The sequence below is a fragment of the Tachyglossus aculeatus genome, chromosome 23, assembly GCF_015852505.1.
Source record: "Tachyglossus aculeatus isolate mTacAcu1 chromosome 23, mTacAcu1.pri, whole genome shotgun sequence".
Taxonomy (NCBI): Eukaryota; Metazoa; Chordata; class Mammalia; order Monotremata; family Tachyglossidae; genus Tachyglossus; species Tachyglossus aculeatus.
This window is the reverse complement of record NC_052088.1, coordinates 39,966,651-40,109,850: the sequence shown is the minus strand read 5'-3', so window position 1 is coordinate 40,109,850 and position 143,200 is coordinate 39,966,651. Positions and strand designations below refer to the sequence as shown.

The following is a 143,200-nucleotide window of genomic DNA, read 5'->3' as shown; positions in this document are numbered from 1 at the left end:
TTGGGCGCCTATTGAATCAATCAATCAATCAATCGTATTGAGCGCTTACTGTGTGCAGAGCACTGTACTAAGCACTTGGGAAGTACAAGTTGGCAACATATAGAGACAGTCCCCACCCAACAGTGGGCTCACAGTCTAAAAGGATGATAATGCCACGAGTTGGTGGAGAGCTTTTATTTTTCTGTAGCACTTTTCTATTAGCTGCCTCACTTTTCGTCCTCACAAAATCCCCGAGGTAGAGAAAGGAGGCATTACTAGTCTCATGACTGTTTAACAGAGACAGAAACTGAGGCTGAGAGGCGAAGGAAACTCCCCCTCTAGACTGTAAGCTCGTTGCGGGCAGGGAATGTGTCTGTTGATTGTTACAGTGCACTCTCCCAAGAGCTTAGTACAGTGCTCTGCACACAGTAAGCGCTCAATAAATACGATTGAATGAATGAATGCCGTGCACACAGGAAGCCCTCAGTAAATACAATTGACTGACGGACTGAGTGAGGTAGCTCAGCAGGCCAGAGGCAGACTCGGGACTAGAACATGGGTCTCCTAACTCTGAGCCCAGGGCTCTTCCCAGTAGACTCCCAGATTCCCAGTGCAAGCAAGGCATTCCCGTCACCCGCCACAGACCCCCGGCCGCCAGTTACCCACTCCTGTCCTGTTGATTTCTCTTGGATCATTTAAGGGTCCAAAGGGCAGGGATGTTGGGAGGCCTCAGGGTCCAGGCTGTGGTACGGTTCTCTTTGAGGGGGGTCCCTCTTGGAGGGCTGATGCCCTTAGAGCAGCCCACCTTCTCTGGAGAGAAGCTGGGAGGCTTGCTGCCTCTCCACATCCCCCCCCCAATCAATCAATCAATCAATCGTATTTATTGAGTGCTTACTGTGTGCAGAGCACTGTACTAAGCACTTGGGAAGTCTGCTTCAGACATAAGTAGATCCTGAGGGAGGGAAAAGCTCTCTGCCACTCTTCCTGCCACATGACATCACTGCACCACACCAAAGGCACTAATAATAATAATAATAATAATAATGGCATTTATTAAGCGCTTACTATGTACAAAGCACTGTTCTAAGCACTGGAGAGGTTACAAGGTGATCAGGTTGTCCCACGGGGGGCCTCGCAATCTTCACCCCCATTTTACAGATGAGGTAACTGAGGCCCAGAGAAGTGACTTGCCCAAAGCCACACAGCTGACAATTGGCGGAGCCGGGGTTTGAACCCATGACCTCTGACTCCAAAGCCCGGGCTTTTTTCCACTGAGCCACGCTGCTTCTCATAGCCGGGTTCCATAGGATGCCATTATGTCTCTCGGCAGCCCATTGAAACCCCCCAAGCTAGGGTGTTTCTCTGGGGGCTCCTGACCACCCCCACGCTTCAGAGAAGCTACAACCCTTCCTTGATCCCCGTGATTCTGACTCGCTTTCAAATTTTTGGTGTGCTGCAACCCCCTGCGGTATGTCCTGAGGCAATTGCCTCCCGTAAGGTCACTGGAAGGACCAGACCATATTAGTTTCCTCACACAACCTCCCTGGAGGACTGGGGCAGGGAGAATTGCCTCACATAACCGTTGCTGAAGAGTTCTGACAGGAAGTTAGACCTGGAGGGCCAAAACAAAAGAGTTTTCACCCAAAACCTCACTGGGGAGCCCAGACAGGAAACTATCTCACAAAACCCTTGCTGGAGGGTTCAGATGGGAAATTACCTCACAAAACCCTACTGGAAGTTCAGACAGGAGGTTACCTCACTGGAGGGTCCTGACCAAAACAGTTTTCTCACAAAACGTCTTCGGAGGTCTCAGACAGAAGGTTTCCTCAGGATGACACTCCCGAACCTTCCAAGAGGGATTCTGAGGTTGGAAGAGATACTTTGTCGGCATAGCCAGCCACTGACGGAGCAGGCCGGCATGGCCTACCATTCAGTGGGCATTTGCTGGGCCTTCCCCTTCCAAACAGGAATGCTCCGAGCGTCTCCTTGCCAGCATTTTTCTCTAAGAGATGATGCAATGGAATCTCTGGAAAGGAAGTTTGGCCGAGCACAGACACAGTCTGGATATAATGATCACAGCAGCCACATTGCTGTGGAGCAACGGGCCGGCAGAATGCTTGTTTCATGATGACACCTGACCGAAAAAGGGCCTCCAAACTGCCAAGACAGTGAAGCGTTAGGCCCCTGGAGAACCAAGACATCAGCAAGGGGCTCTGCGGCGCCAGCACAACAGCCCTATGGGAACGGGAAATTCCACCCACATTCACCAATATAAACCGCAAATGGGCATTTCTCCATGCTGCTGTCTAACGGGCAGCCATCAAGACACTGGACCCGGCCAAGCAGAGTCACTGAGCTCGGTCCGACGTGGAAATTAAAATGCCTACGTGAAGCCAAACTTCTACTGCAGCAACAGCACCTCGCTATCCCCCTAGGACTCGGGAGGCTTGCAGAAACCCACACTGTGACATTCAATTGTATTGATCGAGAGCTCACTGGGTGCAGAGCACTGTACTAAGCAGTTGGGAGGGTACAACAGTAAACAGACACTCTGCCTGACCACAACGAGCTTAGAGGGAGAGATATGCAAACTGACTTAAGATGTATATGCGATGGGGTGGGATGTCAGAGCGGGTAACATAACGATGGCATTTATTAAGCGCTTATTATGTGCAAAGCACTGTTCTAAGCACTGGGGAGGTTACAAGGTGATCAGGTTGTCCCAAGGGGGGGGCTCACAGTCTTAATCCCCATTTTACAGATGAGGGAACTGAGGCCCAGAGAAGTTAAGTGATTTTCCCAAAGTCACACAGCTGACAAGTGGCGGAGCTGGGATTTGAACCCATGACCGCTGACTCCAAAGCCCGGGCTCTTTCCACTGAGCCACGCTGCTTCTCAGTGGATGAGATCTGGGGCTGGGTAGGTGGCGAGGGGCATTGTTATGGTACCCCTGGAGAGCAAAAATAGCTTTAGCTCCCCACACACCAGTTCTTATTTATATAAATAAATCATATTTATTGAGTGCTTACTGTGTGCAAAGCACCGTACTAACTGCTTGGAAGGGTATGATAAAAACATAAACAGACGTATTCCCTGCGCACAACAATCTTACAGTCTAGAGACGAGCTTAGGAGACGACATTCAAGTTTCAATGTTCTCCTCCCCAGTACCTCTACTGATGAAGACAAGAAGAGGTACTTGATGCCCCGGAGTGGCTGTCCAGGAATTTCAGAGGCAATGGAGCGGCAGGGAAGGCCAAAGGGCAGAAGGACCAGTCAGGACCCCATTAACTCTCCAGGACCCCATTAATTCTCTATCAAGTAGAGAAGCAGCGTGGCTCAGTGGAAAGAGCCCGGGCTTTGGAGTCAGAGGCCATGGGTTTGAATCCCGGCTCCACCACAAGTCTGCTGTGTGACCTTGAGCAAGTCACTTAGCTTCTCTGAGCCTCAGTTACCTCATCTGTAAAAATGGGGATTAAGACTGTGAGCCCCACATGGGACAACTTGATCACATTATATCCCCCCCAGCGCTTAGAACAGTGCTTTGCACATAATAAGTGCTTAACAAATGTCATTATTAAGACAAGACCCTGCAAAGCACAGAACGCCTTTCACCAGGTGAGGATGGGGCCATTGTCCCAGTAGTGAGGAAGTCCAGGCGGATGGTAGCGGGCACGGCCGAGGGGGGCCACCAGCTGTGTGCCCGGTCCAGGCAGGATCGTGGAGCTCTTCAGCCCCTCCGCTCAAAGAGGGGACCAGCCCTGTGGGTGCCACCCTGTTTGAATCGAGGCGCATCAGTCCAAGGTCATCCAAACAGTAAGGCAACATGGTCGACGGCAACCACAAATGGAAGAATGCCTCCAAACTGGCCTGTTGGATGGATCGCTTTTCCGGGAGCTGGGTGAAGGTCGGGGTGCGTCCCTCCTGGGGTTGCCCACCGTTGGGTCAGCTCCCCACTGGGTGATCTGGAGCCCCGGGCCCGGCCTGGAGGTTTATCCTTGTTGGGGGGAGACCGTTAATGGGGTCGTGACTGGTCCTTCTGCCCTTTGGCCTTCCCTTTTGCTCCATTGCCTCTGAAATTCCTGGACGGCCGCTCCGGGGCATCAGCCTGGAATGGGCCCCAAGAGGAGAAAGAGGTGGGGAATGGGCACATTGGCTCAGTGGAAAGAGCCCGGGCTTGGGAGTCAGAGGTCATGGGTTCTAACCCCGGCTCCGCCACTTGTCAGCTGTGTGAGTTTGGGCAAGTCACTGAACTTCTCTGTGCCTCAGTTACCTCCTCTGTAAAATGGGGACTGTGAGCCCCACGTGGGACAACCTGATTACCGGGCTCTGGAGTCAGAGGTCATGGGTTCAAATCCCCACTCCGCCAAATTGTCAGCTGTGTGACTTTGGGCAAGTCACTTCACTTCTCTGGGCCTCAGTGACCGCATCTGGAAAATGGGGGTGAAGACTTTGAGCCCCCCGTGGGACAACCTGGTCGCCTTGTAACCTCCCCAGCGCTTAGAACAGTGCTTTGCACATAGTAAGCGCTTAATAAATGCCATTACCATTACCATTATATCCCCCGAGCGCTCAGAGCAGTGCTTGGCCCATAGTAAGCGCTTAACAAATGCCATCATTATCATTATTATCTGTTATCTTCGTGTCCCCACTCCCCACCTCTGGAGCCCCCACGGGTTCCCTCTGTTCCTGGGGGGCAGCCACCCGCCTGGGCCCGCTGCCCACCGTCCGGAGCCGCCGCTGAGTGGAGATGCCCCTTTTAGACTGTGAGCCCACTGTTGGGTAGGGACTGTCTCTATATGTTGCCAACTTGTAGTTCTCAAGCGCTTAGTAAAGTGCTCTGCACACAGTAAGCGCTCAATAAATACGATTGATTGATTGATTGATTGATTGAGATGCGGTGCCTGGTGCCCACTGCATGGAGCCGCAGTGCCCCCTGGCGGCCGCCAGCCCCGCCCCGAGCTTGCCCCCTTTCCACTGCCAGCCTTCCCACTTAGGCCCATAATAATAATAATAATAATAATGTTGGTATGTGTTAAGCTCTTACTATCAATCAATCAATCGTATTTCTTGAGCGCTTACTGTGTGCAGAGCACTGGACTAAGCGCTTGGGAAACACGAGTCGGCAACGCTGTTGGCTACCCAACAGTGGGCTCACAGTCTAGAAGGGGGAGACAGAGAACAAAACAAAACATATTAACAAAATAAAAGAAATAGAATAGATATGTACAAGTAAAATAGAGTAATAAATATGTACAAACATATATACGGGTGCTGTGGAGAAGGGAAGGAGGTAAGGCAGGGGGGATGGAGAGGGGGAGGAGGGGGAGAGGAAGGAGGGGGCTCAGTGTAGGAAGGCCTCCTGGAGGAGGTGAGCGCGCAGTAGGGCCTTGAAGGGAGGAAGAGAGCTAGCTTGGCGGATGTGGGGAGGGAGGGCATTCCAGGCCAGGAGGATGACGTGGGCAAAGCACTGTTCTAAGAGCTGGGGTAGATACAAGGTAATCAGGTTGTCCCACGAGGGGCTCACAGTCTTCATCCCCATTTTACAGATGAGGGAACTGAGGCCTAGAGAAGTGACTTGCCCACAATCACACAGCTGACAAGTGGCGGAGCTGGGATTTGAACCCACGGCCTCTGACTCCAAAGCCCGGGCTCTTTCCACTGAGGCACGCTGCTTCCCCATATCCACCAGGACTAGTCTCCCCCTCCCTCGGTAAACCAGGCGTGCCTAAGGGCCTCCCCTAACTGATCTTCAGCAGTTGGGGGCAGGTACTGGCCTTTTTACTGCTTCTTCTCTCCCTCAAACATCCACTGCAACGTGGAGTAATAATAACAACGATAATGGCATTTATTAAGCGCTTACTATGTGCAAAGCACTGTTCTAAGTGCTTGGGAGGTTACAAGGTGATCAGGTTGTCATTCATTCATTCAATCGTATTTATTGAGCGCTTACTGTGTGCACAGCACTGGACTAAGTGCTTGGGAAGTACAAGTTGGCAACATATAGAGATGGTCCCTACCCAACAGTGGGCTCACAGTCTAGAAGGGGGAGACAGAGAACAAAACAAAACATATTAACAAAATAAAATAAATAGAATAAATATGTACAGATAAAATGAATAAATAAATAGAGTAATAAATATGTACAACATATATACAGGTGCTGTGGGGAGGGGAAGGAGGTAAGGCTGGAGGGGATGGGGAGGGGGAGAGGAAGGAGGGGGCTCAGTCTGGGAAGGCCTCCACGGGGGGCTCACAGTCTTCATCCCCATTTTACAGATGAGGTACATGAGGCCCAGAGAAGTCAAGTGACTTGCCCAAAGTCACACAGCTGACAAGTGGCGGAGCCAGGATTTGAACCCATGACCTCTGACTCCAAAGCCCATGCTTTTTCCACTGAGCCACGCTGCTTCTCTAGGATGTGGGCTAGAGGTCAGAGGTGAGATGGAGGCCCAGCGAGAAGGTTAGCATTAGAGCAGAGAAGTGTGCCGGCTGGGTTGTAGAAGGAGAGAAGTAAGGTGAGATAGAAAGGGGCAAGGGGATTAAGCATTTTAAAACTGTTGTTAAAGAGTTTTTGTTTGATGCCGTGGTGGATGGACCACCACTGGAGGCTCTTGAGGAGTGGGGAAACACGGACCGAACGTTTTTGTGGAAAAATGATCGGGCAGCAGAGTGAAGTATGGACTAGAGTGGGGAGAGACAGGAGGCTGGGAGGTCAGCAAGGAGGCTGATGAAGTAATCCAGGCGGGATAGGATGAGTGATTGTATTAATGTGGCAGCGGTTTGGACGGAGAGGAAAGGGCAGATTTTAGTGAGGTAGTGAAGGCGGGACTGACAGAATTTAGTGATGGGTTGAATGAGAGACAGGAGTCGAGGATAACATCTGACTTCCAATCTCCCCTCCGGTCGGTCAGCGGGGCTTTGGGCCCCTGGGGCGTAAGGGGTGCCCCTTTGGGCCAGGCTAGAGGAGGTTGAAGGAGAGATCTCACAGCTGATCCCCAAGAATGGTACCCGACAGGCCGGGCAGGAGAAAGCGGGAGGGAGGCGGCCGTCCTGCTTGGTCAGCCGCAGTGGTGAACCCACTGACCGACTGGGGGAAGGGCCCACAGTTCCACGCCAGCGGCGAGATTAGGATTTGGCAGCCTCCTCGGATAGGAAGATATTGGCTGCGGCAGCGGCTGCTGTTGCGGCTGTGATTGCCGCTGCTATTATTAAAGATTTTACATCTCGCAGGCTCCCCGCGGGATTGGAAGTGTAAATTAAGATACGCATTCGGAAGACAGTAAATAAGCTCCTGGCCCATGCGGCGGTGGGAATGAGGAGGAGGTGGGAATGGGTTTCAGGGAGGAAGGCACCACCGAAAATAGGGAAGAGGATGCAAAATGGGGTTTGGGCGCCCTCCCCCACCTTCCCGCCATGATAACGACTCGAGGTACATCAATCTGGGGGGCTTGTCTGCTCTGTGACCTTAGGCAAGTCACTTATAATAATAATAATAATAATGATGACATTTGTTAAGCGCTTACTATGTGCAAAGCACTGTTCTAAGCACTGGGGAGGTTACAAGGTGATCAGGTTGTCCCACGGGGGGCTCACAGTTTTAATCCCCATTTTACAGATGAGGGAACTGAGGCCCAGTGAAGTGACTTGCCCAAAGTCACACAGCTGACAGTTGGCAGAGCCAGGATTTGAACCCATGACCTCTGACTCCAAAGCCCGACCTCTTTCTACTGAGCCACACTGCACTTCACTTCTCTTTTCCGTGCCTCAGTTACCTCATATGTAAAATGGGGATTAAGACTGTGAGCCCTATGCAGGACAGGGACTATATCCAACCTGATTTGCTTGTATCCACCCCAGGGCTTAGTACAGTGCCTGACATATAGTAAGCGCTTAACAAATACCATTATTATTGTTATTATTATTATTATTATTATTATTACCTTCAGTATTTAAATACAACAAGTTCTCCAATAATACCAGAGTTGCCTTCCAACAAAGCATCCATTTACAGAAAGCTCATGCTGTATTGTCTTCTGGCCCCCTGGTGCATGGTACAATAATAATAATTGTAATATATTACAATAATATAATAATATATTATATTAATCTTAATAATATTACAATAATAATTGTACAGCACCTGTATATATGTATATAATAATAATAATAATAATAATGTTGGCATTTGTTAAGCGCTTACTATGTACAAAGCACTGTTCTAAGCGCTTGGGGGATACAAAGTGATCAGGTTGTCCCATGTGGGACTCACTGTATATATGTTTGTACATATTTATTACTGTATTTATTTATTTATTTATTTATTTATTTATTTATTTTACTTGTACATATCTATTCTACTTATTTTATTTTGTGAGTATGTTTGGTTTTGTTCTCTGTCTCCCCCTTCTAGACTGTGAGCCCACTGTTGGGTAGGGACTGTCTCTATACGTTGCCAACTTGGACTTCCCAAGCGCTTAGTACAGTGCTCTGCACACAGTAAGTGCTCAATAAATACGATCGATTGATTGATTGATCAATCTGGGGTGAGCCAGAGCTCGGCCCATTAGTGACCCCTCCCCAGGCCCTGGAGTTTTGGGGGGTGTTGGTTACTGTTTTCCAGAATTCCCCAGATAATCTGCATCGCGCCACAGTCCTGGATCAAACAGAGGCCACAGGGATTTCCAGCAGCAGCAGCAGCTGCTGCCAACTTCCTAAGCAGCCTCAGTGTAGGAATCCCTAGGGAAGCAGCGTGGCTCAGTGAAATCAATCAATCAATCAATCAATCGTATTTATTGAGCGCTTACTGTGTGCAGAGCACTGGACTAAGCGCTTGGGAAGTACAAGTTGGCAACATATAGAGACGGTCCCTACCCAACAGTGGGCTCAAAGTCTAGAAGGGGGAGACAGAGAACAAAACCAAACATATTAACAAAATAAAATAAATAGAATAGATATGTACAAGTAAAATAAAGAAATAAATAGAGTAATAAATATGCACAAACATATATACATATATACAGGTGCTGTGGGGAAGGGAAGGAGGTAAGACGGTGGAGGGGATGGAGAGGGGGACGAGGGGGAGAGGAAGGAAGGGGCTCAGTGTGGGAAGGCCTCCTGGAGGAGGTGAGCTCTCAGTAGGGCCTTGAAGGGAGGAAGAGAGCTAGCTTGACGGATGGGCAGAGGGATTGGGGGCATTCCAGGCCCGGGGGATGACGTGGGCCGGGGGTCGACGGCGGGACGGGCGAGAACGAGGCACGGTGAGGCCTGTTCGACCTATTTTATGCTGAGAGATCTGGGCGCCGGAGTCGGGATGCGCTTCCAATCCACCAGGAAGCCCAGGCTACGAGCCTCACGGAGGCAGCATTAAGCACTAAGCGCTTAGTCCAGTGCTCTGCACACAGTAAGCGCTCAATAAATACGATTGATGATTGATGATGATGATGGCCGAGCAGATAGAGTGTCAGGCTAGGAGTGAGGAGAGACTACTCTCAGCTGGACAATGGGCCCCCTTTTAGACTGTGAGCCCACTGTTGGGTAGGGACTGTCTCTATATGTTGCCAATTTGTAATTCCCAAGCGCTTAGTACAGTGCTCTGCACATAGTAAGCGCTCAGTAAATACGATTGATGATGATGATGATGATGACCTCGGGGCAAGTCACTTAGCCATTCAGAACTTCGGGGTCTTCATCTGTAAAGGAGAAATGAGATCCCTGCTCTCCCTCCCTCTTTGCCGGGGAGCCCCGAGAGGGACGGGGTCTGTGACTGAACTGATTACTTTATATCTATCTCAGCGCTTGGCACAGAGTAAGCACTGAATAAATATCATTAAAGTAAAGCCACCGTACGCTGATGGCTCTGCTCTGGAGGCCCAGAGCTGAGGAAACAAGCAGATAACCACAAATAATAATAATAATAATGATAATGGCATTTATAAAGTGCTTACTATGTGCAAAGCACTGTTCTAAGCGCTGGGGACATTACAAGGTGATCAGGTTGCCTCACGGGAGGCTCACAGTCTTCATTCCCATTTTACAGATGAGGGAACTGAGGCACAGAGAAGTTAAGTGACTTGCCCAAAGTCACACAGCTGACAATTGGCTGAGTTAGGATTTGAACCCATGACCTCTGACTCCAAAGCCCGTGCTCTTTCTGCACAAGCAGCATGGCACAGTGAATGGAGCACGGGCCTGGGATTCAGAGGGTCAAAAGGTCAAATTGTGGTATTTGTTAGATGCTCACTATGTGCCAGGCACTGTACTAAGTGCTGGAGTAGGTACATATTTACTATTCTATTTATTTTGTTAATGATGTGCATCTAGCTTTATTTCTATTTATTCTGATGACTTGACACCTGTCCAAATGTTTTGTTTTGTTGTCTGTCTGCCCCCTTATAGACTGTGGGCCCTTTGTTGGGTAGGGACCGTCTCTATATGTTGCCAGCTTGTACTTCCCAAGCGCTTAGCACAGTGCTCTGCACACAGTAAGCACTCAATAAATACGATTGAATGAATGAATGAATGCAAGGTAATTGGGTTGGATATAGTCCCTGTCCCACATTCATTCATAGAGAAGCAGCGTGGCTCAGTGGAAAGAGCCTGGGCTTTGAAGTCAGAGGTCATGGGTTCAAATCCCTGCTCCGCCAAATGTCAGCTGTGTGACTTTGGGCAAGTCACTTCACTTCTCTGGGCCTCAGTTACCTCATCTGTAAAATGGGGATGAAGACTGTGAGCCTCCCGAGGGACAACCTGATCACCTTGTAACCACCCTAGCGCTTAGAACAGTGCTTTGCACACGGCAAGCGCTTAATAAATGCCATTGTTATTATTATTATTCTTTCATTCAATCATATTTATTGAGCACTTACTGTGTGCAGAGCACTGTACCAAGCGCTTGGAAAATACAATTTGGCAGCAGATAGAGACAATTTCTACCCAACAACGGGCTCACAGTCTAGATGGGGGAGACAGACAACAAATCAAAACAAGTAGGCATAGTCTTAATCCCCATTTTACAGATGAGGGAACTGAGGCACAGAGAAGTGAAGTGACTTGCCCAAGGTCACATAGCAGACAAGTGGCAGAGCCGGGATCCGAGGTCCTTCTTACTCCCTGGCCTGTGCTCTATCCACTAGCCCATGCTGCCATGTGCGGAGCACCGTACAAAGCACTTGAGAGAGTACAATATAACAGAGTTGGTTGACATGTTCCCTGCCCACAGTAACCTTACAGTCTAGAGGGGGAGACAGACATTAATATAAATAAATAAATGATAATAGTGGTATTTGTTAAGCGCTTACTGTGTGCAAAGCACTGCTCTAAGCGCTGGATGTACAGAGATGTACATAAGTTACATAAGTACATAACTTATGTACATGTGAAGAGCACTGTACAAAGCACTTGAGAGAGTACAATATAACAGAGTTGGTTGACATGTTCCCTGCCCACAGTAACCTTACAGTCTAGAGGGGGAGACAGACATTAATATAAATAAATAAATGATAATAATGGTATTTGTTAAGCGCTTACTGTGTGCAAAGCACCGCTCTAAGCGCTGGATGTACAGAGATGTACATAAGTTACGTAAGTACATAACTTATGTACATGTGCAGAGCACTGTACAAAGCACTTGAGAGAGTACAATATAACAGAGTTGGTTGACATGTTCCCTGCCCACAGTAACCTTACAGTCTAGAGGGGGAGACAGACATTAATATAAATAAATAAATGATAATAGTGGTATTTGTTAAGCGCTTACTGTGTGCAAAGCACCGCTCTAAGCGCTGGATGTACAGAGATGTACATAAGTTACGTAAGTACATAACTTACGTACATATGCAGAGCACTGTACAAAGCACTTGAGAGAGTACAATATAACAGAGTTGGTTGACGTGTTCCCTGCCCACAGCAACCTTACAGTCTAGAGGGGGAGACAGACATTAATATAAATAAATAAATGATAATAATGTACATAAGTACATAAATTACAGAGATGTACATAGGTGCTGTAGGGCTCAGGGTTGGATGAGTAAAGGGAGCAAATCCAAGCTCAGGGGTGACAAAGAAAGGAGTAGGGGAAGAGGAAATAAGGGCTTGGTTGGGGAAAACCCATCCAGTCATGGGCCCTCTGACTCCCGCCTGGGCGGGCCAGGGTGGCGGCCCGAGGAATGGGACCGGCGGGAAAGGGCAGGTGATGAGCCCCGGCAATTAGAAAACCCAGAGCTCTCTCTCGTCACTGTAATTAACGTTGTCTCCTAATCCCTTCCCTCTGGGGAACTCTGGCATGTTGTTGGACAAAACGTCACCCCACTTCTTCCCGTTCCCGCCAATGCAGTTTCCCGCCGGGAGCCCACCGGCATGGCTATCCCACCGGAACAAATCCCAGAAGGCTGTCAGCTCCCTGAGGACAGGGATCCGTGCCTACCAACTCTATTAAACTCTCCCTAGCACTTAGCACAATAATTACCTTTGACTGATGGACTGCTTGACTGACCAGACTTCCACCAGCTTTCCATCCCCAGGCCAAGAACTTTCAGGGAGCGAGAAGCCTGGCTGGGAAGGGGTGGACAGACTGGCCGCCCCCACCCCTGTGGCGGAGGAACCAGGAGAATGAAAAGGTGGGCATGGGAACGTGGGTACACATGCGTGCTAAGTTCATTCATTCGTATTTGTTGAGCGCTTACTGTGTGCAGAACACTGGACTAAGTGCTTGGGAAGTACAAGTTGGCAACATAGAGAGACAGTCCCTACCCAACAGTGGGCTTACAGTCTAGAAGGGGGAGACAGAGAACAAAGCAAAACATATTAACAAAATAAAATAAATAGAATACCTATGCACAAATAAAATAAATAAATAGAGCAATAGAGTAAGTGCCAGCGAAGGGCTCGGAAACCAAGGGAACTCAGGGCGAGGGGAAAAGCTGTCGTGCAAGGTCAAGTGGGAGAGGCCCGGCTCTCTGGTCAGGAAAGATCATCATCATCAATCGTATTTATTGAGCGCTTACTGTGTGCAGAGCACTGGACTAAGCGCTTGGGAAGTACAAGTTGGCAACACATAGAGCCAGCCCCTGCCCAACAGTGGGCTCACAGTCTAAAAGGGGGAGACAGAGAACAAAACCAAACATACTAACAAAATAAAATAAATAGAATAGATATGTACAAGTAAAATAAATAAATAAATAGAGTAATAAATATGTACAAACATGTATACATATATACAGGTGCTGTGGGGAAGGGAAGGAGGTAAGATGGGGGGATGGAGAGGGGGACGAAAGATGAAGGGCAAGAGGAGCCAGGTTTGAAGAGGAGGCTGGGTATGGTGTTTGAGGTGGGACCCACCGTGAGCCTTGCGATTCCATCTCCTTTGTGTGCCAGGCTAAGGCGGGACTGACCCCTGAGCTGCGGTGGCAACGGCAGTGGTGGCAGGAGTAGGGGTGTTCAGCCGTCTTGGCACAGCAGCCCCTGCTCCCACTGCAACTGGGCCCCTCACCCTGGGGAGAGGGGGCCTCATCCAGTCCCCCCAGAAACTCTTTTGGTGGCAGGGAGTCCGGTTTGGGCTTAGCTTCCATGGCCACCTGGCCTCCCCGCCGTGGTTGGGCAGTGAAGAACCGCCTGGAGCCTGTGGTGCGGGCAGCAGTGGACAACGGAGGCGGGGTGGCCAGGCTCTTTCTCCTTGCCCATCCCATAATAATAATAATATTGGTATTGGTTAAGCGCTTACTATGTGCAAAACACTGTTCTAAGCACGGGGGGGGATACAAGGTGATCAGGTTGTCCCACATGGGGCTCGCAGTCCTAATCCTAATCCTAATTAGAGAAGCAGCGTGGCTCAGTGGAAAGAGCACGGGCTTTGGAGTCAGAGGTCATGGGTTCAAATCCCGGCTCTGCCAATTACCAGCTGTGTGACTTTGGGCAAGTCACTTCACTTCTCTGGGCCTCAGTGACCTCATCTGTAAAATGGGGATGAAGACTGTGAGCCCCCCGTGGGACAACCTGATCACCTTGTAACCTCCCCAGCGCTTAGAACAGTGCTTTGCACATAGTAAGTGCTTAATAAATGCCATCATTATTATTATTATTATTATTATTATTAATCCCCATTTTACAGATGAGGTAACTGAGGCTCAGAGAGGTGAAGGGACTCTCCCAAAGTCAAATGGCTGACAGGTGGTGGGGCCAGGATTAGAACCCATGACCTCTGATTCCTAAGCCAGGGCTCTTTCCACTGAGCCCCGCTGCTCCTCTAATCTCCTTGCTGATTTCCTACTATAACCCAGCAGGCTCCCTTCCATCCTTCAGTGCCAACATTGATCGAGTCTATCTCGCCCCCGACCCCTTACTCACATTCTCCCTTTATCCCGGAACGCCCTCCCGCTTCATAGCTGACAAACGATCACTCTCCCCACCTCCAACTAAAGCACATCTCCTCCAAGAGGCCTTTCCCAACTAAACCCTCATTTCCTCTTCTCCCACTCGTTCTGCGTCACCTGTGCAGGTGGATTTGTCACCCTTTATTCACCCCTCCCTCAGGGGTGAATAGCTCTGTAATTTATTAATTTATATTAATGTCTGCCTCCTCCTCTACATCATAAGCTCCTTGAGGGCAGGGGACGTGTCTACCAACTCTGTTATATTGTATTCTCCCTAGTGCTTAGTACAGGACTCTGCACACAGCAAGTGCTCAATAAATTGCCCCACTCCAACCCCATCTCCTTCTCTTCCCTGCCCTTTTCTCCTCTCTTCTTCTCCTCTCCCTCCACTCCTCTCTCCTGCCTGCCGCGAGTTGAGAAGTGATTGCTGGGTGATTAGTTATAATAATGATGGCATTTGTTAAGCGCTTACTATGTGCAAAGCACTATTCTAAGCGCTGGGGAGGTTACAAGGTGAGCAGGTTGTCCCACAGGGGGCTCACGGTCTTAATCCCCATTTTACAGATGAGGTAACTGAGGCACAGAGAAACAAAGTGACTTGCCCAAAGTCACACAGCTGACAAGTGGTGGAGCCGGGATTTGAACCCATGACCTCTGACTCCGAAGCCCAGGCTCTTTCCACTGAGCCACGCTGCTTCTCTATGCCAGGACCCATTCCGAAGCAGCGTGCGTAGGCCCGGGAATCAGAAGATCCTTGATTCTAATTCCGGCTCTGCCACATGTCTGCAGCGTGACCTCGGGCAAGTCACCTAACTTCTCTGGGCCTCAGCTACCTTATCTGTAAAATGGGGATTAAGAGTCTGAGCCCCATGTGGGACAGGGACTGTCCAACTTGATGAACTTGTGTCTATTCCAATGCTTAGGACAGTGCTTGGCACATAGTAAGAGCTTAACAAGTACCATTATTATTATTATTCTGACTTCTGGCAGGTGCCCAGGATTGCAAGAATAATAATAATAATAATGATGATGGCATTTGTTAAGCACTTACTATGTGCAAAGCACTGTTCTAAGCGCTGGGTGGGTTACAAGGTGATCAGTTTGTCCCCGTGGGGCTCACAGTCTTCATCTCCATTTTACAGGTGAGGTAACAGGCTCAGAGAAGTTAAGTGACTTGCCCAAGGTCACACAGCAGACATGTGGCGGAGCGGGATTCGAACCCATGACCTCTGACTCCAAAGCCCGGGCTCTTTCCACTGAGTCACGCTGCTTCTCTATCCCAACCAATAATACTATTACTACTACTACTAACAATAAAATAATTCTGATTAACCTGTTTTGGTAATAGCAATGATGATGATAATAATAATTGTGGTATTTATTAAGTACTTACTATGTGCCATACTAAGTGTGGGGGTAATTACAAGATAATCAGTTCAGTTTCAGTCCCTAGACCACATCGGGTTCACAGTCCCAGTAGGAGGGAGAAGAGGTAGCTAATCCTCATTTTACAAAGCAGTAAACTGAGGTACCGAGAAGTGACATGACTTTCCCGAGGTCACAAAGCAGGTGAGTGACAGAGCCGGGATTAGAACTCAGCTCCCAGGCCTGGGTTAATAATAATGATAGCATTTATTAAGCGCTCACTATGTGCAAAGCACTGTTCTAAGCGCTGGGGAGGTTAACAAGGTGATCAGGTTGTCCCACGGGGGGCTCACAGTCTTCGCAGGCAAGGAGCGAAGTCTTTGGTTTGGTTTCCTGTAGTCGGTGAGCAGCGTTTGTTAAATATTATTCTATTTATTTTATTTTATTTGTACATATTTATTCTATTTATTTTATTTTGTTAATATGTTTTGTTTTGTTCTCTGTCTCCCCCTTCTGGACTGTGAGCCCACTGTTGGGTAGGGACCGTCTCTAGATGTTGCCAACTTGTACCTCCCAAGCGCTTAGTACAGTGCTCTGCACACAGTAAGTGCTCAATAAATACGATTGAATGAATGAATCCTTCCCAATTACCCTTGTCCCCCTCTCCATGCCCCCCATCTTGCCTCCTTCCCTTCCCCACAGCACCTGTATATATGTATATATGTTTGTACATATTTATTACTCTATTTATTTATTTATTTTACTTGTACATATCTATTCTCTCCCCCTTTTAGACTGTGAGCCCACTGTTGGGTAGGGACTGTCTCTATATGTTGCCAACTTGTACTTCCCAAGCGTTTAGTACAGTGCTCTGCACACAGTAAGCGCTCAATAAGTACGATTGATTGATTGATTGATAGTATGTTTGGTTTTGTTCTCTGTCTCCCCCTTTTAGACTGTGAGCCCACTGTTGGGTAGGGACTGTCTCTATATGTTGCCAATTTGTACTTCCCAAGCGCTTAGTAGTGATCTGCACACAGTAAGCACTCAAATGCGATTGATGATGATGATGATGACTGTCTCTATATGTTGCCAACTTGCACTTCACAAGCGCTTAGTACAGTGCTCTGCACACAGTAAGCGCTCAATAAATATGATTGATTGATTGATTACTCTATTTATTTTACTTGTACATATCCTATTTTATTTTGTTAGTATGTTTGGTTTTGTTCTCTGTCTCCCCCTTTTAGACTGTGAGCCCACTGTTAGGTAGGGACTGTCTCTATATGTTGCCAACTTGTACTTCCCAAGCGCTTAGTACAGTGCTCTGCACACAGTAAGCGCTCAATAAATACGATTGATTGATTGATTGATTCACCCCATTTTCCAGATGAGGGAACTGAGGCCCAGAGAAGTGAAGTGACTTGCCCAAAGTCACACAGCTGACAAGTGATGGAGCCGGGATTTGAACCCATGCCCTCTGACTCCAAAGCCCGGGCTCTTTCCACTGAGCCAAGCTGCTTCTGGGTTCCTTCCAGGAGGCCGCTTTGGCTGCACGGTTGCACATTGTGCTCATGAAGACCCTGAAACTTCTGCCTTCTCCCAGGGCCGTCTCCCCTCGTATTTCCACAGCTTTGTTCGCTTTCCCAAAGAGCTTCCGCAGCTGTGATGGCACCGTGCCCGCCCCACACCCCTGAGAAGAAGGGGGCGCGGTATCTTATCCTTATTGAACAGCGAGGAAACTGAGGTACAGAGAGCTTCAGGGAGTGGTCCCAGGTGGCCCGGCCGGCCAGGGGCAGAGCGAGGGCTAGCCCTGGGCCTGCCACCTCCCAGCTCCAGACTCTTCTCTGGGCCGCGTTATCTCTTGAAATACGAAAATTAAACGAAAGGAGTGAGAGTGAAACCGTCAACCCCCGTTAAAATCCTGAAAGTGCCTGAGAGCTCACCTCCTCCAGGAGGCCTTCCCAGACTGAGCCCCTTCCTTCCTCTCCCCCTCGTCCCCCTCTCCATCCCCCCATCTTACCTCTTTCCCTTCCCCACAGCACCTGTATATATGGATATATGTTTGTACATATTTATTACTTATTTATCCCCCTTTTAGACTGTGAGCCCACTGTTGGATAGGGACTGTCTCTATATGTTGCCAATTTGTACTTCCCAAGCGCTTAGTACAGTGCTCTGCACATAGTAAGTGCTCAATAAATACGACTGATGATGATGATGATGATTACTCTACTTATTTATTTTACCTGTACATATCTATTCTATTTATTTTATTTTGTTAGTATGTTTGGTTTTGTTCTGTCTCCCCCTTTTAGACTGTGAGCCCACTGTTGGGTAGGGACTGTCTCTATATGTTGCCAACTTGGACTTCCCAAGCGCTTAGTACAGTGCTCTGCACACAGTAAGCGCTCAATAAATACGATTGATTGATTGATTGATTGGTGGAACCACCGGTGTGGGGGCCGGGGGCATCCTCACCAGAGACCCTGATGGGCTGCCCAGAGTCATCTAATTTAGGATAAAGCCAGGAGATGAAAGAATCACCTGGGAACTGGGCGGGGGGCGGGGGGGGCGGGTATATGTGTCTGCAAGGGGAGGGTCACTTTTCATTAATTCATTCATTCAATCATATTTATTGAGCGCTTACTGTGTGCAGAACACTGTACTAAGCACTTGGGAAGTACAAGTTGGCAACATATAGAGACAGTCCCTACCCAACAGCGGGCTCACAGTCTAGAAGGGGGAGACAGACAACAAAACAAAACGTATTAACAAAATAAAATAAATAGAATAAATATGTACAAATAAATAGAGTAATAAATCCGTACAAACATATATACATATGTGCTGTGGGGAGGGGAAGGAGGTAAGGGGGGGAGGAGGAAGAGAGGAAGGAGGGGGCTCAGTCTGGGAAGGCCTCCTGGAGGAGGTGAGCTCTCAGTAGGGCTTTGAAGGGATGGAAACTGCATGGAGGGAAATTGAATTCTGGTTGTTTTATCTTCTGCAGATGTTCAACTTTATTTCTGTCAGCTTGGAGTTAAGCTGGAGAGAGAGAGACGACTTCCTCAGAATAGAAGCGTGAAGCCCTAATGTTCCCATCCTCATTGTCCTCCTTCTAGTCTTCTTCTAGACTGTGAGCCCACTGTTGGGTAGGGACCGTCTCTATATGTTGCCAACTTGTACTTCACAAGTGCTTAGTACAGTGCTCTGCACACAGTAAGCGCTCAGTAAGTACGATTGATTGATTGATTGATGGAAGGGGATGGAAGGCTTTCCATCCAGAGAGTGCAGAACATAAGTGATGAACGGGGGTCCGTTTAGAGAAGCCGCATGGCCTAATGGATAGAGTACGGGCACGGGAGTTAGAAGGACCTGGGTTCTAATCTCTCCTCTGGCACTTGTCTGCTGGGCAAGTCACTTCACTTCTCTGTCCCTCAGTTACCTCATCTGAAAAATGGGGATTGAGACAGGGAGCCCTGTGTGGGACGGGAACTGTGTCCAACCTGATTATCTTGGATCTACCCCAGTGCTTAGCACGGTACCTGGAACACGTGAGCCCGTAGTTGGGTAGGGACCGTCTCTATAGGTTGCCGACTTGTACTTCCCAAGCGCTTAGTACAGTGCTCTGCACACAGCAAGCGCTCAATCAATGCGATTGAATGAATGAATAGTAAGTGCTTAACAACTACCACAATTACAATGTCCGTCTCCCCTGTTCTTGACATCTGTCTCCCCGCTTCTAGACTGCAAGCCTGGGGTGGGCAGGGATTGTCTCCCTTTATTGCTGAATTGTACTTTCCAAGCGCTTGGTACAGTGCTCTGCACATAGTGAGCGCTCAATAAATACGATTGATGATGATGATGATGCTATGCATACAGTAAGTGCTCAATAAACAGGATTGAATGAATGAATGTTTCACTGTCATCCAGGCCTGGGAGGAAGAAGCATGGCCACAGACTCCCCCGGCCCAATCAATCAATCAATCAATCGTATTTATTGAGCGCTTACTGTGTGCAGAGCACTGTACTAAGCGCTTGGGAAGTACAAGATGGCAACATATAGAGACAGTCCCTACCCAACGGTGGGCTCACAGTCTAAAAGATTGGTCTTTCACCCCCAACTCCCCACTCACACCCGGGCCCTTCGGAGACTGCGGGCATCTTTGTGTCTCTGCTTCTCCTCCATCTCGGGGATGACTGCGAGGCGCCAACGAGGACGGGGACATTAGGGCTTCACGCTTCGATTCTGAGGAAGTCGTCTCTCTCTCCAGCTCAACTCCGAGCTGACAGAAATAATGTCGAACATCTGCGGGAGATAAAACAACCAGAATTCAATTTCCCTCCATACAGGCTGAGCCCCATCCTCCTGTCATTTAGATGAAAGGACACAAAGATTTTCTCTAATATTTAAGTGAAGCAAGTTTCTCAGCCCTGCCAAGAGGAAGACGGCACTAAACCTCCTCCCCTTCCCCTTCAAAAGGAGTTCTGGCAGTCCCGGGCAGAGTGAGCCATCCCCGCCGGACTGAAACCTCTGCGGGGGCGGACACTAGGTCATTCATTCATTCATTTAATTATATTTATTGAGCGCTTACTGTGTGCAGAGCACTGGGCTAAGTGCTTGGAAAGTACAATAGAGACAATCCCTGCCCAACAATGGGCTCACAGTCTACAAGGGGGGGAGACAGACATCAAAACAAGTAGACAGGCATCAATAGCGCCAATATAACTAAATAGAATGATAGATATATACACATCGTTAATAAAATAAATAGAATAATAAATATGTACATATATACACAAGTGCTGAGGGGTGAGGAGGGGGTAGAGCAGAGGGAAGTAGTCGGGGCGATGGGGAGGGGAGGAGTAGCAGAGGGAAATAATAGCAATAATAATGGCATTTATTAAGCGCTTACTATGTGCAAAGCACTGTTCTAAGCGCTGAGGAGGTTACGAGGTGATCAGGTTGTCCCACGGGGGGCTCACAGTCTTCATCCCCATTTTACAGATGAGGGAACTGAGGCCCAGAGAAGTGAAGTGACTCTCCCAAAGTCACACAGCTGACAAGTGGCGGAGTCGGGATTTGAACCCATGACCTCTGACTCCAAAGCCCGGGCTCTTTCCACTGAGCCACGCTGCTTCTCTTGGGGCTCAGTCTGGGAAGTCTCTTTGCTTTACTTAGAATACAGCATTAAGCATCCAGTACAGTGCTCCGCACCTACTACAGTATTACTGCACTGTATGAAAAGCAGCCTAGCCTAGTAGAAAGAGCACAGACGTGGAAGTCAGATGATGTGGGTTCTAACCCTGGCTCCGCCATAAGTTAGCTGTGACCTTGGGCAATTCACTTGACTTCTCTGTGCCTCAGTTACCCCATCTGTAAAATGGGGATTAAAGCTGTAAGCCGCGTGTGGGACATGGACTGTGTCCGACCTGATTACCTTGTATCTACCCCAGTGTTTGACACATAGTAGAGTGTTTAAAAAATACCACAATTATTATTATTATTGTTATTACAGCACTCCACTCCCTCAAAGAATATGATTGAATGAATGAATTTATACATACTTATACATATTTATTCTATTTGTTTTATTTTGTTAATATGTTTTGTTTTGTTGTCTGTCTCCCCTTCTAGACTGTGAGCCCGCTGTTGGGTAGGGGCCGTCTCTAGATGTTGCCAACTTGTACTTCCCAAGCGCTTAGTCCAGTGCTCTGCACACAGTAAGCGCTCAATAAATACGATTGAATGAATGAATGCATACATATTTATTCTATTTATTTTATTTTGTTAATACGTTTTGTTTTGTTCTCCATCTCTCCCTTCTAGACTGTGAGCCCGCTGTTGGGTAGGGGCCGTCTCTAGATGTTGCCGACTTGGACTTCCCAAGCGCTGAGTACAGTGCTCTGCACACAGTAAGCGCTCAATAAATGCGATTGAATGAATGAATGTATACATATTTATTCTATTTATTTTATTTTGTTAATATGTTTTGTTTCATTCTCCGTCTCCCCCTTCTAGACTGTGAGCCCTCCGTTGGGTAGGGACCGGCTCTATGTGTTGCCGACTTGGACTTCCCAAGCGCTTAGTACAGTGCTCTGCACACAGTAAGCGCTCAATAAATACGATTGAACGAATGAATGAACTCCCAGTAGGCACCCAATCTAGTGCTTTCACACTGTAGGCACGCGTTACAGTGCTCTGAACAAGTTGACCCTCAGTTTATGGCTAACTTTCTTTTATAGTATTTGTTTTGATATTTGATCCTTATCCTCTCCTCCTCCCAACCTCCCGGCCCTACCTCCTTCCCCTCCCCACATCACCTGTATAGATGTTTGGACAGATTTATTACTCTATTTATTTTACTTGTCCATATTTACTATTCTATTAATTTTGTTAATGATGTGCATCTAGCTTTATATCTATTTATTTTGATGACGACACCTGTCCACCTGTTTTATGTTGTTGCCTGTCTCCCCCTTCTAGACTGTGAGCCTGTTGTTGAGTAGGGGCCGTCTCTATATGTTGCCAACTTGTACTTTCCAAGCGTTTAGTACAGTGCTCTGCCCACAGTAAACGCTCAATAAATATGATTGATTGAATGAATGAATGAATATTTGCTTACTATATACTAAGCACTATACTAAGCACTGGGGTAGATACAAGCTAATCAGTTGGGACATGGCCCATGTGCCACACGGGACTCACAGTCTTAATTCCTGTATTACAGAGGAGGTAACTAAGGCACAGAGAAGTTAAGTGGCTTGCCCACGGTCACACAGCTGACAAAAAACAGAGTCAGAGACTTTCAGGCCTGTGCTCTTTCCACTAGATCCCGCTGTTTCTCATGCAGAAATACTCAATAAATGCTTGTGTCCATTTGACTCAATCAGCTTATATCTACGAGCATGGCTCAGTGGAAAGAGCCCGGGCTTTGGAGTCAGAGGTCACGGGTTCAAATCGCGGCTCCGCCAATTGTCAGCTGGGTGACTTTGGGCAAGCCACTTCACTTCTCTGGGCCTCAGGTACCTCATCTGTAAAATGGGGATTAAGACTGTGAGCCCCCCCCATGGGACAACCTGATCACCTTGTAACCTCTCCAGCGCTTAGAACAGTGCTTTGCACATAGTAAGCGCTTAATAAATGCCATCATTATTATTAGTAGTAGTAGTACAGTGCTCTGCACACAGTAAGCGCTCAATAAATACGATTGAATGAATGAATTAATTAAACTCGATGGATGGATTGATTGATCTCCGTTGTTGGCTGTGGCATTTTTCCCAGATGCGGTGCCCTCCCTCATTCATTCATTCAATCGTATTTATTGAGCGCTTACTGCATGCAGAGCACTGGACTGAGCGCTTGGGAAGTCCAAGTTGGCAACATCTAGAGATGGTCCCTACCCAACAGCGGGCTCACAGTCTAGAAGGGGGAAATTCAATCATATTTATTGAGTACTTACTGTGTGCAGACTTCTAGATTGTGAGCCCACTATTGGGTAGGGACCGTCTCTATATGTTCATTCATTCATTTATTCATTCAATCATATTTATTGAGTGCTTACTGTGTGCAGAGCACTGTACTAAGCACTTGGGAAGTACAAGTTGGCAACATATAGAGACGGTCCCTACCCAACAGTGGGCTCACACTCTAGAACGGGGAGACAGAAAACAACTTCCCAAGCGCTTAGTACAGTGCTCTGCACACAGTAAGCGCTCAATAAATATGATTGAATGAATGCAGAGCACTGTACTAAGCACTTGAGAAGTACAAGTCCTCCCGCTCCCCATCCCCCCAGGCCTTACCTCCTTCCCCTCCCCACAGCACCTGTATATATGTATATATGTTTGTACGTATTTATTACTCTATTTTACTTGTACATATTTATTCTATTTTATTTTGTTAATATGTTTTGTTTTGTTGTCTGTCTCCCCCTTCTAGACTGTGAGCCCGCTGTTGGGTAGGGACCACCTCTATAAGTTGCCAACTTGTACTTCCCAAGCTCTTAGTCCAGTGCTCTGCACACAGTAAGCGCTCAATAAATACGACTGAATGAATGCAGAACACTGTACTAAGCGCTTGGGAAGTACAAGTCCTCCCCCTCCCCATCCCCCTGCCTTGCCTCCTTCCCCTCCCCACAGCACCTGTATATATACATATATGTTTGTACATATTTATTACTCTATTTATTTATTTTACTTGTACGTATTTATTCTATTTATTTTATTTTGTTAATATGTTTTGTTTTGTCATCTGTCTCCCCCTTCTATCAATCCCCATCCCCCCGCCTTACCTCCTTCCCCTCCCCACAGCACCTGTATATATGCATATATGTTTGTACATATTTATTACTCTATTTATTTATTTTACTTGTACGTATTTATTCTATTTATTTTATTTTGTTAATATGTTTTGTTTTGTCGTCTGTCTCCCCCTTCTATGAATCAATCAATCAATCATATTTATTGAGCACTTACTGTGTGCAGAAGGGGTGCTTACCCCTTCTAGACCGCGAGCCCGCTGTTGGGTAGGGACCGTCTCTATATGTTGCCAACTTGGACTTCCCAAGAGCTTAGTCCAGTGCTCTGCACACAGTAAGCGCTCAATAAATACATTTGAATGAATAAATGGACGAAAGTCGGCAACATCTAGAGACGGTCCCTACCCAACAACGGGACTCACGGTCTAGAAGGGGGAGACAGACAACGAAACAAAACATGGAGATGGGTGTCAAAACCATCAGGTGTTGGTCAGCCCTACCTAAGTCCGTCCTGGCCCAGGAAAGTAGAGCTAGTGAGGCCCCTCGGACCAGGATGGGAAGAAAGGCTACCTCATTATTATCATTATTATTATTATTACTATTATTATTATTATTATTTAACCTTGAAAGGCTACCTCATTATTATTATTATTATTACTATTATTATTATTATTATTATTATTTAACCTTGAATGAAAAGGAAAGGGGCTGTCTGAAATCTGATATTTCTTGAGTGCCTATTTGGGGCAGAGCACTTGTGCTTATTCCTACTGTGTGTAGGCCGTTGGGCTGGGCACCTGGTGGACGTGGGACATTGGGCTGGATGGTAGAGGACTCAAACCTGGACCCTCATCCCTACCCACCTCCCTCACCTCAACGCCTTTTCCCCAGTCTTGTCTAGATCAGCGCTTAGTACAGTGCTCTGCACACAGTAAGCGCTCAGTAAATCCGATTGATTGATCGGCCCAGTACCCGCAACAGACTCTGCAGTCTCAGATGCCGCCTTCCGGGCCAGAGCCCATCCTGGCTGGAGAAACCTGAGAAGGAGAGAGTCCCTCCGTCTCAATCAGTCAATCAATCAGTCGTATTTATTGAGCGCTTACTGATGATGATGATGATGGTATTTGTTAAGTGCTTACTATGTGCAAAGCACTGTTCTAAGCGCTGGGGGGGATACAAGGTGATCAAGGTGTCCCACGTGGGGCTCACAGTCTTCATCCCCATTTTACAGATAGGGGAACTGAGGCTCTGAGAATTTAAGTGACTTGCCCAAGGTCACACAGCAGACATGTGGCAGAGTAGGGATTCGAACCCATGACCTCTGACTCCAAAGCCCGTGCTCTTGCCACTGAGCCACGCTGCTTCTCTACTGGGTGCAGAGCACTGTACTAAGCACTTGGGAAGTCCAAGTTGGCAACATAAAGAGACGGTCCCTACCCAACAGTGGGCTCACAGTCTAGAAGGGGGAGACAGAGAATAAAACCGGAAATATTAACAAAATAAAATAAATAGATTAGATATGTAGAAGTAAAATAAATAAATAAATAGAGTAATAAATACGTACAAACATATATACATATATACAGGTGCTGTGGGGAAGGGAACTCAACATGTCCAAGACTGAACTCCTTATCTTCCCTCCCAAACCCTGCCCTCTCCCTGACTTTCCCATCACTGTTGACGGCACTACCATCCTTCCCGCCTCCGGCCGCAACCCCCAACCCGGCTGCTTACCGCCTTCACAGCTGGGACGTTCCTCCTTAGGTCTGACTGAATGTCCGCCTGCTGCCCCTTTAGTCAGCCAGTCGATCGTATTTATTGAGCACTCACTGTGTGCAGAGCACTGTGCACTGTGCAACGATAAATAGACACATCCCCTGCCCGCAACGAGCTTGTAGTCTAGAGGAGGAGACAGTCTCGCTACATTTCTAGGGGGTGCTTCCCAATGCAAGCCTAGGCCCTCTGAGCGTCGATTTTCCACTCCATCCATGCACTTCCATCCCTCATCCAACCCCCAGCGGTGTCCCCGAGCCCGCTGGCCCCTCCCGAGGGGAGCATGGGGGGCAAGTAGGGAGCAGGACCCAGGAGGAGTACCCCAATCCTGAGCCGGTGGTGCGGCCCCGGGTCACCGGGGCCATGGAAAGCTGTTGTCCGTCATGGCAGCACAGCATGGCAAGATGAATGGGCAGGCGTTTCCGGGGCAACCGCAGGACACCCTGGGAAATGCCACCAAGCCTGAGCCTGCCGCATCCATTCCCATGGCAACCGCAGAGTGTGCGGTGAGGATGAACAGGCTGGAGATGCTCCCGGAGATGTGGTTAGGGGAGACCCCCCTCCATACGACACGCGCCTGGCTCCGCTTTTGCAAAATCAGGCTACCTCACTCCCTTACCTACCCTAGAAAAGGCCAAACAGTCACCCGGGCCTAAGGGGAAACCGTCAATCAATCGATTAATCACTGATATCATCATCAATCGTATTTATTGAGCGCTTACTGTGTGCAGAGCACTGTACTAAGCACATCAAACCATCAATCGATTAATCACTGATATCATCATCAATCGTATTTATTGAGCGCTTACTATGTGCAGAGCACTGTACTAAGCACATCAAACCATCAGTCAATCGATTAATCACTGACATCATCATCAATCGTATTTATTGAGCGCTTACTATGTGCAGGGCACTGTACTCTGTGCAGAGTACTGCATTGGGCACCTACTGGGTGTCGTGTGGAGATTTGGACTGGGCACCTAAGAATGAGCAGGGAACATGTCTGCTACTTCAGTTGTACTAAGCGCTTAGTACAGTGCCCTGCACGCAGTAAGCGCTCAATAAATACGATTGAATGAATGAATTTATTACTCTATTTATTTTACTTGTACATATTTATTCTATTTATTTTATTCTGTTAATATGTTTGGTTTTGTTGTCTGTTTCCCCCTTCTAGACTGTGAGCCCAATGTTGGGTAGGGACTGTCTCTCTATGCTGCCAACTTGGACTTCCCAAGCGCTTAGTCCAGTGCTCTGCACACAGTAAGCGCTCAATAAATATGATTGAATGAATGAATGAATGTACCCTCCCAAGTGCTTAGTCCAGTGCTCTGCACATAGTAAATAATAAATAAGTACTCAGAGAAGCAGCGTGGCTCAGTGGAAAGAGCCCGGGCTTTGGAGTCAGAAGTCATGGGCTCAAATCCCGGCTCCGCCAATTGTCAGCTGTGTGACTTTGGGCAAGTCACTTAACTTCTCTGGGCCTCAGTTACCTCATCTGTAAAATGGGGATTAAGACTGTGAGCCCCCCGTGGGACAGCCTGATCCCCTTGTAACTTCCCCAGTGCTTAGAACAGTGCTTTGCACATAGTAAGCGCTTAATAAATGCCATTATTGTTATTATTATTATAAGAGGAAACCATCAATCAATCGATTAATCACTGATATGTGCAGGGTACTGTACTCTGTGCAGAGTACTGCACTGGATGCCTTTTGGGTGTCGTGTGGAGATTTGTACTGGGCACCTAAGTAGGAGCAGGGAACATGTCTGCTACTTCAGTTGTACTAAGCGCTTAGTACAGTGCTCTGCATGCAGTAAGCACTCAATAAATACGATTGAATGAATGAATTTATTACTCTATTTATTTTACTTGTACATATTTATTCTATTTATTTTATTCTGTTAATATGTTTTGTTTTGTTGTCTGTCTCCCCCTTCTAGACTGTGAGCCCACCGTTGGGTAGGGACTGTCTCTCTATGCTGCCAACTTGTACTTCCCAAGCGCTTAGTCCAGTGCTCTGCACACAGTAAGCGCTCAATAAATACGATTGAATGAATGAATGAATGTACCCTCCCAAGTGCTTAGTCCAGTGCTCTGCACGTAGTAAATACTCAATAAATAAGTACTCAGAGAAGCAGCGTGGCTCAGTGGAAAGAGCCCAGGCTTTGGAGTCAGAGGTCATGGGTTCAAATCCCAGCTCTGCCAATTGTCAGCTGTGTGACTTTGGGCAAGTCACTTAACTTCTCTGTGCCTCAGTTACCTCATCTGTAAAATGGGGATTAAGGCTGTGAGCCCCCCGTGGGACAACCTTATCACCTTGTAACCTCCCCAGCGCTTAGGACAGTGCTTTGCACATAGTAAGCACTTAATAGATGCCATTATTATTATTATTATTATTATTATTATTATTATAAGAGGAAACCATCAATCAATCGATTAATCACTGATATGTGCAGGGTACTGTACTCTGTGCAGAGTACTGCACTGGATGCCTTTTGGGTGTCGTGTGGAGATTTGTACTGGGCACCTAAGTAGGAGCAGGGAACATGTCTGCTACTTCAGTTGTACTAAGTGCTTAGTACAGTGCTCTGCACGCAGTAAGCACTCAATAAATACGATTGAATGAATGAATTTATTACTCTATTTATTTTACTTGTACATATTTATTCTATTTATTTTATTCTGTTAATATGTTTGGTTTTGTTGTCTGTCTCCCCCTTCTAGGCTGTGAGCCCACTGTTGGGTAGGGACTGTCTCTCTGTGTTGCCAACTTGTACTTCCCAAGCGCTTAGTCCAGTGCTCTGCACACAGTAAGCGCTCAATAAATACGATTGAATGAATGAATGAATGAATGTACCCTCCCAAGTGCTTAGTCCTGTGCTCTGCACATAGTAAATACTCAATAAATAAGTACTCAGAGAAGCAGCGTGGCTCAGTGGAAAGAGCCCGGGCTTTGGAATCAGAGGTCAGGGGTTCAAATCCCGGCTCTGCCAATTGTCAGCTGTGTGACTTTGGGCAAGTCACTTAACTTCTCTGTGCCTCAGTTACCTTAACTGTAAAATGAGGATGAAGACTGTGAGCCCCCTGTGGGACAACCTGATCTCCTTGTAACTTCCCCAGTGCTTAGAACAGTGCTTTGCACATAGTAAGCACTTAATAAATGCCATTATTATTATTATTATTAAATACCACCGATTGATTGACTATAGAGCACTGAACTACGAGCTTGGAAACGAATAGCATAAGTGAAAGACTCACTCCCCGGCCTTGGAACGATCTAATGGAGGAGACACGCTGACACTTGGAAATTTAAATCTGATTTTTACCCAAGTTAAAGTGAAGGCGCAAACGACTGCCACCTCCCATTTCCTCTCCGGCCATGGTTTCTTGCCACCCTGGAATCCCTACGCCGAGCAGAACCCGACGCGACTCCTGATTTATTATGTCGAAGGTTCTAAATATGCCGTCTTGTCTCCGAATTTCCGACATCGTGATCTGGGCAAGCTTCCCTCCTTGATGGTGGGAGGGAGCGAGAGTTTAACAGAGCCATGATCCTCAGGCTAGGGTAAGTGTGCGAGGCGGCAAGGAGTGTCCAACCTGATTTGCTTGTTTCCACCCCAGAGCTCATTACTGTGACTGGCACGTAGTAAGCGTCCAACAAATGCTATAAAGGGCTGGGACACTTGCAAACACACGTGGAGCTCGGCAGTGAGGATGAGATCCCACTCTCCTGGAGGTCTTGGAAAATCAATCAGAGGAGTGCCAGCCTCAGTGAGGGTGAGGGGGGTGGGTGGCATGCACAAGGCGAATGCCGAACCAGTTTCGCGGGAGCCGAGGACCCCAGGCCAGCTCGGTGGTGGCCGCGAGGCATTTGCTTCCGCTCCCCGACCGTGAAAACGAGGTCTTTGGTGATGCCGTTTGCCATTTCAGAGCTCCTTCCCGGCCTGACAGGTCCCAGCGGCCTTTGCAAACCGCATCCTTGGCGTCCCTGTGATTAATGCGGATCCCGCTGCTCCTTCTCCCGATGGAGCCGCCGTGGGGCTGGTGGCGCCGGAAATAATCGCTAGATAAAGGGGAAATGGAGACCCGCTGGGGCCCGCCACTCCCACTTGGCACTCTCTGAAAAGAGGGCTGATAGCCCTCCCCCAACCAGGATCCATTACGTTTTCGTGGCAAGAAAAGCGGAAGGTGGGGGAGGAGAGGGATCCCAGGGCCGTGGTGATCGATAGCTTCTGGTGGGAGGCAATTCGAGCCCAAGGCATTAGAGTCCACGATCCATCACTGGGTAGGGCTGTGAACGCAGGGCTACCTAGCTCAATAAACTCCACGACTGGCTGCCTGCAGTACTTGTACTTCCCAAGCGCTTAGTACAGTGCTCTGCACACAGTCAGCGCTCAATAAATACAATTGATTGATTGATTGCAGGCCCACAGACCAGCTTGTTGGAATCCTGGATTTGAAAATCCATTCCCCTGCCTTTAGGCCAGTTGGTCTGCCGCTAGTTCCTCCCAACCGAAGGCCTCCATCTTCCTTCTTCCCGGTCTTTGAAAAGGCTCCACGACTTTCCTCAGGGCCGGTTCTGTAGCCTCATAGCTCTGCCTGGCCTGTGTTCATGAATTCTAACCTAGAAAAAGCGCAGGACTGGAGAGACTTCAGTCCGTACTTCACTCTGCTGCCCAGCTCATTTTTCTACAAAAACATCCAGTCCATATTTCCCCACTCCTCGATGACCTTCAGTGATTGCCCATCCACCTCCGTTTCCACTGGCTTTAAAGCACTCAATCAGTTCATCCCATCCTACCTCACCTCACTAACGTCCTAGCCCGCACAATTCCGCTCCTGTATTGCCAGCTTCCTCGCTGTGCCTTATAATTTAAAAATAATAATAATAATAATAATAATAATGGCATTTGTTAAGCACTTACTATGTGTAAAGCACTGTTCTAAGTGCTGGGGAGGTTGCAAGGTGATCAGGTTGTCCCACGGGGGGCTAACAGTCTTAAACCCCATTTTACAGCTGAGGGAACTGAGGCACAGAGAAGTTAAGTGACTTGCCCAAAGTCACACAGCTGACTATTGGCATGTTCCCTGCTCACAGTGAGATTCTGAATGTCTATAGTTTTGTTTATTCATTTTCTGTCACTGCAAAGGACAAAATCAAAAAGAAAATCTGAATGTTCATAGACATGCAATTTAAGAATATTACGGTAAAATATCCACGTAATAGGTCACGTAGTATGTGCTGTTTGTGTGCAGAGGTTCTAGGTTGAGCCTGCCCTTCTTCTTGGCCTCTATTTCAAAATATATTGTGAAATGAATATCTTGATCAATCAATCAAATTTATTGACTGTGAGCCCACTGTTGGGTAGGGACTGTCTCTGTATGTTGCCAACTTGTACTTCCCAAGCGCTTAGTACAGTGCTCTGCACACAGTAAGCGCTCAATAAATACGATTGATTGATTGATTGATTGAGCACTTACAATGTACAGAGCACTCTATTAAGCACTTGGGAGAGTACAATACAAGCGCATTCGCCGATGCTTTCCCTGCCCTGAACGAGCTTATAGTCTAGAGTTTTGATAACAAAACATTTGCAATTCCTCTCTGAGGTTAAAAGTTATTCATTCATTCATTTAATCATATTTCTTGAGCGCTTACTACGTGCAACGCACTGTACTACTGAGAAGCAGCATGGCTCAGTGGAAAGAGCCCAGGCTTTGGAGTCAGAGGTCATGGGTTCAAATCCTGGCTCCACCACTTGTCAGCTGTGTGACTTTGGGCAAGTTACTTAACTTCTCTGGGCCTCAGTTCCCTTATCTGTAAAATGGGGATGAAGACTGTGAGCCCCCCTTAGGACAATCTCATCACCTTGTAACCTCCCCAGCGCTTAGAACAGTGCTTTGCACATAGTAAGCGCTTAATAAATGCTATCATTATTATTATTATTACTAGGCACTTGGGTGAGTACAATATAACAACAAACAGACACATTCCTGACCAATCAATCAATCAATCGTATTTATAGAGCGCTTACTGTGTGCAGAGCACTGTACAGTCCCTACCCAACAGTGGGCTCACAGTCTAGAAGCTACAAGAAGAACAAGCTACAACAAAATCGAATTGATTTTCATCAAGAAGAATGGCCCAAAAGGATTTAATCATAGGGTTGTAAAAACCAAACAATTCCGGCAAATGGTGAACAGTCAATAAAGACCATTTATTGATTTACCAGTTGATTGATTGATTGACTGATCAAGGCCCTACTGAGAGCTCACCTCCTCCAGGAGGCCTTCCCAGACTGAGCCCCTTCCTTCCTCTCCCCCTCGTCCCGCTCTCCATCCCCCCCATCTTACCTCCTTCCCTTCCCCACTGCACCTGTATATATGTATATATGGTTGTACATATTTGTTACTCTATTTATTTATTTTACTTGTACATATCTATTCTATTTATTTTATTTTGTGAGTCTGTTTGGTTTTGTTCTCTGTGTTCCCCTTTTAGACTGTGAGCCCACTGTTGGGTAGGGACTGTCTCTAGATGTTGCCAACTTGGACTTCCCAAGCGCTTAGTACAGTGCTCTGCACACAGTAAGCGCTCAATAAATACGATTGATGATGATGATGATTGATACTGGCCAAGTCGACACTTCGCCCCCCCAGAAGTCTGAGTCTTTTTCTCTCCATCTCCTTCCTCTTCTGAAAAGCGGAGATAAGCTAGACTGCCAGTCCCTGGTGGGTCAGGAACTGTGTCTAACCCCATGACCTCCTTTCTACCTCACTGCTTAGCACAGAGTAGGCACTTAATAAACGCCAGAATAATTACTATCCATGGGTCCCACTGCATCTACATGAGAAGCAGTGTGGCTCAGTGGAAAGAGCGCGGGCTTTGGAGTCAGAGGTCACGGGTTCAAATCCCAGCTCCGCCAACTGTCAGCCGTGTGACTTTGGGCAAGTCACTTCACTTCTCTGGGCCTCAGTTCCCCCATCGGGGAAATGGGGATTAAAACTGCGAGCCCCCCGTGGGACCACCTGATCACCTTGCAACCTCCCCAGCGCTTAGAACAGTGCTTTGCACATAGTAAGCGCTTAACAAATATCATCATTATTATTATTATTATCTCCTTCCGCTGAGCCCCCTTGTCATCCGACATCATCATCATCATCAATCGTATTTATTGAGCGCTTTCTATGTGCGGAGCACTGTACTAAGCGCTTGGGAAGTCCAAATTGGCAACATATAGAGACAGTCCCTACCCAACAGTGGGCTCATTTCGGGAAGAGCGGTGTCTTACCAAAGGTCCACCTTGGAGCCTCTGTTGTGTATGGAAAACGGAGAGGTGATGTTCCCATCTCCTGGTCCTGGAGGTACCCACCAAAATGCTGAGGGTTTCGGCTGGGTTCCCGGCACACGCGTAGACAGTCCGAGTGCGCACAGCCAGGCCAAGAGTAGTCGGAGAGCGCACAGCCGGCCTCGGTTTCCAGGCTCCTTTCGCACTCACGTCCCGGCTGGACCCACTCAGGGCTGCCAGAGGCAGAGCTGAGGTGCCCCATCTCAGCCTTTCCCCATTCCCGCTGTTGGGAAGCAGGACTGGCTCGCTGGTCCGTCTGTCCTAAGGGGCCAGGCTGCGGTACTAATGAGAGGTCTGGATGTTAGGATCAGGATGGACCTCAGATCCACCAGGAAACAATCGCAGCTCACAAGGTCCGGAACATCACTAGCATCCTTGAGGCAGCCATTCGGGAACTTCTGGGGCTCATAACCAGCCTCTGCAGGCATTTATACCCAAGAGGAAACCCAGGACTAGCCTCAGCTGTGCTCCTGGCTTGCTGGGTGACCTGGCACAATAATAATAATAATAATAACGACGACATTTATTAAGCGCTTACTACGTGCAAGCACTGTTCTAAGCGCTGGGGAGGTTACAAGGTGATCAGGTTGTCCCACAGAGGGCTCACAGTCCTAATCCCCATTTAACAGATAAGGTCACTGAAGCACAGAGAAGTTAAGTGACTTGCCCAGAGTCACACAGCTGACAATTGGCGGAGCCGGGATTTGAACCTTCCCCACAGCACCTGTATATATGTATATATGTTTATATGTATATATGTTTATATATGTATATATGTTCTGTCTCCCCCTTTTAGACTGTGATCCCACTGTTGGGTAGGGACTGTCTCTATGTGTTGCCAACTTGTACTTCCCTAGTGCTTAGTACAGTGCTCTGCACACAGTAAGCACTCAATAAATACGATTGATTGATTGATTGATCTCCGACTCCAAAGCCCGTGCTCTTTCCACTGAGCCACGCTGCTTCTCATTGTAAGTGTGAGCCCCGAGTGGGATATGGACTGTGTCCAACCTGATTAACTTGTATCTATCCCAGGGCTTACAATAGAGCTTGACACACAGTTAATGCTTAACAAGTACCATAATTACTATAATGGTAATACATATTACCATAATTACTACCAGAGAAGCAGCGTGGCTCAGTGGAAAGAGCACGGGCTTTGGAGTCAGAGATCATGGGTTCGAATCCCGGCTCTGCCACATGTCTGCTGTGTGACCTTGGGCAAGTCACTTAACTTCTCTGAGCCTCAGTTACCTCATCTGGAAAATGGGGATTGACTGAGAGCCCCACGTGGGACAACCTGATCATGTTATATCCCCCCAGCGCTTAGAACACTGCTTTGCACCTAGTAAGCGCTTAACAAATGCCATCATTATTATTATTATTATCATTACTTCCCCGCCACTTGCTGGTTTCAATCAATCAATCAATTAATCATTTTTATTGAATGCTTATTATGTGCAGAGCACTGTACTAAGTGCTTGGGAAAGTACACAATATAATAAATCACAAGATACATAAATCACAAATATATAATAATAAATCATAATAATATAATATAATATAATATAATATAATAATGTAATGCAATATAATATAATAATATAATATTATAATATAATATAATATATAATATAATTAATAGAATTGAATTGAATATATAATAATAAATAATAATAATAAATCATAAGATACAATAAATCACAATATAATATAGTTGGTAGACATGCTCCCTGCCCACAATGAGCTTACAGTCTACAGCCTTGGCCAGGACTGGCCTTAGGGTGCTCAGGCAACCCCAGCAGGAGAGAGTGGCCAGTGGCAAGGGCTGAGAAGCGGAAAGCAAATAGCCGGTCGCCGGGTTGTTTTATGCAGGGAGGAGGATTCATCATCATCATCATCAATCGTATTTATTGAGCGTTTACTATGTGCAGAGCACTGTACTAAGCGCTTGGGAAGTACAAATTGGCAACATCTAGAGACAGTCCCTACCCAACAGTGGGCTCACAGTCTAAAAGGGAGAGACAGAGAACAAAACCAAACATACTAACAAAATAAAATAAATAGAATAGTTATGTACAAGTAAAATAAATAAATGGAGTAATAAATATGTACAAACATATATACATATATTCAGGTGCTGTGGGGAAGGGAAGGAGGTAAGATGGGGGGGATGGGGAGGGGGACGAGGGGGAGAGGAAGGAAGGGGCTCAGTCTGGGAAGGCCTCCTGGAGGAGGTGAGCTCATGATGGCAGGCTTGTTGTTCGGGAAGAGCCACAAACCCACCCTTTTTTCCTGTAGTGATCCCAGGAAATTTGAGGGAAGAAAATGGTATGGGGGGGCATCACCGACTTACCCTTTGGATTTCTTTTCCATCCAACTCCGCCTCTGGGCTCAGATCACAACAATGATGGTATTTATTCGTTTATTTCATTCACTCATTCATTCAATCGTATTTATTGAACGCTTACTGTGTGCAGAGCACTGTACTACTAATAATAATGATGGCACTTATTAAGCACTAACCATGTGCAAAGCACTGTTCTAAGCGCTGGGGAGGTTACAAGGTGATCAGGTCGTTCCACGGGGGGCTCACAGTCTTAATCCCCATTTTACAGATGAGGTCACTGAGGCCCAGAGAAGTGAACTGACTTGCCCAAAGTCCCCCAGCTGACAATAGGCGGAGCCGGGATTTGAACCCGTGACCTCTGACTCCAAACCCGGGCTCTTTCCGCTGAGCCACGCTGCCATCTAAGCGCTTGGGAAGTCCAAGTTGGCAACATAGAGAGACGTTCCCTACCCAGCAGCGGGCTCACAGTCTAGAAGGGGCAGACAGAGAACAAAACATATTAACAAAATAAAATAAATAGAGTAAATATGTACAAATAAAATAAATAAATAGAGTAATAAATATGTACAAAAATATATACATATATACAGGTGCTGTGGAGAGGGGAAGGAGGTAAGGCAGGGTGGATGGGGAGGGGGAGGAGGGGGAGAGGAAGGAAGGGGCAATCATCACCATCATCATCATCAATCGTATTTATTGAGCGCTTACTGTGTGCAGAGCACTGTACTAAGCGCTTGGGAAGTACAAATTGGCAACATATAGAGACAGTCCCTACCCAACAGTGGGCTCACAGTCTAAAAGAGGAGGAGTCTAAAAGGGGGAGTTTACACTGTGTCAAGCACTGTGCTAAGTGTTGGGTTAGATACAAGATAACCAATTAGCCACAGTCCCCCATCCCCCCCAGAGGTCCCGCAGAACAGGAGGAGACTGAGATCAAGGTGCTGGGAGTTGTGGCACCTGATCATGGCCCCAATTTGCTCGTATCTACCCCAGCGCTTATTACAGTGCCTGGCGCATAGTCTGCACTTAACAAATACTATAATTATTATTATGGAGAAGCAGCGTGGCTAAGTGGAAAGAGCCCAGGCTTGGGAGTCGGAGGTCTTTTAGACTGTGAGCCCACTGTCGGGTAGGGACTGTCTCTATATGTTGCCAATTTGTACTTCCCAAGCGCTTAGTACAGTGCTCTGCACATAGTAAGCGCTCAATAAATACGATTGATGATGATGATGGGTGAATAATAATAAGAATAATGGCATTTGTTAAGCGCTTACTATATGCAAAGCACTGTTCTAAGCGCTGGGGTAGATTCAAGGTCATCAGGTTGTCCCACGTGGGGCTCACAGTCTTAATCCCCATTTTACAGATGAGGTAACTGAGGCACAGAGAAGAGAAGTGACTTGCCCAAGGTCACGCAGCTGACACTTGGCAGAGCCGGGATTTGAATCCATGACCTCTGACTCCCAAGCCCGTGCTCTTTCCATTGAGCCACGCCGCTTCTCTAATCCCGCTTCTGCCACTTGCCAGCTGTGTGACTTTGGGCAAGTCACTTTAACTTCTCTGGGCCTCAGTTCCCTCATCTGTAGAATGGGGATCATCATCATCATCATCAATCGTATTTATTGTTTCGTCATCTGTCTCCCCCTTCTAGACTGTGAGCCCGCTGTTGGGTAGGGACCGTCTCTAGATGTTGCCAACTTGGACTTCCCAAGCGCTTAGTCCAGTGCTCTGCACACAAGTAAGCGCTCAATAAATACGATTGAATGAGTGAATTTATTGAGCGCTTACTATGTGCAGAGCACTGTACTAAGTGCTTGGGAAGTACAAATTGGCAACATAAGTCTGTGAGCCCTATGTGGGACACCCTACCTTGTAATTACCCCAGCGCTTAGAACAGTGCTTGGCACGTAGTAAGCGCTTAACAAACGCTATTATTATTATTATTATTATTATTATCATGGCCCCTGCCTCCTCTCCTCCAGTCCTCCCACGGATACAGCAGGGGCCTTGCAACCAGTAGGCTCTCAAAAATTGCCATCGAACAAACGAGGAGAAAATTCACAATTCCTCCATTTTCTTTCTCCGTCGGGTTTTGTTCCAGGGTGTTTTGGGACCACCCAACTTGGGCCATTGAAATGGGAAGTGGGGAGGCAAATTTTGTTATGTTCCAAGGCCTGGGGGAGGCACACTGGGGGAAACACTTCCTTAGACAGAGCGGCTTAAGCCGACCTTAATTTCACCAAGGACCCAAGAAGAGGAAGAAGCCGCCATTCCGTCATTTCCCTGCCCCGTGCGTGATCCCCGACTTCCTTTGTAGAGCCGACATGTCGACACAGCCTCGTCTGAGTCCTGCTAATTGTCATTAGGATGGCTCGCGAGGGTTTCCAAGGTAACGGTTGTCGCTGAGCTGCTCCGTTGTCAACTCTCCTGCGGATCCCACAAACGCCATGTGACATTTGGATGGAAAATATCGGGGCTGGGTGCGGGAGGGTGATGTTTTTCTTTTAAAGGAGAGGAAAGCAGTAATTAACTTTTCATTCCCCACCAGGCGCAACATCTGGTCCCCAGTTCCTTGACTCTCACGCTCAGGAAGAGCCGATGGACTGCTCACCATCCCTTGTTCTGGGTTCTAAACCCCAGCTCTCCTCCTCTCTCAAGTGATCGGGACTCTGCCTGTCTTCCGGCCAAAATAGCTGGTGATGCTCTCTGTCGAACGGGGAAACTTCCAGCACTCTCTACCAATCAGTGGAATTTACTGAGCACATACTGAACGCAGGGTACTGTAATAATCATAATAATGATGGTATTTGTTAAGCGCTTCCTATGTGCCAAGCACTGTTGTAAGCGCTGGGGTAGATACAAGGTAATCAGGTTGTCCCACGTGGGGCTCACCGTCTTAATCCCTATCTTACAGATGAGGTAACCGAGGCACAGAGAAGTTAAGTGACTTGCCCAGAGTCACACATCTGATAAGTGGCAGAGCCGGGATTAGAACCCACGACCCCTGACTCCCGAGCCCGTGCTCATCCCACTAAGTCATGCTGCTTCTCTATTGAGTATTGGGAAATAATAATTTTGGGGGGGGGGGGTATTAAGCACTTACTATGTGCCAGGCACTGTTTTGACCCCTGTCTACATGTTTTGTTTTGTTGTCTATCTCCCCCTTGTAGACTGTGAGCCCGTTGTTGGGTAGGGACCATCTCTATACGTTGCCGATTTGTACTTCCCAAGCGCTTAGTACAGTGCTCTGCACACAGTAAGCGCTCAATAAATACGATTGAATGAATGAATGAATGAGTACTCAGGGAGTTCAACAGAAAAAAGACACCCGCTCCAATCAGTCGACCAATAAATGGAATTTACTGAGAACCTACTGAATGCAGAGGACTGTACTGAATGTTAGGGAGAGTACAACAGAAACAAAATACAATTTCCAGTCCCTCAAGGGGCTTCTAGTCTAATGTGAGAGTCAGACAAAAAATATTGACAAAGAACAGAAGTAGGAGAACAAAAATATTGCAGCAATAGTCTCCTCCTCCTCCATTCCTTCTTCCCACTCCCTCATCTTCTCCTCCCAGCCGGCCCCTTGCCCCCCATCACACCCCTCCCCAACCAGCCCCCCACCATCACCCACCCCTCTGGCCTCCCCTCCATGCTCAGGCTCAAATCTTCCACAGTTCTGGGGCCTCTTGTTGTAGAGGACAATCCGCGGCAGAGAATGACGATGGAATTTATTGGGTGTTTTCTCAGTTCCAAGCCCTGATATAGAGATAAGATATTCGGACCAGACCCAGTTCCTGCCCACATGGGGTTCACAGTCTAAGAGGTTTGGAGAGCAGGTATCTTAACCCCATTTTGTGGATGGAGGAACTGAGGCCCAGCGGGGCTTTGCCAGGGATAGAACCTGGGTTTCCTGAGCCCCACCCCATGGTCTTCCCCCTAGGCCATGCCGCCTCCGATCCCGCTCCCTTGGCTCTTTCTTATCAAATCTGGGGGACCATACTCCAAGAGAGAGGGGGATAAATCTGTCTTCTCCATGGAAAAAAATCATTCATTCCATCGTATTTATTGAACACTTACTGGTGCAGCATGGTTCAGTGGAAAGAGCCTGGGCTTTGGAGTCAGAGGTCATGGGTTCAAATCCCAGCTCCGCCACTTGTCAGCTGTGTGACTTTGGGCAAGTCACTTCACTTCTCTGTGCCTCAGTTACCTCACCTGTAAAATGGGGATTGATTGTGAGCCCCACATGGGACAACCTGATCACCTTGTATCCTCCCAGTGCTTGGCACATAGTAAGCACTTAACAAATACCAAAATTATTATTATTATTATTACTAAGTACTTGGGAGAGCTCATTCATTCATTCATTCAATCGTATTTATTATAATAATAATAATGATGGCATTTATTGAGTGCTTACTGTGTGCAGAGCACTGTACTAAGCGCTTGGGAAGTACAAGCTGGCAACATATAGAGACGGTCCCTACCCAACAGTGGGCTCACAGGCTAGAAGGGGGAGGCAGAGAATGAAACAAAACATATTAACAGAATAAAATAAATAGAATAAATATGTACAAGTAAAATAAATAGATAAATAGAATAATAAATACGTACAAACATATATACAGGTGCTGTGGGGAAGGGAAGGAGGTAAGGTGGGGGGGATGGAGGAGGGGGGAGACTCATTTCCAGATCCTTTCCAGGTACGCTCGCTTCCAGGATATTTCCAGCTCATCATGTTAGATTCCCTTCACATTGGAAGGGAATCAGAGTGAGGGACAGGAAATGGAAAGCACTAGGCCCCCAACGGATAGTTTACATAGGCGAGTCAGAAACAGAAACTCCAAGCCAAAAAGCAACCGCAACAGGGCCCGGGCAACAAGGTTTCGGCGAGTGGGGAAGTCCGGGGAGGCCGAGCGCTGCTATTTCTAACGAGGGCGAGAGAGACGTTGGAAGATGAATAATGTTTGGATAATGTTAATTACTGGGAAGTTAGGCCGGCTGGTGTGCCGGTTGCTATAACAACCCCATTCCCTATTGGTTCTCGGGTGATCCCCTGAACGGGAGCTGGGAGGGAACCTCGTCGCTTCAGGATGGGGTCGGCTGGCACTTGCCGGCCCCTGAAACTGGAAGCGTTTTGTGTCATGTGTGTGTGTGTGTAGGGTACATCACTGAGGCTCCCAAAGCCTCACAAACACAGATGGGGAGCGCACACACGCACACACATTCCTGTAGAACGTCTTCGGGCCGGCCCACCATGGACCAGGCATGATCTGGGGGTTTATGCCTCTGAAGCAGACAGCACCGTCCTCTCGCAGAGCCCCTTCCTGAGAGGAGCGGCCCCCTTCCTGATGGTGAGGCGCTCACTACAGTAGCTAAGCGCTGGGAGAGATCCAAGATAATCAAATCGGCCCCTGGCCTGAACAGGGCTCACATTCTAAAAGGGTGAGAGAGCCAGGATGATAATAATAATAATTGTGGTATTTGCTTAGCACTAACTATGCGCCAGGCACTGTACTAAGCACTGGGGTGGATACAAGCAAATCAGGTTCATTCATTCATTCTATCGTATTTATTGAGCGCTTACTGTGTGCAGAGCACTGTACTAAGCATTGGGAAGTACAAGTTGGCAACGTATAGAGACGGTCCCTACCCACAGTCCATGTCCCACACGGGGCTCACAGTCTCAATCCCCGTTTCTAGACTGTGAGCCCACTGTTGGGTAGGGACCGTCTCTATAGGTTGCCGACTTGTACTTCCCAAGCGCTTAGTACAGTGCTCTGCACACAGTAAGCACTCAATAAGTACGATTGATTGAATGAATGAATTTAACAGATGAGGTCATCGGGGCACAGAGAAGAGAAGTGACTTACCCAAGTTCATACATCCGACAAGTAGAGGAACCGGGATTAGAACCCCTAGTCGTGCTGCCTCCGGGAGTAAATAAGGAACCGTTTCCCGAGAGGGATCAATCAATCGAATTGATTGATTGAGGGATAATCAATCAATCAATCGTATTTATTGAGCGCTTACTGTGTGCAGAGCACTGTACTAAGCGCTTGGGAAGTACAAGTTGGCAACATATAGAGACAGTCCCTACCCAACAGTGGTCTCACAGTCTAGAAGGGGGAGACAGAGAACCAAACCAAACATATTAACAAAATAAAATCAATAGAATAGATATGTACAAGTAAAATAGAGTAATAAATATGTACAATCATATATACATAGTCCCTGTCCCACACTGGGAGCCCCGTGTGGGACAAGGACTACATCCAACTGGACTAGCTTGTATCTTTCCAGCGCTTACCCGGACAAGTCATCCATCTTTTCCGTGCCTCAGTTACTCCATATGTAAAATGGAGATTGGGAGTCCCATGTGGGACAGGAACTACGTCCAACTGGACTGGCTTGTATCTTTCCAGCGCTTACCTGGACAAGTCATCTAACTCTTCCGTGCCTCAGTTACTCCATGTGTAAAATGGAGATTGGGAGCCCCGTGTGGGACAGGGACTACGTCCAACTGGACTAGCTTGTATCTTTCCAGCGCTTAGTATGATGCCCAGCACATAGCGCTTAATACCATTAGAACAAAAAAAAAGACGCAGAGAATATCAAAGACCCTTCAAAGCCCTACTGAGAGCTCACCTTCTCCAGGAGGCCTTCCCACACTGAGCCCCCTCCTCATCCCCCCCACCTTACCTCATTCATTCATTCAATCATATTTATTGAGCACTTACTGTGTGCAGAGCACTGTACTAAGCGCTTGGGAAGTGCAAGTGGGTAGAAGTACAAGTGGGATAGTGGGTAGAAGCCAAGGGGGCCAGGATAAGGGTCCCAGGTGGGGTGTGACCGCAGGGCCCTGACTCGGGGCTGGGCGGTGGGACGAGCCCTGAACACCTGAGCCGGGAGGCGGGAAGGTCAGTGGTGGTGAGTGGGGCCAAGGTGAGCGGGATGATTCAGGAGCCCACGTGAGTCAGTTTGGGGCTGATCCGTCTCTCCGGGTGCGGAGAGTCAGCCCGCTCCTTCATGGCCACCCCAACCGGCCCCACGAACTCCAGTAGGTCACAACCGGGGCCGCACAACCGGTGTCCCCCAGATCCTCAGGTGGGACCAGGGTCCTACTAGAGGGCAACAAGTTCTTTCCACTAGGCCCTGCTGCCTTGCCAGTTCTCTGGGGTTTCCCAGGTCGGGGTCGCCCTCCTGGCACCAGAAACCCCATGTTTGGCAGCAGCGCAGCCTCAGCAGCAGCTGACGGAGCCGGGATGCTCGGCTGGACGGCGGCAAGGGTGCTCTCTGCCCGGCTCTGTCCTGTGCCTACGGTCAGGGCCGGTTTGGAGCAGGCGCCGGGCCTGGGGAGAATGGGGTCAAAACGTGTGGTCTGGCCAGGATGGCGGCGGTGGGATTGAGAAGGGTGCAGATGGGGGCAGCTGGCGGTCAACGGAACTATCCCCTGAAGGTTGGCATCCTCAAAGATTCGTGTAGATGATGGGAAGGATGTGATAATAGTGATGATAATAGTATTTATTAATTGCATTCTACGTACCGAGGACTGCACTCAGCGCTGAGGTAGATAATAGTGTTTATTTATTGCATACTACATACCAAGGACGGCACTCAGCAACTTGGCCTGACAATCCGAATGATGGTTACGCAGATATAAGGCAGGATTGGACTTATTGGGTGCTTACTATGTGTACAGCACTGTACTAAGTGCTTGGAGGAGCAGTGTGGCTCCGTGAAAAGAGGTGGACTTGGCCTGACAATCCGAACGATGGTTACGCAGATATAAGACAGGATTGGATTTACTGAGTGCTTACTATGTGTACAGCACTGTACTAAGTGCTTGGGGAAGCGGTGTGGCTCAGTGAAAAGAGCGCGGGTTTGGGAGTCAGAGGTCATGGGTTCGAATCCCGGCTCCACCACTTGTCAGCTGTGTGACAGGGGCAAGCCACTTAACTTCTCTGAGCCTCAGTTCCCTCACCTAAAGGTGCAAGCTCCTTGTGGGCCGGGAATGTTTCTGTTTAATGTTGTATTGTCCCCTCAATATATACGATTGAATGAATGACTTCAGAGTGAATGGAGATTGAAGTCAGAGGATGTGGATTCTGATCCCGACTCTGACTCTTGTCTGCTGTGTGACCTCGGGCAAGCCACTTCACTTCTCTGTGCCTCAGCTACCTCATTTGTAAAATGGAGATTAAGAGTGTCAGCCCCGTGTGGGACGTGGATTGTGTCTGCCCTGATTAGCTTGTATCATCATCAATCGTATTTATTGAGCGCTTACTATGTGCAGAGCACTGTACTAAGCCCTTGGTAAGTACAAATTGGCAACATATAGAGACAGTCCCTACCCATCAGTGGGCTCACAGTCTAAAAGGGGGAGACAGAGAACAAAACCAAACATACTAACAAAATTAAATGAATAGAATAGCTATGTACAAGTAAAATAAATAAATAAATAGAGTAATAAATATGTACAAACATATATGCAGGTTGTATCTACTCCAGGGCCACTTTGCTGCTCTGTGCCTCAGTGACCTCATTTGTAAAATGGAGATGAAGACTGAGAGCCTCATGTGGGACAATCTGATGACTTTCACAGAGCTTAGAACAGTGCTCGGCATATAGTAGGTGCTTAAATACCGTTATTATTATTATTTTATTATTATTATTATTCTCTGGGCAGTTGGAACACCCATCCGCATGGCCACACTGGTCTCGGGTGAAGGGATGAAGCATCGCGGCTCAGTGGAAAGAGCGCGGGCTTGGGAGTCAGAGGTCATGGGTTCGAATTCCGCCCCTGCCACTTATCAGCAGTGTGATTTTGGGCAAGTCACTTCTCTGTGCCTCAGTTACCCCGCCTGGAAAATGGGGATTAAGACTGTGAGCCTCATGTGGGACAACCTGATCGCCCTGTATCTCCCCCAGAGTTTAGAACGGTGCTTGGCACATAATAAGTGCTTGACAAATACCACAATTGGCAGTATTTTTATTTTTATGACCGTAGGGGCTGGTCAGAAGTCGCCTCAGAGCCCGCCTTCGACCCTCCGCGCGCGCCCGGGCCGCTCCCTCAGCCCGCGCGCACGCGCCCCTCGTGGGGGGGGGGGGGAGGAGCCGGACTCTTGGGCGCATGCGCAGTGAGGAAAGGCGCCTCGGAGCCCTACTTCTGCGCGTGCCCGTACTGGCGGCCGCTCCCTCAGCCCGCGCGCACGCGCCCCACATGGTGGGGGGGAAGAGCCGGCTCGTTTGGCGCATGCGCAGTGAGGAAAGGCGCCTCGGAGCCCGCCTTCGCCCCTCCGCGCGTGCCCGTACTGGCGGCCGCTCCCTCAGCCCGCGCGCACGCGCCCCGCATGGGGGGGGTGGGAGCCGGACGCTCGGGCGCATGCGCAGTTAGGAAAGGCGCCTCGACACCGCCTTCGTCCCTCGGCGCGCACCCGGGCCGCCGGCGGCCGCTCCCTCAGCCTGCGCGCACGCGCCCCGCATGGGAGGGCGGAGGAGCCGGCCCCTTAGGCGCATGAGCATTGAGGAAAGGCGCCTCGGAGCCCGCCCTCCGCGCGCGCCCGGACCAATGGCGGCCGCTCCCTCAGCCCGCGCGCACGAGCCCCGCATGGGGGGAGGGAGTAGCCGGACGCTTGGGCGCATGCGCAGTGAGGAAAGGCGCCTCGCCACCGCCTTCGTCCCTCCGCGCGTGTCCGGACCGGTGGCGGCCGCTCCTTCGGCCCGCGCGCACGCGCCCCGCATGGGAGGGGGTGAGGGGGAGGAGCCGGCCCGTTGGGCGCATGCGCAGTGAGGAAAGGCGCCTCGACACCGCCTCGGTGCCCGCCTTCCGCGCGCGCCCGGACCAATGGCGGCCGCTCCCTCGGCCCGCGCCCCGCATGGGAAGGGGTGAGGGGGAGGAGCCTGCCCGTTGGGCGCATGCGCAGTAAGGAAAGGCGCCTCGGAGCCCGCCTTCCGCCCATATCCGGACCGCCGGCGGCCACTCCTTCAGCCCGCACGCTCGCGCCCCGCATGGCGGGGGGGTGGTGAGGGGGAGGAGCCGGCTCCTTGGGCGCATGCGCAGTGAGGGAAGGCGCCTAGGAGCCTGCCTTCGGCCCTCGGCGCGTGTCCGGACTGCCGGTGGCCGCTCCCTCAGCCCGCGCGCACGCGCCCTGAATGTGAGGGGGGAGGAGCCGGCCCCGTAGGCGCATGCGCAGTGAGGAAAGGCGCCGCGGGGCCCGTCTTCGGCCCTCCGCGCGTGTCCGGGCCGCCGGCGGCCGCTCCCTCAGCCCGCGCGCACGCGCCCCGCATGGCTGGGAGTGGTGAGGAGGAGGAGCCGGCCCCTTGGGCGCATGCGCAGTGAGGAAAGGCGCTTCGGTGCCCGCCTTCCGCCCATATCCGGACCGCCGGCGGCCGCTCCCTCAGCCCGCGCGCACGCGCCCCGAATGGGGGGGTGAGGGGGAGGAGCCGGCCCCTTGGGCGCATGCGCAGTGAGGATAGGCGCCTCGGAGCCCGCCTTCGGCCCTCCGCGCGTGTCCGGACCGCCGGCGGCCGCTCCCTCAGCCCGCGCGCACGCGCCCCGAATGGGGGGGTGAGGGGCCTCAGCCCGCGCGCACGCGCCCCGAATGGGGGGGTGAGGGGGAGGAACCGGCCCCTTGGGCGCATGCGCAGTGAGGAAAGGCGCCTCGGAGCCCGCCCGTGTCCGGACGGCCGGCGGCCGCTCCCTCAGCCCGCGCGCACGCGCCTCGCAGCGCATGCGCAGTAAGGAAAGGCGCCTCGGAGCCCGCCTCAGCCCGCGCGCACGCGCCCCGCAGCGGTGTGTGCGGGGGGGGGGGGAGGGGGTGCCCGGCCCCTGGGGCGCAGGCGCAGTGAGGCGAGGCTCCCCGACGCCGCCGCCGGTGCCGTCGGTCCGGGCCCGCCGTGAGGGGATGGCCGCCAACAGCTTCGGCAAGATCCTCATCGGGATTTACGTGGAGATTAAGCGGAGCGATGGTGAGCGCGCGGACGGGAAACCCCGGAGGGGAAAGGGGGCGGGCGGGGGGATTGGCCACGGGGCTATTGTGTGTGTGTGAGTGTGTGTGAGAGTGTGCGCGCGCCGCCCGAGGCTCCGGAGGGGGGAGGGGCGGGCGCTGCTGCAGTGCCGGGGGCGGGGATGGGGGGGAGGGGAGGGGCCCGGACGGTAATGATAATAATAATAATAACGATGATGGCATTTGTTAAGCGCTTACTATGTGCAAAGCACTGTTCTAAGCGCTGGGGAGGTTACCAGCTGATCGGGTTGTCCCACAGTCTTCATCCCCATTTTACAGATGAGGTAACTGAGGCCCATTGGCGGAGCCGGGATTTGAACCCATGACCTCTGACTCCAAGCCCGGGCTCTTTCCAATAATAATAACGTTGGTGTTTGTGAAGCGCTTACCATTTTCCTCTGGAAAATGGGGATGAAGACCGTGAGCCCCCGTGGACCTGATCACCTGGTAACCTCCCCAGTGCTTAGAACAGTGCTTTGCACAGAGTAAGCGCTTAATAAATGCCATCATTATTACTATTATTATTATGTGCAAAGCACTGTTCTAAGCGCTGGGGGGATACAAGGAGATGAGGTTGTCCCACGAGGGGCTCACAGTCTTCATCCCCATTTTCCCGATGAGGGAGCTGAGGCCCAGAGAAGAGAAGCGACTTGCCCAAGGTCACACAGCAGGCATGTGGAGGAGGCGGGATTTGAACCCATGACCTGCGACTCCCAAGCCCGCGCTCTTTCCACTGAGCCACAATTATTCTCTTTTGTTAAGCGCTTACCATGTGCAAAGCACTGCTCTAAGCGCTGGGGGAGATACAAGGTGATCAGGTTGCCCCACGAGGGGCTCACACTCTTCATCCCCATTTTCCTGATGAGGGAACTGAGGCCCAGAGAAGTCACACAGCTGACAAGTGGTGGGGCCGGGATTTGAACCCACGGCCTCTGACTCCAAAGCCCGGGCTCTTTCCACTGAGCCACGCTGATGCCCCCGTTGGCCGAAACGGCCGGTCCTTCCCGTTCAGTCAATCAATCAATCAATCAATCAATCGTATTTATTGAGCGCTTACTGTGTGCAGAGCACTGTACTAAGCGCTTGGAAGTACAAGTTGGCAACATATAGAGACAGTCCCTACGATCCCCCCCTTTCAATCGTATTTATTGAGCGCTTCCCGTGTGCAGAGCACTGGACTAAGCGCTTGGGAAGTCCGAGTCGGCAACAGATAGAGGCGGGCCCACGTCCTCCCCCTGGCCCCAGCTGTACTTCCCAAGCGCTCAGTACAGTGCTCTGCACACAGTAAGCGCTCAATAAGTTCATTCATTCATTCAATCGTATTGATTGAGCGCTTACTGTGTGCAGAGCACTGGACTGAGCGCCAGGGAAGTCCAAGTTGGCAACATCTAGAGACGGTCCCTATCCAACAGTGGGCTCACAGTTTAGAAGGGGAAGACAGAGAATAAAACATATTAACAAAATAAAATAAATAGAATATGTACAAGTAAAATAGAGTAATAAATCCATACAAACATATATACAGGTGCTGTGGGGAAGGGAAGGAAGTAAGGCGGAGGGGATGGAGAGGGGGAGGAGGGGGAGAGGAAGGAGGGGGCTCAGTCTGACGACTGAATGAATGAATACAGTTGAATGAATGAATTCCCTCCCTCCGCACATCCGCTAAGCTCGCTCTCTTCCTCCCTCCAAAGCCCTACTGAGAGCTCACCTCCTCCGGGAGGCCTTCCCGCACTGAGCCCCCTTTTCCCTCTCCTCCTCCCCATCACCCCCGCCCTACCTCCTTCCCCTCCCCACAGCACCTGTATATATGTTTCTGTAGGTTTATTGCTCTATTTTACTTGTACATATTTACTATTCTATTTACTCATTTATTTTATTTTGTTAATATGTTTTGTTTTGCTGTCTCTCCCCCCCTTCTAGACTGTGAGCCCGCTGTTGGGTAGGGACCGTCTCTAGATGTTGCCAACTTGTACTTCCCAAGCGCTTAGTACAGTGCTCTGCATCCAGTAAGCGCTCAGTAAATACGATTGAATGAATGAATGACCGTCTGCATATGTTGCAAACTTGTACTTCCCAAGCACTTAGTACAGTGCTCTGCATCCAGTAAGCGCTCAATAAATACGATTGAATAAATGAATGAACGGGTCACAGGCTAGAAGGGGGAGACGGACGGCAAAACAAAACATCTAGACAGGTGTCCAAACCGTCAGGACAAATAGAATTAAAGCTATATAAGCGTCAGTAACAGAATAAATAGTAAATATGTGTGAGTGAAATAGAGTACTAAATCCGTACAAAGATATATACAAGTCCTGTGGTGGGGGGGAAGGAGGTAGGGTGGGGGGAGGGGGGATGGGGAGGAGGATTGTGAGCCCGTTGTTGGGTAGGAACCGGCTCTATATGTTGCTGACTTATACTTCCCGAGCGCTTAGTACAGTGCTGTGCATGCAGTGAGCGCTCAATCAATACGATTGATTGAATGAATGAATGAATGAACGGGCTCACAGGCTAGAAGGGGGAGACTGACGACAAAACAGAACATGTAGACAGGTGTCCAAACCGTCAGGACAAATAGAATTAAAGCTATATTCGCATCAGTAACAAAATAAATAGTAAAGAACAGTGCTCTGCACGTAGTAAGCGCTTAACAAATGCCATCATCATATGTGTAAGTGAAATACAGTACTAAATCCGTACAAAGATATATGCAAGTGCTGTGGGGAGGGGAAGGAGATGGGGCGGAGGACTGTGAGCCCGTTGTTGGGTCGGAACCGGCTCTATATGTTGCCGACTTGTACTTCCCAAGCGCTTAGTACAGTGCTCTGCACGCAGTGAGCGCTCCATCAATACGATGGAATTGAGCCCCTTCCTTCCTCTCCCCCTCGTCCCCCCCTCCATCCCCCCATCTTACCTCCTTCCCTTCCCCACAGCACCTGTATATATGTTTGTACATATTTATTACTCTATTTATTTATTTATTTTACTTGTACATATCTATTCTATTTATTTTATTTTGTTAGTATGTTTGGCTTTGTTCTCTGTCTCCCCCTTTTAGACTGTGAGCCCACTGTTGGGTAGGGACCGTCTCTATATGTTGCCAATTTGTAATTCCCAAGCGCTTAGTACAGTGCTCTGCACACAGTAAGCGCTCAATAAATACGATTGATGATGATGATGAATGAATGAACGCCTGCCTGTCCGTCCGGGCCGTGCTCGGGGGGTGGGTGGGTGTGCGCGTGCGCGGTGGTGGTGGGGGGGTGTGCGCGTGCGCGCGGGCGGTGGGGGGGTGTGTGTGCGCGTGCGCGGAGGGCCCCTCACAGCGAGGGGCGGGCAGTGCAGCCCTCCGCCCGGGCAGCCCCCTCATTCATTCGTTCATTCATTCATTCGTATTGATTCATTCATTCATTCAGTCGCATTTATTGTGCTCATACTGTGTGCATCATCATCATCATCATCAATCGTATTTATTGAGTGCTTACTGTGTGCAGAGCACTGGACTAAGCGCTTGGGAAGTACAAGTCGGCAACAGATACAGTCCCCACCCAACAGCGGGCACACAGTCGATGCCCTGCCTTCAGTCGCGTGGCTCAGTAGGAAAGAGCCTGGGCTTTGGAGTCAGAGGTCATGGGTTCAAATCCCCGCCCCGCCAATTGTCAGCTGGGTGACTTTGGGCCAGTCGCTTCACTTCTCCGCGCCTCAGTTCCCTCAGCTGTAAAATGGGGATTAAGACTGTGAGCCCCACGAGGGACAACCTGATCACCTTGTAACCTCCTCAACACTTAGAACAGTGCTTTGCACAGAGTAAGCGCTTAATAAATGCCATTATTATTATTATTAATCGCGTGAGAAGCAGCGTGGCTCAGTGGAAAGGGGACGGGCTTTGGAGTCAGAGGTCATGGGTTCAAATCCCGGCTCCACCAGTTGTCAGCTGTGGGACTTTGGGCAAGTCACTTCACTTCTCTGGACCTCAGTTCCCTCATCTGTAAAATGGGGATTAAGACTGTGAGCCCCCCGTGGGACAACCCGATCACCTTGTAATCTCCCCAGCGCTTAGAACAGTGCTTTGCACATAGTAAGTGCTTAATAAATGCCATAATTATTATTATTATTAATCGTGTGAGAAGCAGCATGGCTCAGTGGAAAGGACATGGGATTTGGAGTCAGAGGTCATGGGTTCAAATTCCGGCTCCACCAGTTGTCAGCTGTGGGACTTTGGGCAAGTCACTTCGCTTCTCTGGGCCTCAGTTCCCTCATCTGTAAAATGGCGATTGACTGAGCCCCCCGTGGGACAACCTGATCACCTTGTAAGCCCCCCAGTGCTTAGAACAGTGCTTTGCACATAGTAAGTGCTTAATAAATGCCATTATTATTATTATTATTTATGGAGCGCTTCCTATTTGCAGAGCCCCGGACTCATAATATAATAATAATGATGGCATTTGTGAATGCCTCCTTCTCCTCCTCCTCATCCCCCCCACCCTACCTCCTTCCCCTCATTCAGTCGTATTTATTGAGCGCTTACTGTGTGCAGAGCACTGTACTAAGCACTTGGTATATATTTCCCCACAGCACTTGTATATATTTGTACAAATTTATTACTCTATTTTACTTGTACATATTTGCTACTCTGTTTTGTTAATGATGTGCATAAAGCTATAATTCTATTTATTCTGATGGTTTTGACACCTGTCTACATGTTTTGTCATCTGTCTCCCCCTTCTAGCCTGTGAGCCCGTTGTGGGGTAGGGACCGTCTCTCTATGTTGCCGACTTGGACTTCCCAAGCTCTTAGTACAGTGCTCTGCACACAGTAAGCGCTCAATAAATACAATTGATTGATTGATTAATTGATCAGGTTGTCCTATGTGGGGCTCACAGGCTTAGTCCCCATTTTACAGATGAGGTAACTGAGGCCCAGAGAATAATAATAATGGTGGTATTTGTTGAGCGCTTACTATGTGCCAAGCCACCGTTCTAGGTGCTGGGGGAGTCCAAGGTAATCAGATTGTCCCACGTGGGGCTCACAGTCTTCATCCCCATTGTCTTAATTCCCATTTTACAGATGAGGGAACTGAGGCTCAGAGAAGTGAAGCGACATGCCCAAGGTCTCATAGCAGACATGTGGCGGAGCCGGGATTAGAACCCACGACCTCTGACTCCCAAGCCTGCTCTCTTTCCACTGAGTGCCCGACGACAGCGAGATGGGCAAGGCGGCAGTGGGCGGGGTTCATTCATTCGGTCAAGCGTATTGATTGAGCGTTGACTGTGTGTGGAGCACTGTACTAAGCGCTTGGAAAGCCCAGTCCAACAATAGAGACAATCCCTGCCCACAGCGGGCTTACTGTGTGTGTGTGTGGGGGCAGACATGATAGTGATGATGGTATTTAAGTGCTTCCTATGTGCCAAGCACTGTTCTAAGCGCTGGGGTAGATACAAGGTAAACAGGTTGCCCCACGTGGGGCTCACAGTCTTCATCCCCATTTTACAGATGGGGGAACTGAGGCACAGAGAAGTTAAGTGACTTTTCCAAGGTCACACAGCAGACAAGTGGCAGAGCTGAGATTAGAACCCATGACCTCTGACTCCCAAACCCATGCTCTTTCCACTAAACCACGCTGAAGTAAGCAGGCACCGGTATAAATAGAATTATAGATGAATAAATATATACATAAGTGCTGTGGGCAGGGTGGGGGGGAGAGCAAAGGGAGCGAGTCTCAGGGAAGTGGAAGAGAGGGAGAGTTGAAGAAGAGGGGGCTTAATCCGGGAAGGCCTCTTGGAGGAGGTGTGCCTTCAGTTGGCTCTGAAGGGGTGGGAAGAGGGATTGTCCGGCGGATTTGAGGAGGGGGGGCCTTCCAGGCCAGAGGCAGGATGTGGGCCAGTGGTCAGCGGACAGCGGGCTGAAGGAGAGAAGGGCTCTTGTGCAGTGGCAGAGGCCCCCCTCCTGCCCCTCGGAGCCGGCTGCCCAAGCGCAGAGGCAGCGTGGCTCAGTGGAAAGAGCCCGGGCTTTGGAGTCAGAGGTCATGGGTTCAAATCCCAACTCCGCCACTTGTCAGCTGGGTGACTTTGGGCAAGTCACTTCACTTCTCTGGGCCTCAGTTCCCTCCCCTGTAAAATGGGGATTAAGACTGTGAGCCCCACGTGGGACAACCTTATCACCTTGTAACCTCCCCAGCGCTTAGAACAGTGCTTTGCACATAGTAAGCGCATAATAAATGCTATCATTATTATTATTATCACCTGCCTGTAGGGTAAGCATGGACATGATGGGGTCGCCCCCGGTGTTCCCCCTTCACCACCACCATCCCCAAACTGTTAAGTATTAATTACCAGGCTGGACGTGGAAATGTGAATGTTTTATGTGCCACCTCCCAACCGATGCCGTGGAAACGTGAATGTTTTACGTGCCACCTCCCAACCGATGCCTCCCTCTTGGTCCACCTGTCCCTAGCCTTGACCACTCTAGCCTACTGATGGCCCTGCCAGGGTTAGAGGTTTGTTTCCAGCTTTTTGCTTCATGGTTAGTTCATTCATTCAGTCCTATTTATTGAGTGCTGACTGTGTGCGAAGTCAGTCATACTTATTGAGTGCTTACTGTGTGCAGAGCACTGTACCAAGCGCTTGGCAGACTACCCTGTAACAATAAACAGACACATTCCGTGCCCACAATGAGCTTATAGTCTAGAGTAGAGCTGTAGTAGCCCCTGAAAGCTCTGCTGCCCTGTACGTGGAAACCTGCTGTGTGAACTTGGGCAAATCGCTTCACTTCTCTGGGCTTCAGTTCCCTCATCTGTAAAATGGGGATTGAGACTGTGAGCCCCACGTGGGACAGAGACTCTGTCCAACTTGATGTGCTTGTATCCAACCCAGTGCTTAATACATTGCCTGGCACATAGTAAGTGCTGAACAAATACCATTATTATTATTATTATCATTTATATGGTACCCCGATGACTCCAGAGCTTCTGTGGGAGGGGCAGGTCTCAGGGTGATCATTGTGTGGGTTCACTCACACTCGATTTCTTTTCTCTCAACTCAGTACCAAAAATACCAGGAGTGTTTATCACAAGTTAAAATTGAAGTACAAATGGCTTCACGTGTGCATTTGGGTTAATTTGGGCCGCAAAATATGCTGCAGTGGTGTGCTTGTGAGCTGTTTATTGGACCCCCCCAATATGCAGTAACAATTTTCCATTTATTATGTTGAGGGGAAAATCAGATAAGAGCTTTCTAGCAGAAGTTTCAAGGTGAAATTGGAGGGGAAGGTTTTTGTGTATTTCATGTCTTAATGGGTGTGTCCAGACCCCACAAAGGGAGAGATGGAGTCTTCCAAGCACTTAGCCCTGCACTCTGTACACCGTAAGTGCTCAAGAAATACCACTGATTTCATAGTAACCTTTACATTAAAAAAAAAACCCTGTTGTTAGCATAGATCTGTTTCTGGAGGTGTGGGCAAAGTCGGCTGTGCAACACCAGTAGGAGCTGGCTGAGAATGTAATCACATCAATCAATCGATGGTATTAATGAAGAGGGGCAGACAGACGTTTGTTCTCCACCGGGCCGGCCATCATCATCATCAATCGTATTTATTGAGCGCTTACTGTGTGCAGAGCACTGTACTAAGCGCTTGGGAAGTACAAATTGGCAACATCTAGAGACAGTCCCTACCCAACAGTGGGCTCACAGTCTAAAAGGGGGAGACAGAGAACAAAACCAAACATACTAACAAAATAAAATAAATCGAGGGCGGCGGCCGCTACAGCAGAGCTGGGTTTGTGCTCTGGTCTGGGCCGGCCTGACTCTGTAGTGGAGAAGCAGCGTGGCTCCGTGGAAAGAGCACGGGCTTTAGAGTCCGAGGTCCTGGGTTCAAATCCCAGCTCCGCCACTTGTCAGCTGTGTGACTTTGGGCAAGTCACTTCACTTCTCTGTGCTTCAGTTACCTCATCTGTAAAATGGGGATTAAGACTGTGAGCCCCCCTTGGGACAACCTGATCACCTTGTAACCTCCCCAGCGCTTAGAACAGTGCTTTGCACATCGTAAGCGCTTAATACTATCATTATTATTATTATTCTGGGATGGGTCCTGGCATCTGGTTTTGTCCAGATTCCCCAGGCCTTGCTTTAAAACCTGCCTGAAGTGCCCCTGGGCTGTTCCGACCCAGACCAGGCAAACTGAGGCCCCTGCATCCGCCCACCTGCTTCTCGGCCCGGCCGCCAACCCTACATTCGCCTCTGGAGAAGAGTGGTTCCTGGGGGTTTTCGATTTCTAGGTTTCCCCCTCCAGTTGGACAACATTTCCTGCAGACTGCTGCTGATAGGGGAAGAGAAACGGGATCTCTATTCCTGGGGACAGGGGAATTGGGTTGTGTGGCTCCCAGCTGCTTCGCTAACTGCCATTCTTAGACTTGGAGGGCAAGGCAGGAAGGGTCCCATTCTCGAAATAGTGCTGGAAGCAACTTGCAGCATGTGCACTCCTGGGGAAGGGGCTGAAAGCAAGAGGTCAGATCGTGTGGCGGCAGTTTGTCTGCCGGCTCCTTGAAGTCCTTCGCAAACCCCAGAAACTCGTGAAGGACAGAAGGACCCACCCTGAAGTGATGGTGCGATTTGATTAACTTCCTCCCCTTCCTCTCTCCTCCATTTTGCTCCTTGGCCCCCTGCAATTTGGCGTCTTCCCCCTTCACTCCGTGGAAACTGCCTTCTCTACTCATTCATTCATACAGTCATATTTATTGAGCGCTTACTGTGTGCAGAGCAGAAGTACAGGTTGGCAACATATAGAGACAGTCCCTACCCAACAGTGGGCTCACAGTCTAGAAGGGGGAGACAGACAACAAAACAAAGCATATTAACAAAACAAAATAAATAGAATATGTACAAGTAAAATAGAGTAATAAATACGTACAAACACATATACATATATACAGGTGCTGTGGGGAAGGGAAGGAGGTAAGGCCGGGGGGATGGAGATGGGGTGGAGGGAGAGAGGTTGGAGGGGGCTCAGTCTGGGAAGGCCTCCAGCCTTACTCCATGGATTACTCCTTACTCCATCCTAATCCTCCTTGATCTCTCCACTGCCTTTGACACTGTGGGCCACCCCTCTCTCCTGGAAACTTGACCCGTCTTGACGTCACTGACACTGTCCTCACCTCATCATCATCATCAATCGTATTTATTGAGCGCTTACTGTGTGCAGAGCACTGTACTAAGCACTTGGGAAGTACAAGTTGGCAACATATAGAGACAGTCCCTACCCACCAGTGGGCTCACAGTCTAAAAGGACTCACCTGGTTCTCCTACCTCTCTGGCTGCTCCGTCTAAGACTCTTTTGTGGGCTCCTCCCCTGCCTCCCAGCTCCTTAATCTGGGAGCCCCTCAGGGCTCAGTTCTTGGCCCCCTTCTTTTCTCCCTCTATGCCCACGTTATCAGAGAACTCACTTGCTCCCATACCTTCAACTACCATCTCTATACGTGTAATTCCCAAATCTACCTCTCCAGCCCTGGTCTTTCTCCTATGCTGCCTTCAGGTCATCTCCTTCATTCATTCATTTATTCATTCAGTCGTATTTATTGAGTGCTTACTGTGTGTAGAGCACTGTACTAAGCGCTTGGGAAGTACAAATCGGCAACATATAGAGACGGTCCCTGCCCAGCAATGGGCTCATTCCTCAAGCTTAACTTGTCCAAAACAGAATTCCTCATTTTCTCACCCAGACCCTATCCCTCCCATCATTCATTCATTCATTCAATCATATTTATTGAGCGCTTACTGTGTGCAGAGCACTGTACTAAGCACTTGGGAAGTACAGATCGGCAACATATAGGGATGGTCCCTACCCAACAACGGGCTCACAGTCTAGAAGGGGGAGACAGACAACAAAACAAAACATGTAGACAGGTGTCAAAACCGTCAGAACAAATCATCTTCCCCATTACTGTTGACAGCTCCACCATTCTCCCTATCTCACAAGCCCTTAACCTTGGCGTTATCCTTGGCTCATCTCTCGTATTCAACCCACATATTCAGTCTCATGAAATTGTCAGTTCTTCCTTCATCACATCTGTAGACTTTGCCTCTTCCTCTCCATTCAAACTGCTACTATGCTGATCCAAGCACTTGTCAGTCATATCATGATCAGTGGTATTTTCTGAGCGCTTATGATGTGCAGAGCACTGGACTAAACTGCTTGGGAGAGAACAGGACAACTGAGTCGGTAGACCCGTTCACTGTCTGCAAATTCCTCCTTGACTACTGCGTCGGCCCCCTCCCTGACAGCCTGGTCTTTAGTGTCTCCCTCCTCCAGTCCTTACGTCACTCTGTTGCACAGATCATTTTTCCAATAAAAATGCGTAAACGAATTTTAAAAAATTCCATCCACATCTCTGCACTGCTTAGAAACCTCCAGTGATTGCCCATCCATCTCCATATCAAACAGAAGCCTCTTACCACTCAATCAGCTCTCTTCCTCCTATCTAACCTCACTCATCTCCTGCTACAACCCAACCCACACACTTCCCTCCTCTGTCACCAACCTGCTCACTGTACCTCGATCTCGTCCATCTCACTGTCGACTCCTTGCTCACGTGAACTCTCTTCCCCTTCGTGTCCATCAGAACACTTCTCTCCCCATCTTCAATGACATCTAAAATGACATCTTCTCCAAGAGGCCTTCTCTCACTTCCCCACGTAAGCGCCCTCTTAGGCACTTTGGCACTTACCTGGCCCTACAGACCCTCTGCTATCCAAATCCTCTTATTCTGCCGTTTCACTTATTTGTAATTTATTTTAGTGGCTCACTATACTGTAAACTCCTTAAGGGCAGGAATTGTGTCTACCAAATATATCATGATGTATTCTTCCAAGTGCTTAGAACAGTGCTCTGCATGTAAGTACTCAATAAATACCATTGATTATCTCCTCACCTCACTACTCTTCTACTACAACCCAGCCTGCCCACTTTGCTCCTCTGTTCGCAACCTTCTCACTGAATCTTGATTTCAGTACAGTGCTCTGCACACAGTAAGCACTCAATAAATACGATTGAATTCATTCATTACTGTGTGCAGAGCACTGTATTAAGCGCTTGGGAAGCACAAGTTGGTAGCATATAGAGACGGTCCCTACCCAACAACGGGCTCACGGTCTAGAAGGGAGAGACAGACAACAAAACATGTGGACAGGTGTCAAGTCGTCAGAACAAATAGAAGTAAAGCTAGATGCCCATCATTAACAAAATAAATAGAATAGTAAATATGTACAAGTAAAAAATAGAGTAATAAATCTGTACAAACATATATACAGGTGCTGTGGGGAGGGGAAGGAGGTAGGGCGGGGGGGTGGGGAGGAGGAAAGGAAGGAGGGGGCTCAGTGTGGGAAGGCCTCCTGGAGGAGGTGAGCTCTCAGTAGGGCTCTGAAGGAAGGAAGAGAGCTAGCTTGGCAGATGTGCGGAGGGAGGGCATTCCGGGCCCGGGGGAGGACGTGGGCCAGGGGTCGACGGCGGGACAGGCGAGAACGAGGTACAGTGAGGAGGTTAGTAAATCTAGCTCGCCGCCGACCTCATGCCCACATCCTGTCTCTGGCCTGGAACGCCCTCTCCATATCAGATAGACGCTTACTCTCCCCTCCTTCAAAGCCTTGTTGAAGGCACCTCTCCTTCAAGCCATCCTTTCCTCTTCTCCCACTCCCTTCTTCGTCGCCTTAACGTGCTCCCTTTACTCATCTCCCTCCCAGCCCAGTAGCACTTATGTACATATCTGTAATTCTATTTATATTAATGTTTATCTCCCCCTCTAGACTGTAAGATCGTTGTGGACAAGGAAACGTGTCTGTTATTGTTACACTGTACTCTCCCAAGTGCCTAGTACAGTGCCCTGCACACGATAAGTGCTCAATAATTACAATTGACTATTGACTGCAGTTCATTGTCATTGAAAAGCAGCATGGCATACTGCGTAGAGCATGAACCTGGGAGTCTGAAGGTCATGGGTTCTAATCCCAGCTCTCGCACGTGGGTGCTGTATGACCTTGGGCAAGTCACTTTACATCTCTGGGCCTCAGTTACCTCATCTATAAAATGGAGATTGAGACTGTGAGCCCCAAGTGGGACAGTGGTTTCTCCGTTCGCCTGTCCCGCCATCGACCCCCGGCCCACGTCATCCCCCGGGCCTGGAATGCCCTCCCTCTGCCCATCCTCCAAGCAAGCTCTCTTCCTCCCTTCAAGGCCCTACTGAGAGCTCACCTCCTCCAGGAGGCCTTCCCAGACTGAGCCCCTTCCTTCCTCTCCCCCTTGTCTCCCTCTGCATCCCCCCCATCTTACCTCCTTCCCTTCCCCATGGCACCTGTATATATGTATATATGCTTGTACATATTTATTACTCTATTTATTTTACTTGTACATATGTATTCTATTTATTTTATTTTGTTAGTATGTTTGGTTTTGTTCTCTGTCTCCCCCTTTTAGACTGTGAGCCCACTGTTGGGTAGGGACTGTCTCTATATGTTGCCAACTTGTACTTCCCAAGCGCTTGGTACAGTGCTCTGCACACAGTAAGCACTCAATAAATACGATTGATTGATTGACAGGGACTGTGTCCAACCCGATTTGTTTGTATCCACTTCAGCGCTTAGTACAGTGCTTGGCACATAGTAAGTGCTTAAAAAATACCATTATTATTATTATTATCAGTACTTGAGTGGTCACTGCAGACAGAGCACTTTACAGAGCATTTGGGAGTATGCAGTAGAAGTAGAAATTACCGTCCCTGCCCTAGAGGAGCTTGCCTTCTCATGGGAGAGAGTGGCAGACCCAACTGAAGTGATCTAATACGGAGAAGAGTAAGAAGTAAGCCAGGGAGAGATTAAACCGAAGAAATAAGGAGATCTTCATGAGGGCTAATGATGACTAGCAGTGGTGGGGTGGAGGGGAGAGGGGATGGTACAGCCCACGTGGAGAGGAAGCAGGTTTGTGATGAGGTGGTAATGTCCATGGCCATCCTCGTGTCTCTCCCCACTTCAATCCATACTTCATGCTGCTGCCCGGATTATCTTTGTCCAGAAACTCTCTGGGCATGTTACTCCCCTCCTCAAAAATCTCCAGTGGCTACCAATCAATCTGCGCATCAGGCAGAAACTCCTCACCCTGGGCTTCAAGGCTGTCCATCCCCTCGCCCCCTCCTACCTCACCTCCCTTCTCTCCTTCTCCAGCCCAGCCTGCACCCTCCGCTTCTCCGCCGCTAATCTCCTCACCGTACCTCGTTCTCGCCTGTCCCGCCATCGACCCCCGGCCCACGTCATCCCCGGACCTGGAATGCCCCCAATCCCTCTGCCCATCCACCAAGCTAGCTCTCTTCCTCCCTTCAAGGCCCTACTGAGAGCTCTCTCCTCCAGGAGGCCTTCCCAGACTGAGCCCCTTCCTTCCTCTCCCCCTCGCCCCCCTCTCCATCCCCCCATCTTACCTCCTTCCCTTCCCACACCACCTGTATATATGTATAATCTCCAAGCAGGAGTCCTCCCTGCGGGATGGTGGCCTTCCCTCGCTAGCCCAAGCCACAGAGAGCAGGGCCCAGTGGAGCTGGGCAGTTGGTCCAGGTGGCCCTCCCCCTCCACCCTTTTTTTGGTATTTAAGTGCTTACTATATGCCAAGCACTAGACTAGAAGCACTGCGCCTAGAACCCATGTTCCACCCACTAGACCATGCTACTTGCCCCCCCGGGAACCCTAGCAGGATAATAATAGTAAATGATAACAATAATGGTATTTGTTAAGCGCTTACTATGTGCCAGGCACTGTACTAAGCACTGGACGGGAGAGCTCAGCTGATGATTCCTTCCAGGTGCCTTAGTGGAGCCAGAGGAGTGGAGTGGATTCATTCATTCATTCAATCGCATTTATTGAGCGCTTACTGTGTGCAGAGCACTGTACTAAGCGCTTGGGAAGTAGAAGTTGGCAACATATAGAGACGGTCCCTACCCAACAATCAATCAATCAATCGTATTTCATTCATTCACTCATTCAGTCAGATTTATGGAGCGCTTACTGTGTGCAGAGCACTGGACTAAGCGCTTGGGAAGTGCAAGTTGGCAATATATAGAGACAGTCCCTACCCAACAGTGGGCTCACAGTCTAGAAGGGGGAGACACAGAACAAAACATATTAACAAAATAAAATAAGTAGAATAAATATGTACAAGTAAAATAAATGGAGTAATAAATATGTACATACATATATACAGGTGCTGTGTGGAAGGGAAGGAGGTAAGGCGGGGAGAAGGAGGAGAGGAAGGAGGGGGCTCAGTCTGGGAAGGCCTCCTAATTGAGCGCTTACTGTGTGCAGAGCACTGTACTAAGCACTTAACAACAGCGGGCTCACAGTCTAGAAATGTGCCAAGCACTGTTCTAAGCGCTGGGGAGGTTACAAGGTGATCAGGTTGTGGATGACTCCATTGTCCTCTCCCCAGCTCCACAGTGGCCCCCGGGAGGGCAGCCTGAGTGTAGCTGAGCAGGAGCTGCTGGAGGCCCGCCACCATTCATTCATTCATTCAATCGTATTTATTGAGCGCTTACTGTGTGCAGAGCACTGTACTAAGCGCTTGGGAAGTACAAGTCGGCAACAAAGAGAGATGGTCTCTACCCAACAACGGGCTCACTGTCTAGAAGGGGGAGACGGACAACAGAACAAAACCTGTGGACAGGTGTCAAAACCGTCAGCACAAATAGAATTAAAGCTATATGCACATCATTAGCAAAATAAATAGAATAGTAAATATAAGTAATAATAATAATGACATTCGTTAAGCACCCACTATGTGCAAAGCACTATTCCAAGTGCTGGGGAGGATGTAAAGTGATTCATTCATTGACAACCCAGTCCCCCAGCCCAGGAGACTTGGCCGCAGGGCCCCTCCCTGTCCATACCAGGTGGGTCCCCTGGCTGGGGAATTTAAGCTTTCTGGGTACTGGGGGTCGAGACCAAAGACCCTCACCAGTGCCATAATAATAATAATAATAATAATGGTGGTATTTAAGTGCTTACTATGTGCAAAGCACTCTTCTAAGCTCTGGGGGGATACAAGGTGATCAGGTTGTCCCATATGGGGCTCACAGTGTTAATCCCCATTTTACAGATGAGGGAACAGGCACAGAGAAGTTAAGTGACTTGCCCAAAGTCACACAGCTGACAATTGGCGTAGTCAGGATTCAAACCCACGACCTCTGACTCCAGAGCCCGTGCTCTTACAACTGAGCCACGCTACTTCCCTAACGGCCGTAGATGCCGTTAGTTCCGTAAAGAGTCTTCATGAAACAGCAGCAGAGAAGCAGCGTGGCTCAGTGGAAAGAGCCCGGGCTTTGAAGTCAGAGGTCATGAGTTCAAACCCCGCTCTGCCAATTGTCAGCTGTGTGACTTTGAGCAAGTCACTTAACTTCTCTGCACCTCAGTTCCCTCATCTGTAAAATGGGGATTAAGACTGTGAGCCCCCCCGTGGGACAACCTGATCACCTTGTGACCTCCCCAGTGCTTAGAACAGTGCTTTGCACTTAGTAAGCACTTAATAAATGCCATTATTAATGAAACCCTTTGGCTAGAACACCATTAGGGACTGTTCCTCCCCTGACGCTTGTCAGTTTCGGATGCCGTCCCTCAGATGAAACAGTTTGGTGTTCTATAACGCCAGCGTCCCTTACCTCGGGGTAATGTCTAATTGATGATAGGTTTGAATTCCAAGCATTGCCTTTCATTCATTCAATCATATTTATTGAGCACTTACTGTGTACAGAGCACTGTACTAAGCGCTTGGAAAGTACAATTCGGCAACAGTTAGAGACAATCCCTACCCAACAACGGGCTCACAGTCTAGAAGGGGGAGACAGACAACAAAATAAACCAAGTAGACAGGCGTCAATACCATCACAATAAATAGAATTATAGATGGGAATACACTGAATTTTGACATCTCCCTTCCGCGCAACTTGAGTTGTCTCAAAGCCTTTTCAGCCCTTGTCTGTTGTTGCTATCAGAAGTGCCAGCAGGAGCCAAATGCCTCTCTTTGTTTTCCCAATGACTTCATTCCTACTCTGCTGCCGGCAGAGTCGTGATAGGAAGGAAGTGGTGGGTACCATCTTTGTTTCCCTGCTTGCCATATTCGCCAGTTTCAGGGGAAGCAAGGAGCTGTTGACATCCTCTTGCCCCTGGGACGGCGTGGGCTACCTCGTCAGAGGTCCGGGAGCGGCAGCAGTGAAACTTGTAGAAAGGAACCAGGAACCAAAGCCCCCGGCCTCTCCCATTTCCCATTTCCCCTCAGCCTGAGTAATCAAGCAGTCGTATTTATTGAGCACTTACTGTGTGCAGAGCACTGTGCTAAGCGCTTGGGAAGTACAAGTTGGCAACATATACTGACAACTCTGTGACTCCTTAGCTTCCTGTCATCCCTACACCGTGGAGTTTCTTCTCCTCTCTGTCATCCCTTCAGTTTGGAGTTCCTTCTCTTTCTCCCCTTTTGCCTTTGTCCTCTAACCAACTTGGGCTTTCATGGGACCCCCCCCAGGAGCTCTTTTTTTTATGGTATTTGTTAGACAATTACAATGTCCCAGGCAATCATCAGCAGTAGCAGCAGCAATCGTATTTATTGAGCGCTTACTGTGTGCAGAGCACTGTACTAAGCGCTTGGGAAGTACAAGTTGGCAACATCTAGAGACAGTCCCTACCCAACAGTGGGCTCACAGTCTACAAGGGGGAGACAGAGAACAAAACCAAACATACTAACAAAATAAAATAAATAGAATAGATATGTACAAGTAAAATAAATAAATAGAGTAAAAAATATGTACAAACATATATACATATATACAGGTATATACAGGCAATTTACTAAGCGCTGGGGGTAGATTCATTCAACTGTATTTTTTGAGTGCCTACTGAGTGCAGAGCATAAATGGGGATTAAGACGGTGAGCCCCATGTGAGACAACCTGATTACCCTGTATCTACCCCAGTGCTTAGAACAGTGCTTAGCACATAGTAAGTGCTTAACAAATACCACCCTTATTATTATTATTACTAGGCACATGGAAAGTACAATTCAGCAACAGATAGAGACAATCCCTGCCCACAACGGGCTCACAGTCTGGAACAGGGCAGACAGACATCAAAACAAGTAAACAGGCATCAATAGCATCAGTATAAATAAGTAGAATTATAGCTATATACACAACGGGCTCACAGTCTGGAACGGGGCAGACAGACATCAAAACAAGTAAACAGGCATCAATAGCATCAATATAAATAAGTAGAATTATAGTTATATACACAACGGGCTCACAGTCTGGAACGGGGGAGACAGACATCAAAACAAGTAAACAGGCATCAATAGCATCAATGTAAATAAGTAGAATTATAGCTATATACACATCATTAATAAACATAAATAGAATTATAAATATGTACATATATACACAAGCGCTTCTAGACTGTGAGCCCATTGTTGGGTAGGGACCGTCTTTATATGTTGCCAACTTATACTTCCCAAGTGCTTAGTACAGTGCTCTGCACACAGTAAGCGCTCAGTAAGTATGATTGAAGTGCTGTGGTGGGGAAGGGGGTAGAGCAAAGGGAATGAGTTGGCAATAGGGAGAGGAGGGGGAGCAGAGGAAAAGGGGGGCTAATAAGATACAAGCTTATCGAGTTGGACACATTCCCTGTCCCACTTTGGGCCCTCGGACATAATCCCCATTTTACCGTTGAGGTACCTGAGACACAGAGCAGTGAAGGGGCTTGCCCAAGGTCATATAGCAGACAAGTTGTGGAGCTGGGCTTGAAAGCCAGGTTTCTCTGACTCTTCAGGCCTGTGATCTATCCGCTAGACTGCACTCCTCATTGATTTACCCCTGTATGACCTCTACATTCCTGACTTTCCCTCTAGTAAAATGTTATGGATCTTTTATCCATATATTGATTCAAACCCTTCCTGATCGACCAATATTTTTGGCCTGCACAACTTTCTGTGGTAATAAATTCCATGTTTACCACCACCTGGCTGGACTGAAACTAACCCTGCCTGGAGTACACTCAATCAGTCTCTCAGTCAGTGGTTTTTATTGAGTGCTTTCTGTGTACAGGGCACTGTACAAAGCACTTGGGAGAGTACAAAATAAGAGCTGCCCTGTCCACAATGAGCTTACACACTGGATAAGGCTATTATAATAATAATAATAATAAATTCCTGTAGGGATGGGTGGGAAATAACTTAATTTTAGACATTAGCAGTCCCCTTTCTTGAGTAGAGAAAATCCAAGGCAGAACGTCAGTTTAGGTGGATTGCGTCCCCCAGTCAGACCCTCCGTGATGATTCCAGGCCCCTTGTGGGAGGACACATCCCGGTGGACTGGAGAGGGCGGAGCCCATCACAGCCGCTCTGTTGACATGGGCAGGATGTTGGTTGGATGTAACAACTTCTGGGAATGGATCTGGAGTTTCTGACCAATTCACACCCATTCTGCCAACGAGAGGAGTTTTTGCAGAGTCCTGGGGGCTGGCCATGACACTACTCTCTCTCTCTCTCACCAACCCTTCAACCTCTCCTCCCCCAAGTCTCCTGGGCAGGCCCTTTCTAGCCCTTCTCCCTCCGACCCCTCCCCCTTGTACTCCCTAAATGATTTGATGGGGCCTTAGGCTCACCGCAGCAAAGTTGGCAGTTTTGGCCCGTGATGGCCTTGGGGTATTCACAGAGGCTAGGACTGAGAAGAGTAGCTTTGGTTCACGGCGTAAAACTTGTTGGCTGCCTATCACCGATTGGCTCGGAATCAGTCTTTACCTGCTCCTTTGAGGCCAGTCTCTTCCGATCCCAAGAGCTTGAGTGTTTCCAGCAAGAAAATGCTCAGAGATGCCTGGAGGAAATGACTTAATATAATAATAACAATAATGGTAATAATAATTGTGGTATTTGTTAAGCACTTACTATGTCCCAGGCAGTGTACTAAGCACTGGGGTAGATACAAGCAGATTGGGTCGGGCACAGTCCCTTTCCCACGTGGGACTCCCAGTCTCTTCATTCCCAATTTCAGATGAGGGAACTGAGGCCCAGAGAAGTGAAGTGACTTGCCCAAGGTCACACAGCGGACAAATGGCAGAGCCTGGATTAGAACCCAGTCCCGTACTCGTTCCACTAGGCCATGCTGCTTCAAATGGCTCCAGTCCATCTGGCCACTCCTGGGGAGAGGTGAGGGCTGGGGTCCAATTCCGATGATCCTTGAGCCAGTTGTGGTGTGTTCTGCCTCTGCCTAGGGTGGTCTGCTCAGGGCGACTCAGCTCACTTGGGCTTATCATCATCATCATCATCAATCGTATTTATTGAGCGCTTACTATGTGCAGAGCACTGTACTAAGCGCTTGGGAAGTACAAATTGGCAACATATAGAGACAGTCCCTACCCAACAGTGGGCTTATTAGCGCATGGGCTCGCTCTCTCTCCCTCTCTTCCTCTCCCTCCCTCTCTCTCCCTCCCTCTCCCCCTCTCCCCAGTGTCAGTTCTTTGTACTAGGGAAGTAACTCTGTGGGAACAGACGGGCTGGGGTGGGTGGCTATTTTGAGCGGCCGGCGTCCCCGTTCCTGATGTGGAAGCAGGCAGGGGGCTGGCTGCCTGACACTGGAGCAGCAGGCGCGCCGGCTGGCTCGGAGTTAGGTAGGGGGTCTGTGGTGAAAGGGCCGTGATTCCCTCGCACGGCTCAGGGACCCGCATTAAATCAATCTTCGGGGGGTAGGGGAAGGGGCAGCGGCCCTGGTCCCACAGGTCAGGTTAAGTGGACGACAGGGAGCTGCTCTGTCCGGGCAGGCCTGGTCTAGAGGCCTGAGGTTGACGCTCAAGTCCTTCCTTGAGGCTAGGCTGGGCAGGACATTGGGTTGGTCAGGATTGCGGTCATTGCAGTTGTCCGTGAGTGTGTGGGCTAAGTTCTGTCTCCGGTTCTGCCATATAAGATATTGAAATGAACCCCATTTTGGAGGTTGTCGTCTCCCAAAATGTAACTGAGTGATCTGTGTTGCTAGAGAGTCTAGGACACAGTGAGAGGTCACAGTGAGAGGTTGTCTTTAAACTCTTTTGCTTCCCCTTCCCTGTAATTTACTTTAGTGTCTATTACTCTCCCCTGCTTCAAAGGCTTATTGAAGGCATATCTTCTCCAGGAGGCCTTCCCTGAATAAGCCCACCCTTTCCTCTTCTCCCACTCCCTTCTGCGTCACCCTGACTTGCTCCCTCTGTTCTTACCCCCTCTCAGCCCCGTAGCACTTATGTGCATATCTGCAATTCATTTATTTATACTAATATCTGTCATTCATTTATTCCGTTGCATTTATTAAGCGCTTACTACTGTGTGCAGAGCACTTTACTAAGCACTTGAGAAAGTGTGATCCAACAATAAACAGTGACCTTCCCTGCCCACAAAAAGCTCACAGTCTAGCCGGGGGGAGAGAGACATCAATATAAATAAATAAAATTACAGATATAATCATGAGTGCTATGGAGCTTGAGGTGCAGAGGACGAGCAAAGAGACCAAGTCAGGGTGACGTAGAGGAGAGGGAGATGAGGAAGAATGGGGTTTAGCCTAGACTGTAAGCTCACTGTGGGCAGGGAATGTCTATTGTATTGTACTCTCCCAAGTGCTTAGTACAGTGCTCTGCACTCAGTAAGCATTCAATGATTATGAACGAATGAATATCTCCCCCACTCGATTGCAAACTCCTTTAGGGCAGGGATCAGTTCTACAAGCTTATTACATTCTCCCAAGCACTTAGTACCAGAGTAAACACTTAATAAATACTCTTGATTCATTGATTGCTTTATGGAAGGGTGAAGAAATAGTCCTTTAAAGTGATCTTTTGCCTCACATTCCTCCAGATATTGATGCCAAGTGCTCCGGGCCTGTTGTTAATAATGGCACTTGTTAAGCATTACTATGTGTCAAGCACTGGGTGAAGTATCGGGTTGGATGCAGTCCCTGTCTCACATGGGGTTCACAGTCTAAGTATTTCTTTGCAAATGAAGAAACTGAGGCAGAGAGAAGTGAATTGACTTGCCCCCGATCACACAGCAGACCACCAGCAGAGCTGAGATGAGAACCCAGTTCCTCCGACGCCCAGGCCTGTAGTCTTTCCACTAGGCAACGCTGCTTCCTGTTGGTAATGCACCCCTGACCTGACCAAATTCAAAAATCACCATCCCGTTGATCAAGTAACTTAAATTTTCCCTTTTTTTAAAGACTCTTTTTTTTCCACTCCTGAGCCTACATTTTCAGCTCACCTAATTCTCAAATGTCCTACCTCTAAGCCCTGTCTCATGCTTTCTCTTCCCACAGCCTGGAGCTCTCTCCCCTTCGCTTTCTTCATCTCCTCCAAAAGGCTTTCCCTGATAACTTATTTTCTCTCCGCCTCCTCAGCACTCGGGCACTAGGAAGTCCTTAACAAATACCACAATCCTTTACCTGTACATAGTGATTTAGATTCTCCACCACTCATCTACTTTTTTATTCACAGTCCATCTTTTCCTTCTCTTCTTTCTCCTAATAATAATAATAATAATGATGATATTCGTTAAGCGCTTACTGTGTGCAGAGCACTGTTCTAAATGCTGGAGAGGTTACAAGGTGATCAGGTTGTCCCACGGGGGGCTCACAGTTTATATCCCCATTTTACAGATGAGGGAACTGAGGCACAGAGAAGTTAAGTGACTTGCCCAAAGTTACACAGCTGAATGTCACACAGTCCTAGCAATATGTTATTTTATGACTTGTCATCCCCATTAGACTGCAAGCTCCTTGCGGTCAGGGATTGCATCTTCTATCTCTGTGCTCCGCTGTGCTGTGCACTCAGTAGGCACTCGAGTATTATTGATGGATTAATTTGTTAGTTTCAATTGTTATTTTCAGCTCATAGTTTAACCCAATAACAGCACCAGCATTTTGTAGATGGTCAGATTGGCCCAGAGACCTACTTCGCTCAGAGGCCGCTGCGTGCCGGGCCCGGAACTACGCCTGACTTTCCAGGGTCCGGCCGTCGAGTTTCCGGGTTGATGCGGAGCGTGGTGGCCGCCTCTTTCCCCACCCCCTGCCCCACAGAAGCCTTTAGGACATGCAGCTTGTTGTGCTGGTCAGGTTTTCCTGCTTTCCCCCATTTGGGAACCGGGAGCTTGGCTGGAGAAAAAGCAGAGGTTGAGGCCCTCTCTGTGAATTAACTAGGCAGAGGGTGGACTAGACTGTAAATTTGTTGTGAGCAGGGAACAACTTGTCTGCCAAATCTGTTGGATTGTACTCTCCCGAGCACTTAGTACAGTTCTCTGCACATAGAAAGTGCTGTATAAATACCATCAATTGGTTAGCAGCTGGCCTGAACTTAGAAGGGTGAGCTGCTGCTGCCGAGCAGGACTCCGGCTTCCTCCGTCAGAGAATCCGGTGGAAACACCTAAGGACGTGATGGTTCGTAAAGATTTAATACAGCTCTATCCGGTGGAAACACCTAAGGACACGATCGTTCGTAAAGATTCGATACAGCCGTGGCTGCTCGGCTGGCTGACGCTGGGGAGCTGATCCAGAGGTCCCGGTTCTCTGCCTCCTTGGTTACCAATGCGACCTGGTGGACATCAGTTTAGGCGTTCTTCCTCTTTCCGTCCGGGAAAATCAGAACGCCACAGAACACAGTTGCCCTGACCTAATAGAAAGTGCCGTTACCTGGTAGCCCGACTCTTGGCAACCTACTGGTCCTGTGGTGGGGGATGGAGGGGATGGTGACTGGCTGGTTTCTCCAACTCCTTCAAGGGCAGCGTGGCTCAGTGGAAAGAGCCCGGGCTTTGGAGTCAGAGGTCAGGGGTTCAAATCCCAGTTCCGCCAACTGTCAGCTGTGTGACTTTGGGCAAGTCACTTAACTTCTCTGTGCCTCAGTGACCTCAATTGTAAAATGGGGATTAAGACTGTGAGCCCCCTGTGGGACAACCTGATCACTTTGTAACCTCTCCAGAGCTTAGAACACATAGTAAGTGCTTAATAAATGCCATCATCATCATCATCATCAAGGGCAGAGGGAGAGGGGTTGCTGTAGGGCTGCGGCCGAGGGTTAGAAGAAGGGAGGGAGGTCATCATTGTGGGATTGATTGTGGTGGAAAATAGTAATAATTGGGATATTTGTTAAGCACTTAACTATGTGTCAAAGTGCGGTTAATAATAATAATGATATTTGTTAAGCGCTTACTATGTGTCAAGTACTGTTCTAAGGACTGAGGGAGATACAAGGTAATCAGGTTGTCGCATGTGGTGCTTACAGTCTAATCCCCATTTTGCAGATGAGATAACTGAGGGACAGAGAAGTTAAGTGACTTTCCCGAAGTCACACAGCTGACAAGTAGCGGAGCTTGGATTAGAACTTACAACCTCTGACTCCTAAACCAGTGCTCTTTCCACTGAGCCACGCTGCTTCTCTAGCGCTGGAGTAATGAATTAAGTTGGACACGGTCGTTGTCCCACCCGGGGCTCCCAGTGTATGTAGGAGTGGGGGACAGGTTTTGAAGATGGACTCTTGCCCAGCATCCTCACTCCCAGCCTGTCTCATGAAAGGGCTGTTTGCACTGGAACTGGTGCTGGAGAGGAAGAAACCTTCTACTGTAATCCCCTTACCGGGAGAGCTTTAAGAAGAAATCCGTTGCCCATCTGTCTTGGGTTCTCGGATTCTACGCAGAAGAGGCTTCCAGGTTGTTTTTGGCCCTGCACTGGAGGAAATCAGAGAAGGAGAGCGAATAGAGCTCTTAGAACAGTGCTTTGCACATAGTAAGTGCTTAATGCATGCTATTATTATTATTATTATTATTATTATTATTATTACTAGAGACCCCAAGTCATCTTTTTTTTCCTTGGGTTTGGTTTCTGGCATTGCTAGTCCGAGAGAGGCAGTCGAGTGTATTGGGCAGTGTATTCCATCTCCTCGGTTTAGCAAACCTGACTTCGGGGTAGGACAACAAAACTGTGTTATTAATAATACTAATAATGATGGCATTTATTAAGCGCTTACTATGTGCAAAGCACTGTTCTAAGCGCTGGGGAGGTTACATGGTGATCAGGTTGTCCCACGGGGGGCTCACAGTCAATCCTCATTTTACGGGTGAGGTAACTGAGGCACAGAGAAGTGAAGTGACTCGCCCAAAGTCACGCAGCTGATAATTGGCGGAGCCGGGATTTGAACCCATGACCTCTGACTCCAAAGCCCGGGCTCTTTTCCACTGAGCCACGCTGCTTCTCTGTTATTGTATCTTCTTGGGTCTTTCCCGTTACTTGCCGTTAGTTTTCCACCATTTTCTTGCCTCAAGCCATGCTATTCTGTGATCCTGAGATCACTTAGGAACAGGTACTTTTGTACTGCATTGTGGAAACCTGGCAGAGAATGTCAGGGTAGTTTAGGGCCCTCTTGCTTTCATGACTTTATAACACAATTTTCGAGTGAGGAGAAATTGGATTCACAGTGATAATTCCAAAATTCCTAGCGCTAATGCATAGGACAGAAAACTAGTTTTCTATTTTATAATAATGGTAGTAGTAGTATTTAAGTGCCTAATATGTGTCGAGGATTGTTCTAAGCACCTGGGTAAATACAAGCTAATCAGATTGGGCACAGTCCCTGTCCCACCTAGGGCTCACAAGTCTTAATCCCCATTTTACCAGTCAATCAATCAATCAGTCGTATTTATTGAGCGCTTACTGTGTGCAGAACACTGTACTAAGCGCTTGGGAAGTACAAGTCGGCAACACATAGAGACAGTCCCTACCCAACAACGGGCTCACAGTCTAGAAGAGGTAGCAGCTATAGAGAAGTGACTTGCCCAAGGTCACACAGCAGACAACCCAGGTTTTTCTCCCCCCCCCCCCCGCCCCCGGCTCGTGCTCTATCCACAAGGCCATGCTACGTCCTATTTTATTTGAGTTTAAGCCATCTCGAGTACCTCCAACTGTTTATTTAAGGAGGGGTAAGCCAGTTCTAACTTCTCTGTGCCTCAGTTACCTCATCTGTAAAATGGCGATTAAGACTTTGAGCCCCCCGAGGGACAACCTGATCACCTTGTAACCTCTCCAGCGCTTAGAACAGTGCTTTGCACATAGTAAGCACTTAATAAATGCTATTATTATTATTATTCTAGGCCCTGTTCCTCCTCTCTGTAAGTACTTTTAAACTGTAGGCTCTTTGTGGACAGGGACCAGGTCTACTAATTTTATTGTTCTCTCCCAAGTGCTTAGTACAGAGCTCTGCACACAGTTCCACAATCAATACTGTTGCTTGATTGGTTACTTTTGGTCCCACTTTCCCACTTCTCCAATTTTTTCCCCCATTTTACTTCACATGAATATCCTACCAGGGAATGAACCTCAGAATCGGTTTTGTTCTGATCAGCCTCTCTGATAGAAAGTTTTGTGTGTGCTTTGCACACAGTAACCATTCAGTAAATACGATTGAATGAATGGAAGAGTAAAACTATTGGCCAAAATTATTTTTTTGGTTTATCCATCCCATATAACTCTCATCATTCTCCATTCGCCACTCTGTCAGTTTTGCAGTCCTCATGTTTTCCCTTTGCAGTCATGCTAGTGACTTATTTATGGTACTCAGTGGCCTGATTCCAAGCCTAGGTTAAATGGCATGTGAGCCAGGAAGCAGCTCTGAGGGGTTGGGGTGTGTATGTCATATCAGGGGCTTGAACATGGCATCTTGTTGGGTTGAACTGTTCAAAACCCTTGCTTTTTCTTTAAATATCTGCAGGTTTCATTGTAAACATTTTTTTTCATCGAGCCTCCTGATCTCAGCAGCACTGCTTCTAACAGCTTCAGATTTGTTAATTGTGCTCTGTTTGGCAGTAATTGGGGCCCAAACTGTTGTTTTAGGGGTAGGACCTTTTCCAGGCTCTCCTCCTGGCTCTACCAGCTGTCTCTCCTTCTCCTCCCACTCATACACAACGGAATGCTGTTAGATTTTAATACTGGACCTTACCATGGTTTTCTATTTTGTACTTAGCTTGTTGGTTGGCTTACCAAAGGATGAAGCACCTAAAGAAGTTTCTTGGCCACTGCCCTGTCACGCTTCTCCCCCCCACCCCCACCCCTGCCAAAAAAGGTGTCAGATTTAAATTTCTGTGTCACATCTCAGAGTATTAGTAGTAGTCTTAGTCATTGATTTCAATTTCAGCGGACCCTCCATTTGTGTAAAAAAAAAAAAAAAAAAGTCTCCTTTCTCTGATCTGCAGCCAAATAATAAGTGCTTTTGTTTAAGAAACTCAGATTTCCTACCTCGAAATCCAAGGGGAGATTGCCAGAGTTCATTTGTCATGGTAAATTCATACTTAAGTGGTTTCATTCAAAACCAGGTAAGCGTTTTGGTTTGGTCCCGTCTCTGGGCACCTACTTCATTAATAAAATTAATTACATCAGGTCTGAGCTCCCCAAAGTCATTCCCCCGCCCCCCCCCCCCCCTTCTGCAACCCCCCGGCTCTCAACGCTCTCCGCTACTCTCCCATCCTTCCCAGCAGTATCCTCAGAGGAGCTCTCCTCCCTCCTCTCAAGTGCTACTCCGGCCACTTGTGCTTCTGACCCCATTCCCTCTCATCTCATGAAATCTCTCACTCCGTCCCCTCTCCCCTCCTTAACTTCCGTCTTCAACCACTCATTCACCACTGGTTCCTTCCCCTCTGCCTTCAAACATGCCCATGTCTCTCCCATCCTAAAAAAACCCTCTCTTGACCCCACCTCACTTCTAGTTATCGCCCTATCTCCCTCCTACCATTCCTTTCCAAACTCCTTGAACGAGTCGTCTACACGCGCTGCCTCGAATTCCTCAATGCCAACTCTCTCCTCGACCCCCTCTGATCTGGCTTCCGTCCCCTACATTCCACGGAAACTGCCCTCTCAAAGGTCACCAGTGACATCCTGCTTGCCAAATCCAACGGCTCCTACTCTGTCCTAATCCTCCTCGACCTCTCAGCTGCCTTTGACACTGTGGCCCACCCCCTTCTCCTCAACACGCTATCCGACCTTGGCTTCACAGACTCCGTCCTCTCCTGGTTCTCCTCTTATCTCTCCGGCTGTTCATTCTCAGTCTCTTTTGCAGGCTTCTCCTCCCCCTCTCATCCCCTTACTGTAGGGGTTCCTCAAGGTTCAGTTCTCGGTCCCCTTCTGTTCTTGATCTACAGTCACTCCCTTGGTGACCTCATTCGCTCCCACGGCTTCAACTGTCATCTCTATGCTGATGACACCCAAATCTACATCTCTGCCCCTGCTCTCCCTCCCTCCAGGCTCGCATCTCCTCCTGCCTTCAGGACATCTCCATCTGGATGTCTGCCCACCACCTAAAACTCAACATGTCCAAGACTGAACTCCTTGTCTTCCCTCCCAAACCCTGCCCTCTCTCCCTTACTTTCCCATCACTGTTGACGGCACTACCATCCTTCCCGTCTCACAAGCCCGCAACCTTGGTGTCATCCTCGACTCCGCTCTCTCGTTCACTCCTCACATCCAAGTCGTCACCAAAACCTGCCGGTCCCACCTCCGCAACATCGCCAAGATCTGCCCTTTCCTCTCCATCCAAACCGCTACCCTGCTGGTTCAATCTCTCACCCTATCCCGTCTGGATTACTGTATCAGCCTCCTCTCCAATCTCCCATCGTCCTGTCTCTCCCCACTTCAATCCATACTTCACGCCGCTGCCCAGATTGTCTTTGTCCAGAAACACTCTGGGCATGTTACTCCCCTCCTCAAAAATCTCCAGTGGCTACCAATCAACCTACGCATCAGGCAGAAACTCCTCACCCTCAGCTTCAAGGTTGTCCATCCCTTTGCCCCCTCCTACCTCACCTCCCTTCTGTCCTTCTCCAGCCCAGCCCACACCCTCTGCTCCTCTGCTGCTAATCTCCTCACCGTGCCTCGTTCTTGGCGCCTGTCCCGCCGTCGACCCCCGGTCCCCTTCCTCCCCCTGGCCTGGAATGCCCTCCCTCCGCACATCCACCAAGCTAGCTCTCTTCCTCCCTTCAAGGCCCTACTGAGAGCTCACCTCCTCCAGGAGGCCTTCCCAGAATAAGCCCCCTCCTTCCTCTCCCCCTCCTCCTCCTCCCCATCCTCCCCGCCTTACCTCCTTCCCCTCCCCACAGCACCTGTGTATATGTATATATGTTTGTACGTATTTATTACTCCATTTATTTTATTTGTACATGTTTATTCTAATCATTTTATTTTGTTAATGTGTTTTGTTTTGTTCTCTGTCTCCCCCTTCTAGACTGTGAGCCCACTGTTGGGTAGGGACCATCTCTATATGTTGCCAACTTGTACTTCCCAAGTGCTTAGTACAGTGCTCTGCACACAGTAAGCGCTCAATAAATATGATTGATTGAATGGGCACCTGAAGTGCTCAGGACAAATTGTTTTCCATGCCGCCCCATTGGTTCGTTGACTAGAGCTGAGAGTTCTGCTTTGGGGTGGGCCACTGATCTGCTTTGGGATGACCTCACTTGACATTGCCCACCTCCCATTTATTTGCCCAAAAGTAGGGCCAGGCTTAGCCCCAGGGTCACTGAGGCTGCGAGTGATGGGGAGAAGTCTTTATCCTTCTGCCCCCACAACCCTTTCTGGGCTTCTTTCTTAAGAAATCTCATAGTGAATTGAAAACTGGAAGCGTACTCATGTTTCAGATGGTAGTAAGTGACACTGTGGAACTTCGTCAGAAGTTGTTCATCGGCCTAGCTTTTAACAGGAAAACGTCACCTTTGGGAAAAGGCTTCTCTGCCGGCTGCTGCTTCTCATACATGGATACAGACTGTGTGGACGCTAAATCTCTTGCCGAGCATCAGGAGCGCTTACACATCATCCGGAGGGTGATTGGTGAGCATGTGGAATTTGTTAGCCAACAAGTTGTGCGGTCTGAAAGTATCGTTCGATTCAAGGGAGGGGCGGAGAGGCCCTTAAGAAAAGTTAGGTGACGGGTGTTGGCTGTCCCCAAAGATTAGGATGGGCCTTGAGTCTGAAGGCCGGCTCACGGTTCCTGATGATGATGATGATGGAGAAGTAGCATGGCATAGTGGATAGAGCACGGGTTTGGAAGTCAGAAGGCCATTGGTACTAATCCCGGCTCCACCACTTGTCTGCTTTGTGACCATGGGCAAGTCACTTCACTTTTCTAGGTCTGTTACGTCACCTGTAAAATGTGGATTGAGACTGAGCCCCACCTGGGACAAGGGACTGTGTCCAACCCGATTTGCTTGTAATAATAATAATGATAACAATAATGGGATTTATTAAGCGCTTACTATGTGCAAAGCACTGTTCTAAGCGCTGGGGAGGTTACAAGGTAATCAGGTTGTCCCACAGGGGACTCACAGTCTTAATCCCCATTTTACAGATGAGGGAACTGAGGCTCAGAGAAGTTAAGTGACTTGCCCAAGGTCACACAACAGACATGTGGCGGAGCTGGGATTCGAACCCATGACCTCTGACTCCAAAACCCGGGCTCTTTCCACTGAGCCACGCTGCTAGGGAAGCAGCATGTATCCGCCCCAGCACTTAGTACAATGCCTGGCACATAGTAGGCACTTAACAAATACCACAATTATCATTATGGTGATGATTGTGTTATTTGATCAGTGCTTATTGGGCATCCAGCACTCTCTCGAGTGCTGGCGGAAATACAGTCAGATAGATGAGACACAGTCCCTGTCCCTTTTGGGCAGGGCTCACAGTCCTTGGTTGGAGAGGGAACTGGTGGTTTATCCCCATTCCTTCCTGCTGAGGAAACTGAGGCCCAGTGAAGTGAAGTGACTTCCCCAAGATCATTTGGCGGGCAGGTGGCTGAGGTGGGATTAGAGCCTAGATATGCTGATTCCCAGACACGGGCCCTTCCCCACTCTGCCAGGGTTCCCCTGGGTACTTCACTTCTCTGGGCCTCAGTTACCTTATCTGTGAAATGGGGATGAAGACTGTGAGCCCCCGTGGGACAACCTGATCACCTTGTAACCTCCCCAGCGCTTAGAACAGTGCTTTGCATATAGTAAGCGCTTAATAAATGCCATTATTATTAGTATTATTATTACCAGTGACCGAGACCTTATTCTGGGCAGCCTGGACAGTCGACTTGGCTCAGGAGAGGCTTTGCTTAGGCTGCTCTGCACCTTGGTAATCCTCAGGAAGGAGTCCAAGCTGAATTTAGGGGAACAGCGTGGCTCAGTGGAAAGAGCCTGGGCTTCGGAGTCAGAGGTCATGGGTTCAAATCCCAGCTCTGCCACTTGTCAGCTGTGTGACTTTGGACAAATCACTTCACTTCTCTGTGCCTTAGTTGCCTCATCTGTGAAATGGGGATTAAGACTGTGAGCCCCCTGTGGGACAACCTGATCGCCTTGTAACCTCCTCGGCGCTTAGAACAGTGCTTTGCACATAGTAAGTGCTTAGTAAATGCCATATTAAAAAAAAAACTTATTTCAGTTGCAGCTCAGGTTCTCCACCTGTGAGGAAGCCTCATTTGAGGTGGCAGGAATTTTGGAGCCAGAGGTTTTGAGGCGTTTTATCTCCCCGTTGTTAGTTCTTCCCTTTGGGACTTCTCAGGGGACAAGCATTCTTTGCAAAAACTTCCAGGGGAGATTTTTCCCCTGGCCCCTTGAACTAGCTGAGTAGTCAGTCCTCGCTTGAAGCCAGTGGGATATTTTACCCCTTCCTTTCTCTCCTCCTGAAGCAGCCATCTTCCTCCTACCGCCTGCTTTGGGGAGTAGTTTCCAGGAAGTGAAAATCAAATTAGCCTCTGCTGGTGAGCTTTCCCCAAACGGGTTCTCTTTAAAGGTAACATTTGCCCCCTCCCTGTCCTGATTCAAATCGCGAAGGCATGAAGGGCCTCTGTCTTTTGTGTAGACTCTGTTGTGGAGGGGAGGGACGCTGTTGTTACTTTAGAGGTTTTGAGGTTACATCATTGTGGGATTCAAATTCCCAAGGGGCTCCCCGCCGGAATGGGCAGTGGCATGGATGTTGGGGGGATCTCCACCTCAGCTTTATCACTAGGTAACTCGGAACCTAATGCTCTTGTTTGTTGGTTTTTGTTTGACTCTGAGCCAGAAAGCAGCAGCCTGCCTAAACTTTGATTTCAGTGGCCTTGCACGTTCAAGCTTTTAAAATATACTTATTAAGGGCGTAGGATGCTTAAAGATCTGTGGAGGCTGAATTGGGTGAGAAAAAGTGACTCGCCAATAAACAGGGTGATGGATGGGAAATGTGGCTTTTTTGGAAGGCTGCCAACGGTCCTGGTGGGCATCCCAATGCCACGAGGAGTGGCCGGGCAGAACTGCAGGGCAGGATGCATCCCTGACTTGTCAAAAGCAGCAGCTCCCTGTTTTTAGGAGCCCGGATGGACTTTTGATCAAGTCAGGGAGTTCCTCCGTCGACTATCTTCCCCCGGTCCTCAGCCAGTCACCTTTTCCATCCAAATCTCCAACTTGTTGAGATTTGAAATAACTGGGCTCTCGAGGACTGAGGGTCGAATAGTGAGGCTTCGCTGGTGTTCCCTGCTGAGTGCTTGGCTTTCGAGCGCTCACATTTGAAAATGGAATCTTACTTTATATGCTAGACAAGGTTTATGCCAGCCTAATTGGTTGCTGGCATTTCTTAGCTGCACAGCTGTGGATTCAGCTGTGTACTAGAAACAGTATAATGGGCCCCTGTTTTCGGGGAGCGAAAGGCAATTGTCGACATGTACAGCTAGTTTCTGACAGTTCAATAGTATATAAGCTTTGGAGTTGCAAATTGAATTGCTGTTATCTGTTTTAAATATACTTCGTTTCATCGGCGGTTATTTGAAGCTTGAAAAGTAACTCGGGCATTCATTGAAAGAATTATAGAGACTACCCAAAGACCTCTTTTTTATTTTTTGGCCGGGGGTGGAACGTTTCAATGATAATGAATTGCTGTAGACCTTGGAAAAGTTGGGCACTTCCAGTGTCCTTTCCTTTTTGGCACAAAGGTTGCCTTTTTTTAGGTGTTTGCTTTCTGTATTGGAGAGAGTTTTCATTTGTCTTACCTTCAGACTTTCAACCAATAGTTTTGTCCAAAGGTTTCCAAGTCAGCACACAGACGATAATTTCCCTGTACTTTAAGTTTACAAATCATGGAGCCTTAAATGACATTCAGCTAAACTTAAAATGCTTTGAAAATGAAGGAATGATCATTCATTAATTTATATTGTAGAGCAGTAATTTTATCCTTGCAATTCATGGGTACGTTCTTTTTTTAATAAATTATCTGACCCTCCAAACCTGAAGGAGTAAATGAAAGTTTTTACATTTCTTGAGGTGGTGTTAAATACAATCTTAATGGAAACTAGCTCTTTGTACTATAGTGAAAGCTTCTACTTTAAGGTACTTGGATTTAATTTTTAGATTCCAGCTGACTCCTGTAGCGAACATTGATTTCTACATCCATAATTTTTCTTTGAGATTTTAATTTTTACTCTATTACCCCAGAAATTCTCCATTCTCTTCTTAGTTGGGTTATCTCCCGCTGGGTTTTAGTGGCCTTACAAGCCATGCCTTGAAAAATCTTTAGAGCTGAGATTTCAAATAGTTTAAATAATATTATGAACCCTTGGAAACTGAGGTAGGAATTAGGTTCTCCTAGGGTTTTTTTTTCTTTGTTTTTTATTTTTTAATTGAAGTGCTTCTTTCAGTGCGGTCTCCCTGCCCATACATTGGAGGCTCCAGTTTCCTTTGCAACTCTTCAGTACTGGGAACCATGCAATCAAAATAGTATTAAGCAATGCGCTAATTATGATTTCCCTCAAGACTCTGAGCTCCTTGTAGACAGGAATCTGGTGTACTCTCCCAAGCATTTAGTAAAGTGGTCTACATACACTAGGCGCTCGAAAAATGCCATTGATAGGAGATTCCGAAAGTGGATGCATGGGCGGGTCCATTTTTGGAGGAAACATTTCAGCTAGTAGGGATGTCAGGAGTTTGGAGGGGAATATTCTCCAAGTGTTAGGTGCCTTGTCACTGTGCCACCGTGTTGGATTTGGCAAGGAGTGTGAGTGAGGAGGGAGTGCTGTGCTCATTGACATCAAAGGTGGCCACTCTTGAATTCTCAAGTTATGTTGGAAGGGGACCAGCTTTTCATTTTGAACCCAGGGACAAACTTGAGGTGGGTCAAAGAAGAACAGAGAGGGAAGGAGGAGAGAAGGGAATCCACAAGGGCAACTCCAGTTCTGAAACGGTGATTGGTTTCTCATATCGCCCATTTTAGCCTAAAAAAACCTGGGATGGTCCTCCTGGCTAAACCAGGTTGTAGGGTCAGCCAACTTATACGATGTGGTTTGAGCTGTGTGAACCCTTAGAAATCGCTACGATAGAAGACATCTGGCAAAAACAGTAGAGTAAAATGATGCAAATTGGAATCCCTGTGGTGATGCTACCAGAACAAAGTGCCCCCATTTCCCTGAGGAGATGAATAAATGCATTTTAACAAATGCCACCTTCAGAATTCATAGCTGGGTTATCTTTGCTGCATCTCTCTCAAGAAATGTGGGTGTGGGGGAGTGAGAATTTTAGTGCTAAGCAGAGGAGTGCAGCAGGTGCATCGAAGCATTCATAATCTTCGCTTGCAAGAACGCCCTTCAGTCTCCTTTGAAGCCTCTCCCCCTCGGTGGCTCCCCAGAGGCTGACGGAAAGTACTCTTTCCTGATGGAAGCTGGGCTAATGGCGGCGTTCTTCCAGCGAGATGGGTTGGATCAGACTCGCTTCCCCCTCCATCCCATTCTGCTTTAGGACAAGACAAGACGATGGACGAGAGAACGGCCCAGTCGATACTTTCAAGCCGCCATCGAGTCGCCTTGTCTCTCCCCGGAGTCCACCTTCCCACCTAGGTTATTTTTTTTTCCCTTTCTGCTCTCCGATGTCGGCGTAGCAGGGAGATGCGTCTTTACTGAGTGAGTAGAAACTGAGTTTGAGCTGAGGACTTAATCCCTCACCCAGACTGGATTGAACTGAAAGAGGGACGCTTCCCCGGTCAGAAGGAGACTGCTCCGCTCCTTAGCTTCCTCTGTCCCTGTCTGTGGGCTGGAGAGCAGGCGGGGGACGTGGCTGCCTGCAGGCAGTCTGGGTCCTGGAGGAAGAGGATGATGCCAAAGCCTTGGAAAATGTTGAAGTTGGGAGAAGAGAAGCCTGGCTTTTCCAAGATTCTTCTTTCTAGAGTTTGAACACAAAGGGCATCTCTTCTTGTACAGATAAACGGTCCCTCTGCACCAGTTTGGTTTCCATCATTTTTCTCCATTTGACGGACGGAGCCAGGTGTCCCGGAGGCTTTTGGCTATCAGCAATGGACCCTGTTCAGCCAGGTCACCTTGAAAGAGAGCAAAATCACTGGACCACACTTGGAACTTCTCACTAATCGCTGGCTGGGTTCCCCACCACAGTGGCATAGCCATCTGCCCCCCACCCCGAAGGCCCGGTGTAGAGCGTGTTGGTGTGTTACTTTGTTCTGTAAAGCTATCATCATCATCAATCGTATTTATTGAGCACTTACTGTGTGCAGAGCACTGTACTGAGCGCTTGGGAAGTACAAGTTGGCAACATATACAGTCCCTACCCAACAATGGGCTCACAGTCTAAAAGACAGGAGGAGGTTTTGAGGCTATATCTAATCAGCCCCTTGCCTGTAAGCCCAATTGCCTCATAACCATCCTGCAGCATTACAGAGTTCATCCACATCTGACCGATTTCTTTGCTCAAGGAATACAGTTGACGGACTGATGGACTCACGGCAGTTAATGCCAATTTCCTCTCCTCCTCCTTTCTCCTCTTAGTGGTATTGGTGGAGTAGTCATTATGTGCGGAGTGTTCTCCGGAGGTGGGGGATTTCAGAGGGAAATACCGAGACTCTTGGGCAGTGGATGGAAGGGTCTGTTTATACCACTCATCTTCTCTGGGTTAAATAATGCCCATTCTAACCTTTCCTTGAGGTTCTGGATTTGAACAGCACTCTAAAAGGTCTGGACAAATTTTGGACCCTGAACTGGGTCCCAGGATGCGATCGGAGTAATAGAGTTTGATTCCCCTAATGCCAACCTATTCACTGTACCTCGATCTCGTCCGTCTCACTGCCAACCTCTTTCTGGCCTGGAACGTCCTCCCTCTTCATGTGTGACACATAGTCACTCTCCCACTTTCAGAGCCATACTGAAGGCACAACTCCAGAAGGCCTTCCCTAACTCAGCCCTCATTTCCTTTTCTCCCACTCCCTTCTGCATCACCTTGGTACTTGGATTTGCACCCTTTATTCACCGCTCCCTCTGCTCCACAGCACTTACGTACGTCTCTGTAATTAATGTATATTAATGTCTGTCTTCCCCTTTAGACTGTAAGCTTATCGTGGGCCAGGAATATGTGTACCAACTCTGTACCCTCCCAAGCACTTAGTACAGTGCTCTGTACAGAGTAAGTGCTCAATAAATATGATTGATTGATCTATCGATTGAAGGACCATAGATCAGCCCTTTATTCATCAGTGGGAGAATTGCCTGGTGGTTTTCGGACATCATGAATTCCCATAAATTCATTCTCCGAGGATCACACTCCTGCCTCTCTTAGCCCTGTATTGCTCACTTGGTCACTTAGGACTCCCTAAGGCGTTTTCTCTGGAACCTTTGCCTGATTGGGATTTTAATGAATAATGATGGTATTTGTTAAGCGCTTACTATGTGCCTTCAAGCACTGTTCTAAGTGCTGGTGGGGATACAAGGTGATACATATTTTACCAATATGTACATGAGTAGTTGATTTCATCCTGCTAGGTGGACTCTCCAAGTCCATTTGATTATAAAAGAAATGGAGACGGGAGGCCTGGAGGAAATCTGGGCACTCATGGAGCGCCGAGATGTGTTTGGTAGGTCGTGGAGGGGCCACAGATTTGTTGGGCAAGAAGGCTTATGTGAGCACAAACATGATTCACTCTAAATCTTTTCACCAGGCATGCATTTTCAGGGTGGAAGAAAGACAGGGTAAAGACTTCTTAGCTACAGGGTGTTTTTTGGGGGGGGGAAAGGGTGTAGGTGTACCCCTCCACCGGCCTTTGCATTATTGACCATGGCACAGGTCCCTTCCAACCCACCTCCGACCCTTAGTGTGGAATGTGTAACAGAACCATTGTGCTTGCTAGTAAGTCTGTCAACAGAGGCTGGGATCCACCAATTTTTCCCCCTCGTGCAGTTAATTCTTGTGCCTTATTTGTGATTCCCAAAGTGAGACAGGTCTATTGTGCCCTCCGAGATTGATAGGACCACCTAGTTAATAATAGTAATGATAATAATGATGGTATTTGTTTAGCAGCATGGCTCAGTGGAAAGAGCACGGGCTTTGGAGTCAGAGGTCATGGGTTCGAATCCCGGCTCTGCCAATTTTGTCAGCTGTGTGACTTTGGGCAAGTCATTTAACTTCTCTGTGCCTGTTACTTCATCTGTAAAATGGGGATTAAGACTGTGAGCCCCCCGTGGGACAACCTGTTCACCTTGTAACCTCCCCAGTGCTTAGAACAGTGCTTTGCACATAGTAAGTGCTTAACAAATACCATTATTATTACTATTTAACTTCTCTGTGCCTCAGTTACTTCATCTGTAAAATGGGGATTAAGACTGTGAGCCCCCCCGCGGGACAACCTGATCACCTTGTAACCTCCCCAGCGCTTTGAACAGTGCTTTGCACATAGTAAGCACTTAACAAATACCATTATTATTATTATTTACCTTCTCTGTGCCTCAGTTACTTCATGTGTAAAATGGGGATTAAGACTGTGAGCCTCCCGTGGGACAACCTGATCACCTTGTAACCTCCCCAGTGCTTTGAACAGTGCTTTGCACATAGTAAGCGCTTAACAAATGCCATCATTATTATTATTATTACTATGTGCCAGACACTGTATTAAGTGCCGGGGTGGATACAAGCTAATCAAGTTGGACACAGTCCTTGTCCCACGTGGGGCTCACAGTCTTAATCCCCATTTTACAGATGAGGTAACTGAGGCACAGAGAAGTGAAGTGACTTGCTCAAGGTCACACAGCGGACAAATGGAGGAGCCAGGATTAGAACCTATGACTTTCTGACTCGGTGGGTCCGTGCTGTAGCCACTACACCGCTGCTGGCTGTCCTCTCAGTCCTGAGAGTAGCCATGTGCTGAGAGGCCGTGGGCAAGAAGGTTTCATTTGCTTCCTCGTTCTTCTTTACCCATTTCAGTTGGGGAAAGAAAACGGGAATTAAATCGTGATTGAATTGCAGTTTCTTTAGTTGTTAAAAGATCAGTATTTTCAAATGCATCCTAATGATTCCCTTGAAGGTGGGACGTTTGTCAGCTAACCCTATTGTATTGTACAAGGGCTTAGGACAGTGATGTGCATGTAGTAAGCATTCAATAAATGCCATGGATTGATTGCTTTTATTAGCAGATTTGAGGATTTTCCATATTGACTGTTGCGGTTAAAATTTATTTTATATCAGTAACTGCCATGGCTTCCCTTCTTAGCAGTTGTAGGGTTAAGGTAATTTATTATTGATGATTTTACTCGAGGGCACTTGGTCCAGATGACGACTCAATTTAGTGAAAGTGCATTAGGGAGAGGTTCATTCTAACCCCAGTTCAGACCTACCACTTTAGGATGGGGAGATCCAATTTACTGAAAGATCCGAGTTTGAATATATGCCTTTATATCAGTGCTGGTGCCGCCATGGGCGGCCTCTGACGTGGCGCTACCCCCTGTATCACTTTCTATTCTTTTTTTCTTTTGAGTTCCCAACAAGGAAAGATCATTCTGAGTAGTGATAATTTTAATGGCTCGCCTCGGGTATCGCAACAAAGCCACAGCTCGGAACAAAGAATTCATGAATACAGGTCTGTTGAGTGAGTGTTGATCAGGCATTCATTCATTCAGTCGTATTTATTGAGCGCTTACTGTGTGCAGAGCACTGTACTAAGCACTTGGGAAGTACAAGTTGGCGACGTATAGAGACGGTCCCTACCCAACAACGGGCTCACGGTCTAGAAGGGGGAGACAGGCAACAAAACAGAACGTGTGGACAGGTGTCAAGTCGTCAGAATAAATAGAAGTAAAGCTAGATGCACATCATCAAAATAAATAGAATAGTAAATAAGTACAAGTAAATAAAGCGGTACAAACATATACAGGTGCTGTAGGGAGGGGAAGGAGGTAGGGCGGGGGGAAGGAAAAAGGGGGCTCGGTCTGGGAAGGCCTCCTGGAGGAGGTGAGCTCTCGGTGGGGCTTTGAAGGGAGGAAGAGAGATAGTTTGGCAGATGTGAGGAGGGAGGGAATTCCAGGCCAGGGGATGGACGTAGGCCGGGGGTCGACGGCGGGACAGGTGAGAACGAGGCATAGTGAGGAGGTTAGCGGCAGAGGAGCGGAGGGTGCGGGCTGGGCTGGAGAAGGAGAGGAGGGAGGTGAGGTAGGAAGAGGGGAGGAACATTCCCAGAGCGTTTCTGCACAAAGATGATCCGGGCAGCAGCGTGAAGTATAGACTGAAGTGTGGGGAGACAGGAAGATGGGAGATCAGAGAGGAGGCTGATGCAGTAATCCAGTCGGGATAGGATGAAACATTGAACCAGCAAGGTAGCAGTTTGGTTGGAGAGGAAAGGGCGGATCTTGGCGATGTTGCGGAGGTGAGAACCGGCAGGTTTTGGTGACGGATTGGATGTGAGGGGTGAACGAAGTTAGGTGCTCTGGGGAATTATGAAGGGAGAACGAGATCAGGGCCCTGCCTTGAAAAAGCTTCTGTCTCATTTGGAAAGAAGGCAGACACAGATCCGCAAACGTAGGAGAAATAGGAAACTCAAGTGATTGAAATAAATAAGTGTAAGGGGGAGGAGGAGCCCAGCATCGGCAAAGCCGAGTGGAAGGACAGGCTAATTTGGCCAGAGCTAAGGGTGTAAATGGAGGGTTTTAGACTGTGAGCCCACTGCTGGGTAGGGACTGTCTCTATATGTTGCCAACTTGTACTTCCCAAGCGCTTAGTACAGTGCTCTGCACACAGTCAGCGCTCAATAAATACGATTGATGATGATGATGAGGGCGGGGGGAAGAGGTCGCGGGAGGAGAGGTGGACTGGGGATCAAGGAGCCGGCTGGTGGAGCCAGCCAAATGTCTGACCCCAGACGTAGGAAGCTCTGAGCAGCTGAGCCCACGGGGTGTTTGGGAGCTGCCGCAGGCTTCGGTGGAGGTGGTGGTTTCCTTCCTGCCCTGTTCTCCGTGCTCTACAGCTCTTAAAAGTCATATTTCTGCCATGGATTCATGAGCCAAGAAGGAATTTTTTTCTAGACTAAGAAAGAGGGAGGAGGAGGATATTGGTCTGGCTGCTTGTAACAGCCTTCCCCAAATTTTTTCTCAAGGGATGGTGTGTTTATGTTTCAGGAGAAAAAATTATATGTGTGTGTTTTTAAATGGTATTTGTTCAGTGCTTACTATGTGCTAGACACTGTACTAAGTGAAGCAGCGTGGCTCAGTGGAAAGAGCACGGGCTTTGGAGTCAGATCATGGGTTCAAATCCTGGCTCCCCCATGTCTGCTGTGTGACCTTAGGCAAGTCACTTAACTTCTCTAAGCCAGTTACCTCACCTGTAAAATGGGGATTAAGACTGTGAGCCCCACGTGGGACAGCCTGATCACCTTGTTTCCCCCCCAGCGCTTAGAACAGTGCTTTGCACATAGTAAGCGCTTAATAAATGCCATCATCGTTACCAAGTGCTGGGGTAGATACGAGGTAATCAGGTTGGGCACAGTCCCTGTCCCTCATAGGACTCACAGGCTTAATCCCCATTTTATAGATGGGGTAACTGAGGCACAGTGAAGTGACTCGCCCAAGTCACATGGCAGACAGGTGGCAGAGCTGGATTAGAACCCAGGTCCTCTGATTCCCAGTATAACGCTCTCGCCACTAGATCACGCTGCTTCCAGACTGTGAGCTCATTGTGGGCAGGGAAAATGTCTACCAACTCCGTGTACCGTACTCTCCCATCATCATCATCATCAATCGTATTTATTGAGCGCTTACTATGTGCAGAGCACTGTACTAAGCGCTTGGGAAGTACAAATTGGCAACATATAGAGACAGTCCCTACCCAACAATGGGCTCACAGTCTCCCAAGCCCTTAGTAGAGTGCTCTGCACACAGTAAGAACTCAGTAAATGCCATTGATTGATTGATTGATTCAGATGTGGAGTTCCAGATCATTAAGCCCTTCAAATAGCGAAAAGATCTGTGGGATTGATTTTACTTCCACCAATATTCTTGTGCATCAGAATAATTTTATGTTTTACTGAAGGTAGAAGTGAACTGTGGTTTTTGGAGGCAGAAGGATGAATTTGCTGGTTTTTTTTTTAATTGTCCTAATTTTAGAGTTGTTTCAAAACAGGTTTTTCCATTAGTGTTTTCTTTTCGTGTTTGAAGGAAATTAACCTTACAGTCAGTGTTGCCTGGCAAGTCCCTCGCCTTTTAATCTCACTTGAAACCAGATTCTATGTTGTGTGCCTCATTTTGAAAAAAATAAATTGAGCTCATTTCATTGCTTGAGCTCCCTAGAAATCATTTTTAAAGAAGGGACGTGCCTGGCTCATATAAAGTGTATTGGGTAGCGATGCCCCCCAACCCCCAAACAGAAAATTGATTCCGTAAAGCGAGTTGTGTTGCTATGACAATAAGCAGAGCAGGCTTATACAGGACAGATGCAGCAATCACGGTGCCGAGCCTGCCTGCATTCCTTAACCCTTTTTGCCATAAAAAGCTAGACTAAAGACTAGGTTTTTCTCCAGAAATGAGCAAGCCCCAAGTGTCCTGTATATATGTTTGTACAGGTTTATTGCTCTATTTTACTTGTACATATTTACTATTCTATTTATTCATTTATTTTATTTTGTTATTATGTTTTGTTTTGTTGTCTCCCCCCCCCCCCCCCCCTTCTAGACTGTGATCCCGCTGTTGGGTAGGGACCGTCTCTATATGTTGTCGACTTGTACTTCCCAAGCGCTTAGTACAGTGCTCTGCACGTAGTAAGTGCTCAATAAATACGATTGAATGAATGAATGAATAGCTCTCTTCCTCCCTCCAAAGCCCTACTGAGAGCTCACCTCCTCCGGGAGGCCTTCCCACACTGAGCCCCCTTTTCCTTCTCCTCCCCATCCCCCCCCCCGCCCTACCTCCTTCCCCTCCCCACAGCACCTGTATATATGTTTGTGTAGGTTTATGACTCTATTTTACTTGTACATATTTACTATTCTATTTTCTCATTTATTTTATTTTGTTAATATGTTTTGTTTTGTTGTCTGTCTCCCCCTTTAGACTTTGAGCCCGCTGTTGGGTAGGGACCATCTCTATATGTTACCAACTTGTACTCCCCAGACGCTTAGTACAGTGCTCTGCACACAGTAAGCGCTCAATAAATACAGTTGAATGAATGAAAGTGTCCCAAAGTATTCTGTGCTCCAGCTGTCACCAGTGTGAACCCGGTTGCGCTCACCTTCCTTCCCCAGCAACTGCTGGGAGTAAGAGGAGGCAGGTCCCTTCTTTCAAGTTCACCCACCTGAGTAATGGCCTAACTTTATGGAAAAGCGGGAGTAGCTGGGGCCGTCCCGCCCTTCCCTTTGAGGAAATCCCAGCCGAGATTTAGCCTGAGGGCAGAGGGCACGGGCACCCAGAGGTGCCAGCTGAGATCCTGGAGGAGAATGGCTGCCCGCAAACAGAATACCCAAGCAGCTGCTGGGTGGCCTGCCGGGACCGGGGCATCTTAGGCAGAGGGAGAGCTGCCAGGCAACACAACCACAACAATGCACCCTATTTTGGAGGCTCCCGGGAGTCAGCCACAACACACAAACAAGCCGGCGGGGGAAATCGGAAAGGAGGGGGCTAAGTGGAACCACGGCCCTGCCTGTAGCCAGTGCCAAGGGGCAACCAAGACCGCTCCGGCCTCAGTCCCACACAGGGATAAAAATCACATGGGCTGGAGGTCATCTTTGAACCCCAAGAGTAAGAGGGTGTGTGCGTGTGTGCGTATGTGTAAAATTAAAAAGCCACATTCGCAAGTGCCCAGCGAGATGGAAAATGTTCACTTCTTTGGCCCCTGTTCAGCCTGGGCCTTTTCTGAAGGTGAGGAGAAATTCATTCATTAATTCAATCGTATTTATTGAGCGCTTACTGTGTGCAGACACTTACTAAGCGCTTGGGAAGTACAAGTTGGCAACATATAGAGACGGTCCCTACCCAGCAACGAGCTCACAGTCTAGAAGGGGGGAGACAGATGACAGAACAGAACATGTAGACAGGTGTCAAAACCATCAGAATAAATAGAATTGTAGCTGTAGGTTGTTGAGGGTGGCCCAGGGACACACCCTCCCACCAGGGTGGCACTAAAGGATTGTGGACACCCCTTTGCCCACCCTAAACAGGACCTGTGTAAATACGTCAGGTTGTTTTAGGGACCTGCTGAAAGATACTTTGTAGAAGTTGACGTAATCCGTATGGCTGCCGAGGGGGACCCCAGGGGACCCCAACCCCTATGTTTCCCAGGCCTTCGAGCCCCATCACGGATCCCTATGGACGTGGATGCCACTTCCGAGACGCAGGACTCAGTGGCTGGAGCCGAGGCAGAGGGAGACTGGGCACCAGAAATCAACACCGTGGGCTGTCAGGTGGAGGGGCATGAGAAGGCATGGGACTGGCCCCCCCGGTGCCACTTCTGTGTTGAGCTGGACCTCTTCACCTTGTCTTCGTGCTGTCGGAAGATGACCCGAGGTGCTTGCTTGCAAGGGTCAGGGGCAGTTGGGTAATCGGCAACTTAGCAATCTCTGATCTGACCAGTCGTGGTTTTTATTTGACTCAAATAAAACTGACATTTGCTGAACCCTGGTGCTAAGCGTATTCGTGGAATGCTTCCTGCTGGGCTAAGCCTTGGTGTAAGTGAGTTTATGTCGGTGGGGAGAGAGGAGGGTAGGCTTTGTTTATGGACAAGAGTAGACTTAGGCCGTGTGCTGGGTAGTGGTTTTGGTTTCCAGGAAAGGGCTTGGGGAAGCATTGATTACTTGGGTAGCTGAGCCTTTCCTGGCCAGTTTTTTTACAAGATTTTACGTCTTTCAAAAATACCCAATTGGTCTCCCTGTGATGACGAGTTCTTTAGTGGCTCCAAAAGTTATGGTCCCCTGACCGGACTTCTTTGAGGGGGAGCAGGGGGATGCCTTATCTCAGGGGAGAGTGGGGTGCCGGGGGAGAGCCTTCTACTGGGAGAAGAGAAGCGGGGAAGCGAAGCCTGCCGCCAGAGCCCAGGCCAGGCTCCGGCTAGGAGGATCCATCTGGCTGTCGGGATGGAGGGATCTTTTGTTGCCAAAGCCTGCCGGCTGCAGGACCGGGAATTGGGCTTCCCTCTTGGTCTGATCCACCGGGCCGGCTCTTGGAACACCCTGGCCAATCTCTCTGTGTCCTGGTGGGAGTGTTTCATGTGGAGAAAGGCTGGTGAGTGATCTCCAAAGACCTGACCTCCCGATGCTTTCTATTCCCCTTTAGGCCGGATACACCAAGCCATGGTAACATCTCTGAACGAAGATAACGAAAGTATAACCGTCGAGTGGATCGAGAATGGAGATACAAAGGGCAAAGAGGTATGCAGATTCCCCTCACCCTCTTGGGTAATTCCAGCGTTTTCTACTGCTGCAAGCATTTTGACTCTGAGTTCAACCATAATCTTTTCTATGATTCTTCCTTCAACTGTAGGTTCTGGATTTTATTTACTGTAAGATGTGGGATTTCCTGAGTGTGCATTCTCATAGAAAAGTGGTTTGAAACAGTGAGTTCGGTGAATTGGTGCTGTTCTTGTTTTCACTGATTTTTTTAACTGCTGTTTCCCCGCCTCTGGTTGTCCTAAGAAACTGTTTGTGATTATAAGAAAATGCATACCTCTGAAAAGTTATTTATTCCCAAACTTGGCCTACAGATCGATTGCGAATTCCAGAGAATTGTTTCTATTTGGAAAATAGGATTCCTTTTTCTCATCTGCTATTGAACATGCTTGCTGTACAATGGAAATACCACTTTTGTTCTAACCCGGCTCACTAAAGTGTAATAGAATCTGTCACAGTTCCTTTTATAACCTCAATCTCCTCTTCCCTGTACTCTGTGGGCATCTTTGGACCATTGTGGGAATGGAAGGAATGAGTTGTTAACCCCTCAAATGGGGCTTCTCAAGTGAATTCAGGATAGTTTAGGTGTCCTGGTATTCAAGACCCTGCCAACCTTGGACTGAAATCAGTGTGCGTATGTGTGTGTCTGTCTGACAGTCAATCAATCATATTTATCGAGTGCTTACTGAGTGCAGAGCACTGTACTAAGCACTTGGGAGAGTACAATATAACAATATAACAGACACATTCCCTACCCACAATGAGCTTATAGTCTAGATATCAATATAAATAAAATTAATTCTATCCATAAGTACTGTGGGGCTGGGAGAGGGTATGAATAAAGGGAATAAGTCAGGGTGACGCAGAAGGGAGTGGGAGAAGATGAAAGGAGGTCTTAGGGAAGGCCTCTTGGAGGAGATGTGCCTTCGATAAGGCTTTGAAGGTGGGGAGAGTGTTGCATTCATATCAAAGGAGGAAGAGGAAAGTTGGGAGATTTGATTTTTCCCCCCCCACAAATATATCCTCAAGTGGAGTTCTGTCTTTTCTTTCTACAGATTGACCTGGAGAGTATATTTTCACTTAACCCTGACCTGGCCCCTGATGAGGACATTGAACCCAGCCCAGAAGCACTCCCACCTCCTACTCCTTCTGCCAAAATAAGTAAGATTGTGAAGGTTAGTGATGGCGGCAGCCCAGGCCAAATTGGTTGGAACTGATGGCAGAGTCTTGGGCCAGGGAAGCCAGGCGTGAAGACTGCGGGACCGCGACCCCGCGCAGAGGACCTGGTGTCGGTGCCAGTGGCTTGTGCTGTGCCCCTCCCGTCTCTGGTCCGTGCCTGCTGGGGCGTGGAGCGCCACGGAGGAAGCATACGGGTGGGGTGCAGCATGCGGTGAAGTGCCCGCGGGCAGGACCTCCTTCTGGATGAAGTGGCCCCGGGAGCCACTGCCATTTTCCCCATCCACCTTCAGCGAGCCATTTTTTCCGGATTCCCTCTTGGCCTCTCTGCCTAGCGGAATCGCTCTAGCTGGTCACACATCTGACCAGCAACGATAAAGCCATTGACTACCAGAGCGGGTGTTCCCCTGCAGGTGCCAGTGGGGTGGGTGGGACTAACAGACAGTTAAAACCAGTTGAAGCTTCCAGTTCCCTTGTGGGAGAGTTGAGCCCTAACCCTTTTGACCGAAAGCTCCTTGTGGGCAAGGATTGTGTCTGCTAATGCTGTTGTATTGGACTCTCCCAAGCATTTAACACAGCACTATGGGCACAGTAAGTGCACAGTAATAATAATAATAATAATTCATTCAGGTGTGTTTATTGAGCGCTTACTGTTTTCAGAGCACTGGACTAAGCGCTTGGAAAGTACAATTCGGCAGCAGAGACGATCCTTACCCAACAACGGGCTCACAGACTAGAAGACTATAATAATCATAATAATGAAGATGGTATTTGTTTAAGCACTTACCATGTGCCAAGCACTGTTCTAAGCACTAGGGTAGATACAAGGTTATCAGGTTGTCCCACATGGGGCTCACAGTCTTGGTCCCCATTTTACAGTTGAGGGAACTGAGGCCCAGAAAGTCACACAGCTAACAAGTAGCAGAGCCAGAGTTCGAACCCACGCCCTCTGACTCCCAAGCCTCTTTCCACTAAGCCATGCTGCTTCTCATTCATTCATTTGTATTTAATGATGCTTACTCTATGCAAAGCACTGTACTAAGTGCTTGGGAGAGTACAGTATAACAAGTTGACACATTCCTGACCACAATGAGCTCAGAGTCTAGAGGGGGAGACAGACATCGATATAAATAAATTACAGATATATACATATGTGCTTTGGGGATGGGAGGGAGGATGAATGAAGGAGCAAGTAAGAGCGACGCCGAAGGGAATGGGAGAAGAGAGGAGGGTTTGGTTGGGGAAGGCTTCTTGGAGGAGATGTGTCTTCAGTAAGGTTGAGAGCAATTATCTGTCGCAAATGAGGAGGGAGTGTGTTCCAGTCCAGATATAGGATATGGGTGTGAGAGGTCAGTGGCGAGACAGATGAAATTGAGGTACAATGAGAGGGTGAGCATTAGAGGAACAAAATGTGCGGGCTGGGTTGTAGTAGAAGAGTAGCAAAGTGGGGTAGGAGGGGGCAAGGTGATTAAGTGCTTTAAAGCCAATGGTGAGCAGTTTTTGTTTGATGTGGAGGTGGATGGGCAACCACTGGAGTGTCTTGAGGAGTGGGGAAACATGGTCTGAACATTTTAAAAGGAAGATGATTTGGGCAGCAGAATGGCTCTTGGACTGGTGAGGAGAGACAGGAGGCAGGGAGGTCAGCGAGGAGGCTGATAGAATAATCAAGACAGCATAGGATAAGTGCCTGCAGTAATGTGATTGACTGGTAACCCAAAATCATTGTGACGGATACGCAGCTGGCTCCAGGCTGCAGTGTTAGCCTCTGCTTCCAGGGTATCATGTACGTGTATACGTCCATGGGCTGTTCTTCTGTTTGCTTCTTTGGCTGCTCCTAGCAAATCGAGGCGCTCACACTGGCTTGCATTTTCTGGGAAAGTATCCTGGCTTTGGCTCTCCCGGTCTGTTTTTGGATCAGCCACCTGCCTCTCCTCTCCACATTTCTGAACCCTCTGCAGAGCATTAACTCCGTTGTCTGAAAAAGGGAGAGAATTCCTGCTCAGAGCTTATTGGAAGCAGCAGTTGGGTGCTGCACCAGAAGGACCAAACTGTAGACATCAGCCCCGTGTGGGACAGGGACTGTGTCTGATCTAATTAACTTGTATCTACCTCAGTGCTTAAAACAGTGCTTGGCACATATTAAGCACTAAAAAATACCATAATAATAATAATAGAAGAATCAGAACGCCTGAAACCTGAGGATTTTTGTAGCCGGACCAGGGTCGTCGGGTGTGATTATCTCGGGCCCGGGGAACTGGAAGAGGCCTGAGGTCTTAGTAGGCTGGTGCTCCGTGGTCTGCTCTGGGTTGCGGGGGACTCTGAGCAGCTTCTGTTTGCCCAGAGCAAATAAGAGTAGCCCAGAGCCTAGTTGGACCAGATGAACCTGTTATTTTTCTCCCCACCTTCCTCCAGCCCTCTCTTGGCCATGTTCTGTCGTGTCATCATCGCCCCTTACCCCCTCCAGCCCCACCGGCTCACCTGGGTCCCACTAACTGTGACTGTGAGCCCACTATTGGGTAGGGACTGTCTCTATATGTTGCCAACTTGTACTTCCCAAGCGCTTAGTACAGTGCTCTGCACACAGTAAGCGCTCAATAAATACGATTGATTGATTGATTGATTTGGTCAGTAGGGACAGCAGCGTGGCTCAGTGGAAAGAGCCCGGGCTTTGGAGTCAGAGGTCATGGGTTCAAACCCCGTCTCCGCCAATTGTCAGCTGGGTGACTTTGGGCGAGTCACTTCACTTCTCTGTGCCTCGGTTACCTCATCTGCAAAATGGGGATTAAGACTGTGAGCGCGCTGAGGGACAACCTGATCACCTTGTAACCTCCCCAGCGCTTAGAACAGTGCTTTGCACATAGTAAGCACTTAATAAATGCCATTATTATTATTATTATTATTAGGGGTCCTGTCCTACACCGGCCGGGTCTGGCTGACTGCAGCCTCCTGGGTTACTTAAGCCTTGGATGGAAGCAGAGCGGAGCAGCTCCTTCTGAGGAATTTCAAGTCCTGAGCAGCCCAAGGGTCGCCCCTGGGCCTTCAGCCAGTAACATACCTTCTGTTTTAAAAACTGCAATGCAGACTGTCTTCAAGACTTATACATAGCAGGAATTGCCCTGATGAGCACACGTGTTGGAACTGAGAAAAAGATGTGAAACTCCATAATCCTTTATGCTGCTTTTGTAGATTATAACTACTCACTTTTGTTCAAGGAAGGCAAGCTTCCCAGTTGGGATTGGTAATGGGGAAAATGAGAGAAATCCACTTTTTCCTTCTCTAGAATCGGCGGACCGTGGCTCCAATTAAGAATGATACTCCTGCTAGAGATAATAGAGGTAAGAGACGAATTAGACCGTTAGTTATTTCAGCTTCCATGAGTTTATGTTGTAGCTTTGATAAAGTAAGAGGAAAGGAAATATTTCCAGCCGCGTTGTTTCCAAACACCCTTGACAGAGGGATTATGATCTATTTGGAGCAGCAGCAGTACGACTGATCACCTATACATTTATGTTCTGGTTATATGGAAAATGTTATTTTAAGCCAAGAGTTTCATAAATGTGATGTATGGCTTCCTTTCAGTTCCCTAAAATAAGTAAATGGGCTTCAACTTTATTTTCCATTTTGTTAGAATTTGTTAGGATTTTTCTGGGTCTTGAGGTTGTTAAAATCATGCCAACGATGGCACCAAAGCCATTTGGGAAAGCGGGAAGGCCAGAGTAATAAATTGTAGATATTCTCAATTGCTACCATGACTCATTTCAGGTAAATGCAACTTTTAATCTCAAAACAGCCACTTCTGAGGTAAAACTTCCCAATAGTTCTATGCCCAGTGTTTTAAAATAGTTTCATCAAAATTGTTTAATGATTTGAGGTGCTTCGTGTTTAGACAAATTAAATGCAGTTATTTATTTTGGGCCCATCAAAATTTTGTTTGGAGTGGTGACTGTTTAAAAAGGCAAGAAATGAAGACTTAAATGAAATTCCGCTTTTTTTCCCCTTAAGTCTTTGGTATTTTTAAGATATTCACTGCAGGAAATGAAAGGGAAACTTTAACAGATCAATTATTCAGAATCAGACGTGCAACTCATTTAGGGGAAATTGTCCATGGGGATGTTTTCCTACCCTACTGACCTTTAGGCTAGGCCTTTAACTCCTCAAGGGTACGTATCGTATCTACAAACCTCCTGGTACTCTCCCAAGTGCTTCGTGCAGTGCTCAGCACACAGTAAGCACTTAATAAATAGATACCATTGATTGATTGCTTCCTCCAGCCCCTTAGTAATCTAATGTTTCTTTATGCCAGCTCTGGGTATGGGGTTATATTTTACCAATCTACCGGAATTCATTGAGTGTCTCCTATGGGTAGAATGCCTTATTAAGCCTTTGGGAGAGCACAATAGAGTTAATAGGCACAATCCCTGCCCTCAAGGGGCTACAGTTTAATGAGGGGAGGCAGCCACTGAAATGAATTATGCGTAAGTAGAAGTAACAGCTTCTAAAGGTAAGTGCACAGGGGCTTAGGGTTTCCACTCTGTTTCTCCACCCAACTGCTACGTCAGCACTTTCTCTGCACTCGAAGAGCCCCCTTATGCAATTAGGGACTCAACCCAGCCCCTCTTCCCACAGCACTCATGTACTTTATCTTTAAACTCTGATAATTCCCTCCACCCATAATTTATTTCTGTGCCTTTCTCCCCTGCTACATTGTAAACTCCTGGAGGGCAGGGATCATATTTACTTAATCTGTTGTCCTCTCCCAAGTGCAGTGCTCTGCCCGTTCAGAGTAAGCCCCCAATAACTGTTGTTGAATGATTGACTGATTAAATTAGATACAAATTAGACCATTAGTTATTTCAGCTTCCATGGGCTTATGTTGTAGCAAGTAAGCGAAAAGGAAATATTTCCAGCCCAGTTGTTTCCAAATATCCTCTACAGAGGGTATTATGATCCCAGGTATCTAGGTGATTCCAAAGTTAAGGGAGAAAGGGATGGAGAAATGAGTGTTAGGAGATGGGATTTCAGAAGAGCTCATTTTTCTAACAGAAATCTGCTTGTGTAATGTAAAGTTAGATGATTAAATGGCTCTTAACACGGTTAATTGCCATCTTTTGAAGAGCGTGATAGTTGTGAGGAACGTATTTTAATGTTCATTTTTGTGCTTTGCTTTAATACTCTGTGTGTTTTTTACAGTGGTTGGTTCTGCCCGTGCCCGGCCTAGTCAACTTCCTGACCAGTCTTCCTCTGCACAACAGAATGGTAGTGTTTCAGATATATCTCCAGTTCAAGCTGCAAAAAAGGAATTTGGACCCCCTTGTATGTAAACCGAGTATCAAGGATTCGTTCATTTTAGGCATACATGTTCTCACTCTTGGTCAACCAGATAAATCCCAAGATGGTTACACTTTACCTGGCAAAAAAAAACTAGATTTTCTGGTCACTATGGTGACCCTAACTCTGTATTCTCGGGCTCCAAGGGGCCTAAATTAGTTCTTCTTGAACTTGCGCAAAACGAGGCCAATCCAAATGGCGAATTACGTCCGACTACCCCATCCTTGGAATTCACACCAAGAGATCACATGTATCATACCATTTGGGTCATTTTCCTGACTCTTTGTTTGCATATTCATTTTCCCATCCCTCAGCGATTTTTTTTTGGTAGTAGCTTTTAGCTAGTAATCGGATAGCTGCGATAGTCCCGGCCAGTCAAGGGGGGCCCATCTTGAAATATACCAGTTTTGGTGGGAGGTCGAGTGCAGACTCCTCCTTTGTAGTTTTAAGTCAGAACGAGGAGGTGGCGTGTCACCGGGGCTAGAGGCCGAGGAGATGATGGGTTTTGGCAGTGCTTATCTGGGATCCCCGTCGCTGCCAGCGGCCCACGTGGCAGAACCCGCTCGGAAGGCCTGGGGTGAAACTCGGCTCCCAACGAAGCTAATTTCTCTTCCTCCCGAGCCTGCCAATCCAGCCCTGACATTCGTGCCCAGAGAACAGGCCGGCTTGTGAATACGCCCGGTACCCGGGTCTGATTTCTAACTCCGGAGATACCCAGGAGGCTAGATATTTGTGGGTTTGGATATTCAAGTTCCCTAGCAGGATCCAGAGCATCCCACCAGAGCCCTTCCGCGCTGTCCGTCTCTCCTAACAAGCTGCCCATTGTCTCTTCCTGGCCTCCTTGGCTTTCCTTCCTGCCAGTGGCTTGAGGCAGGAAGCACTGTCCTGCTGCCCCTTTGTGCTTTCTTCCTGATTTCCTTGACTTTCTAAGGTGTCTCCTTTGCCCCTTAGAGTTTAGACAGGATGCTTGATTCCGCCCGCGCTCCTTCTTGATGCCTGTGCTCTGCCCCGTTCATGACCTCATTATTCTTTTCATTTGTATCAGTTCTCACTCTGGGATCTCTGTGCATGATCCACCAATGCATTGAGGAAGGGATCCCTTTAATTCAAACGCGCATGGCTTTGTTTTTCTCTGCAGCACGTAGGAAATCCAATTGTGTGAAAGAGGTCGAGAAGCTACAAGAAAAACGTGAAAAAAGGAGGTTGCAGCAGCAAGAGCTTAGAGAAAAAAGGGCCCAGGTGTGTATTTTTATTTGGTGTTAGGTACCACTTTGACGCTGGCAGAGTGAGGGGAGGGAGGCTGAAGCGGGGGACGTCAGCAAACTTAGGTAGCTGCCTTGTGTGCAAAAAAAAAAAAAAGGTAAACTGATTAATGAATATTCCATATTCAAAACTCCTTAGTTGTCCTGACCCACCATGGAGAATCTAAAACAAAAGAATCATTGTTCAATTCAATTTGTCAAGCAGTGACAAACATATGAAGTTGATTCATCGTCATTATCAGTGGTATTTATTGAGTACTTACTATATACAGAGCACTGTACTAAGCGCTTGGAAGAGTACAGTATCTTTTCACACTGACACTAAAATTCCCACCCTTTTTGGCTGCTCCCATCTCTGCCCTCCCAACAAAACTCAATGGTGGAGGGAACAGGCTGAGTGGAGGGTTCCTTTTTGGGGGGATGAGCGAGGCCGATAACTGCCGTGCTGCACCTGCAGACGGATCCTGGTCCCTTTGTCGAGCCGACCCCCATGGAGACGTCCTATTTCTGCTTCCTGGGATCTCTGTGCAGACACTCTGAGGATGGGGAGGGATTTGCGGGTCATAGACCCTCCGGCACCACCCTGTGGGTTTCACTACATTCGAGAAACAGAACCCAGGAGAGAACTTCAGTCTCTCCTTGGGAATGGGGCTGTGGAGCCTTCGTTGACTGCTCCCTTGACTCGCCGGGCCGCTGCGTGACTCTAGCCAGAAAGGTGACAGCATGCTGGCCATCACCGGAACAGGGAGAGCAGACAGAATCGGGGCCCCGGCGTTAAAGCCGAAGCGCCCAGGCCTATGCATGGTTGCGCCTCAGGAAGGACAGGTTGGAGCGGAAGAAGGGACGGTGGAGACTGCTAAGGGGATCTGATGTTGGAGTTGGGGAGGAGAGAGGCCAGTGGGGTTAGGACTTGTCAGCCTGGAAGGGCAAAAACCGAGGGGGAATGGGATTGAAGTCTCCAGAGTCACCAAAAATTGGTACCAGGCATTCACAAAATTGTTCATCACAGGACCCCACAGGTTTAGGAGACCCCCTCATCCCCCTTCCTTGAGGCTTGCTCATGGTAGGTTCCCAATAGATCCTCCTTCACCCAGTAGGTGCCACCCAATCGGATTTGGGACCCACAGTCCTTCTAGACTGTGAGCCCACTGTTGGGTAGGGACTGTCTCTATATGTTGCCAACTTGTACTTCCCAAGCGCTTAGTATGTGCTCTGCACACAGTAAGTGCTCAATACATACGATTGATTGATTGATTTGGTACCCTTGAGCCGTTGGGCCAACCAGACGCAGCAGTGGGTTCCAGAGTGGCTTGGATCAATTCCTGGGCAAGCAGCCTGAGCCCTCCTTCGCCATCTCCCAGCTGGCAAGGGGCCTCCTGAAAAGAGTCTTTGTTCTGGGTGGAGCCGGAAGGGTTTCGAGGCCTCGGATTGTACTGCCGGGTTCACTGCATCGGCCCCCTCAAAGGTTGGAACCCCCATGGTTTCCCCGTTGCTTCATGACTTTCTCAGGCCCAGGACATTTCCCACCCTGAGAGGAGCCGGGGGGTGGAGCTGGCTGGAGGAGCAAGGGATGGGGAGATGACTGTGCAAGGTGGGCGGTCATCCTTCAGAGAAAGCAGGATCCAGCTGCTCTTTGGAAGGGTCTGGGAATGGTTCCTGGGAGCCACCCATGGCTCATCCCCCCCCATGTCCCACCCAGGAAGAAAGCTGGGATTCTCCCAGATCTTGGGACTTGCCTGCAGGCTCCCTTCAGTTTTCCCACTTGAGATTGTGAGCTCCTTGAGGTCAGGAAGTAGGGAACTTGCTTCAGTTGAACTCTTCCCAAGGGCTCCGTAATAATAATAAAATGATGGCATTTATTAAGCGCTTACTATGTGCAAAGCACTGTTCTAAGCGCTGGGGAGGTTACAAGGTGATCAGGTTGTCCCACGGGGGGACTCAGTCTTAATCCCCATTTTTACAGTTGAGGTAACTTAGGCCCAGAGAAGTTAAGTGACTTTCCCAAAGTCACACGGCTGACAATTGGCGGAGCCGGGATTTGAACCCATGACCTCTGACTCCAAAGCCTGTGCTCTTTCCATTGAGCCACACTGCTTTGCAAGATATTCGGGAACCACCACTGATTGATTGAAATCAGAGCAGAAGTGTTGCTTTGACCCCCTTCCTTCCTGCCAGTATCTTGGGCCCTGCTGACCGCCCACTGTCGTCTTGCTGTAGGACGTTGATGCCACCAACCCGAATTATGAAATTATGTGTATGATCAGAGACTTTAGAGGAAGCTTGGACTACAGACCCCTGACCACAGCAGATCCTGTAAGTATCTGCACTTTTTTTCTCCATTTTGGCCAGGAGTTTTTATTCATTGAACCGGAAGTCCTTAGCCTCGATTCGGTGCAGGTATGTCTGTTTTACGGAAGCAAATGTTACTCTCCTGTTGCCTCATGCGGTAAAACCTGGATTTTCCAGCTCAGTCCCTGGCTCTGGGAGATCGCCACGTATGGGACGTTGAAGGATCCCCCTCCCGTGGCTGGGGCTGATTAGCCGGGCCCAGGCCGGTCCGGTCGGGGCCCTGGAGTCATTGGAGTCGCGCTGGGCTGGCACTGACCTCACCAGCCAAGTTTGGGCAGGCAGAGATGAGTCCCCAAGTCCCCCAGCTCTGCCTTTCCCCTGTCCTGCATGACCCTTCTTCACCTGAAGTCAGCTGAAGAGTTTGGGGCGATTGCCAGTGGTGCGGTGTAACCCCTCCGGGACCATTGAGAGTTCTCAGATTGGATTTGTAGGGCTTACTGGGAATAGGGCTGCGGGAGTCGACTTGCGGGAGATCAGGAACCTGCTCCACTGTCCTGTTAAATGTGTGGGCTGGGGATGGGCCAGAGCATCTTGTCTGTGCCTCTCTGATCCGGTCAAATGTAAGGGAAACATCTTGGAGTTTCTTTAATGCCGAAATGAAGTCCTAAAAAGAGACGTCTCAAAGTTGGATTTTTTTTCTCTTCTAGATCGACGAACACAGGATATGCGTTTGCGTAAGAAAACGGCCGCTCAACAAAAAAGGTACGGCAGGCCGGCGGCCCGGGTGTCGGTGCTGGGCTGGGCAGGAATCTGATCCGAGATCAGTTGGGACCACGGGATTGAGCAAGCTCTTGAGGGTCAGGCGCCCAGGGGAGGCGGACGTCGTGTTGCTGATCCCACCAACTCTCGTGACCCCATCGATTCTCCTGCCCGCCAATGGTCATTTGCTTCTCCCCGTTCCTGGGGTCTGTGGCTGCTCTGGACAGGGAAGGTTGCTGCCCTGTTTCTGAACCGGGGAGGGGCCGAGGGGGCATCTGGGCACTTTACCCCGGATTGGCAAGTCCTTGCAGGGGCATCCCAGCGGGGATGGTTGTTGCCCCGGCCGGGCGGGCCTGAGGCCTGGGGGAATGGGGCTGCAGCTGGCAGGATAGCCTCAGAAGTCCAATTCCCGTGCCCATGTTGGAAAGTGGGGCCTGAGGGAGATGTGTTAGAGCCAAGGAAGGGCTCTGAGCTCCCAGGGGGCATTGGCCCAGTTGGAGCATAGAATTGGGGAAGGGGCTGGTCTCCGTTCTGCCTTCCTAAGGATTGAATTGGTTCATCCCCTGGAGCCAGGCATGCTGTGGGGGAGCTACGGTCCAGCAACAGTCTTATCAGTCAGTCAGTCAATCAGTTGTGTTCATTGAGCTCTTACTGTGCGGAGAGCACTGTTTTAAGCACTTGGGCGAGTATGGTATAACAGAGGTGGTAGACATGTTCCCTGCTCTTGTGGGGCTTATGGTCAAGAATCTCATGCCAAGCCTTGATGGATGATTCTATTTATGTTCTAGAAACGGTAATGAAAGACCTTGATGTGATCACAATTCCCAGTAAAGATGTCGTGATGGTACATGAGCCCAAACAAAAAGTAGATTTGACCCGGTACCTAGAAAACCAAACCTTTCGCTTTGACTACGCCTTCGATGATTCTGCTCCCAATGAAATGGTGTACAGGTATGTGTGAGCTGCTCCTCTCAAAGAATTTCGGGGAACCAGAGATCTGGGCCTTTCTCCTACCGCCCACCGAACCGTACCCCTCTCTATTTTCAGTCTCTTTTTTTTTTTTCTCCTCCCGTGCAAACCTCCGCAAATCCCATTCATCTGGCTCCCCGGCCCTTTGTTGGCTTACGAGATCTGTGGGAGCGAGGGAGGAGGAAAGAAGGGAAGAAGGCAGCAAAATCAGACCAACTTTGATATTAGCAGAAAGGATGCGGTGGAAGGAAAGCTTCCGTGGCCAAAGGAAGAGTCCCAGAAATAGTCCCTTGGGTTTGTAGAATGCCGTTTCCACTGTTTACCTCATTTTGTTCCAACAGCTGCCTGAGGTAGGGAGAAGCCGAGGCAAAACGGAGACCTCTGGGCCGGCCGGGACCGGGCAGAGAGCACACTTGGGTTTGCCCGGGACCCGCTGGGCTTCCCCGGCCCACCAGAACCGTCCCCTGGCCCCGACGACGGCACTGATACCGCTCCGGCTTCCTGTCTTCCCAGTGAACCGCCGATTGGAATTAGGGCAGAGTCCATCCCGACTGGACACTGATGCTTGTCATTTTTTGGCAAGGTTTGGGTCAGGTTCAAAGTCTCGGGAAGCTGAGTTAGCCGGGCCGGCAGGCTCACTCAAGCAGTGGGAACCGAAGGCGGAGACCCTGCCCTCTGGTCTCTACCACCTCGTAAATGGGGCTTCTGGGCTTCATAAATGGCCCGGTTCACAATTCTAAAGGCATTCCTGGCCTTGATCCGGCCCTCAACCCCTTTGGCCAAAATCATGATCAAGTTTAATATATCTGAGTTCCCCCCAAAATAATGATCATGTTTTTCCTTTTGTCAGATAGCTCTCAATCTAGTTTCATACGACTTTAAGCCCTGCTTGTGGCCTGGCAGAGAGCGTGGGAGGCCTGGGTTCTTGTTGTCTCGGCTGTGCCTGAAGCTGGCTACCATAGACCAAAACCAATCAATCGTATTTATTGAGCGCTTACTGTGTGCAGAGCACTGTACTAAGCGCTTGGGAAGTACAAATTGGCAACATATAGAGACAGTTCCTACCCAGCAGTGGGCTCACAGTCTAGAAAACCACCCAGGCAATGCACACTTGCTTGCCTATCTGCCCAGCTGTTTGCTTGGTACTCCTGTTGCCCTAGCTGGCGGACGCCGGAGTGCCAATGACATGGGGCAAGCCCTAGCTCTGTGAAGCAGCGTGGCTTAATGGCTAGAGCTTGGGCCTGGGAGTTAGAAGGATCTGGGTTCGAATCCCAGCTCTTCCACGTCTGCGGTGTGACCTTCGGCAAGTCACTTCACCTCTCTGAGCCTCAGTTACCTTATCTGTAAAATGAGAATTAAGAGCGTGAGCCGCACGTGGGACAGAGACTGTGTCCAACCTGATTAGCTTGTGTCCGCCCTAGTGCTTAGAACAGTGCTTGGCACAAAGTGAGTGCTTAACAGTATCATGATTATCATTAGCCCTGCTGTCAAGGACTCCGTGCGGGCTCACGGTCCTGAAGTGGCAGACCGAGGCCCGGCTGGTGGACCTGATGAGAGAGTCTTGTCGTCCTCGTCGGCAGGCACCCGACATTCAAATAGTCTCGACCAAGAGGATCAATTGTCCTTTTTGTATTTAACGCTCGTTTTCCTGAAGACCCAGGTGTGGAAAGCGGCAGTCTGAAAGCTCTGTGTTTTGTTTTTAAGGTTTACAGCCAGGCCACTGGTGGAAACTATATTTGAGAGGGGAATGGCCACTTGTTTTGCTTATGGGCAAACAGGCAGTGGAAAAACCCATGTAAGTTGCACTGCAGCGTAAAGCTACTCTAAAACAAATGTATAAGCTTGAACAGTTTACCCTCTCCAAACAACATCTTCACGACCTTCTCCATTCTTTTTCACGTAGACCATGGGTGGCGACTTTTCTGGCAAGAACCAAGATTGTTCTAAAGGAATTTACGCCCTAGCAGGTAACTCCTCGGAGGCCCTCTCCCCTTTCGATGCCTTTTTCTGTTTTGGCGGAGGGCTTTCCGGCTGGGGGTTTAGAGGCCCAGGGGAACACCGCAGTGCATTAGCCACTTCTGCGGCTTATCTGATTTCCACCCATGTGTTCGCTTAGTCGATCAGTGGTACTTACTGAGGGCTTACTAAGTGATTGGGGGAGTACAGTACAACAGAATTAGCAGACAGGTTTCCTGCCCATAATGAGCGCATGGTACAGTGCTACACATGCAGAAAGTCCTTAAGAAATACCGTTTCTACTACTACTTCCACCCTGTCACTTTGCAAGTTTTGGAAATGTTTGTCACTTGGGGTGGGAGGGAGATGCAGAGGCCGGCTGAGAAGGTTCACGAAAAGCAAGGTGTGGTGGTAGTGGGGACAACAGTGGAGCGGTTGAGTGGTTTTGAGTTTTTCTGCTGCTGTCGCGCTCTGTGTTGAGCCCAGACAGGAACGGATGGCGGGGTGTGGGTGGCGGCTTGGCTGTACCCTCTGCTGCTGCTGCCACCACTGCCACCTCGAGAGTGGGTTGTGGGAAATCAATCAATCAATCAATCGTGTTTATTGAGCGCTTACTGTGTGCAGAGCACTGTACTAAGCGCTTGGGAAGTACAAGTTGGCAACATGTAGAGACAGTCCCTACCCAACAGTGGGCTCACAGTCTAAAAGGGGGAGACAGAGAACAAAACCAAACATACTAACAAAATAAAATAGAATAGATATGTACAAGTAAAGTAAATAGAGTAGTAAATATGTACAAACATATACATATATACAGATGCTGTGGGGAAGGGAAGGAGGTAAGATGGGGGGATGGAGAGGGGGACAAGGGGGAGAGGAAGGAAGGGGCTCAGTCTGGGAAGGCCTCCTGGAGGAGGTGAGTTCTCAGTAGGGCCTTGAAGGGAGGAAGAGAGCTACTTTGGCGGATGGGCAGAGGGAGGGCATTCCAGGCCCGTGGGATGACGTGGGCCGGGGGTCGATGGCGGGACAGGCGAGAACGAGGTACGGTGAGGAGATTAGCGGCGGAGGAGTGGAGGGTGTGGAGTGGGCTGGAGAAGGAGAGAAGGGAGGTGAGGTAGGAGGGGGCGAGGGGATGGACAGCCTTGAAGCCCAGGGTGAGGAGTTTCTGCCTGATGCGCAGATTGATTGGTAGCCACTGGAGATTTTTGAGGAGGGGAGTAACATGCCCAGAGCGTTTCTGGACAAAGACAATCCGGGCAGCAGCAACACATGCCTCTTGTGCAAAGGCTGGGACCTCCCTTCCAGGGGGAGTGGCGAGCAGGCCTACTCGCTCCCCTCCGGGCTGGCCGAGTCCACCTCACTACGGGTGCCGTGACCAGTGCCGAGTTCTGGGAGGGGGAGAGAGAGGGTTGGATGGTCTCTGTTTGGGAGGATGGCCAAGCGTACATAAGGAGAGGCACATGCCGGCCACCTTCACCTTCGGGAGGTTTCTGCAGGTTAAAGAATGAATATTGACTTTATCCGTTTGAAATTTGGTTCACAGCTCGTGATGTCTTTCTAATGTTAAAGAAGCCAAACTACAAGAAGCTGGAACTTCAAGTTTATGCGACATTTTTTGAAATTTATAGCGGTAAGGTAAGGGCAGACTTGGGTAGTTATCCGAGAACCGCCTCGCGGACGTTGGAATGGAAGACGCGAGCTGCCTCTTAGACCCGTCGGTCCCTTTGCGACCGAGCCAGCTCACACCCGCCGCCTTCGATTCCCTCTCCCTTTTCTGCCGCCTTCTCGCTGGCAGCTCGGTTGCTAAGTCGGTGCGATCTGCTCTGTCTCAGGTGTTTGACTTGCTAAACAGGAAGACCAAACTGCGAGTGCTGGAGGATGGCAAGCAGCAAGTCCAGGTGGTGGGCTTGCAGGAGCGGGAGGTCAGATGCGTTGAAGATGTTCTGAAGCTCATTGAGATAGGCAACAGCTGCAGGTATCTCCTTCCTCCTCGTGAGCCAAGTCGGGGCCACCGGGCGCCTTCTCAGGGGCCGGTCTGAACTGTGGCAGCCCAGATTCAGCCGAAGGGTTTGCTTTCTTGGGCTTTTAGGGCTGGGTCGTTGGGGGAAAAACCCAGCTCTCCCAGAACATGTTAAGAATCTCACAGTTTAGTCCCCACACCTGGACCCTCACCATGCTTTGGTGGCCATTTCGTTCATTCAGTCCTATTTATTGAGCGCTTACTGTGTGCAGAGCACTGTACCATCCTGCAACTCCATATCTTTTAGACTGTGAGCCCACTGTTGGGTAGGGGCTGTCTCTATATGTTGCCAGTTTGTACTTCCCAAGCACTTAGTACAGTGCTCTGCACACAGTAAGTGCTCAATAAATATGATTGATGATGATCGTGTCGCGCCCGACAGGTGCACGTTGTCGAAAGAAAGTTCTCGAGGCACCAAGAAAGGCAACGGGGCGCTGGGTGGCAGGGGAAGAAGATGCTAATTCACGCTGCCCGGACCCTGCTCCCCTTTCTCCCCAGTCAACCAGGTTACTATGGAGGTGTTCTCTGTGTGGCTTTCTTGGTGTTGATATCGTGCCTCCAGCTTTCTGAACCCGTTCCAAGTGGCGATTGCTTACCTGACTCTGTAGTGTCGTACAGCGGTCAGGAACTCAAGCAGCTTTTGAAAAGATCTCTCTTTCGGTTAAAATCAAGGTCGTGAGAGAGTACCAGGGAAAGACTAATTTAAACACTGCTCAGAGAGCCTGAGGTAGGGATTGCAGGAAAAACTTCCATTTCTGAGTGAGAAAGCCATCCCATTTCCTGCTTGGGTTTTTTTTCTTCCTTTCTGACTCGAGTGAAATGGGCAAATTCTGAAATAGGAGTAAGTCCAAGGAGGGAGACGAAAGCATTGCTCGGCAAACTTGAGGGTGAAGTCTCCAGCAGCTTCCTCTTCAGCTCCTGGCCCTCAGCTGACTCCCCTGACAGGCCCACCCTCTCCGGCCAAGCCCTGGCTCATTCATTCAGCCGGCTCCCGTGTGCGTTGCCCATGACCCTGTCCTGCCTCCAGCTGTCATTGTCATTGGGGGTTATCAAGCGCTTGCTGAACAGACTGGTCCGGAAGGCCTTCCCCACTCCGCCGTACCAAACCACCTCCCCCCGGAGAGCCACTTGGTCCCGAAGACCTTCCCTGGAGCAATACCTTGCTGGACACCTGCCTGCCGATAAATTCATTCGTTCAATCGTATTTTTTGAGTGCTTTCTGTGACCAAAGCACTGTACTAAGCGCTTGGGAGAATACAATATAACAACAGACATATTCCCTGCCCACATGTTTGCGCATTTTCCACTTTTCGTTGTCCCCGTTTCTAGCTTTTCTCTGGGGCTTAATGGTCCCTTCTCTGCCCGCTGTCCCCATCAGATTGTCAGCTCCTTGGAGGGGTGGGAATGCTGCTGGGACCGCGCCTGGGATGGTGTGGTCTGTTGTGACGGACGCTGGGGTTACCCCTCCCGTTTTAGGACGTCTGGGCAGACCTCTGCCAACGCGCACTCGTCTCGGAGCCATGCGGTGTTCCAGATCATCCTCCGACGGAAAGGAAAGCTGCACGGCAAGTTTTCCCTCATCGACTTGGCTGGGAACGAGAGGGGAGCCGACACGTCCAGTGCAGACAGGCAAACGCGGCTCGAAGGTGCCGAAATCAACAAGAGCCTCTTAGCACTCAAGGTGAGAGAAGGGGAGGCCTCCCTGTCCTTGGCCCGGCCCGGCAGCGGGCCCGAGCTCCTAGCGACATCCCGGGAGAACCGTCTCGGAGCCTCCTGACCCCCAGGTCGGTGGCGGGAATGGGAAGGTAAACTGAGGTCTCAGTCTGGATGTGACCATGGTGCTCCTGAGCTGGGAGCAGTGGGTGTGGGCGGGTCTGCCTGCCACCACACGTCAGGAAGGGCAGAGCAGGGCTCTCCAGAGTAAGGGTAGCGGAGGGCAGGGCCGTCCTGCGGTGCCCCGCCGGGAAGTGGCTTCCTGGAAAAGAGAGACTGAATGCATCGGGAGTGGGGAAAAGCCGGGATCGAAGCGTACGTGAGAAGCAGCTTGCCGAGTAGAAAGCGCGCCGGGACGGGATTCAGAAGGACCTGGGTTCTAATCCCAGCTCCACTGCTTGTCTGCTGCGTGACCTCGGGCAGCTCACTTAATCAATCAATCAATCAATTGTATTTATTGAGCGCTTACTGTGTGCAGAGCACTGTACTAAGCGCTTGGGAAGTACAAGCTGGCAACACATAGAGACAGTCCCTACCCAACAGTGGGCTCACAGTCTAAAAGGGGGAAACAGAGAACAAAACCAAACATACTAACAAAACAATATAAATAGAATAGATATGTACAAGTAAAATAAATCAATCAATAAATAGAGTAATAAATATGTACAAACATCTATACATATGTACAGGTGCTGTGGGGAATGGAAGGAGGTAAGATGGGGGGATGGAGAGGAAGGAAGGGGCTCAGGGTGGGAAGGCCTCCTGGAGGAGGTGAGCTCCCAGTAGGGCCCTGAAGGGAGGAAGAGAGCTAGCTTGGCTGATGGGCAGAGGGAGGGCATTCCAATCAATCAATCAATCGTATTTATTGAGCGCTTACTGTGTGCAGAGCACTGTACTAAGCGCTTTGGAAGTACAAATTGGCAACACATAGAGACAGTCCCTACCCAACAGTGGGCTTACAGTCTAGTGGTCTCCAGGCCGCGCCCTGGCCATGCGGGGACTCACTTAACTTCTCTGGGCCTCAATTCCCTCATCGTAAAATAGGGATTAAGACTGGGAGCCTTACATGGGATATGTGGACTGTGTCCAGCCTGGTTAGCTCGTCTCTTTCACAGTGTTTAGAACAGTATCTGACTCATAGTAGGTGCTCAACAAATACCATAAGTATTATTAAATGCCATTTAAAAAAGGTCCAGGAGGAGAGCACAGATTTGTTCTTCTTCCCCAGTCCCCCAAAAGCAGAATGTGGAGGGTCCATTGAAGCCTCAGGGTAGCGGGTTCAGAACATCGGAAGGCACACTTTGACGTACAAGTAAGTTATGTGTGTGGAATTGGTTCCCACGGGAAGATGGGGAATGGGGCCAGGAGGGACAGAAACTTAGCGATAGGTTCGAAAGGGATTTGGGTAAACCCTTGTGTGAGTGGTTCACAATGGGGTTACCAGAAGGGAGATCAGGGGTGTTGGATGGTCCGTACTGGCTGGATCCCTTGGGGAGAGTCAGGGTGTCGACTGGTCCAACCCTGACCTGGAGGGTGGCTGTCTAAGAGGGCAGGCAGCACATGGTTCCTCGCAAGTGCCCAGTTGCCACACTCATCATCATCATCATCATCATCAATCGTATTTATTGAGCGCTTACTGTGTGCAGAGCACTGTACTAAGCGCTTGGGAAGTACAAATTGGCACCATATAGAGACAGTCCCTACCCAACAGTGGGCTCACAGTCTAAAATGGGGAGACAAAACCAAACGTACTAACAAAATAAAATAGAATAGATATGTACAGGTAAAATGAATAAATAAATAGAGTAATAAATATGTACAAACCTATGTACATATGTACAGGTGCTGTGGGGAAGGGAAGGAGGTAAGATGGGGTGATGGAGAGGGGGACGAGGGGGAGAGGAAGGAAGGGGCTCAGTCTGGGAAGGCCTCCTGGAGGAGGTGAGCTCTCAGTAGGGCCTTGAAGGGAGGAAGAGAGCTAGCTTGGCGGATGGGCAGAGGGATTGGGGGCATTCCAGGCCCGGGGGAGGACGTGGGCCGGGGATCGATGGCGGGACAGGCGAGAACGAGGCACGGTGAGGAGATTAGAGGACAGAGTCAGGTACGGTAATACCGTGGCCCTATGTTTATGAACTGCGCTTTTCCCCTTGGGTCTCTGCAGACAGTTAGGCAACCCAAGCCTAATCCTAGTCTCAGTCATTGGCAGTCACGGTCTCTGAGGGGGAAGTGTAACGATGGAACTCTTGCCAGAGAGAGCGAAGCCCGCAGAAGGCACTGGACGGTGCCTGCAGTCCGGCACGGAGTCAGTCTGGTGCCCGAGGAAGCTTGGTTTCTGCCATGAGGTGGCTGACCTGTGGTCTGGAGACCCCAAGAGGCCCCGGGTAACTTCTCTAGATGCTGGGTGGGACTCCTGGTGCAGGCCAGCCAACGGCAGCCTCAGGGAGTTGAGGTAGATAGAGCCTCTAAGTGTGTCGGGGCTTGGCACGGAGATGCAGGGCAGAACTCTGGGTGGACACTCCTTGGCCCTTTGGCACACAGTACTGATGGGAATGGGACAGAAACCTCTTGCAAAGACCCCCACCCCCACCCCGGCCACAGCCGGCTCTCTCTCCCCCGCGGGCCAGAAGCGGGTGTGCCTCCGGGAACATGGCAGCGGTGGCTTCGGCTTCCACAGTGGGGCAGATGGGCAAATATTCACTTATCATTCATTCAGTCGTATTTATTGAGCGCTTACTGTGTGCAGAGCACTGTACTAAGCACTTGGGAACTACATGTTGGCAACATATAGAGACGGTCCGTACCCAATAACAGGCTCACAGTCTAGAAGGGGGAGACAAACAACAAAACCAAACAAGTAGACAGGTGTCAATACCGTCAGAATAAATAGAATTGTAGCTATATACACCGTTAATAAAATAAATAGAATAGTAAATATGTACAAGTAAAATAAATAGAGTAATAAATCCGTACAAACATATACAGGTGCTGTGGGGAGGGGAAGGTGGTACGGCCCGGGGGGGTGGGGAGGAAAAAGGGGCTCAGTGTGGGAAGGCCTCTTGGAGGAGGTGAGCTCTCAGTAGGGCTTTGAAGGGAGGAAGAGAGCTAGTTTGGCGGATGTGTGGAGGGAGGGCATTCCAGGCAAGGGGGAGGATGTGGGCCGGGGATCGACGGCGGGACAGGCAAGAACGAGGCACGGTAAGGAGATTAGCGGCAGAGGAGTGGAGGGTGCAGGCTGGGCTGGAGAAGGAGAGAAGGGAGGTGAGGTAGGAGGGGCCGAGCTGATGGACAGCCTTGAAGCCGAGAGTGAAGAGTTTTTGCTTGATGCATAGGTTGGCAGGCAGCCCCAGAAAGTCCAAGGGTGAGGACTTAGCCCCAAACTCCCAGGCTTAGAGATTGCCGGTATCTGAGGGTTCCTGATTGCCTTGAGACCAGCGATTCAAGGTCTGGTAGAGTGGCCAGGGCTAGCAGAGCAAGCCAGGTCCTCTCTGGCCTGACAGCGGGGCGTTGTGTCCATCGTCCGCCTGAGGCCTTGGCTCCGCTGTTCGGTGCCGTCATCTGCTTCCGCGACTGCAGTTGAGCTCTCCCGGTGGGATTTGGCCGTCAGCACAAAGGGGCCGGGACCTGTCCTCGCCCCCGGTGACCGTTCCCCGCTCGGCCGAGGCCTTGTCCGAAGTTTTTGCCCTCTCTCGAGCAGAAGCCCCTAATGTGACTTGACTTCTTGGTTTTCAGGAGTGCATCAGAGCCTTGGGTCGAAACAAACCTCACACTCCCTTCAGAGCGAGTAAGCTCACTCAGGTGCTACGAGATTCCTTCATAGGTGAAAACTCCCGCACGTGCATGGTAAGTGGTCGGTTTGGGGGTCGCTCACATCGGGGTGGCTGCCTCGCTAGGCGCGGACCGGTCAGACCCGATCCGTCCTTTCTGTGGACAGCATCGCCGTTTTCGCCCAGATTTACCAAGTGCCTGCTGGGGTAGACCGCGGGTCGACTGGATTCTCAGGGACCCGACGATAGAGAGCAGAAGCAGGCAGGGTTCAAGGCCTCCAGAAGCGTACTGTCTAACAGGGGAGAGGGGCAGGCACAGATGTAGGGAAGATCTACAGGAGAACAAGAAAGAAAACAGACCTAACGCCGGTAATGGCAGAAGTCAGAGACGTCAACGAGTGAAGGGCCGCGGGGTGGCTGGGGCTGGGGTGACCCGCTTAGGACGTGAGCCTTAGTCGGGGAGGCCTTCCAGAGGAGCCGTTTGTAGGCGGGCCTCCAGGCGGTTTGGCAGACTCATCATCAATCGTATTTATTGAGCGCTTACTATGTGCAGAGCACTGTACTAAGCGCTTGAACAGAGAGTGAGAAGCACCGCAGAAGGCAAGGCAGCACCAGCAAACTGGCGGCCTGACAGTTGAGTGCAGACTATGCTTTGGAGGAGCAGGGAGTTTGTGCTGGGATGGAGCAGGAGCGGGAGGGAAGAGGAAAGGAGAAGAAAGCCGACAGAGGAGAGGCTGGAACGACTCGGGTTCAGAGTCAGGTAGCGCTGAGAAGCACGCTGTCGTTTTGACTGAAAATTGCAGAGACTCCTTGGGAAGGAGCAGTGCATGGACTGGGCTGTGAGCTCCGCACAGGCAGCTGGTGTCCCCTCCGACCCGGCCCTCCCGTCACCCTCTGAAGCAGCAAGGCTCTTGCCTGGTTGCCTTCCTCTGGTCACCTAGCCCCCGCTCTTCTCAGAGGCCTTGTTGGGCCCGTGCTACTGGAGCAGATCGGGATCTCAAATCGCCAGCCGTCCAACAGCAGGGATATTGAGGCTCCAGGAGGGCAGGGATCGTGGCTGCTTACTCTGCTCTATGCTCCTAAGTGCTTAGCCCAGTGCGCTTCTGGGCACCCAGTAAGCGCCCGATAAATACCATCCGTTGATTATCTGATCGCCCTCCTCGGAAATAACTGAGTGGCTAGTAACGTGGCAGTTCAGTTAAGCTCATCCTCTAGACCATAAGCTTATTGTGGGCAGGGTATGGGTCTGTTAAGTTATTGTGTTGTCCTCTCCCAAGCCCTTTGTACAGTCAATCAATCGTATTTACTGAGCGCTTACTATGTGCAGAGCACTGTACTAAGCGCTTGGGAAGTACAAATTGGCAACATATAGAGACAGTCCCTACCCAACAGTGGGCTCACAGTCTAAAAGGGGGAGACAGAGAACAAAACCAAACATACTAACAAAATAAATAGAATAAATAAATTAAATAAATTAATTAATTAAATAAAAGTGAGCAGGGTAGCGGTATGGATGGAGAGGAAAGGGTGGATCTTGGCAATGTTGCGGAGCTGAGACCGGCAGGTTTTGGTGACGGCTTGGATGTGAGGGGTGAATGAGAGAGCGGAGTCGAGGATGACACCAAGGTGCCCTGCACACAGTAAGCGCTCAATAAATATGATCGATTGATCCATTCAGTTCATCTCAAACTGGCCTCGTGGCCACCTCCTCCTTAAATTAGCCGCTTGCCAGGGCTTTTTCAGGTTCATATCCCCAGAACGGGAAAATAGGAAGCCCTGTGACAGCACTGAGTGTGGAAGTGGGGGATGTCTTGGGGTGGGTAGGCCCTTGATTCACTGGACTTGATTCATCGCTCTCCACATTTTAACCACATCTGCCATTACTCACTTGTCATTAGGCTTGCGGCAGGCAGGCCTGGCTTTCCTGATTCTCCCGCTCTGTTTTCCTCCAGATCGCTACCATCTCTCCTGGAATGGCATCATGTGAAAATACTCTAAATACCCTAAGATACGCAAATAGGTACTGCACGGGGCTTTTTCATTTTGAGGCTTGGGGCGGGACCGGTCCATTGAGGAGTTTGCCGTGCATCCCCTTGCTTTTCCTCCTCAGGGTTGACGGGCCCCCGTTTCTAGGTTTCTAAAAACCACTTTCACCTTGCGGTGAAGTGCCCGGCCTGGAGTGGGGATGCAAGCCAGGTTGTGGATCCCAGGTCGGGCCGGGGTTTGGAGGGGTCCGTCCAAGCCTCCTCAAACTTCAGCTCCCGCTTCCCTCACCTGAATTGTGAAGGGGGAGGTCGGTGACAGTCCAGGCTACCAAAGCCCCTCGTCGAAACTGAGCATCGGGCCCCCTGGACCCTCGGGTCCGAGGTCTCGGTGTGTAGCGTCACCAGCCACCAAGGTCTGCGTTGAGACAAACACAGAAGCATCTTCAGCAGTACCGTCCCTTGGGCATAGTCTGTGTTGAGCTCCGGTGGGTGGTAGGCCCCAGGGCAGGGAGGTGATGGCGGGGAGGGTTTGGACCCCAAACTGCTGGTCAAGTGGCAGACAGTGCCAAATGATACTGGGATTACTGCACTGGGAGGAGCTTCAGATTGCTCCCCGCCCTAAACCTTTCCCCAAGCCCTGGCCACGATGGCTGACTTTGGTCTTCCTTCCTTCCATTTCCACTGTCCGCGCTCGCAGGGCGGCTCCGCTACGGCACAGATAGGAAGCTGCCGGGGGTGTTGGGGCGCAGGGAGTTAGAAGCACCCGGGGAGTCACCCTCAGACTCTCACTGCCCAGAGAAGTAGCATCATCATCATCAATCGTATTTATGGAGCGCTTACTGTGTGCAGAGCACTGTATTAAGCGCTTGGGAAGTACAAGTTGGTAACATAGACAGTCCCTACCCAGCAGTGGGCTCACAGTCTGGAAGGGGGAGACAGAGAACAAAACCAAACATACTAACAAAATAAAATAGCATGGCCTAGAGCCAAGAGCACAGGCTTGGGAGTCAGAGGACGTGAGTTCTAATCCCCGCTCTGCCACTTGTCTGCTGTGTGACCTTGGGCAAGTCGCCTCACTTCTCTGGGCCTCATTTACTTCATCTGGAAAATGAGGATTAAGACTGTAAACCCATGTGGGACAGGGACTGTGTCCAACCTGATTACCATGTATCTACCCCAGCGCTTAGAACGGTGCCTGTCACATAATAATAATAATAGTAATAATGGAATTTGGTAAGCACTGACTATATGCCAAGACTGTTCTAAGCACATAAGATGTGCTTAACCAGTACCATTATTATTATTACCCATCCTGGTGGAGGTGGGGCCCCGGGGCAGGGGATTGATAGACGAGCTTGGTTAATCTTCAGAATTGCAAGTATTTGGGTTGTACAGGCTTGTGGATTTGGCAGTGGGTATCATGTACCCCAGCTGTTTTGGCTAGGCTAAAGTGTTGTGCAGCCTCCTGGTCTGTTCTCCTCGCGGCCCCGGTCGGGTCTGCCCAGCCCAAGAGGGGCGATGGATCGAGCGGCCGAGTGGCAGATTGGCTCTCTGGAGACGGTCCGGAGTGGACGGCTCGCCCGGAGCAAATGGCCTGGGGCGGTGCCGCTCCTCCTGCGCTGCTCCTCCTCCTTCCCCTCCCCTCTCTCGGGCTGGGCAGCATTGAGGAATTGAAACGGACAGTCTCAGGTTTCCTACATTCTCTGTATAAAATCCTCGCCGTGGTGAATGCTGTTTGCAGTACTGCTTTTACAAGAGCATTTTCTTTCAATTTGCTGCCGTCTCGGTGCTGCAGAGTAAAGGAGTTTGGAATTAGTCCCTCCGACATTCCCTTCTCCCAGGGGGGCGGCAGCCGCTCCGACCTCTCTCCCTCCTATGAGTGTGACGACTTTCCTCCTTCGATGGCCAGGTCCTCCTTCGTTCTCTCTGTTCAAATGCCCCTTTCTGTTTGTTCGTTGGACTGCATCATCTCAAACCCACTCATTGACTCCCCCCGCCCCTTCCCTGTCCCTTCCCTACCCCCGCAGCAGAGGCCATGGTGCCGCATGGGCCTCTTCTCCCAGAATGTGATGCTCGTTCATTTCCTTAACCCCTGGCTACAGAGTCTGGCTTGCTCGATCCCTCCATCCGTCTGTCTCCCCTCCCATGCGGTCCCCAACCCCCTCCCTCCATCCATCCCGTTTGGGAAATGGTGATGTCACCTCCGTTAACTAGGCTGGGTCCGGCTCATCTTGCAGCTAGAGGCCAAGTGAAGACGGATAGCCATCCGCTGTTATTGTGCACAAATGTTCTTCAGGTGTGGAAGCCCGATTGCTCCTCACGATGGTATAACTTTACTCTTGGCAACAAAAATGCCAGTGGTCTTTGTCCTCTGACAGGCTCACAAAGGGGATATTTTCAAGATAAAACCGTAAAAAAGATTTCCTAACTTTTTTTTTTTTTTTGCAGTTCCCGCTTGTGTCCACTCACTGGCAAAATGTCATCATCCTGTTGCTTAAATGCACGTTTTTCCTTATCAAAAGTCCCAACTACCTGTTATAATTGTTAGGCCAAATTAGTCGATACAGTGGGTATCCGACCTGCAAATGACGGGTGTCCCACCCAGATTCATTTTAGCCAGTCCAGTTTTCTCCCAGTGGAAAATCCATTTGCTCTTTGATGATCACTTCATTGAGGGGAGCAGAAGTAGGGGAGACGATGTTATCTCCGGCTCAGTATTCACTTGCGGTTCAGGTGGCTTAAGGGGAGTCTGGGTTTTTCCTGACAGGGCAGCCGCATCCCGTGCCGTTCCCCCAGGCCCCCGAAGCCCGAGCGGGAGGAGGTGACATCGCCCTTTCCCTTTGGGAAACTGACTCCCCTTGGCGTCCGACAGCGCTCGGATCGCGTCTTGCCGGTTTGCCGGCCCTTCCCGGCCGACGGTAAGACCGGCCCGTTTGCCTCGTAGAGTGAAAGAACTGACCGTGGACCCGACGGCGGCTGGGGACGTGCGGCCGGTTCTGCACCACTCGCCCAATCAGATTGACGACTTGGAGTCTCAGTGGGGCGTGGGGAGCTCCCCCCAGAGAGACGACCTCAAACTCCTGTGTGAGCAGAACGTGAGTCGAGTCGCGGGCCTGCGGGCGCCGGGGTGGGCTACTTTAACCTGCTACCGTTGGATTGGCAGGTGGCTGCTCCCACAGCCGAGGAGGGTGTTTCAGGAGACGAGTCTGTTGCCAGTGGTTCTTCCCAGTAGCTTGGTTTAGCGGGATGATGGGGCAGGGCATAGTGAGGAGGGGGCTTGGTTTCTGTCTGCTGCCCCTTGCCAGCCTCTTGCTACCTTTCTTCTGTCCGTGGTGGAGACAACCGAGTTTGTAAATGCTCGGCCTTTTCTGTCCTAAGGTCTGTCAGTCGTATTTATTGAGCGCTTATTGCGTGCAGAGCACTGCACTAAGCGTTTGGGAGAATACATACAGCAGTTTAACAGAGGCATGCCCCGCCCACAGTGAGCCTCCAGTCTAGAGGTGAGCTTCCCTGAGGTGGGAAGGAGGCTGGTGAGAAGTCTTCTGCGTTGTCATCGCCTCTCCACTGTCACCCTATCGTCACCCCGTCCCCCTTCCTGCTTATTTAGAAGAAGTGGGCCCCCTTAGTCCTGGACCCGTACGCAGCTCTAGGTTCAGGAGCGGGGTTTGGCTGAGGGGTGGTTGGGGATGCCAGCTGGTGAGCAGAAGCCAGCCGGGTGTGTGGTTTATGGAGTAGTATGAGTCCCGGAGCCATGGCTCTTTTGACTGTGCCTTGTTTGTTGTGCTAAAAGCACAAAAGGGGGGATTGTGGAAGCACATGGGTCAAGGTCCTGCATTTGCCCCTGCACCTTTCAGCTCAGCCTTCCTGATTACCTCTGTGTGGGCCTGGTTACCAAGGCAAGCGCTTCCCAATACATCTTGCCTTTGTTCTTAGTACAGAGTACAGTGCTTAGTACAGTAAGCACTCAATAAATATGATTGATTGATTGTTCTCTGGTCTTCTGAAAGAAGTAGCTGAAAACAGTGCTTTGCACACAGTAAGCGCATAATAAATGCCATCATTATTGTTATTATTATAATGCAAGATGAAGCCACTCCTTGATCTGATCAGGAGCCCCGGTCCTGCTGTTGGCTGGGGTTTAATAGAAATAGAAATATGGGGAGCCGAAAGGAGATCATACTTTGAAAGCCTGGCAGGAGGCAAGCGCTGAGTCTTGGTTTAGACTAGAAGAGCGGAAGCCGAATGAGGCGTCACAACCGAAAATGAGAGTCTCCGATGCTGCTACCAGAGAGGTGGCTGCGGCAGCTGCTCGCAGGGACGGGGAGGGAGTCCTGCTGCAGCGGGATCAAGCTATTGGGACCTTCTGACGGGAAATAAGCTACTAGTCTATGCCTGTCCCCGTGGGTTTGAGTTAGGACTCCGAGAGCAAACCCTTCCTTTCCTATTTATTTGTTAGTATGTTTGGTTTTGTTCTCCGCCTCCCCCTTTTAGACTGGGAGCCCACTGTTGGGTAGGGACTGTCTCTATATGTTGCCAACTTGGACTTCCCAATCGCTTAGTACAGTGCTCTGCACACAGTAAGCGCTCAATAAATACGATTGATTGATTGATAGTGGTTAGAGAACGGGCCTGGGAATTCCAGCTCTGCCACTTGTCTGCCGTGTGGCCTGGGGCAAGTCACTTGACTTCTCTGTGCCTCAGTTACCTCATCTGTAAAATGGGGATTAAGACCATGAGCCCCATGCGGGGCCGGAACTGTTCCACCCGATTTCCATAGTACGTGGTACCCAGTGAGCGCTTAACACATCATTAATTATTATCATCATACTGTCAAAGAAAAACTTCATGGACTGTGCGTTTTATTGGAGCAGTGTTACATCCCAATAGAGTCACTTAGGGACAGGGAGGTTTGTGACTCATCTTTACAGATGGAATAAACCACGATATTCAGCATCACATTAAGAAAACATTTATTAGCATACAGAAAAACATTAATATTAAAGGATCCTTCTTCTGTGAAGCCCTCAACTCAGGGGCATTTAGAATTTCCTTCTGAGGAATGGTCAGTCCCATTTGGTATTCAGTCTGAGTTCAGGCTTAAGATCAGCCCGAGCGACTTCGGTGAAAAGGTCAATCAGTCATATTTAATCAATCAATCAATCGTATTTATTGAGCGCTTACTGTGTGCAGAGCACTATACTAAGCGCTTGGGTAGTACAAGTTGGCAACATCTAGAGACAGTCCCTACCCAACAGTGGGCTCACAGTCTAAAAGGGGGAGACAGAGAACAAAACCAAACATACTAACAAAACAAAATAAATAGAATAGATATGTACAATTAAAATAAATAAATAAATAGAGTAATAAATACGTACAAACATATATACAGGTGCTGTGGGGAAGGGAAGGAGGTAAGACGGGGGGGATGGAGAGGGGGACGAGGGGGAGAGGAAGGAAGGGGCTCAGTCTGGGAAGGCCTCCTTGGGAAGGAGGCCTTCTTCTTCTCTCTTTGGGAAGACCCATAAAGGTCTTCTGCCTGGGTTGTCTCTCCCCTTTGTTTGGAGGACAGCAAGCAGCCAAGTACGGGCTGAGACCAGCGTGGGCATACCCATTCCAGTGCCCATCCTCCCATTGGAAGGTCTCCCCTGCCAGGGCTGTCTTGGTTGTCCTTTTGGGTAACAGCAAGCAACTGTTTCCCCCCAGCCTTTATGCTTGAGAGCGTCTTCCACATAACAGCCCTAATGGACGAAATACAGTTCCATTGTCTTCAGCTGTTAGAAGCCATCTCACCTGGACCCCGTGTGTCAGTGTTTATGTCTTTGCTTGGGGCCAGTTCGTCAGGCTCCCCTGCATTCTGCCAAAGGGCGGGAAGTGCAAACTGCACACTTCAAGAGGGCATGCGGTAGGTAAGTTTATTATTACTAGTGCTCACTTAGGCGGTTGACTGGCGTAATTTCCTTTGCTAGTGGAGACCAGCTCCACTCTGAGTAATCCAGTATCTAGTTCAATCAAAAAGTACAGTATAGGATAAATACACAAGGATAGGCAGCAATAACTCCTTGGGATGGGGTTTTCCCATCCAGCCCCTACCTTGTTCTCAAGGTGATTAAACTCTACCCAACGGCAGGGCCGGGGCTTCCGATTAGATCAAGTAGTCGCTTCATCCTGTTTTCAGCTACTCCTTTCAGACGGCGTGAGCTCCCTAAAGTCTCCCCAGCTCCCCCTCAGTCCTCCCCCTTCCGGCCCCCTCTTTAACTCTCCTGTCCTTCCAGCAGTATCTCTAGAGATCTTCTGCCTCCTCTCAAAATCCACACCCTCCACCTGTGCATCCGCCCCTATTCTTTCACACCTTATCAAAACTCTCGTCCCCTCCCTTTTTCCTTCCCTGATGGCCATTTTCAGCTGTTCACTCTCCAACGGCTTCTTCCCCTCTGCTTTCAAACAGGCCAATACTAAAAAAAAAAACCCTCCCTTGACCCCAAGGCCCTCTCCAGCTATCACCCCGTCTCCCTCCTACTGTTCCTTTCCAAACTCCTTGAACGAGTTGTCTACACTCACTGTCTCAAATTCCTCTCTTCCAGTTCTCTCCTTGATCCCCCTCCCCAGTTTGGCTTCTGTCCCCTTCACTAAGCAGAAAGCTCCCTCTCAAAGGTCACTAATGATCTCCTTTTTGCCAAATCAAATGGCCTCTATTCCTTACAAATCCTCCTTGACCTCTCATCACGGTCGACCACCCGCTTCTCCTGGAAACATTATTCAACCTTGGCTCACTGACACTGACTCTGCTCCTCTGGTGCCGCTAACCTTCTCACTGTGCCTCGATCTCGCCACCGACCCCCGGCCTATGTCCTACCTCTGGCCTGGAACGCCGTCCCTCTTCAAATCTGCCAATCCCTCTTCCCCCCATCAAAGCCCGACTGAAAGCGCACTTCCTCCAAGAGGCCTTCCCATCATCATCATCATCAATCGTATTTATTGAGCGCTTACTATGTGCAGAGCACTGTACTAAGCGCTTGGGAAGTACAAATTGGCAACATATAGAGACAGTCCCTACCCAACAGTGGGCTCACAGCTCCCCCTCCTTTCCGCATCACCGTGACTCACTCCCTTTGCTCTTCCCCCCTCCCCGTCCCAGGGCACTTATGTATATATGTATATTTCTATAACTCTACTTATTGATACTGATGCCTGTTTACTTATATTCATGTCTGTCTTCCCCCCCCTTTGGACTGTGCAACTGTTGTGGGTAGGGATCATCTCTATTGCTGTATTGTACTTTCCAAGGGCTTAGCACAGTGCTCTGCACACAGTAAGCGCTCAGTAAATACGATTGAATGAATTGAATGAACGAATGAATAATGCAATCACTCTTCCTATCCTGCCCCTCCTTCTTCTCCCCCTCCTCCCCCTCTCCATCCCCCCGCCTTACCTCCTTCCCTTCCCCACAGCACCTGTATATATGTATATATTTGTACGTATTTATTACTCTATTTATTTTACTTGTACATATCCTATTTATTTTATTTTGTTAATATGTTTGGTTTTGTTCTCTGTCTCCCCCTTCTAGACTGTGAGCCCACTGTTGGGTAGGGACCGTCTCAATATGTTGCCAACTTGGACTTCCCAAGCGCTTAGTCCAGTGCTCTGCACACAGTAAGCGCTCCATAAATACGATGGATTGATTGTTTGATTGCCCTGCATTATGGCATCAGCCTGCTTGCCGACCTCCCAGCCTCCTTCCTGTTCCCCACTCCGGTCCATACTTCACTCTGCTGCCTGGATCATTTCTCTACAAAAACGTTCAGGACACGTCACCCCCGCACCTCAAAAAACTCCAGGGGTTGCCCATCCACCTCCACATCCAACAGAAACTCCTCACCGTTGACTTTAAAGCAGTCAGTCACACACTTGGCTCTCCAGTGATAACCTTCCCACTGTGCCTCAACCCTGTCCATCTCGCTGCTCGTCCCTCGCTCGTACCCTGGAACGTCCTCCCTCCTCAAATCTGACAGACAATTACTGCCCCCACCTTCAAATACTTATTGAATGAAGGTCTTCTCCCAGAGGCCTTCCCTAAGCGCCCCTTTTCCTCTTCTCCCACCCTCTTCTGTGTCACCCTCACTTGCTCCCATTGTTCTCCCTCCCCTGCCCCCCCAGCCCCACAGCACTTATGTATATATCTGTAATTTATCTATATTGTCTTGTCTCTCCCTACTCTAGACTGTAAGCTCATTGTGGGTAGGGAATCATCATCATCATCATCAATCGTATTTATTGAGCGCTTACTGTGTGCAGAGCACTGTACTAAGCGCTTGGGAAGTACAGATCGGCAACGTATAGAGACAGTCCCTACCCAACAAGTCTAGAAGGGGGAGACAGACAGCAAAACAACACAAGTAGACCAATGTCAATACCATCAGAATAAATAGAACTGTAGCTATAGATGCATCATTAATAAAATAGAGTAATAAATAGAGTAATAAATATGTACAATCAATCAATCGTATTTATTGAGCGCTTACTGTGTGCAGAGCACTGTACTAAGCTCTCGGGAAGTACAAGTTGGCAGCACATAGAGACAGTCCCTACCCAACAGTGGGCTCACAGTCTAAAAGGGGGAGACAGACAGCAAAACAACACAAGTAGACCAATGTCAGTACCATCAGAATAAATAGAACTATAGCTATAGATGCATCATTAATAAAATAGAGTAATAAATAGAGTAATAAATATGTACAATCAATCAATCAATCGTATTTATTGAGCGCTTACTGTGTGCAGAGCACTGTACCAAGCGCTTGGGAAGTACAAGTTGGCAACACATAGAGACAGTCCCTACCCAACAGTGGGCTCACAGTCTAAAAGGGGGAGACAGAACAAAACCAAACATACTAACAAAATAAAATAAATAGGGAATGTGTTGCATTGTACTCTCCCAAGCGCTCAGTACAGTGCTCTGCACACAGTAAGTGCTAAATAAATGCGATTGAATGAAGACCAGTGAACAAAGGGAAGATGTGTTGTGGAGGGCTTCCCAGACTGAGCCCCTTCCTTCCTCTCCCCCTCGTCCCCCTCTCCATCCCCCCCCATCTTACCTCCTTCCCTTCCCCACAGCACCTGTATATATGGATATATGTTTGTACATATTTATTACTCTATTTTACTTGTACATATCTATTCTATTTATTTTATTTTGTTAGTATGTTTGGTTTTGTTCTCTGTCTCCCCCTTTTAGACTGTGAGCCCACTGTTGGGTAGGGACCGTCTCTAGATGATGCCAACTTGGACTTCCCAAGCGCTTAGTCCAGTGCTCTGCACACAATAAGCGCTCAATAAATACGATTGATGATGATGATGATGATGAAGTGCTTGCTTTGGTAACCAAGCCCACCCAGAGTCGATCGCTTGAGTTGAAAGGGCTAGGAGAGACTGCAGGACCTTACCCCTTGTGCTTCCACAGCGGACAGAAGAGTGGTGGGCAATCAATCAATCAATCAATCAATCATATTTATTGAGCGCCTACTGGGTGCAGAGCACACTGAACACAGTACAGTACAGTACACAGTACAGGGCACTAAGGTAGAACAGCAGCAGCCTCCCTCCCGGGGTACATCCTTTGGTTTTGCCTTCAAGGAAGAAGAGGTGTCCCCTCAGTTGTTTACCTTCCACGAAGCGGTGTCCCAGATGGTGGAGATGGAAGAGCAAGTTGTAGAAGATCACAGGGCCGTCTTCCAGGTAAAGCCGGAAATGGCGCGCCCTCCCTGGGGTCCTTGCCTTAAGGTAAGATTGGGTCTCCCGAGGGGCAGCATGGCCTAGTTGGAAGAGCGCGGAACCGGGAGGCCGGAGACCTAGGTTCTGATCCGGGAGCGGCTCCTGCCTGCTCCGTGACCTTGGCGGGGGTCCCCCTCGCTGGGCCCCGGGTGGTTCCTCTGAAAAACAGGGATCGATCGGTTGTATTTATTGAGAGCTTAGTACGGGCAGAGCACGGCCCCAAGCCCGTGGGAGAAGACACGATCCCCACCCACCGGGAGCTTCCGATCTAGTAGATGAGGTATCTGCCCTCGCCGCCGCGGCCCTGGACGGTGGGACGGGTCCATCCCCCGACATGTATATATGTTTGTACATATTTATTACTCTATTTTACTTGTACATATCTATTTTATTTTGTTAGTATGTTTGGTTTTGTTCTCTGTCTCCCCCTTCTAGACTGTGAGCCCACTGTCGGGTAGGGACTGTCCTCTATATGTTGCCAACTTGGACTTCCCAAGTGCTCTGCACCCAGTAAGCGCTCAATAAATACGGTTGGTTGATTGATTGACCGCTCCAAGGGCTTCGGGAGCGAAGGGAGCCAGCTGTCGGGGCGGCAGATGCTGCACGCTCAGTGGTCCCTTGCCTAACAACTGAGGACACCAGGGGATGGGCTTCAAGCAGGAACTAAACCCACCCGACCGCCCCCCGCCTTCCCCCGGGTCCTTCTAGGAGTCTATTCGGTGGCTGGAAGATGAGAAGGCGCTGCTGGAGATGACTGAGGAAGTGGACTATGACGTGGACTCATACGCCACCCAGCTGGAGGCCATCCTGGAACAGAAGATTGAGATCCTGACCGAACTGCGAGGTACGGCTCGGCCCTCGGCCGTGGGCGCGTGGGCCGCTCTGCCCTGGGCTCAACAACTAGCAGCCTGGAAACAGCGTGGGCTAAAGGAAAGATCCCGGGCCTGGGAATCCTAAGGACCTGAATTTTAGCCCTGCTGCCACTTACATGCTGGGTGGTTTTAGGCAAGCCACATAAGTTATCTGCGCCGGTTACCTAATTCATTCAGTCATATTTATTGAGCGCTTACCATGTGCAGAGCACTGTACTAAGCGCTTGGGAAGTCGGCAACGTATACCTAATGTCAGATGGGAATTAAGGCTGTGAGCCCCGTGTGGGACGTGGACTGTGTCCAGCCTGACTTGGTTTATATACCCCAGTGCTTAGTTATATGGTGCCTGGCACAGATAGCATTTTAAAAAAAGAAAAGAAAAAAAGTAGGAGCAGCGTCTGCAGCCCAAAGCCTCACCCCTCTGGCCCCAGGGCTGAGACAAGGAGAGGTTCTTTTGGGCCAGCGTGGTCCTCGGTCCCACTCGTGGCTGGGCGGGCTGTAGGCCCACGGCGATTGGGGTTTCCCAGACATCTTGCCGGGTGGGATGGACTGTCTCTGCATCGAGTTGTACTTCCCAAGCGCTTAGTACAGTGCTCTGCACACAGTAAGCGCTCAATAAATACGATTGATTGAGTTCCGGAGCCGTAGCGACTGAGCTGTGGTGGGCTAGCTAGCTTCCCTCCTGCTCCATGGCTTGGGATCCCCCCCGCCGTACAGGGTGCTTCCACGCCTGCCTCTTCTCTTTCATAATCCCTGCTTCCTCTCCCTTCTGCATCACCCTCGCACTTGGATTTGTATCCCTTCAACCCTTAACATTCCCCATCTTCAGCCCCACAGCACTTGTTTACGGATCCGTTAAGTGATTTCATCATCATCATCAATCGTATTTATTGAGCGCTTACTATGTGCAGAGCACTGTACTAAGCGCTTGGGAAGTACAAATTGGCAACATATAGAGACAGTCCCTACCCAACAGTGGGCTCACAGTCTAAATGACAGTCTCAATGTCCGTCTTCCCCTCGAGACCGTATCGTGGGCAGGGGACGGGTCTACCAGCCCTTATATTGTACTCTCCCAAGTGCTCAGTACAGTGCTCTGCACACAGTAAGCACTGAGGAAATAATAATGATGAAGCACTGTTCTAAGCGCTGCCAAGGCGACCAGGTTGTCCCACAGTGGGGGCCCACAGTCTTAATCCCCCTTTTAGGAGGTAACTGAGGCCCAGATAAGTGACTTGCCCAAAGTCACCCAGCTGGAGCTAGCGTTTGAAGCCATGACCTCCGACTCCAAAGCCCGGGCTCTTTCCACCGAGGCACGCTGCTTCCGTACAACTGGTTGATTGATTGATTTCAGATAAAGTGAAGTCATTCCGGGCAGCTCTCCAGGAGGAGGAACAGGCCAGCAAGCAGATCAACCCGAAAAGACCGCGGGCCCTCTAGTGCGGCCTTGCAGCTGGAAGGTGGGAAGCCCACCGCGGTCCAGCTGGGAGAACGACCCTAAAGTGTCTGCGGAAGGGGCCCGGTGGGGCCGATCAACACTCGCAGTTAGCGCGTGTGCGAAACACCTCTGACGCCCGTCCCCGCATCCCGACGGGGGCCTGCGGCCCACGCGGCTCGGCTCCGGGGTCACCCGGGTGTGATGATGATGAATCTCTTGGGTTTTTCTTTCTTCTTCTTTTAGTAACGAATCGGGCTCTGGACTTGGGGGGCGGGGAGGAGGGAAGGGGAGCAGGAGCCACAGTATTTCCTTTCCGTTCTTTGTAATAAAACAAGACGGGCCGGGCAGCTTTCAACTGTGTTTGCGTGCATGCGTACCTCATCTGTGATTGTACATACCCCTTCCTCCCCGGACACGGCTGTGCTGTCGCTCCGGCTCCGGACCGAGGCCCCCGAGCCCAACCACTCCTTTCTCCCGGAAGCACAGCCTCAATAAAACGACATTCCTCATTTGTCGATGTAAATTTACTTTTACTGTGCAGCTATCTTTCCCTGTGTTTGAAACGACTCCATTTTTGCAGGATGTGCCATATTGAGCGGAACTAACAATCTGTGATCGTGGACAAAACGCTGGATCATTCTACCTTCTAACTGTAACAAAAAAACAAAACACGGAGTTACGATTGGAATCCCGTAGAGCGTGATTATAATTTCTTAGACTTCTCTTTGTAAAGAACAAATATAAACTAGTTGGAGTGTAATGCAAGGTGAAACCAAATGGCTGTGGGTGGGTAACGCGCAGCTGCTGCCCGTAGATCGGCGGACCACGTGCTTGCTCCCCGCAAGTGGGTGGGATTGGAGTTGGGACTGGGCCAGTTAATGCCCCATCCGAGCATCCCTTTCTAGCCGCACGGGCAGTGGATCCGGTTGCCCCGGTAACCTCGGGGCAGCGACTGTGACCCACGGCTCGTTTTCTGGACCGACGCTGGCATTCGAGCGAAAGGCGTCGGCTCGGGCTGGTGCTGGCCGGGGTGGGGTTGGTCGCACTCGCTCCCGCTCGCCCAGCCTTTGCCGAAGCGGCACCGGTCCCCCTAAAAACGCCCCCCAACCTGTCATCTCCAGGGCCGATTATGGGCACGGATGGACTTAGCCCGGGGGGCCCTGGCCTGCCGCTGCTGCTGGGCAGAGGGAGAGCAGGGAGGAGCGGGGGCGGCTCTCGTGCCCGTCAAGAATTCCTGGTCTGTAATTATGGCAACGGCATCGCACATGTAGATCTGGCAATGTGTTTAATAAATTACAATAATGAAATGTAACTCCAGCTGCGAATTTACTTTACAAGGTGGTTGTGGGAGGGGCGGGGGGGAGATGGGAGGTTTGGCAGAGCTGGCTGTTCTGGCCCAGGGGCTTGGGCCTGGAAAACGAGCAGCCCTGACCCTTTAGTGGGTCACAGTTGCTACAGCCCCTGGGCGGAGACTTTTAGCAGCACCCCGTTCTCTCAGCAGCAAACCTTCAGCGTCCGCAACAGTTCCCCAGCCAGGCAGGTTCCAGGACGCTACGAAAAATGGATTCCTTCCGCGTTGAAGGCATGAAGCAACCTGAAAAGTCCAACGGTGAGGAAGAGCTGGGTGAGCTGCCACCATGGAGAGATGAAGGATAGAGGACGGATGCGCAGCCCGGGTGAGCGAGCAGGATCCGAGCCCTCCGGGAGCCCGGCCACGAAGCCCTCCGCTTGTCCGTCCCCAGCCTGTGGCTCGGCCACTGGTTGATCCCAGCCAGCCAGCCACTGTCCCTGGTTCCTCCTCATCCGGGGCAGGGCAGAACAGAGCATTCCTGCCTGCTTGGGAAAACTTCGGCAGCCAGTCCCCTGCCCGGGGGGACAGGTGGCTGGCAGGTGGAGAGGCCCCACCCCACCGCCTTAACCAATTCCTTCCAACAGGCCTCATCCCGAGAAGCAGCGTGGCTCAGTGGAAAAGAGCACAGGCTTTGGAGTCAGAGGTCATGGGTTTCAAATCCCCGCTCTGCCCCTTGTCAGCTGTGTGACTCTGGGCAAGTCACTTCACTTCTCTGTGCCTCATTCCCTTCTCTGTAAAATGGGGGTGAAGGCTGTGAGCCCCACGTGGGACAACCTGATCACCTTGTATCCCCCCCGCAGCGCTTAGAACAGTAATTTGCACATAGTAAGTGCTTAGTAAATGCTATTATTATTATTTCCAGGGGTCACGCTGGTAAAAGAAGCAGGTCAGAGAAGACAAACTAGCACTGAATGCACACTGGTGACGGGACAGGGCCCGAGAGACATTTGCAAATGGAAACGCCTTTCCTGACCCCGGCTTTGGCACCAGGCACGTACAGCCCCCGTTCCTCCTCCTCTTCCCCATCTGTCCAACCCAGGCCGCTGCCCGTCAGCTGGCTACTTAATAATAATAATAATAATAATGATGGTATTTGTTAAGCGCTTACTATGTGCAAAGCACTGTTCTAAGCGCTGGGGAAGATACAAGGTTATCAGGTTGTCCCACATGGGGCTCACAGTCTTAGTCCCCATTTTACAGATGAGGGAACTGAGGCCCAGAGAAGTTAAGTGACTTGCCCAAAGTCACACAGCTGACAAGTGGCAGAGCTGGGATTCGAACCCATGACCTCTGACTCCAAAGCCCATGATCTTTCCACTAAGCCACAGCTGTTCTTGTTCCCGAGAGCCCTTTAGCTGACGTAGGGACTGAGTCTAAAGTACCAAGCTGCAGTCGCTGAACATCAAAGGATCCTTTCTCGCAGGCCACGGTGGCTGCTCGAGCCCCACGCTGGAGACTGTGGTCTTTGTGCCATAGGAAAAAAAAAGGTTCTGCACAACCTCACGCCCACATGCTAAACTGCAATCACTGGGGTTGCAAGTCCCCCTGCTCTGACCGAGGGCTGGGGGTCCTAGGCGGCTCCCTGGGTTTCCAACTAAGTGCCCATGCGGGGGACGGCTGGGCTGGTCCAGCGCCACTGCTCCCTTCGGGGGAGCGGGGCGGCCCCCCAAATGGGGGTTAAAGGAGCTCACGGCCCTTTGCCGTTTTAGCGATGTTTCTCCAATGCACCTTCATCAATCATCAATCGTATTTACTGAGCGCTTACTATGTGCAGAGCACTGTACTAAGCGCTTGGGAAGTACGAATTGGCAACATACAGAGACAGTCCCTACCCAACAGTGGGCTCACAGTCTAAAAAAGTCACCTTCTACCAGAGACCGGACCCATCCAGCCAACGAGGGCCCCTGAGAAATCGAGTGATTATCAGAAGAGTTCCAGCACCAGTCCCGCTCTGTCACATCAACTGCTTCGCTTTCACTGAGGCAGGCTGGGCCAAGCGGCCAGAGGAGGAGGAGGAGGAGGAGGAGTTGAAAACCCAGGCACCCACTGCTAGACTGCAGAGGTTTCTTCTAAATAAATCTGGGCCCAACGGCCCCGAAGACTCCCCTGACCGACGCTATATGTGAATGGATGGGGACAGCTCTGTTCCCGGCTGATCTGCACTTGTATAAAGTCCTGCCCGCTAAACCTCGCTGAGCTGGCGTCCCGTCCACCGAGATGTCCCGCCCTCTCGCTGAGGATTCCTCCAAATCCGGGGCTCACGGCCGGCCGGAAACAAGGGCGAGGCCGGCTTACCTGATGAAGTCGTCGATATCCATCGTGCGAGCGCGCTTGTCGCTGAAGCTGATGTCGGTGAGGATCTTCTGAATCTTCTCGGCGATGCTGAAGTCATCTGGGATGGCCTAGCAGCAAAAAGGAACGGCACACGTGGGACGGATGCGGCCCAAATAGCGTTTCGGGGCAGCAGCCAGGTCACTGGGTGGGATCCAGCTCACCCCGGCGGTCAAAAAGCCAGGGTCCCCGGGCCCGTTGAGCCGACTGGCTTTCTTTTACAGCTGTTACGGTTCAAAGGCCCACGGGTCTCCCTGAACATATGGAAAGTTCCCAACTTGATACGGGCACATCCCAAAGAAGCCAGAAGTTTCCAACAGCAACACCTCTTTAACCTAAACTAAGATTCGGCCTCTGCCCCGGGAGGGAGGTCTGGTCTTCTGGACCTGTTCCCGGAGGACGTTTGCGGGTGAGGGTGTCAGTGGTGAAGCGTGTGGCTGGTTTGATGGACAGGATGGTCAGGGTCCCAGCGGGACCGGACCCGCTGGCCAAAGCAAAAGCTCGTGGGACAAAAGGGATGGAGATGCTGTGGCTCCCTTCCCCTGAGAGCTATTGGAGCGTGCTAAGCATGATAGGGTCAGTAGGATGCCCTGGTGAGAAAAAGCACATGAATATTCCCATTCTAGGGCTGGGCTCGGGGCCACCACATAATAATAATAATAATGGCATTTATTAAGCGCTTACTATGTGCAAAGCACTGTTCTAAGCGCCGGGAAGGTTACAAGGTGATCAGGTTGTCCCACACGGGGCTTACAGTCTTCATCCCCATTTTACAAATGAGGGAACTGAGGCCCAGAGAAGTGAAGTGACTCGCCCGAAGTCACACAGCTGACAATTGGCAGAGCCAGGATTTGAACCCGTGACCTCTGACTCCAAAGCCCTCACTCTTTCCACTGAGCCATGCTGCTTCTCATCATCAGCTTGCCGTCAGCGTCGCCCAGGGAGCCGGCCAGGACCACGGACCCTAGACCTCCTCCTGCGCGCCGCTAATGGCTAACCAGTAGCCTTAGTACAGTACATTAGCGCTTAGTACAGTGCTCTGCACACAGTAAGCGCTCAATAAACACGATTGAATGAATGAACCAGTCGTGGCCCACGCAGCGCCCTAAGTCTGCCTCGTCGGCAGGGGAAGCTGAATCCTAGTCAGGTGTTTCACCTCTTTTAGACTGTGAGCCCACTACTGGGTAGGGACTGTCTCTATATCAATCAATCAATCGTATTTATTGAGTGCTTACTATGCGCACAGCACTGTACTAAGCGCTGGGAAGTACAAATTGGCAACATACAGAGACAGTCCCTACCCAACAGTGGGCTCACAGTCTAAAACGGGGAGACAGAGAACAAAACCAAACATACTAACAAAATAATAAAAAAAATAGAATAGATATGTACCAGTAAAATACATAGAGTAATAAATATGTACAAACATATATACATATATACAGATGCTCTGGGGAAGGGAAGGAGGTAAGATGGGGGGATGGAGAGGGGGACGAGGGCCAACTTGTACTTCCCAAGCGCTTAGTACAGTGCTCTGCACACAGTAAGCGCTCAATAAATACGACTGATTGATTGACTGATTGATTTTGGGCTCCAAAGAGGCAGAAAAGCCAAGGGTCTGGCCCCACGGGAGGCCCCAATCCGCCACAGCTGCGCAGCAGCTTGGGGGAGGGTGGGAAAGCCGATGTCCCCTTGCTCAATTTCCCCTGGCGTGTTTCTGGAAAAGCCTTAAATGCTGGGTTGAAGGAACGACCACGCCGAAGAGGCCCTGATGAGGGAGGTGGCCATGTTCAACTTACTATGTTGTGCACCGAACAGTGAATGCGGTAATTTTTCTCCAACAGTTGTTGCACGGCACTGGACCTGTCGAAAGACGGTGAGAGAGGAATTGGCATCAGCTTCGGATTTCCAGCTGTTGCTGCTCCGCACTGGGGAAAACCAGGGGGTTTGAGAGAATAATACCAGTCCGTCAGTCGTTTTCACAGAGTGCCAGCTGCGCACCGAGCGAAAGACGGAGCCCTCGGGAGAGGACGCGGGACGAAGGAGACACGACGGCTGCCCTCGAGGGGTTACAACCCCAGAGCCGTCTGGTCTGAGGGAGAAAACTGAATTCCAACGCGTAGCAGGCCTGAAGGCGCCTTGCCTCCATCCATAAGCTTCGCCCAAAGACGAACTCCAACTCTGAGGGAAAATTCTCCAAGCGTCCAACCTTGGGCTCAGATCACTGACAGGCGGTCGCGGCCTCGGGGCAACAGCTTTGCTCTGAAGGATGTGCACGCCATCCTTTCGGCTGTGGCACGCCCGTCCCCACACCAAGACGGTAAAATTGGGGTATCGACTCCCTGCGGCCCCCTCGGATCTCTGCGATTCCCACACCGGTGGGGCTGACGGGAGGCTGCAGCTGCCTAACGTCTTCGATTGGACTGCTCGCCCGGCTCGAGGAACCAGCCCGACGGCAGAGGCCTGCTGGATCACTTTGGGGGGCAGACTGCTCCCCTCTCCACCCCCACGACCACCACTGCGGTTCGGTAACATCCAAGCGGCCGGTGGTAGGCTTAGTGACCCAAGGGGCGACTCCCATTCCCAGCAGAGTTGAGGTGGGATAGCGGGAATGCCGAGCGGGTGCGGGATCGCACGGCGTGCGCTCCTACAGCCTCCCCTCGGCCTTTTTGTGTATTTGTTAAGCGCTTACAGGCTCCCTCGTGTCCCCAGGCACTTACTTGAACGCCGCGGCCAGCGTTTTGTTTTTCCTGACGAAGGTTATCCTTACCAGGCCATCCCATTCCTAGGACACAAGACCAGCGTTCTTGGCAACAGCAAAGAGACATTAAGGCCCTGATGGTCCCCTCCCGGGGAGCCCGAATGGGGCTGGGCCTCCCTCCCGCTCTGGACCTTCGGCCTGCTGAGGGCTTGAACGGCTCTGACTGAGCCCCCAGCCCTGCTTCATCATCATCATCATCAATCGTATTTATTGAGCACTTACTATGTGCAGAGCACTGTACTAAGCGCTTAGGAGGTACAAATTGGCAACATATAGCAGAAGTCCTGCTTCTGCTCAGGATTGAGCTGCCGCCGCTCATCTGAGGGCATTCCCAAGATGCCAGGCCCCCGGGCACCGGGGCAAAGACGGGCCTGGTCCTGCCTGACCGTCCTAGGGAAGAGGCCGGTGGAGTGGGTCCAGGGGAAGGGGCGAGGTAGAGGTGCCCCGCTGCCCGGCGGCTTGACCACACTGCCGCCGGCCCCCGATTTCCGCAGACAGACAGGCAGCCCGCTACGGCGGCAGCTGGAGCCGGGCCTTCCCCGAGAAGGTCGGGGGCAGGTTCTTACCCGGAAATTGATCGGAGGTGGCGGGTTCTTGGGCTCAATCCGGACCACGCTGGATTCCACCTTGGGGGGAGGCTTGAAATTGTTCTTCCCGACCTGTTGGCCGGGAAATAGGGCGCTCCCTAAAGGTGCTGGCTGCAGGCAGCCCCTCCATGGGGGCGAACCATCCTCATCATCATCAATCGTATTTACTGAGCGCTTACTATGTGCAGAGCACTGTATTAAGCGCTTGGGAAGTACAAATTGGCAACATATAGAGACGGTCCCTACCCAACAGTGGGCTCACAGTCTAAAAGGGGAAGACAGAGAACAAAACCAAACATACTAACAAAATAAAATAAGTAGAATAGATATGTACAAGTAAAATAAATAAATAGAGTAATAAATAGGTACAAACATATATACATATATACAGGTGGTGTGGGGAAGGGAAGGACGTAAGAAGGGGGGGATGGAGAGGGGGACGAGGGGGAGAGGAAGGAAGGGGCTCAGTCTGGGAAGGCCTCCTGGAGGAGGTGAGCTCTCAGCAGGGCCTTGAAGGGAGGAAGAGAGCTAGCTTGGCGGATGGGCAGAGGGATTGGGGGCATTCCAGGCCCGGGGGATGACATGGGCCGGGGGTCGATGGCGGGACAGGTGAGAGCGAGGGACGGTGAGGAGATTAGCGGCGGAGGATTGGAGGGTGAGGGCTGGGCTGGAGAAGGAGAGAAGGGAGGTGAGGTAGGAGGGGGCGAGGGGATGGATGGACAGCCTTGAAGCCCAGGGTGAGGAGTTTCTGCCTGGTGCGCAGATTGATTGGTAGCCACTGGAGATTTCTGAGGAGGGGAGTGATATGCCCAGAGCGTTTCTGGACAAAGATAATCCGGGCAGCAGCATGAAGTATGGATTGAAGTGGAGAGAGGCATGAGGATGGGAGATCAGAGAGAAGGCTGATGCAGCAGTCCAGACGGGATAGGGTGAGGGACCCGCCCGGCGGCGGCGCCTACCTTCATCAGGTGGTCAACGCGGGCCAGCAGCTGCGTGTTGACGGACAGCCGGCAGTACAGCTTCTCTCCCGGCTTGGCCACCAAGCGCAGGGCAAACTCCCTCTGGAACATAAGCACCGCACACCTGGCGGCGGACGGGGAGACGGAGAGGGGGGCCGCTGGCCGCTTCCTGCTGTCGTGCCCTTGAACCCTCTTGGCCCCTCCGAGCCAAGGGGACTCGGGAGGCGCTCACCACGTGCCAAGCCCTATGCTTTGGAAGCCACTCATCTCACTTTGTCCTCCCGGCACGCCCGGACGAGACCGACCCAGAGGCCGGCTTTACAGGTGAAGAAACGGAGGCCCAGAGGCTTGCCCAGGTGTCGCAGCAGGCCAAGTGCACCTGGCTTGGACTTGAACCCGGGTCTCCCGCCTCCCAGTCCCACGGCCTCCTCCTCTCCCACGCTGCTGAGTGGGTGACCAGCCGAAAGAGGCAGGGCAGAAGAGAGGCCGGCAGCAAAAGCAGCTGGGTGCGGGGAACGGAGCTGAACAAAGGGAGGACTCTCCACCGGCAATTAAAAACTTCATTCTTCACGCCTCCCCCTTAGGCTGTGGGTCTCGGGAGTTCTGTGTCCAACTTGGTGATCTTGTATCGACCCCGGCCTTTAGTACGGTGCTTAGTGCGTGGTAAGCATTTCACCAATCCCTCAACCATTACTATCATTGAGGGCTGCCAAACCGAAAAGAATGGAAATGCTGGTGAAAACATTTCACGCCGATTTAGGACGTTGGAGTCACCCAGTCTGGGAAATATGCAAGCGTCAAGGGGAGTGTGAGGATTTGTCTATTTTCTCTCTCTATGGCTTCTCCCAAAGTGCTGAAGAGCAAGACAGAACGGGCATTTCCCGAAAACGGCCACCCACTTCCACTCCATCCGCCAAACGCACCGACTTTCAGTCCCACGTTAAATGAGACGAGGCCCCCCCCGCTACCCTTTGCCCGCTGCCGTGGATACCGCAGGACTCGCGCCTACCTGAAGAAAGGTCGATGGAGCAGCAGCTTGAAGACAAACGGGGAGGAAATCTGCAAAAGAGGGCGGCGCGTTACTCCCCCGCGGGGCTCCAGAGCCGAGCCCCAAACCACCACCTCCCGGCCCACGCACCTGAAATGGCAAGTTGGCCACGCACGCGTCGAAGAACGGCAACTCCGTTTTCAATACGTTGCCCACCAGGACCTGGAGCTTACCGGCCACCGGCCTGTAGTCAGAGAGAGGGGGGGTCAGGCCCGGCTGGGCTGACCCTCACAGAGGCGAGGTGCCCCCCGTCCCCTGCCGCCGCCGCACTCACGTGCCCTGGACTCTCTTGTGCAGCTCCGCCACCAGCCTGGGGTCCAGTTCACAGGCCACGACCTGCAGGGAAAGCACCCGTTGGCCCGGACGGCCCAGGACGCGGCTGCCCTGGCCCGCCCCTGTAGCCATCAGCTCCGGGCACCCACCTTTTTGGCCTTCTCTAACAGCTTTACGGTCATGTTCCCGGTCCCGGGACCGACTTCCAGGACCACATCCGTAGGCCTGAGGGCCGCCTGGGGACCGGTCAAGGGCAACAATTAGCACGCCAGAGAGGGACGTCGGGAACCTCAGCCACCCGCCTCGTTGCAGAGAGGGCCCAGGTGTGGCCCCTGCACGGCCCTCGGGCGGGAAACCTCCCCGGGCTCCGAACCACCGAGCGGGTGCGGGCTGGAGTGTGGGTTCTGGCTCGGTGCCGCAGGAGAATTGGGGCGCGTTCATCTGTCCGAGGCGAGGCTGGTGGGGCCGGTCACCGCGAGGTCGGGAGGAGTGGTGTGTGTATGCGTGCACGCAGCGTGGGACCTGCGGGGCGTCTGACTCCAGGATGAGTTTTCCTTAAGGTGTTCCTATGGGAATGCTGCTGGGGCCCAACCCTCACGCCCCGCTCTAGACAAACTTGGGGTTCTTGGTGTTTGCGGCGGCCCGGCCCACCCTCTGAAGCCTGAGAGGGCTAGACAACCTTTACAAGCCAACGCTGTCAGCTGGCCTCCCAGAAGTGGCCACTTCAGTGCTACAACCCAGTGCATTCAGCCCTCATCATCATCAATCGTATTTAGTGAGCGCTTACTGTGTGCAGAGCACTGTACTAAGCGCTTGGGAAGTACTAGAGAAGCAGCGTGGCTCAGTGGAAAGAGCCCGGGCTTCAGAGTCAGAGGTCATGGGTTCAAATCCCGGCTCCACCACTTGTCAGCTATGTGACTTGGGGCAAGTCACTTAACTTCTCTGCTCATCAGTTACCTCATCTGTAAAATATCCCACTGTGAGCCCCATGTGGGACAACCTGATCATCTTGTAACCTCCCCAGCTCTTAGAACAGTGTTTAGAGAAGCAGCGTGGCTCAGTGGAAAGAGCGCGGGCTTGGGAGTCAGAGGTCATGGGTTCGAATCCTGCCTCCCCCACATGTCTGTTGTGTGACCTTGGGCAAGTCACTTCACTTCTCTGCGCCTCAGTTCCCTCATCTGTAAAATGGGGATTAAGACTGTGAGCCCCACATGGGACAACCTCATCTCCTTGTGTTCCCCCCAGCGCTTAGAACAGTGCTTTGCACATAGCAAGCGCTTAACAAATACCAACATTATTATTATTATTACCAGTTGGCAACATCTAGAGACAGTCCCTACCCAACAGTGGGCTCACAGTCTAAAAGGGGGAGACAGAGAACAAAACCAAACATACTAACAAAATAAAATAGAATAGATATGTACAAGTAAAATAAATAGAGTAATAAATATGCACAAACATATATACAGGTGCTGTGGGGAAGGGAAGGAGGTAAGATGGAGACGGGGACGAGGACGAGAGGAAGGAAGGGGCTCAGTGTGGGAAGGCCTCCTGGAGGAGGTGAGCTCTCAGGAGGGCCTTGAAGGGAGGAAGAGAGCTAGCTTGGCGGAGGGGCAGAGAGAGGGCATTCCGGGTCAGGGGGAGGACGTGGGCCGGGGGTCGACGGCGGGACGGGCGAGAACGAGGGACGGTGAGGAGATTAGCGGCGGAGGAGTGGAGGGTGCGGGGTGGGCTGGAGAAGGACAGAAGGGAGGTGAGGGAGGAGGGGGCGAGGGGATGGATGGAGAGCCTTGAAGCCCAGGGGGAGGAGTTTCTGCCTGATGCGCAGATTGATTGGTAGCCACTGGAGATTTAGGCTGCACACGCCACCTCCCACACATTCACATCCCCGGTGCCTACTTCCTCAATTCACCCGGTTTCCGAAAGGAGAAAGTCCAGCCCAGAGGAGTAGAGGAAGGGGGTTACGAGCTGCAGGGCGAAGGGCCCACCTCCTACTTCACTCGCCCTGCACGGGGGCTCTTGAACCCAAGAGAATCGGCCACAACTCGGGGCCTCAACGCCCACCCTCAGGAGCACGGGACAGGCCGAAGGGCGGCCTCGCGGTGGCAATACCCGGAAGGTCTAGCCCACTTGGATGGGGGAGGCTCGGCCTGGAGTGGTCGGGGCGGGGAACGGGCTCGCCTCGCGGACCGATATTGCTTCTGCTATTGAGATGCAGCCTGGCTTAATGGACAGAAGCACGTGCTTCAGAGTCAGGGGTCGTGCGTCTAACCCCGGCTTCGCCATCTGTCTGCCGTGTGACCTCGGGCAAGCCACTTAACTTCCCTGTGCCTCAGTTACCTCAACTGTAAAATGGGGATTTAGACTGTGAGCCCCACGTGGGGCAACCTGATCGCCTTGTATCTACACCCCAGTGCTTAGCTTGGCACGCGGTAAGCGCTTAAATACCACAATTATCATTATTATTCTCGTGGTTTAATCACATCTACCTACTCCATCGAACTCTCCCAAGCGCTTAGTACAGTGTCCGGTCCAGCCCGAGCGCTTGATGGGCTATTTTTCTTTCTGCTCTTGCCCTGAACGCCTGTCCTCTCACCCTGTTCGACTGTGAGCTGTTTGCAGACTGGTTCGGAAACGATAGCCGTGGACCCCTTCTCTCGGCTTCAAACTGCCCCTCGAGCTGCAGTGCCCCCGTGGCTCTTTTATTTATTATTGTATTATAAGCGCTTAGTACAGTGCTCTGCACATAGTAAGCGCTCAATAAATACGATTGATTGATTATTGTTTCACCTTTTCTAACGTGCCTACCGGCAGCCCCCAACTGCTTCCCCTTATTCTTCTAGAGTGAACTTCTTGTGGGGGGGGGGGGACCAAGAACCATGCCTGGTTCTCACGCTTGCAATCCTCCCCAGTACTCACTACAGTGCTTTGCACATTGTGAGCGCTTAACACATAGCCAATGGATGGCATTCTTGATCCATCAACCAATCGGCCCTTCCCCTTCCTCCTCCTCATCAATCGTATTTATTGAGCGCTGTGTGCAGAGCACTGTACTAAGCGCTTGAATAATAATGGCATTTATTAAGCACTTACTATGATGGCATCTGTTAAGTGCTTACTATGTGCAAAGCACTGTTCTAAGCACTAAGCACTGTTCTAAGCTGGGGGGGGGGATACAATGTGATCAAGTGGTCCCACGTGGGGCTCACAGTCTTAACCCCCAATTTTACGGATGAGGGAACTGAGGCTCAGAGAAGTGAAGTGACTTGCCCAAGGTCACACAGCAGACTTGTGGTGGAGCCGGCATTTGAACCCATGACCTCTGACTCCAAAGCCCGTGCTCTTTCCACTGAGCCACACTGCTTCTCTATAATAATAATGGCATTTATTAAGCACTTACTATGTGCAAAGCATCATCATCATCATCAATCGTATTTATTGAGCGCTTACTGTGTGCACAGCACTGGACTAAGCGCTTGGGAAGTCCAAGTTGGCAACATCTAGAGACAGTCCCTACCCAACAGTGGGCTCACAGTCTAAAAGGGGGAGACAAAACCAAACATACTAACAAAATAAAATAAATAGAATAGATATGTACAAGTAAAATAAATAAATAAATAGATAAATAAATAAATAAATAAATAAATAAATAAGTCGTATTTATTGCGCGCTTACCGAGTGCAGGGCACGGTACTAAGTGCTTGTAGACAATAATAATGGTATTTGCTAAGCGCTTACTATGTGCAAAGCACTGTTCTAAGCGCTCGTTGCCCATATGAGAAGCAGCGTGGCTCAGTAGAAAGAGCATGGGCTTTGGAGTCAGAGGTCATGGGTTCAAATCCCAGCTCCGCCAATTGTCAGCTGTGTGACTTTGGGCAAGTCACTTAACTTCTCTGTGCCTCAGTTACCTCATCTGTAAAATGGGGATTAAGACTGTGAGCCCCCCATGGGACAACCTGATCACTTTGTAACCTCCCCAGCGCTTAGAACAGTGCTTTGCACGTAGTAAGCGCTTAATAAATGCCATCATTATTATTATTATTATTATAAGGACCTGAAAGACGAGAGGGGGGAGACGGGCATCCAAATATGCTGTCTCGTCTCACGCCGTGGCGCCGTCTCCGATCCGTAGCGACTCCGAAGTGAGTTACAAACGGATATGTCACATAAGCGCGGTGGGGCTCCGGTCTGGGTGCTCGACGGGTAAGAACCCAAGTGAACAGGCGATGCGGACGGAGCACTTAGTACATATCCGCCGGTTCAATCGCTCATCTTTTCCCGAGCGGATTACCGCACTGGCCTCCTCTCCGATCTCCCATCCTCCTGTCTCTCCCCGCTTCAGTCTCTACTTCACGCCGCTGACCGGATCGTCCCTGTGCAGAAACGCCCTGGGCACTGTTCTAAGCGCTAGGGAAGGTTACAAGGTGATCAGGTTGTCCCACGGGGGACTCACGGTCTTCATCCCCGTTTTCCAGATGAGGTCACTGAGGCTCAGAGAAGTGAAGTGACTGGCCCGAAGTCACCCAGCCGACAAGTGGCGGGGCCGGGATTTGAACCCATGACATCTGACTCCAAAGCCCGATCTCTTTTTCACGGAGCCATGAGAGAGAGCCTCCTCCTCCCTCGGCCGGGGCGCCAAGCCCCATGGCAGAACCAACCTTCTCGATGATGCTGTTCACTACCAGGGGGTTCTTCAGGATGTGCTGACCGATCCCAGTGTTGAACATCAGTCCTGCGGGGAAGCACATCCGAACCGCTGACGACACATCCGCGCGGACACTCGCCACCACCCTGGTTTTTTGGACCCGTGCTCCCAGAACGGCATCGCCGAGGTGGGGGACGTGGTGGGGGGCGTGGGGGGAGTCCAATCGATCAATCAATCAATCAATCGTATTTACTGAGCACTTACTATGTGCAGAGCACTGTACTAAGCGCTTGGGAAGTACAAATTGGCAACACATAGAGACAGTCCCTACCCAACAGTGGGCTCACAGTCTAAAAGGGGGAGACAGAGAACAGAACCAAACATACCAACAAAATAAAATAAATAGGATAGAAATGTACAAGTAAAATAGAGTAATAAATATGTACAACCATATATACAAGTCCAGGCTGGCAACGTATGGAGACGGTCCCCACCCAACAGCGGGCTCACAGTCTGGAAGCCAACTGGTCCTTCCCAAGCGCTCTGCACACCGTAAGCGCTCAATAAATACGATTGATTGATTGATGGAAGCGGCGTGGCTCAGTGGAAAGAGCCCGGGCTTTGGAGTCAGAGGCCATGGGTCCTAATCCCGGCTCCACCAACTGTCAGCTGGGTGACTTTGGGCAAGTCACTTCACTGGGCCTCAGTTCCCTCATCTGGAAAATGGGGATTAAGACCGTGAGCCCCCTGTGGGACAACCTGATCACCTTGTAACCTTCCCAGTGCTTAGAACATTCATTCATTCAATCGTATTTATTGAGCACTGACTGTACTAAGCGCTTGGGAAGCAATAATAACAATGATAGCATTTATTAAGCACTTACTACGTGCAAAGCGTCCCCCCCACCTTACCTCCTTCCCCTCCCCACAGCACCTGTATAGATGTTTGTACGGATTTATTATTCTATTTATTTATTTTACTTGTACATATTTATTTTGTTAATATGTTTTGTTTTGTTGTCTGTCTCCCCCTTCTAGACTGTGAGCCCGCTGTTAGGTAGGGACCGTCTCTCTATGTTGCCAACTTGGACTTCCCAAGCGCTTAGTCCAGTGCTCTGCACACAGGAAGCGCTCAATACGACTGAATGAATGGATGAATGAATGGGTAGGGACCGTCTCTTGATGTTGGCAACTTGGACTTCCCAAGCGCCTACTCCAGTGCTCTGCGCACAGAAAGCACTCAATAAATACGATTGATTGAATGAATGGATGAACAGTATGCACTCAATAAATACGACTGAATGAATGAATGAGTAGGGACTGTCTCTATATGTGGCCAACTTGTACTTCCCAAGCGCTTAGTCCAGTGCTCTGCACACAGTGAGTGCTCAATAAATACGATTGAATGAATGAATGGGTAGGGACCGTCTGTATATGTTGCCAACTCGGACTTCCCAAGCGCCTAGTCCAGTGCTCCGCACACAGTACGCGCTCAATAAATACGATTGAATGAATGGGTAGAGACCGTCTCTAGATGTTGCCAACTTGGACTTCCCAAGTGCTTAGTCTAGTGCTCTGCACACAGTAAGCGCTCAATAAATACGATTTAATGAATGAATGAATGGGTAGGGACCGTCTCTAGATGTTGCCAACTTGGACTTCCCAAGCGCCTAGTCCAGTGCTCTGCACACAGTGAGCGCTCAATAAATACGACTGAATGAATGAATGGGTAGGGACTGTCTCTAGATGTGGCCAACTCGGACTTCCCACGCGGCTAGTCCAGTGCTCTGCACACATTAAGCGCTCAACAAATATGATTTAACGAATGAATGAATGGGTAGGGACTGCCTCTAGATGTTGCCAACTTGTACTTCCCAAGCGCTTAGTCCAGTGCTCTGCACACAGTAAGCGCTCAATAAATACCATTGAATGAATGAATGGGTAGGGACCGTCTCTAGATGTTGCCAACTTGGACTTCTCAAGCGCTTAGTCCAGTGTTCTGCACACAGTAAGCGCTCAATAAATACAATTGAATGAATGAATGGGTAGAGACTGTCTCTAGATGTTGCCAACTTGGCCTTCCCAAGCGCTTAGTACAGTGCTCTGCACACATTAAACGCTCAATAAATACGACTGAATGAATGAGTGAATGGGTAGGGACCGTCTCTAGATGTTGCCAACTTGGACTTCCCAAGCGCTTAGTCCAGTGCTCTGCACACAGAAAACACTCAATAAATACGATTGAATGAATGAATGGGTAGAGACTGTCTCTAGATGTTGCCAACTTGTACTTCCCAAGCGCTTAGTACAGTGCTCTGCACACATTAAGCACTCAATAAATACGACTGAATGAATGAGTGACTGGGTAGGGACTGTCTCTATATGTTGCCAACTTGGACTTCCCAAGCGCTTAGTCCAGTGCTCTGCACACAGAAAGCGCTCAATAAATACGATTGATTGAATGAATGAACAGTAAGCGCTCAATAAATACGATCGAATGAATGGGTAGGGACCGTCTCTAGATGTGGCCGACTCGGACTTCCCAAGCGCTTAGTCCAGTGCTCTGCACACAGTGAGCGCTCAATAAATACGATCGAATGAATGGGTAGGGACCGTCTCTAGATGTTGACAACTTGGACTCCCCAAGCGCTTAGTCCAGCGCTCTGCACACAGTAAGCGCTCAATAAATACGATTTAATGAATGAATGAATGAACTTGGACTTCCCAAGCGCTTAGTCCAGTGCTCTGCACACAGTAAGCGCTCAATAAATACGAGTGAATGAATGAATGGGTAGGGACCGTCTCTATATGCTGCCAACTCGGACTTCCCAAGCGCTTAGTCCAGTGCTCCGCACACAGGAAGCGCTCAGTAAATAGGACTGAACGAATGAAATGAGTAACAATCACAGTGAATCACAGTCTCAATCCACATTTCCCAGATGAGGGAACTGAGGCCCAGAGAAGTGACTTGTACCAAGTCACCCGGCTGACGATCGGCGGAGCTGGGATTCGAACCCATGACCCCTGACTCCGAAGCCTGTGCTCTTCCCACTGAGCCACGCTGCTTCTCTAAGCCACTTGGAGAAGGCTCTATTTATTTTGTTAGCATGTTTGGTTTTGTTGTCTGTCTCCCCCTTTTAGACTGTGAGCCCGCTGTTGGGTAGGGACTGTCTCTCTATGTTGCCAACTTGGACTTCCCAAGCGCTTAGTACAGTGCTCCGCACACAGTAAGCGCTCAATAAATACGATGGATGATGATGATGATGATAACAAAATCAAATAATAAAAGGTGGGGCCTTCCCCCCTACCGGTCCTCTGCTCTTGCCGCTCGGCTCGGCGGCCTCTCGTCGCCGACTTCGCCTTCGGCATCGCCAAGGAAAGGAGGGACTTTATGTGCTGCCGACTTGGTCCTCCCAAGCGCTCAGTACAGCGCCCTGCACCCAGGAAGCGCTCAATAAATAGGCCTGAATGAGGGACACGAGGACCAGGCCACGAGGCAAAGAGAAGGGCCGCCTCCTCGCAAGGGACGCTGGGAAACCGAGTCCCCCGCGCTCCCCGCGGCCAGACACTACATTTCCCACAACCCCCCGCGCCGCCCGCTCGGATTGGCTGATCCCAGAGCCGGCTCGCAAAGGCCGCCGGGACGTGTAGTCTTCCACCCAGCCGGAGCCTCCGCGCCCGCGCCGTCCCCCTTTTCCCCGCGCGGGTGGGAGACTACACGTCCCGGCGGCCTTTGCGAGGAGAGGGAGACGGCGCAGGCGCACGGTCCCCCTTGCGGCCGTTTCTGTCGGACGCTTCGATTGGCTGAGCCGAGGGA

The 143,200-nt window shown here is 49.8% G+C and overlaps 2 protein-coding genes across 5 annotated transcripts; one reads left to right on the top strand and one right to left on the bottom strand.

Moving 5' to 3' along the window:
- Positions 1 to 46,323: 46,323 nt before the first annotated feature.
- KIF2A (kinesin family member 2A) lies at positions 46,324 to 126,735 on the top strand. Of its 4 annotated transcripts, none has more exons than XM_038765966.1 (21): positions 46,324 to 46,418; positions 90,015 to 90,109; positions 91,183 to 91,302; positions 94,584 to 94,638; positions 96,494 to 96,559; positions 97,770 to 97,870; positions 100,111 to 100,206; positions 100,890 to 100,944; positions 101,730 to 101,892; positions 103,615 to 103,705; positions 103,814 to 103,877; positions 105,410 to 105,501; positions 105,699 to 105,841; positions 107,363 to 107,567; positions 111,329 to 111,439; positions 113,316 to 113,383; positions 115,144 to 115,257; positions 116,293 to 116,443; positions 122,982 to 123,083; positions 123,828 to 123,963; positions 125,345 to 126,735. In XM_038765966.1, exons 1-21 carry the CDS (start codon positions 46,355 to 46,357, stop codon positions 125,428 to 125,430), a joined length of 2,178 nt encoding a protein of 725 aa, XP_038621894.1. In that variant the 5' UTR covers positions 46,324 to 46,354; the 3' UTR covers positions 125,431 to 126,735. The 4 variants fall into 4 exon arrangements, with proteins under 4 accessions (XP_038621894.1, XP_038621893.1, XP_038621896.1 ...); XM_038765965.1 differs by having other exon boundaries at positions 96,494 to 96,616; XM_038765968.1 differs by lacking the exon at positions 115,144 to 115,257.
- On the bottom strand, positions 126,697 to 142,875 carry DIMT1 (DIMT1 rRNA methyltransferase and ribosome maturation factor). Its single transcript, XM_038765969.1, has 12 exons — positions 142,692 to 142,875; positions 139,397 to 139,470; positions 134,888 to 134,974; positions 134,740 to 134,801; positions 134,556 to 134,649; positions 134,427 to 134,476; positions 133,418 to 133,541; positions 132,438 to 132,530; positions 131,831 to 131,895; positions 130,910 to 130,973; positions 129,075 to 129,181; positions 126,697 to 127,022 (listed from the first exon to the last, which is right to left on the bottom strand). Exons 1-12 carry the CDS (start codon positions 142,750 to 142,752, stop codon positions 126,980 to 126,982), a joined length of 924 nt encoding a protein of 307 aa, XP_038621897.1. The 5' UTR covers positions 142,753 to 142,875; the 3' UTR covers positions 126,697 to 126,979.
- Positions 142,876 to 143,200: the final 325 nt, after the last annotated feature.

Coding starts and splice junctions, on each gene's coding strand:
- KIF2A (XM_038765965.1), top strand. CDS start 46,355: ATGGCCGCCAACAGCTTCGGCAAGATCCTCATCGGGATTTACGTGGAG. Junction 116,444..122,981: donor AACTCCTGTGTGAGCAGAAC/GTGAGTCGAGTC, acceptor TTTGCCTTCAAG/GAAGAAGAGGTGTCCCCTCA. Junction 123,084..123,827: donor ATCACAGGGCCGTCTTCCAG/GTAAAGCCGGAA, acceptor GGGTCCTTCTAG/GAGTCTATTCGGTGGCTGGA.
- DIMT1 (XM_038765969.1), bottom strand. CDS start 142,752: ATGCCGAAGGCGAAGTCGGCGACGAGAGGCCGCCGAGCCGAGCGGCAA. Junction 134,975..139,396: donor TGAACAGCATCATCGAGAAG/GTTGGTTCTGCC, acceptor ACCGGTCCCCAG/GCGGCCCTCAGGCCTACGGA. Junction 131,896..132,437: donor CACCTCCGATCAATTTCCGG/GTAAGAACCTGC, acceptor CTTGTGTCCTAG/GAATGGGATGGCCTGGTAAG.